Below are 118,736 nucleotides of genomic sequence, written 5' to 3'. Positions count from 1 at the left end.
CGGAAGCATTTCCATTATTTATTGGATTTATCCTATTGAAATAAAGTAGCTTGAGATTACATTTGCTTTCTCATCCCACTACTGACTTATAATGAGAAATGAATTCTTTAGTACTTGTTTGCAAGAAGCATCTCCTACATGTGCATTTGTTTTTTGGACTCAAATGACAAGCTTGGAGTTTACAGTTCCAATTTAAATTCATCCACACTGATCTGAAGCACACTGCCAGTTGGCTAATGTGAGGAGTTTTGTTATTCTCAACTTCATGGTATCTAATTTATAATCCTTACTAGCCAAGTAATCATAGACAAAGCACTTAATTGCTTCCAGCTGTTTCTTCATGTGTAAATAGGGGTAGTAGGATTACTTTTGCTGTAAGGACTAAATATAAAAATGACAGTTCTTGGAACATGATATGAACTCGATTATACATTGGCTATTATTATTAATCCATATTGTTGATAAATTTGAATGGGACAGGTGATGTGTCACAGCTCTGAAAACCACTCCCTCACCAATAATGGTCTCATGTTGCCAGTTTATTTTGCGGGCAAGATATTCGAGAACTTTTTAACTACCTTTCTTAAGTTCACTGATACTTCCTAGATTTATTACCTAACACTTCTCAACCTTGAAAAAAAAATTTTGTTATCCTGATTTTGTGATCCATCCAATTTTTTTGTCACTTTTGAGTATTATCATTTTAAAAATCTCAAAGTACATAAAAATGAGTACGTCTACACAGAGTATATGAAGTGATTTATCGATACTGGTTAATATCCATTATATACAAGTAGAAACTGTAAAATTGTACAAAGAACTATTACGAATATTGATAAAGACAGTTCTATAGACAAAACAACTGGAAAAGTTTTGACAAAGTAAAACAAAAATTGTTCTATCAGATTTCAAGGTTACTAAAGGTTTGCTATGCAAACTTTAGATTGAAAATATGTTCAGTGGGTTTATATAGTTTAAAACTTAGGTATAATATAAAAATGATTTTTTCCTCTCGTGGCAAATGGGAGAGGAACCAAGACAACTTTGTGCCCCAAATCTATACAGTTTGAAAAATAGATGTCTAGGAACAAAGAAAGTTGAGAATGTAAGGAATGTGCTATCATTTGGATCTGAAATATGCCCCCAAAGTCTTATGAGTTTGGAAAGAGACTGGATCATGGGGCAGTGTACTCATTGGGGGACTGGTCTACAATGGGTTCATAGCTGACCTGCTGTTAGGAAGTGGGGTCTGGCTGGAGGAGATGGTCACTGGGAACTTGACCTGGAGGGGCTTATTTTTCTCCCTGGCTCTTTGCTCTCCAATTCCAGGGCACCATGATTTAATTAGCTTTCCTCTACTATGCCCCTTTGTCATGTCATTTCTCCTTTTGAGCTGACCATGATCAGACTGTAAAATAAGCCTCCCCTCCTTTAAGTTATGGGTGTCAGGTATCTTGTCCCAGCAACAAAGAAAGAGACTAAGATGTCGTACTTTTCATGAAATGCAAACTGAGTCAGTTTTAAAACTTAAAAATTGTGCAGTCAGAAATAAGCTGTTCTCTTTAGGGCACAACTGTACCTTCACTGGCTTTATACCTGAGCACCAAAGCTGAAGTTTTAAATGCCATCCTGAAAAGCTATTCTGAAAATGATCAGAAAAGAAAATTATCCCACTATCATTGACAAAATTAGGCACCAAGAAGGAGATTATCTCCTTAAAATGCAACATCAACAACAGATGATTTAATTAAGCAGCTGAGATATTTTCCTGTGAACACAACAAAGGAAATCCACATAAGATGATCCTCCGTAAAGTCCTTTGTCTTCCACCAGGAACTGTCGAAAAACCATTTCTGGCTGTTCTCTCTGCTTTACTATTGTGAGCTGGGAAAACACAACAGCAGTTGGTTAGAAAGATTTTCTGAATGTGGCTCAATTTTGTTTGCTCCAATTTTACTAAACATTGGAGAATGTCCATTATATGTGAGAGGCCTTGGAGGATGATGTGGAAGTACCTGCTATCCAGAGGGGAAGAGGTACTGACCTCAAACCACAAAACCATCACATACAATTTTAAGTGGCAAAAATGAAACATTAGCAGAGTGCTTTGGGAAAGGCTTCCTTCTGGTAGTGACTGTCACCTAAACCTCAAAGCATGGGAAGAAAGGTGGCATTAAAGAGCATTACATACTGGAATACCACGCAACAGGAATACAGATATGACTGGTGTGTAAATTATCACAGGTTTTTATTTGTTAGTTTGTTTTTCAGTGTTAGGGATCAAACCCAGGGCTTAATACACATGAGGCAAGTGCTCTGCCACTGAGCCATATTCCCAGCCTTATCACAGGCTTTTAAAAGGCAGTGAGAGGTTAAGGAAAAATTATCATAAATATGAGTTTGGGCTTTTGTAGGAAATGTGATACAGTGAAGGTGCAGAAGAATGAAATGAGACAGCTGACTGGTAGATCCATATGTGAGATGATGGAACTGGACAGAAAGTCATTGGAGTGACTGGGGACAGATGACCGGGATCTGAATTAGGGCACTGCAGGTGGGAAGGGGGTAGATTTGTGAGGCGCTGCAGAGGTCAACACACAGGCAGAACTGTCCTGCTCTTGTCATGATTCTCTAGGACTGTGCTGTCCATACTGCAGCCATAGCCATGTGTGCTACAGAATACTTGAAATTTGGCTCCTCCAAATCGAGATGTATCATAAATGTGAGATACACAATGGATTTCTAAGACTTAACAGGAAAGCAAATGTGAAAAAACTCAGTAACCAGTAAATGATTCCAAGTAGAAACGATGACATCTGGTTCCTGTATGGATAACGGGGTCATCAAAGGGCCTGCACAGGGAGGTGACTACAGCTACCAGCCTCTCCCCCATGGCAAGGAAGAGATGTTTCGTTTTTGAAAGGAGGGCCCAGCTCTTCTCATTTTTGCATCATGTTTTGTAGTTATAAAGTAATTGTTGGCACCACTTGCTTTTTCCTTTTGGCACCGGCCCTTGGCTGACAAGCTTTAAACTGTTCCTGACAATAAAAATCATAATCATGTGTAACAATAACTGGCACTGTTACCACTGCACTCAGCTAATTCTGTGTGAATATACCTTGATTCTTTTCTTTATTGTTCCATTCCTAATTTTTCTCCTATTCAAACTTGATTCTGTGTCTTCATTTCCTTTGTGTGATCAAGTTTCAAATGTCAGAGAAAAAGACAATGCTAGATGCAAAGGTGTAATGCTACAGCCCCTGGTACAAGCCGTATGTCTTACCTTTCAGATGTCAGCACTGGGTGCTGGAAATGGCACTGGAATGGCTGTAAGCATAGGCAGATTCAACTCCTATGGGGCAAGTGGCACTAACCCCTTAATGGAAATTTCTCCAGAGGAATCTTTTTTTGGAGTGTGTGTCGGGGGTTGGTACTGGGGATCGAACTCTGGACCTTGTGCTTGTGAGGCAGGCAGTGGCACCACTGAGCTAAATCCCCAGCCCCTCTCCAGAGGAATCTTAAGAGTTGCATCCTGATGAACTTGAAGCAAGGCCATATTCTTAATATTTTTGTTTGATCCACCGTCTCTGACAAGCTAGTCTTTCTCAAGACACAGGTGGCAGTAATATGGTCCAGCCTCAACGACACAACTCAGTGATCAGAATGAGACATTGTGGAAGGAAGGATTAAAGTTCCAATTTATTTAGAGTTTACTTTGTCTGTGGGAATTAATGGGAGGAAGTTTATATTGCTTATCTTGTGGGATATTTCCTGTTGCTGTCTTCCACTTGTTTTGTTTTGATTTTCACATGGTGCTCACCGTACAACTTCCTCTGAGGACCTGCGTCTGATTTTACCACCTGAACTATGGTAAAGAGAACAGGGAATGAATTTCAGCTCTGGAGAAATAGATTTCAGATAAAACAGCTTTCAGATATCCGGGGCTACCATTTGAGTCTCTGTAATGTTGAACTGCCCACCACCTGTGCCAGAACAATGCAGAAAGTCTAGTGGAAAATCACAGGAGAGTGGGTCCATGGAAGTGGTTGGGGGGCTGTCTTGACACACTTAAACTGACAGTATTCTCCTCAAAGGATCTATGGTTATTTTCCTCCTTTACATTTCTGTAAGGAGGGACATGGTCCTGAAGAGAGAGGAACAGAATGTTAAAGTGACCATTGCTGGTCTCTTTCCCTACTTCCCATGTGCCCTCTCCAAGGAAGTCCTGGCTAAGGCAAGTGGCACAAAGGTGACATTCTGTGGACCATGTTACCAGAGACCATGAATAATCAATGTGTTTCAAAAACCAACCTCATCTCTCTCTGCGTGACTCGGAGAATAGCTAAATGATGAGAGTAATCAGGATGGCCTAGGAAGAAGATATTGAGTGAGAAATGAAGTGAGCTATGGACACAACTCTAGGAAAATACCAACACTTAAGGGGAAGGTGACTGAAGAAAAGCCAAAAAAAGTTCAGTGAGAAAGAAGAATCAAGAGCATAAAAATGTCTTGAAAACTGTAAGAGGTAATTTGAAGAAAGAGGTAGTCAACCTTGTAAATGCTGCTAAAGATATTAGGACTCAGTTATCTGCTGCATTTCAGCAGCTTATACTGAAGCAGAGAGGGGAAGGAGATATAAGCAGTTAGCAGAGACAACTCTTTCAAGAAGCCTGGTGGTAAAATGTCTGGTATGTTGCATAATAAATACTTGTAGAATGAATGAAAGGAAAGAGAAGGAGAGTTTTGGAGAAGCAGCAGCTTTAATGAAGCTTGTAAACTATGGAAAAGAGCCTGTTGGGAAGGGAGTAATCCAGAAAAAGAGAGATTAACATCTGGAGCACAGAGAACTGTGAGGAGGGCTGGAGTATGCTTTATCAGTAAGGTATCTGATTTCAGTCATCTGGGAACACACTGTGGTGGAAATCTTTGTTCCTTCACAAAATGAAGAATGAGGTCTAAGGTTAGTATTCTGAAAAAGTAATTAGCCTAACTTTGAAGGTGGCAGTGCCTTCAAGATTTGATTTTGTTATTTTTGATTATTCCATTTCAGTTTTCTTTTTTGTTTGTTTGTTCTTTTAAGACAGGATCTTGCTAGGTTGCCCAAGCTGGTCCCAAACTTGCAGGCTCAAGGAATCCTCCTGCCTCAGCTTCCTGAGGACCTAGGCATATAGGCATCTGCCACCATGCCTGGCTCAATTTGAGTTTTTTCTCCTATTCAGTCTTGAATCTTTTCTTCTTTGTACCAGGGATTGAACTCAGAACGTTGCTCTTGTGAGGCAGGCGCGGTGCCACTGAGCTACATCCCCAGCCCCAGTCTTGAATCTTTAAATGTATGACTTCATTTGTATGGTCAGTTTTTTTGTTTGTTTTTTTTTTGTTTTGTACAGGGGATCCAACTCAGGACCTTGCACTTGCAAGGCAGGTGGTGGCACCACTGAGCTAAATCCCCAGCTGTATGGTCAGTTTTTAAGTGTCAGAGAAAAAATGCTAAGCAGACGGTCCTGTATGTACCACAGTCCAGCTGTGAGACCCTGACCAAGATAAGAGCTCACTTTCATTTCCATCAAATGGAGGCAGAAGAGCTGAAAGGCAGGAGGCAACCAGGGCCTGCATGTCTTAGATCCCTTTCAACTCTGAAATCTGTAGATTTTAGGTATTTTAGAGACTTTATAGAGATGGTGCCCTGGAAAGTCAAAGGAATCTGACAAATAACAATAGATGAATCTGTGCATAGTACCTACGAAAATCTGATTCAGTATTCCAGCTGAAATTGTTTTATCATACAGTTGCTTCTATTTTACTCACATACACTATTTGAGACTTGCCCCCATATGCTTTTATAACCAGAGCTGTTTTGATCTCACTAAGTGGTTGCTAGTGCAGGTGGGAGAAAGCACCGGAGAGAACAGTCCTCATTTTCTCTGAAGGAGAGGCACCGAGCTCCAGGATGGTCTGCCTCTTCCCTGCACATGGGGCAGCTGTAGGAATTAGGTTCTTGCAGCTGAGATGAGAGAGCCACCACTGCTGTGCATTCTAAATCCCCGTCTTCAGGTTGTGCTCCGTGAGACCTTAAGATTTCTTGGCAGGTCTGTCTCCAGGATGTTCATGGAGTGTTGTGTGGAGAATGTATTTAGTTTGATCCTTCTCTCCCTCCTCTAGGTCCTTCCCTTAAAATGAATCCACGTATATAAAAGCAGTTCTGGAATGGTCCTATGTTCATCCAGACAGCTGCTCTAGACTGGGAGGCTGTTCATTAATTTAATGATCTAATCTATGCCTAAAGTCAATGTCTGCATGCATGAGTTACTTTCATAGTCAAGAATGTTGATTTAGATTGATATCAAATTTGTATTTCCAGAAATAAAATTGGTCTCACGATATCCTGGCTCCAGGAGACATCGTGTGTGCGCGTGTGTGTGTGTGTGTGTGTGTGTGTGTGTGTGTGTGTGTGTGTATGGTAAGTTAGTAAGTAACTCTACATGGACTATCATCTGAAAATTCCAAATCTGGGAGACTCTTAGTATTGAGCCTGGGGAGGAAGAAAGGTAAGTAGATGGGACTTAGTAACAAGGTATAATATTCTTGGGTTGTAGATGTTTTAAATTATTACTCAAACAGAAAAGCCTTAGCAGGGCTAAGGAGGACTAGAACAAAACATCTAGAACCCAAATTTAAGAAGTCAGAATTTACAAATGATCTGACTGATACTTCTAGGTTTCATTTTTGGCCCTAAGAGAAAAGCCATTTCAAAATCCGTTAATGAAATTGATTGCTATTACACCATAAAGAGGACCTTCATGATTACTAATTTAATACTAAGATAACTGATAGTAATAGCAGTTTATTTTTGTGTTTGTGACTGATGAGTAGGTAAATATACTTAGAGGTTACTGTGAGTTTTCTATTAGGTATGACTGAAAATATGGTGAATCTTGAATTTAAAAAAATGTAACAACAAAAGATACATTCCCAGTAATCCCCATCAAAATATTCACCTTTGCTTCATATGCACTTAGCCCATCATTCTTGCCACTTTCTGAAGCAGTTCTGGAAGTCTTCTTTTATGAATGTCTTTAGTTACATTGTTGTAGCTGCCTCACTGAGCTGAATCAATTCAAAATGTTTACCTGTCATGGTCATTTTGACTTTGGGGAAAGAGCCAGAAGTCACAATGAGGTAGATTAGGGCAAATCACAGCTGGGCAATCAGGCATGACCTGTCAATCATGGAGAGCTGTCAAATCACAGCTGAGATGCATTGGCAGAGCAGCTTCAGAACATAGTGTGGGATACGATGTCAAGAGAGGATAGGAAAGACATGAAAGATAGGGAGACCCTTGGGCCTCCTCACTGCCCTCTTATTCTTGCAGTGAGCTGTCCTGCATGCAGGATATATCTTTTCTTTTCTCTTTCTACTTTTCCTCTCCTTTTTTTTTCTCTTTTTCCTCAATAAACATTCACCTGTTAGGTTCATCAGTTGTTGCCATCCAATTCTTTGAACAGGACAAGAGCCTGGAACCACTGGACACAACACCAGCCAACAACAACATGGTGGCAGATCTGGTATACAAGGTGGATGAGAACACGTAGCACTGTTTTTACCAGCCTGCCTTTCCACTGGATTAACTGAGCAGCAGCACTGACTATACGTTTGATCACACCTCAGTGAACACAGTCATAAAAGAGGACTTTCAGAACTGCTTCAAAAACTGGCAAAATAATGGGATAAATGTGTTTGGAATGAGGAAGAGTATTTTGAGGGAAATTAATGGCAACATGTCTTTTACTCTAATACACTTTTTAAATTTAAACTTTCATAGTATATTTCAATCACACCTTGTATCAAACACCTATGTAGATCACATGAAATGTAGAACATACATTTTAAAAGTCTTTAATGAAATAGTAAATAAAAGGCATATGAAGAATGGGAACAAAATCTCATTTTTACCTTCATTGAATATGGCTTCTTTTGTTGGATAATATTCATTATCATTCTGAGTTGTTGAGAGTGTGGATTTCCCACCTCAGGCAGCAATGTCTAAATTTAAGAAAATTAAAATTTCAATACAATTTAAAATAATTAGATGGAAGCAGCAATATGAGATTATTAGACTATTAAAAACATCCATCTATTACCATCTAGACTATTGGCTTAGGCCATTTACCTAAAAATTGAAAATGTAGGGAAAAAATGAACTAAAAATTACTCATTTTTATTGACATATATTCCCACCACCAGTGATCTCTATTTTCTAAAAATAAAAATCTTTCTCTGGAATTTGACACATATACGTCACTGAAATGACACAATAGGTACACATTTTATACAAAGGAAGTCTTTGGACCATTTCCCATGATGGATTACTCCAACTTCAAGTTGTATATTCCAAGGCTTTGTTGTGAGAGAAAAGAATGTATTTTATCTCTTCAGTAGATCAGTTGCAAGACTTTGACTCATTATCTTGTTTGGAAAATGCTGTCCAAGTATCACTGTTCCAACATTAAAACAAACTACTAAAATGCTTATTTGTCAAGGGGAATGTGTTCTCTAGATTTCCTTGAAATCTGGTTAGTAGTTTACAAAGCAGTCCAGCTGCACATGGCTTCCAGGAGATGTGAAGGAGCTGTATTAGGTTTCTTCAATTAAGATGAATAAAATGCTAATGCTCACTTCTCAAAAAGAAGATGCTAAGATTCAGCATGTCATCTGTGAGTCAGCTGCTAGAAAGCTGAGTTAGAATGTTTTACTATAATGACCCAAGGGGTTTTTTGGGGGGGTACCAGGAATCGAACTCAAGACCTTGCGCTTGTGAGGCAGCTGGTGGCACCACTGAGCTAAATCCCTGGCCCATGACTCAAGTTATAGGAAAAGACTACAGTCAAAATATTTCACAGGGCTGTAAGAAAAGCAAGGTATTCATAGTCACATTCTGTCTACTTTAACATTAAGTGGGTTCTTTCATCCAACAAATAACATAAATTGGTCCATCTTTGTTTAATTTACTATTTTTTTGAGGAAGGTGAAGAGGTATGCTGATGTAAGCACAAGCCTACCAGTTGGTTACTTGGTGCTGAAGAGACTATTATTTTGTTCAGCTCAGCAAATATGTATTCAACCTTTACTATGTCAGTATATTATGGTATAAAAAGAAACTTCCTTAAGTTTTATATAAACATTCTCTCAGATTCAGTTCTTTGCCTTCTGAACTTTGTTTGTAATCTTTAGAAAATTACATTTCTAGTCATTTCTTAATTTCAACCAGGTGCAGATATCTTACTGTTTCAAACCTTCTTAATTTTAAAACTAGTCTTTTAATGAGACATAGACACCCTTAGTTCCTTTACAAATATACTTTTGACATTCATAATTGGTATGCTGGTTTCTAAACTGACCACTTAACTTTGTTGCCTTAAAATTTATTCCTATCCCTTTGTACAAGATGCTGTACATCCTTATGTTATACATTCATATCATTCATACAACACCTGGACTGAGGCCATCCTGCCGTAACTTAAGCAAGGCCTTCGGGAGCCATACTACAGATTCCTAAGCAACCTGCCTTCAAGCAGAGGATGATTACCATCATTGCAATGGTGCCCACACAAAAACCTACAAGAAGTTTTCCAATAGATGTTAATCCTCAACAGAACTTAATTGCTGAGTTTTCCTGTGACACTTTAAAAAGATGTTTTTATTAATTTCCACATTAAACTCACACTTAATCTGTTGTGCTTGCAACAGAAAGGTATAAAGCCTGTTTTTGTGAGATTATTATTTTGTAATTCCTCAATCTGATTTAGTCCAAAGCCAAACACCTAAGAATGATTTCTGAATTCTTCTGGGTATTCAGCACCAAGGATGAGCCCTGGGTTTAGAATCTAAATCCTGTTCCCATCTCTGCCACCTACTACCTGCAGGAACTCGTTTCTGAGTCTTAACCAGTTCATCTATAAAACATGGAGGCAATATCCATGTCACTGATTTGAGAATGAAATGAAATCATGTAGTAGTATTTGAAGCAAACTGACTGGCATATAGTAAATAATTTGAAAGTGTTAGCAATTTCTATTCAAGTCATGCATTTTGGCTAACACTATGCAAGTAATTTTATATCAGATAATTATGATTTTCTCTGATTCTTATTTAGGGTTATATATATTTTCTTCTTTGTAATATAAAATTGCCATGAAATTTATTTACCCTAGATCAGTGAAAAGACACTTACCATATCTGTGTTGATATGTGCAAAAGATGGAACATTAAATATCCCTTGGATCAATTCTGGTGGGCTACTTACTCCCAACCACAGGAACATGTTTAGACCATTAGCCAGAAGGAATATCCCTTCCTCTGAAAGTCGAGACTCGGAGCAACGAACAGCAGCAGGTAACATTGTACTCTTCAGGTCTAATGTGTGCTGTGTGGGCAAAGAAGAGAATCAGAAACTTCCTCCCTCCCTCCTTTCTTTACTTCCCCTTTCCTCTCTCTTTTCCTTTCTCCCATCTCTTTTCCTTCAAGTGCATATGTAATGAATGCTTACTATGTGTCAGACATTGTTCTATTCATTAAATACAAATTTCTGTGCCGTATGCAACTAGTGGTTTTTTGGAGGGAGGAAGAGGTGGAACATAAAATAAATAGAATACATAGAATTATAAATGGTATTAGGAGCTATGAAGAAACACTTGTGAAGCTGAGGCAGAAGGATTGCCTCCTGAGTTCAAGGCCAGCGTGGGGTACATAGTAAGTTCATGACCAGCCTAAACTATATAGCAAGACTCCCTCCTCCCCAAATAAGAAGAGCCATGAAGGGCAGAAACAGAAAAGCGGGATGGAATGCATCAGGTGGGGGAGTGGTGTTTTCTTAACTGGAATTTTTTAACTAGGATAGTCCAGAAAGGCTTGGTGGAAAGGTAACTTTTGAGTGAAGACCTGAGGAGGAGAGAAAATGAGCTGTGGGGATCTGTGGGGAAGAGCATTCCAGGTAAAAGGACAGTGAAGGGGAGAGAAACTAGAAGCTGGGGGAGAGAGTAATAAACTGGGTCAGATGCTGTGACAGGTCAGCAAAGAGGACAGAATTTCAAGCACACACATAAATAATAAAGAAAAGATGACTGGCAACTGCTTATTGGATTTAGCAGGAGATGATCACTGGTGTCAAGGAATTTCAGTGAAGTGGTGATGTTCTTATCCTTTAGAGTTCTCGTTTCTCTGGCCTACAAACTGTTAGTGATCTAATTTTATCTGCAATCAATCATTTGTAGTAACTTCTAACCTTCATATTGATTGAATTAATAACTTTATTTTATTTCCAACCTAACTTCAGACTGCTAGTACATGTCTTACTCTTCCTAAGAGCCCGGGGAGGATTTTTGCATACATCCCAACAGCCTTCCTTACTTCTTCCTCTTCAACTGTAACCTGTCAGGGCCCAGGGGAGAAGAGCCTGGTCACAGAGCACAGGGGCAGTCAAGGCATCAAGGACTGACTTCAACAAAGTGAAACACATTGCCATGTCAACTCCCCAAGAAAGGGTGGTTGATGCTCTTGTACAGTGTAGATATCCTCAAATATGTGCACATCTAAACCAGATTACATTGAAGCAAGGCTAACAATAACCGATCTGATTAAATGTGGTGACCACTAGACATTACTGTATTGTATAAACAGATAAATACATGTGTGCATATGAGATCCAAAACACACATATGTTGTATTTAATGCTGTAGAGTTCATCAGCAACTGAAGGTTAGTTTGCTCCAACTTGTTTACAGACTTCTCAATGTGTCTACATAATTAAAGAGTACCAATTTGGAAATGAGGAAAGAGAAGCCATCATCTGAGCAATTCATGGAAGTAGGAGCTCCTGATTTCCTCTCCCCACCACACTGACTGCATGTTGGTGCACACGCACCGCTTGTTCAGGGAGCCTGGGCTCTAAATCCCATGCTGTACATTTTGAAGGCATTTATGACTCTGAATTTCTTAAGAACAAAAGGTTTAGATATAAAATGTGGAAAAGCACAAAAGAGGACTCCTTTCTAGACTCCTCTAGGAAATGCTCACTATAGGCAGGAGTTGTGGGTAGAAGAAAAGCTGCGAGTCAGCCACACCCATGGTCATGACCAGCTGTCTCTGGTACGCCCGCTCGTCTGTGGAGATCTCTGGTCTACTACGGAGCACACAGTTTTTTAACAAGCAATTCATGTATACTGGAAATATTTTCATGGAATCTGGGAGAATAAGCTGAAAAAAGAAAGATTTGTTTCATATGCTTAAGCTTAATGAGATAGATCTCCTGAGTTTTATCTATAAACAACATTTTCTTTTGAAGTTGTGAAGGTATGCACTCCTCTATCCCCACTTTGGCTCACAGGTTCTCATTCAACTGCCTTAAAGTACATCCCATAATGACACACTACAATATAACACAATGAACAATTCTAAAAGGCAACTTAACAGTTTAAAACATTCTAGATAATAGCCTATGTTATTAATCTTTGGTCAAGTCCATGTCCTGAGAAGAGCTAATAATCAGATCGAGTGTCACCTCCTTCCTTTTAACAGCACAGATCAAAGAAAATATCCTCACAAATACACATAGAATCTAATGATAATTTGCAAACAGTTTCCTGAAACATATAGTGTATAAATTCATGATTTCTTCTTAGCTATACATTTTTCAATGATGAAAAAGAGTGTACACTTAGCAGAATCCACACCGAAAAGAAAATTTCCATCAGTGGTCTATTAGATTTATTCATCATTCTTAAATCCATTTACATCATAGGTCTTTTATCATAATCTACTAAGTAAAAGGTATGTATAAGACAAAACTTGCTGACTGATTCCAGCAAACATACATCAGAAATATTCTACTTTTCAATTTATTTCCCCTCAATTTCTAATTTTTTGAAGAGTCAAAGATAGTCGAACACATTTCCTCATAAAAGAACAGTTCCTTCTAATTGTAATTTTTTTCTCTAGCATAAAACATTTTCATTTGATAACATTTAGTACTGTATTACTTTCTCATCCAAGGATAACACTATGATCTGAACTTTAGGAATCAGATTACAGACATGTAATCCCCTGGTTCCTCCATGATTAAATTATTTTTGGAGAGGAAACGTATAGGTTAGGAGGAAACAGAAATCCATATCTCATTTGATTGAATTTGGAAAATTCTTTGTGTTTTGAAATGACAGCAGTAATGAACAACAACAACAAAAAATAACTCTCACTTTGTTGTTCAGTCATTTGACTTGCCTTTTGAGGTCACTGTACTCCCAAATAATGTAATAAGTTTAAGCTCACAACTGTGAGCTATTAGACTTAATTTAAAAAACTAACCCTCCTTATCTAATCCTAAAATGTAGTTTACTGTTGTTTCTGGTCAGGACATAACCTAGCATCTACTGCATGATTCTCAGAGTGGGTGCTTCATTAAATTGTGTACCCTAAGTGCCTTCTCTCGCCTCCCTCAGTATCACCTCTGGCAGCTCTGCTGAGGTCCAGCATCATATAATCAAAGTATGTGGCTCCTGGATGGCCTTGCTTGGGTCAAGGAAAGTGCAAGCTTTATGGGAAAATAGTGGTAGTCCTTTAGGAATTTCTTCAAAGATATTATACCCCATTAGTGAACTACAGGAAGGTATTGAGTTGTAGTTATGTTTTCTGAAGAGAGCTTGAATTCCAAGTATTCTATGTTTTCAGTTCATGACATTTAAATATATCATTATTTCTACCAATGCTACATTTTCTAGATCCCACAATGGTATCTGACTCATATAATTAAAAAAAAAATCATTGGTTGAAGGTTGCACTTGAAATGTGGTAATGGAGAAGAAAACTCTCACTATAAGAACAGAAATAATTTCTATCCATTTATCCAGAAAAAGTTTGCCACCATGTTTTTACTTGAGAATAATTAAACCATATAAACAGATGGCCTATTTGTAGAGACAATGCTTTTAACTTTTGAACCAGAAAGAACTGATGGATTTTTCTATTCTTTTCCTTAAATAGGCAACAGATTTGTTTTTCACTTAAGGTTTTTGAGTCCAATCATTTTAACATGAGGAAATAAACTTCCAGAGAAGGCACGAACTGTACCTGTTCTACTTCAACTAATCCTTCTAAAGGGTGAGATACTCCAGAGACAGAATAATGTCTTCCAGAACTCAAAAGAAAATAATAATAAAACAGGGATGCAAAGTCTTCTGGTTGGGCGGCATCCAGGCTGGACTCCAGGTGCACCTGGTGGGCTCTGTGTAGTTTGAACAGCCCACGGTGCAATAGTATTGGTATTTGGGTTTACTAAAGTGGCATATTTTCTGAATAATAAAGACAACTGAATACAGTACTCATATAGATTCAAAATTTGCTTAAAGAATTATCAAAACAGGAGGTGAAAGAATGGAAGACAAATCATTTTGAACAGCACAGAAAGGAACTTTTATGAGAAGTCCAATCAAATGAATGCTTGTTTTATTTTTCTTTTCCAAGATTATGAATTTAGACCCCAAATTTATCTGCATTCCTGCTGAAAGCCTCCTTCTAGATGGGCTTTCAGATGTCTTCTCAATAATTGCTTTTGACAATGAATGGACTGGAAAATTTTTCATTGATTGTTCACCATCTCCTCTTTCAATCAAAATTTAATACTCAGATATTCTATATGAAAACTATAAAAAATAGCAACTACTTTTATTGATATAGGAGAGAATATGAACAGGAGAAGGCATACAAACATAAATGTGGATTTTAGGTTTTACTTTCTTTTATAGGAGTCTTAAAGGAGGCTCATTTAAAGGATTTTCTAAAATTTCAAATCACTAGATGATGGCCAGAGACAATTCTTTCAAACCTCTTCATACCTCTTCATAACTTTTAAATACGAAGACTTCCAATATTTATTATATTTATGTTTATAAAATACAATGTTATTACTCCCATCAGCTCATGTCAACTTGGTTAATATGCCTAAAATGTATCTAAGAATATACATTTCACAATAAAATATCCATGACTATATATAAAAGAGAATCTTGTTTTGACACTTCTTACATATAACATACTTTTGTTTATACAGAATGTAATGACTGTCAACTGAATATCTACATACAGTTTTGGTTCAGGCACTTTGTGAAGCCCAGTTTTTTAACATCAGCTATGAAATATCACAGCTCCCCACAAACTGCGTTCTCAATCTTCTTGGCTGTACAGTTGGCTGGAAAGCATCTGAGTGCCTGCAGTACCCTCAGCCTCACTAGCTACGTGCTGAAGAACACGGAGTTGTTTTTAACACGTTAACACAAAGTACAGTACGTAGCTCACCTGGTTCACAGCAGATGGATTTGTGCAATTTTTTCGGTAACAAGCCAACATATGGGCAGTCTGATTAACTAAAATTTCCCGGATGACCTTCAAAGGCTGATGTAAAACTGCTTTAAAGGCTGTGTGCACAAAACCATTAGTAAAAAGAACATCAAAACTTTAGAAACTGATCTCTTCAAATAAGAAAAAAGAACAAGTTACTATTCTAGTCAGGCCATCCAACAAGAATAGCAGGACTTAAAAGTGTTAAAGTCATTTGCTAATGGTTCACTACTGATAAAATATGACATTTGTCAGTGGAGAACAATGGCCTACCTACAGCAAAGCATTATACTGGCCCAGATATATCTTTATGATATTAGAAAAAGAATTCTACACACAAAGAAAAGAAAGGTCATCTTGCCATTTTCTGAGGTCCTGAATTCCTATGGGCTGAATTACTATTTCTTCCACCTTTTAGTGTGGAATCTCAGAAGGAAAGCAAAGGAAATTCTGCCTTGGAGCCCATCCTATTTCACACTTACCAAGGTATGGGTAGTCAAGATCAATCCAAGGTCATGGATAGTCTCCTTCCATTTTGCACCTGTGCCAAGGGGCATACTCATATGCCATAATAAGAGCTTAGGAGTACCTTCCTAAATTTCAACTCCAACTCCCTACTAGAAAGGAAACTTTAAATAAATCTGTGTAGTCTGGCCCTGAACTGAGTCATTCTATTTAATAATCAAGAGTTAGAGATGCTAAAGTACCACAGTACTTTTTAGACACTGACTCAATTAACCAACAAGTATTGATTGAATGTAAGCAAGGTTTACTAAACTACAGGCTTAGCAAAGTGTTACCTGACTTGGCAAAGAAGTTGATAAGGGCATCTGTCTCACAGCTGTTGTAAAGATCAGCTAACTGGGAGCTGCAGTTTAAGCCAAGATTGTGAATTCGAAGTCTTCTTTGGCCACCAATGGTTGTGTAAAGCACAGCACACTGCAGGAATGACAATTGAGGTCATATGATTTTCCTGGTCAACACCAATGCTGTATCCAACCAAACTAGTCTCATCTTATTTGCATTTACAAAACAGTATGTACAGATAAAAGATCTTTAAATTTTTCAACAGACTTTTTCTATTATTTATTGTTAAAGATTGAACAACAACATGGGATGATAGTGACCAATTCATTGGCTGAATTTCTATGTAGCATTTCACTGGTTTAATTATTGGGCTACTGACATGTAAATATCTGTTCACAGTTTCACTTATCTCAGATTTTACTACCAAGGATAAAGGTCCAGAAATAATACCTCCATGTACTCATAGACCTACTCAAGGCCACTTCCCTTACAAACATAACTGACTAGCCTTGGCCAGATACTGAGGTCTTAAGTTGACAACATACACATTTAAAGAATACAGAGATATAACCATTACTCCAAATGTCTTTGGCTAAAATATACACATTAAAGTTCTTCCTCAACTTACTGCCAACCTCTCTCCATGCTTTAAGTGTGATTCTGTTATAAATTAAATTTGAAGTTTTCTTCCAAGTCTCATGTGTTCAGAGGTGGGGCTTTTGGAAGGTGATTTGATCATGGGATGCTGCATTCATCACTGCATTAATCCACTGAAGACTCCAAAGCCAGGTTGACAGAGGCGAGTCACTGAGGGCATGACAGGGAAGGGTCTCCCTCCTTCCCAGATTCCTCCCCTCTCTCTACTTTCTGGCTGTCAAGCCTTCAACAGCTTTCCTCTACCAGACTCTTCCATCATGATGTTTCTACCTCAGAGTCAGCTGACTATGAATAGAATCTTCTAAAACTGACGAGCCAAAATAAACCTATTACTGTCTTAATGAAAAATCGACATGGCTTCTCATTAATTTTACTTATTATAAAGCCAAATCTTATTCCACTTGTTTATGATATAATAAAGTGCTTTATATGGTATTAGGGGCTGACTTGTGACACTCCAAAATTCATGCTGAAATTCTAACCCCCAGTACCTCAGAATCTAATTGTACTTGGAGACAGGTTCTTTAAAGAGATAATCATTAAAATGAGGTCATGGAGGTGGGCCCTAATCCAATGTAATGGGTGTCCTTATGAAAGGAAGACTCTTGGACTGAGATATGTAATGGAGACCATGTGAAGACATGGAGAGAAGACATCTAAAAGCCAAGAGACACCTGAAACAATTCCTTTCCTCAAGACCCCCAGAAGCCTTAGTCTTGGACTTTAAGCTCCACAACTTAGTGAAAAAATGAAGTTCTGCTGTTGAAACTGTCTGGTACTGATTATGGTGTCCTTAGCAAACTAACACATGTGTGGTAAGAGTGAATGTTCACTGAAAGGAGTGAATAAATATGGAAAACCCACTTTCGATGCTCATCATGCTTAATACAAGCTTGCTGGGCTTATGTGCCCAGCAAGTGGGTGGCACATCTGCATCAGGTACAGAGAAGCCACACAGTTCTCTAGACCAGTGACTTCTGCCTTTGGAGAAAGAGTTGATTTTTTCATGAAAAGACAAATACATTGGTAGTACTGTATTACACTCACCACTGATTACTGTAAGAAACTAAAAAGAAAAGACAAGAATATGAAATCACCTGGATTAGGGCTCCACTGTCTTCATTCAGCTTGTCATCATGCTTGAACCCCACAGTCACTGCCTTGTCACAATCAATAGCAGCCATTTCCACATCAGTGGTATTGTTCATAAAAGCTCCACCAAAGAAATCAGTGGCTCTGAAGCCTAAAGAAAAGGGAAAAGGGGAATTTTGCTTCTCCAAATTTTGCTTTTATTTTCTTTCTTGTTTTGTTACTTAATTTGAAGAGAGAATAAGTACACAAAGAAATCTGAAAGTGGCATAAATGATAATTACCTGTGCTGGTACGAACTCTCATAATAGCATCAAAGCCTATTTTCTTTTCAATGTCATTTCTGAGGTCATTCAAAAATTGTTGGCTATCCAAATGCATCTAAAAAATAAAGTATGATCAGTGCCCACCAGATGGCAGTAAAATACTTAAAATAACAATTGTTATTTTTAAACCTGACTAAAAAAAAATCATTGTTATTTAATCTCAAATTAGCATATTATGTGCATAATTTATGTTTCTTGGGCTAAGGAAAATACCGGATCTTTGGGCAGTGATTCTTAAATTTTCAAGGGAAACACATCTTTTACTTTCTTCCATTTTCATAACCTTTGACTAGGAAAATAAGTTACTGATTTTACTTTCCAACTGAGGCAACAGTATAAATGATCTCCTTAGGGACTCAGTGTGAGAGACAAAACTAACAACAATCCAAACAGCTCATTTGACAAAGCTGGGGAAGACCCTGAATCTGTGGGTTCTGACCACATGCAGAAGCTGAGTCAGAGGGCAATTCATGCAGCAATTAAAACCCTTTCTCTCAGCCTTGATAGGTACTCTGCTCTCACTGTGTATCTGAAAGCTGCTCACAACCCACAAGTGAGCAACGTTAATACAGTATGTCCCATGTGCAACACTGTTCTGAGAGTTCACCCGGGAGAGAAAACCCACTAGCTCAGCAGCAGCTTCTGAAGCTGCTTATAAGATCTTGTCAGGCAGTCTCTTTCTTTCTTTCTTTCTGGTGCTACTGAGGATTGAACTCAGGTCTTTCACACTGACCTATACCTCCAGCCCTTTTAGTTTTAGGACTGGGTTTTGCTAAATTGCCCACTCTGGGCTTGAACTTGGGATTCTCCTGCCTCAGTCTCCCATAGTGCTAGGATACAGGTATATGCCACCAAGTCTACCTTCAGAGGCTCTTTAAGAAATTGTCATCACTACATTTGACAGTAGGAACAAGGCAGACACACATATCCCTTTCTATCTCCCAAACACAAAGGGAAGGAAGGAAGAAACGAAACAAGGAAATCACAAATAGTCTTTATAATAAACTTCAGTTGTTTACATCCAGCTGGATGCCTGTAAAGCTCTTTGCCATCATTTTCCTCATTTCTTCCTTGTAATATTATTGAGAGACACTAATAAAATTTTGGCTTTTGAAGCAGAAAAAGAAATGCCATCGTAGGAATTCAGTTTTACAACTATGTGGAATAAACGCAAATAGATGAGTGCGGCATAGCCAAAATGAACACTCTTAATACTCTTGGGTTATAAAATATTTTACTTCCTGTTTATATCTTAGGGAGTTTTCTTCTGTTGGATTACAACAGCATTTCTTTACAGTGACACTGAAGGAATTAATAATAATCATCAATGTCAAAGTGCAGTACATCTATTATACTGGAAACTACACAGGGTTACCTTGTAACTCGAAGACTTGAAAAGTTCATTTCCCTGGCTGGGAAAGGAGCTAACACTGGCCAGCATGGAAAGACCCTCTCTGCACCTTAATATACAAGATTTGGGCAGAATGGGGAAAACACTAAATTTCATGATTCTTAAGAGCTTATTTTCTAGCATGGCTAAAAAGACATATGTTTATCCAGAAGTCTTGGAAATGGTTCTTAAAGCTTTATTGTAAAAATTAACTCAGAATTAATAAGTTGCAGTGTGCCATTTCCTTCTATGCATATGTTGTACTTTAAATCACTTCCATCCTCCTTATTACCTTTTCTTGCCCTCCCCTTTAAAACTTATTCATATGTTTTTCATTATTTTGAAACAGGGTCTTGCTATGTAGTCCAGGTAGACTTTGAAGTAACTGTTTTAGGAGCCCAAACTAGCTTCAAACTTGTAATCCTCCTGCTTCAGTCTCCAAAGTGCTAGGATTATAGGCTTGTACTACCCACCTGGCCAATAATTTTTTGTTTTTGGCAGTGGTGGAGATTGCACCCAGCACTGCGCATGCTAGATAAGCTCTCTACCACTGAGCTACACCCCCAACTTTAAATGTTTTAAATGTATTTCACTTGATATATTTGTTCTTATTCTTTTAGTTTACAATGTAGATAAGTACAATTTTATCCATGATAAATAAAAATAGATAATGATTAAACATCAGTCATTTACGTTGGGTGAGTGCCCCTTCTGACTCAAGTGCCACATGGAGGTGGCAAACCTAGGAGGCCCATGCTGGACTAACTGATTAATAAGTTTGGGGAAAGGAACTGGCTGGGCGTAGCTCAGTCTCTTCAGGTCCTCTGCCTGCACTGTCTGCCCCTCTAGACAGTAAGCTTTCAAGTATTGTCTGTAGGAGAATCAAGGGACTCCCCAACCCTGGACTGGGCTGTAGGTGTTTGTCAAGTGCAGGAATGATGCATTAGGAAGCCCACTTTCTACAGACCAAGGTTGCTAAAGTACTGACATTCTGATCACCTCTTGAATCTCTCCCTTCAAAGAAATGTGGAATAGAGGGGTGTAATGAATTATTCACCCCAAATTCCAACAATTTGAAACAAACTGTAGGTAACTTTTCAAACATTATTTTAAACATAGTTTGTATATTATGGCAGCTTACACTGATAACTCTCTGGCTGAATGAGACTCTTAGCTAGCATGAACTCCCTAAAAGCATACATTGTAAGGTTTTCCAGTGCTCTTAAAGTTGTATTTGTCAAGTGGCCAGAAGGGGGCACATCTTTCTTAACTCATGATCAAGATTAAAACTGGACAAAATGGAGAAAAACAAATGGCTATCATTTACCTGGAAATTGTTGTATTTGTAAAGAGTTCCTCCAGTGAGCTGAGGGACAAGACCCAAAGACGCCACATCCACGTACTGACTGGGGAAGAGGAAGACAGTCATCGAGCAGCTGTGGGCCACACAGTCCTTGGCCAGAGAGTCATAGACACTGGTTTGGGGCTGGAAAAGTATCTGAAGGAAAAGGTGCAAGAAAGGAAAAAGAAAAATTACAAGTACTTTCAGTTTAAAATTGAAGTTTTGAACTGAGTTCTCATTGAAATTTTAAATTGGAAAAATATTTTCCAGTTAAGTGAATTAGGCTAAATAAATATTCATATGCATTCAATTCTATTTGAGCCTCAGCAACCATAATGGAGCTGACATTGCTATGCTGGCTTACAGAACCAGAGGAGGCACTCGGTGAGGCGCCACAAGTGGTCTGATCCTCCTGTGGACTCTCCACTGCCGCTCCACTGTCCAAGGTCAGACCAGAGGCATTTTAGGAGCCATACGCCTCTACCTTGTGCCGCAGGCCTCTGCCTGGAGGGGATGCTGTCATAAGGCTGGATGGACTATGATCTCCCACCATACTTTATCTTCTTTCTGCACCCTATCGTCTAACTTCTTTAACATTCTCATCACTCGGTATCTCTCATACAAATTATATATTAGAAAATATGGGGCTCTTATTTTAACTTAGATATTTCCAGTATCAGTTTTTCTAGGACTATAAAATTTCTGCAATTATTTAAAACACAGAATATTTCTAGATTTAGCCTCCCCCCCGCTTTCTTAAAAAAAGGACACACTGACTTTTTCCATCTTCTCTTAATAATGGATATACAGACACTTCAAAGAGTAATTATTTACAAAGTACCTTCTCTTTGTCTGTATTAAGTAGCTTTTTGTCATTTCTGTTTTTGAGCTTCCCTGGTGCTTCGGCAGTTGGCAAGGAGGAATGAAAGATGTACAGCTTCCCTGGACATTCTGCTGCCTAAAATAAAAACAAAATCACAGAAAATGCTTAGGTGAAAAGGTCATAAGAAAATAGGAAACATATTAAAATATATAAGCCAAGCACTAATTTAATCTTTATAAAAACACTCATGTTCTTGGGCAGGTGCTTTTCACTCCACTTTACAGGTTAGCAAACTGAGGCATAGCACCAAGAAGCCTAAAGGCATGCAATTTTTAAATGAAAAAGTTAATATTTAAATATGGATCTATACAACATGATGCTTTAAAAAGTTATTAAAATGATGTGGTAGAGGGAAAACATTCTTCGAGGCAGGTGGCGGAACCACTGAGCTAAATCCCTGGCCCTGGAAAACACATTCTTATTTATCCTATGGCATAGTCCAGAGGTGGCGAACCTATGGCATACATGCCTCACCAGGCTGTTTATATCATTGAAAGCTCTAAAAGCTTTGCCACCACTGTGTGACACTTCAGGACCAGGCGATTTCCATAATGCAAAAATAGATGACAGAATCAGCAGGACCATGATACAATAAAAGTGCTTATTTCAGGCCTTTAGTGAACATGGGCTGAAACTAAATTAGTTTATTTCCAGGAAGAAGCACAGGAATGTGGCAGTGTCCTGACTACGGTGGACACCAGGAACCAGCTACCAGGAGTGGCAACAAAAGTAAAAATGTGTGATCAGGAGTGCACATCTATGGTCTCTGAGCAGTAAAAAGAAGATTCAGCCTCCATGAAAATCAATTCAGCATTAAGAATATCTAAAATCATAGGAAAGGAACTCAATAGCAACTGACCAAGCAAAATGTATTGAAATTCAATAAAATTCGCTATATCAGTCCCACCCCCTGCTTGGTTGTCTGACTCACAGTCCAAACTGCTGCCAATGCATAGCCCCAAAACAATCTCCATATGTCTGCTCAGGTAAGTGCTTTTCTCTTCCGGAATCCTAAGGGCTTTGTAGCCCAGGGAGAAGTCCACTGTCCTTATCTGGGCAACAGCAGGCAGGGCAGGAAACAGCTGCTGCATGCAGCTTGCAGCGTGGCCCTTTGTGAGTGTTGCCCTATTTAACTCAATCACCTGGTGCAGTAGGTACTACTGCTTGCATTCTAAGGAGGCAAAACTCATCCGTTTGCCTCAGGTCACATATCTAGCAAGTGACACTGCAAAGCCCTCTGAAATTTAGTCTGAAATTATCTTTTCAGCCCAATAACCAACCTTTCCTCACCCCTGCCATCTTTTGTTTGAAATGACTTTGTTTTGAAGTTTCAGCCACACACATTTCTTGCTTTCCTGGAATACACTGTGTGCTTACATACCTGTCTCTTTGCACACTTTGTTTCCCAGTCTGGAACATTTCTCTTTTCTCTACCTGGGGCTTCTGTTTGCAAAGACAAGGCTGAGTGGCAATCATAGCTCTGGTGGGTCAGCTGTATGATGTGCTTTTAGTTATGGGCTACTTATAATAAGGTACTTAGACATGTGACTAGCTCCTTTGAAAAACAAATTGAGAGAATTCAACATTTTTCCTGTTGTAATGTGTCTCTCATCAGTGACATGCGATATATTTTGTGGCATGGATCACAGGAATGAGGTCACAGCAGACGTGTCTGCCTGGTGTTTGATGTGGCCAATAGTGAGGAAGAATTTGTGAGCTGGGAACTTAATGTTGGATATGTCCCCAGCTGAAAGTTACACAGAGAAACAGCATTAATAAAAAAGGTTGCTGTACATTGAGGCACATGCTTGCAACTGTAGCTACTCAAGAGGCAGAAGCAAGAGGACTAAAAGGTCAAGATCAGCCTAGGCAACTTGGTGAGACCCTGTCTCAAAATTTAAAAATGTTAAAAAGGGCTAGGGATGTAGCTCAGTGGTAAAGTCACTGCCTAGAAAGCACAAGGTCTTGGATTCAATCCCCAATAACTACTGAAAAATTGAGGAAGAGGAGGAGGAGAAAAAAGAAGAGAAGGAGGAAGTAGAGGAGGAGGAGCAAAAAGAAGAGAAGGAGGAAGTAGAGAAGGAGGAGAAAAAAGAAGAGAAGGAGGAAGTAGAGGAGGAGGATAGTGAAAATGAAAAGTCATAGGTAGGAACTTAAGCATGTTAAACATTTTCAATTCTGTGACTATAATTTTTAAATTTCTATCACTTTTTTTTTACTATGAAAGCACTGTTTAAAATGTTCAAATAGCAGAAAAGTAATAAAGTTAAAAACAGCCCAGCTTTTCTTGCTTGACCTACCCAATTCTCATAAGGAATTTGCTATCAAAAATTCTTCTATCAATCCAGATATTCTCTTACCATGGAAGTACTGTAATTTAACACTACAGGTTTTAAAAGTACAGGTCCTAATACCTTCCTGCCAGGTTTATAATCCTAGTATTTTATCAGTGGAGAGACATTGGGAAATACTTCTTCATGCTTCAGTTACTGAATATGTGACATAGGAGAAATAATAATTGCATAATACATTATAGGGAGAACTTGATGATTCAGTAAATGGTGTTAATCATGACCGAACATACAGGATTGTCTTGTTAAATGGTCCAGAGAGGAAAACTGACAGAAAAACTCAAAACCCATTCAAAATAAAGTTCAATACTGCCAAAAAACTCCAAAGTAGTTTTTTACTTACATAATCGCTGTTAATATTAGATCCATAATTTCAGATCCATAATTTCATTAATCACATACTTATATAATTTTTTATAGTTAGCAAATTTAAACTAGTAAAGGATCCATGGTATTATATATTTTATATCCTTATAAAATTCGTTTTGACCCACATCCAACTGTGCCCACAGGAGCGAGTCTTATGACTCAGTGCTGTGGGGAAAAAGGAACCCTTCTTCACTGCTAGTGGGAGCATAGATTGGTGCAACCACTGTGGAAATCCGGGTGGAGATTTCTCAAAAAACTCAAACTAGAGGTTCCATTTGACCCAGCTATTCTCCTTCTTGGTATCTTCTCAAAAGAATTAATAGCATCATATGACAGTGACATATGGACACCCATGTTTATAGCAGCACAGTTTGTAAATCTTCCAAGATAAATCTTAGAAACAACTCAAATGCCCATCAACCAATGAATGGATAAAGAAGATGTGGGTTTTAAAAAATTAATTATATTGGTACATTTAATATAATGACATTCATCATTGGAAATTTGCACCTTTACATAATCCATCTTGGTTCTTATTTTTTCCCCATTCCCCTGCCCTCCCTTCAAGCCCTCTACCCCTCCCTATCTACAAAGACTTTGTTTCCATTTTTTCTTTTTCTCATATTAATTCCATTTCCCGACCCCTCCCATTTCCCCTTCCCCTTTGCACCTTTTCTTCCTATTTCACATTATCTACTATACCTTTTAGTCCTTATTTACACTTTCAGTTTCTCACACCAGAGAAACTATTCAGCATTTACACACGTGTGTCCTATTTATTTCACAAGGGAGTACTACTCTGCCAAAGAGAAGGATAAGCTTGAAACATTTCTAACTAAATGGTTGCATCCTGAGACCATACTCTTAAGTGTAATAAATGGGACACACATGTTCAAATATCACATGATTTCTCTGTGTGAGAAACTGAAAGTGTAAATATGGACTAAAAGGTATAATGGACATTGGGAAATGGGAAGAAAATGTTCAAATGAGACAAGGAACAAGCGAGAGGGGAGGGGGGAAGGAAAGAGGGACAAGAAAAAAAAAGAATAGAAGGAAAAATGGAGACAAAGTTTTTGTAAATAAAGAGGGGAAGAGGAGTTGAAGGAATGGAAGGGGAATGGGCAAAAAAGAAGAAGCAAGATACATCATGTACAGTTACAAATTCCCTATGTTGGATGTTATCATTATGTATATCTAAAATGTACCAATAAAATGAAAAGAAAAAAATGAATTAGATGAATGACACATAAAATCAATCTTATGGTGGAAAACAGGTTGAGAAAGAGTGGCCTTGAGAACATGAGGATTGAAACTCAGCTCCAATAGCCCTTCCTCTGAGGCGGGTGCCACTGACACCTTTGGCCTGGCCTGGTGCCTCCTCCTCTGCATTCCACTCTGGTTTCAACACAAGACTCTTCCAGAATTAATGACACTATTCTACAACTTCAGTATTCCACTGTCTTCACCTGCAGGTCGAGGGCTCCCGAACCAGGAAAAGACTTTGGTTTTGTGTCTCTCCAACCCTCAGCAGCTCTACGCCTCTCATTCTCCATGTGCTCCACACATGTTTGTGGGAGGACTGTGGTGATGTTTCACTTTGAAATCAAATTTAGGTATAGATTATGGACAATTTACAGATAAATTCTCCCCAGGTAGTGACATAATTTAAGCATAACCATTAAAGGCCAATTGCCTCCAACTTTTTAGCCTATTCTTACTCGTATTTATCTAGTTTTATTGTGGCAGTCATAGCTAACACAGAAAATTATTCTTTGATCAAACTCAAAGACAGTATCAGTGGTTCACATATAGTTTGATTTACAAGGGTCAGATTCTGAAGAAACTGCAGAGTTTGAAAGACTAAAAAAAAAAAAAAGGCTAAGATTACAAGATGCTGTGGACCTGGAAACATTCACAGCAGAGAAGGGTGTATCTTTTAGCTGGATACTTCAAGACCTTGTGAGATAGTATGCAGAACAACATTCCAGCGGGTCACTGTTTATCTCTGTGACAAATTGGCACATGTTTTTTGTTAGTTTATGTCTACTCTGTTTGCTTTAAGAAGCTTATAACTGCTGATTTTATATAGATTTTATTGGCATCTATCTGACTGAAAGAAAAGCTGTAAACTCTATGCGGGAGTCCAGTTTTGAGATACCTTCACCTAGATACACAATGAGAACATTTTTACTTCGCTGTTTCTTCAGTGTCTACTCCCTGTCCAGAGAAGATGACACACCCATTTCCGGTCTCCCATGCAGAATATCCTGAGCTGATGGACTGACGAGTCACAGTCTCATGTTTTCCAAAGTTACTCTCTGCCTTCCGCCATTACCCTTTCTATGAATTTGGGTGTCATCCTTGGACAGGGGCTGTGCTAGCCTTCTCTGTATCATTCAAATTTTAGTATCTGTGTTGCCGAAGTGAGCACCCTCATTCCCCCTTTTATTTTATTTATTTATTTTTAGTGCCAGGAATCGAACTAGGAACCTTGCACTTGCAAGGCAGGCGGCAGAACCACCAAGCTAAATCCTCAGCTCATTCACCCTTTTAAATGCAGGCAACAAACATTATGTCTTGTATTACAGAGTTATCTCTCATCTGCCACACTAGATGGAATTTAAAAACAAGACAGTAGTCTCTAAACTGCCTCACAAAAAACACAGGCATTTAATACATTCCTATGGGTTGAAAGGACAAATGAATGGGTAACAGGACCTTTTCAGAAGGGGAATTGGGAGGGGTAGGGGAAAGGAAATAAGGGGAAAAAAATATAAGAAAAGGAAAAACATGGAAACAAAGTCTTTGTAAATAGGAAAGGGTGGAAGGGGGGGAAGGGGAGGCAGGGGAATGGGGGAAAAATAAGAAGCAAGATACATCATGTAAAGGTACAAGTTCCCAATGATGAATGTAACTGTATTGTATACCTAAAATGTACCAATAAACTTAATGGAAAAATAACAGGACCTTTTTAATATTTTGACACTACCTTGCAAATTCTCAAACATTCTAGCCCATAGCCTAATAATGACTTCAGGCAGAAATATTAGTGCCTTCCCACACAAGTGACACAAATTTAAGTCTGATTTTCAGCCACAGAACTTGAAAATATAATGAAATAATATGACTCTGCCAGAGGTAGCTAAACATATACATACATGTGTGCACATGCGAGAGAGTTGTTATAAGGGAAAAAGCATAAAGTGTGGGCAAGTGTCAGTTGCCTTGCAGCAGTTTCTCCTCTTCTGCAATGAATTTAAATCACTCAGAACTTTCCTGATAAGATGCAGAAGACATTTTTTCTTTACTATTCATATTAATAATCCTTTACAAAAGGATTTAGAGGAAACATGATTAGAAGCACATATACAATAGAATCACTAAGGCAAAAGTAAAACAAAAAACAAAACAAAAACTAAAAGTCCGTAAGAAGGTCAAGGAAGAGAAATCCTTATAATTTACCTTAAATTTTTCTTGGTAGTTCAGGTTAAAAGAAACATAATGAGCTAGAATGGTTATAAGTGACTAAGAAATCAGCTAGGGAATCTTTCTACTCATTAAGAAGTGGAATAACATACGAAGGTCCTCACAAAACATTCTGTAAAAGAAAGAAAACTTTCCCCATGAAGTTATTTCTTATTTTAACCATAATTAGAAGCTGAGGGCAAGAAGTTAAATCATGGTAATCAAAGCATTCCTGGAGCAAAAGTAGCACATGAAATAGTACTTCTCCCACATTAAGGGAACTCTCAGAGATTATAGAACAAAACAATTCTTCATGCTGGTTGTTCCAAGGAATAGATAAACATCAGAACAATTGGGGCAGCAAAGATCAAAAGAATCTGCAGTTTTACAAAGGACCTCTAGTTCACCATGTGACTCTGTGACTAGTAAGCTGAGAAAAGACATCACTGAGCCTCAGGATGAAGACCGGTTTTGGGAGAACATCGTCATCTTGCTAGCAGCGACATAATAATAACTCCCATTGGCATGGTGTCCAAAGTGTCATTTTTTAACATTCTACTTTGTAAGAAGAATACTACTGATTAGCTTTGTATTTATGCAGTTTTCTACATTGCTATATTTAGACAATAGTTTCTTATATTCAGACTTCAAGGTAAAAATGTGTATTAGCATAACAAACTATAAATATAACAAAAAATAAAATGCAGAAGAGATGCAGGTACACTGACTGCAATGAACTTGACCCTGATAAAATGACTCAGAGCTGGGAGTACTGACTGCCAGAGCCATTGAATTGTACAAGAGACCTTAGAGAATACTGTGGTTATGAAGAACACTGGTTTTTCAATAATGTATCATAATTCAGATCAAATTTTAGATACAGAGAATGCATGTACACCATTTGATTTACATATTTTTTTCTTTCAAAGCTTCCAAGTAGCCTCTAGACTTCTCCTGGACTGCTCATGTGGAAACCAATGTTATAAGACCTTACTTACCATTTCCTCTCAGGAATGAAGTAAGAGTTGAGCTGGGATTCTGTACTCAGCCCACTCAAGTCCAGCGCCCTATCCTTCTGTCCATTTCCCTCTCTTAACTGATGGAACTGATAGCATATACATATCCCTTCATCCTTCCTCTCAGATAGGAGCACACAAAATCAATATTATTTTCAGGCCTAACTTAAGTATGACTAGTATATGGAAAATTTTACATATGGATTTCTAGGTACATAATGGAGGAGAACAACATTAAAAACACATAAACACATTGAAAGTGAAATATAAGATTTGTTTTTAGCAAGGTGGGATAAAACAAATCCACAAAGCTTTCTGTATTCCAAAAAATTTTCACTGTTGGATTCCTGTGTGTGAGTTCTAACATCTTCAAGTCACTTTTAGATGTAAAATTTAGCATTAATTTAATGTTAAATTGACAGGCACTCAGACTTTTTAAGGGACAACCAAAACAGTGCATGATTCAGTCACTACTCTGCAGATTTAAAAAAAAAAAAAAGCTAAGCAAGAATCAATGTATCCTAGAACCAAACTATAAAATTAGATACAAAACTCATGTGCAATGTGGTCCATTAGCACCGTTCTGCACTATTATTGTTGCTCTCTGTCATCACTTTTTACTGTTACTATTAGTAGTCATTTTATTTATTTTTTTTGGTACCTGGGACGGAACTCAGGACCCTGCACTTGCAAGGCAGGTACGGCACCACTGAGCTAAATCCCCAGCTAGTAGCCATTGTATTTTAAAAGTTAATTTGAACTTAATTTCAATCATAAAATTTAAAAACTAATTTTAAGAACTGGCTTTCAGAGAGAAAGAGGGTTGACTCTCATGCTCAGGTAATAATGATCTAGAGGAAGTGCTTCTAAATCATTTTGCCTTCATCAGCTTACTGTTTTTATTACTCTGAAGATGACTGGAGCCACATGGGCTCAGCTTCCCAACTGGAAACACAGCCAGCCAACCTTTTGTCCACTTCTGGCAACCACCAAGGCCCTCGGCAGCATTCCCATCTCTGTCACTGTCTGTCCAAAGCCTTGCCCCTGCGTGTTTAAAAACTCCAAGGGGAAAAAAAAAACTCCAAGGAAGAGGAGGGCAATGTGGGAATTGCTTTCCTCTTATCTTGGAGTTTAGATACTGTTGAACAAATTTTAAAATAGATCATATAAAGTTCCCATAAAAGCCAAAGGGAGGAGCTAAGCTGGAAATCTGCACAAAATCAGTTGCTCAGATGCAAATAGTGCTGGAAAGTAAACACTGGAAGCAATCTTTGGTTAGGACCTTGTCCTCCTGAGAGTCCTGGGGAAGTTTAGAATGGCCTTGAGCAACCAGAGGCCCGAGAGGAGACAACACTCTTTAGTGAATAAAACCCATCTACCTACTTACCTACTTACCTTCCTTCCTTCCTTCCTTCTTTCCTTCCTGCTTCCTTTTTATCTCTGTTTTAAAAATTTATTTACTAGCATGTACAAGTGGCTTTTTCTCACCTTTAATGCTTCCATGCCAGCTTGGATGACAGGAGCAAAGACAGTTTCATTTTCATTAGAGTCTGCAAATATCTCTGGAATCTGGTCCAATAAACTATAAGAAACAAATGAGCAAAAGGTTTTAAATCTTTAGTATATTTGTCATAAACTTCAAAAAATAAATCACTGACATTTCAAGCTAAAACACATGTGGTACTTATTTTGTGTCCAATACCTGTGAGTACACTTCACAAGCATATCTTAGCAAAGCTTGCCACTGCAATCTAGACTTTGGATTTAACATCTACTAAATCACACTTTGTAGGTATTTTTCTGTTCACTATCACTGATCTCTTTTAAGTCATAAATTCAGATACAGTAGCTGTATCTCAGACAGCAGCTGGATCTTTATTAGCATTATCATTGAATATGTTCATTCACATGCAGGAAATAACTCCCTTGAGTCACCTTTCCTGCAAAGAAAAAGAATTCATAGGGATGGGAGCAAGTACAAAAAAGTTTTTCCTCTTAGATACTAGTCTATATTAAAAAGGAACTCATATAAATGATAGAGTTTTACAATCCATGTCTTAAAACCATCTTGTTAATGACAAAACTATGAAATCAAATCAAGAAACAATGCAATTTAAAACAGACAACTGATTTGTATGCATATCATATTTACTTGTGAATCACAGACTGGGATTCTTGATAGTTGACAAGGAACCCATCCAGCAATGGGACAAAGACTTCCCCAACATCAGTCACCACCATCATCTGAGGCCGGGCCAGATTACTCTTCACATTGAAGAAATGGAGAACTTTGTTGTATGTGATAAAACCAACTCGGATTGCAGATGTCTCTTCTTGCTCTTCCCTATGAGAAAAACAATGTGTTTGGGGTTCATTTATAAATTTAGACTGAGAGGACAGTTTCTGTCTGAAATTGATTAAGTGTGTCTTCTGTAAAATATATAAAAGCCATGTTTAAAGTACAGGCTTTAATTCCTGTTACCAGAACTAAACAATTCTAAGTCACAGCAATAGGGGATGAGGAATTACTATAAAAATAAGCAAGCTGATAAAGAAAGAAAAAAGTTCTAAAAAATTCTAGGTAAAAAAATCAAATAGATATTATAAAAATATTTGCTCATATTTCTTTAATATATTTATTTTCAATCCACAGCATGTTACAAGTTTTTCTTTTATTTTCATAAACAAGCTATATTATTACATTCTTTATATAAACAAAGCACCCTTAGAAGATCCCAGAAGGTGAGAAGAACAAATGGAATAACTGAAGCAAGAAAAGAGAAAGAAAAGGTACATTCATATTACCATGAGGACAGCTTTTTAAATTTTTAAATCAAAATAGGATCCCTTACTTATACATCTTAGAAAATCTTAATAGATGGGCTAATCAAAGAAACAGAAGAAAGAAGGAAGGAGGAGGAAAAATCAAAGAGGAGGAGGAGGGAGAAGAGAAATTTGAGGGGGAAGAAAAGAGGTGGAGAGGAGGAGGAAGAGGAGGAAGAAGAAGGAAGAGGAGGAGGAGAAAAAAGGAAGAGGAGGGGCAGGAGGAGGAAGAAGAAAAAAGGGGGGAGGAGAAGGAGAAAGAAGGGGATGAGGATGAGAAAGAGGCTAGATTTTGAGATCTACATGCCATATAATATATAAAGAAAATTACATTTATAAATTGACAATACAATTCTTATTAGGTGACCATTTGTGATGGTCATGACAAAGCAATAGAAGTTCTAAAACTGTAACAGAGTAATTTTTTATTTAAAAAATTCTAAAACAAGGCCTTAATGTTTCTGAAAATATAGTAGCATGAATGTTCTCCATGGCAGTCTACATTAAATATATTCAGAATGGTCTAGACTCTGCTCACATGTTACTGAGTGCATTATTCATTCTCTTTCCCTATCCCTCTTTCCCTTATGAAAACAAAACACTGAGATTCTACAAGTGCTGTAATTTTTAATAGTGGATAGTATATAGTGCTCAATGGTTTATTTTATTTTATTTTATTTTTTAGTGCTCAATGGTTTAAAGAAAGCTCCATAAGATGCACAACATTTTCTCTGATCTGTAGTTAACAATAAAAGTTACTCTGCTTAGGGAACAACTTTTCTGAAGAATTTGATTTGCTCCTAAATTTTCTACACAGTATAGACAGTTGCTTGAGTTTAAGCATTAGGAAAACAAAAGATCTAGATGAAAGTATCTCAAGTTCAAATATTTGATTCCACTGTAAGCTTTTAGTTTCTTTGGTATTTTAGCAGTGTACAGGCTGGTCATTATAATTTTAACTCTACTTTATTTCTTCTCTACTCTCTTTTCTAAATGAAGGGTATTCTTCATTGTAGCCTTGATAAATGGGTGAATGGACAGTTTAAATAGATTCTCAAAGTCCTTTCCAAAAGCACTTGGTGAACATTTACATTTTGGATACTTGGAATGCTTTCAGAAGTAAGAATCCTCATCTTTTGTTAACTATTTATACATAGACATTCATATGACCCCCAATATTTTAAACTGTATGATTTCATATAACTAACCACTCTTCTATATATGATATGATATAATACTATATGATACGTGATATGATATCATACCATACCATACCATACCATACTAGCTACTATGCCACAAAACACTATACTTGGGTTTTCTCTTCTTCTCCCTATGGTTAGAATCTTACTCTTTAAGACAAAGCACAAACCCTTCCCCTATGCTATCAATCAGAAATCATTTCTTCTTCTAAATTCCTATAAAGTTTAAAGTTTATAGGAATAAACTTTATAGTATAAACTGTTCTCACTTAGTTCTTAGCATGTGGAAACTTCATTTAATGGTCCATGAGTCCTTTGCCAGATGTCTCTTCTTGTTCCTTTCAGAAGCTAATAAAGAGCAGTACCCAAGGCTTATGTCCTCTGTCTTCACCTGGCCTCATGTGACCACCACATTACGGCAAAATGGAACTCTAAATGGACTAACTATGCAGATACTGTTCTCAGGAGGTCTGGTCCAGTTTCTTTCCACAGACAGGAAGAGAATTGAAGGGTGAGGAGAGATGAAGAAAGCCTGGAATTGTCTATTCTCTCATGGCATTCCCTTTCTCCTCTGTTCCTATAAATGGCCCTAGCACATCTGGACATAGGAGATGGTGATCTATGGTAATATGAGGCCCCTCCATCTCCTCAGAGATAGTTTTGAACAAAGCCTTTTTCCTTTTCACCAAAATAAATGGTCAGTAACACTAGTACAATGTGGAGCATTGGAGATTTTATTGAGGATGATGATCCTCAACATCCTCAGTGAAGAATTGAATTTGGCATGGCAAGGTGGAGCCCAAACTGGTAATCCAAGACTGCAACTCTCCATAACTCTGGTTTAGCACTGCCACCTTAGGCTGGGCATGGTGGCACTTGTATACCTGTAATCTAAGACCTCAGGAAGCTGAGTCAGGAGAATCACTCCAAGTTCTAGTCCAGCCTGGGCTACACAGTGAGTTCAAGGTTAGCCACAGCTGCATAGCAAGATACTGTCTCACTACACCCTTCCAAAAAAAAAAGATCAATCTGGCTAGAAGTATTGACAGCAAGGAATAAGCAAATACTACAAATCAAGGCTTTGTATACCTGAGAGCTGGTTTACTAGCACAATACTAGTTAAGATTCCATTTCCAAGTAAAGCTTTTACTGTGTGAGATAAAAATATCCTCACTTGGCATGGTGGCACATGCCTGTAATCCCAGCACTCTGTGAGGCTGAAGTGGGAGGATGGAGATACTGAGCCTAGCCTGGGCAACTTAGTGATATAGGGAGAATTTGTCTCAAAAATAAAAATAAAAAAAGTTGGGGATGTAGCTCAGTGCAAAGATCCTGGTTCCAATCCCCAGTGCAACACACACACACACGCATTCCAGAAATCACGAAAGACTTTTACTCTCTTTTAACAGCAAATTTGGAGTATTTAGAGTCAATTAGAACAAAGGAAACAAAAAAAAGCTATAAAAAAGAATCTGGATTGCACTTTCCCATTGAACTTGTACATATTTAAAGTGACGGGAAAAGAGTTATCGGGGGATTCATAGGGTTTACTTGAAATCTAAATTAAAAACATCTAATCAGAACATCTCACATTATTACAAAATATTATTACTTATCTCCATGGGAACATGTTTTTCAAAAATTGTTTGAGAAATGAAAGATTGTCCTAATTTTTTTCAACACTACAACTACCTCATTAAGTTATATCAACAAGAAGAAAATGAATTCTTAGCCTCTCCTTCATATTAATTTTACACAGGTTTTGTGAGGTTATATCAGGGATATCAAGAAGTCTAACATGATATTTTAGACTGTTTTGCTCTGTTGCTTTTCAATGATGTTTTTCTCAACACTTTCCCCTATCATTTGAATAGAATGAAGCTGACAGCAGCACTGAAGACATTAGCAAGTAGGTGAACCAGAAAATTCCAGGGTCATGCATTTCAAACACTCTAGTTACAGCAGCATTAAAAACAAACAAACAGAAAACACAAAATAACACAAAGACTTGATCTGAACAACAGGTGAACCATTTCAAAGTTTTTCCTTAGTGTTCCAGATTAGTCAGAAAACTCTGGCAACTTAGCCAGCCAAAGATATAAATTCAAAGTTAAATAGCACAGAATGGAGCCTTTTCTTTTCAAAAGATTAGCTAAGAGATGAACACACCCTAAGACATTAATCAAGAATTCAAACTGTGCTTTAAAAAGGCTATTTGGCATGTTACCTGCTTTAGTGCAAAGAAATAAATCAAATTGATGGAGAACTCTTAACACTAAAAAGGTACATATATAAGCAGCCCAAAATAAATTTTTGAGGAGAATAAACAACCAATTTGTTTTAAAATATAAAAGAAGGAAAGGCAGTTGGCCTAAAAATACAGTTTTAAGAAAGAGATTTGAGTAAGAGCAGAGAGTAACCTGCAGTACTTTTACTTTTCTCTCCGATCTTTTCCCAAGTCACACATCTGCTCCATTGAGACACAGTCATGGTGACAGCAAAGGAAAGATTGTAATTTTGATCTTACATATCAAAAAGTTATAAGCTTTATATCATAATTTCATTGAAAAGCAACCAGGAGTTGGTAGAGTAACTGTCCTATAGATTAGGTTAGGGTAATTCTAATCAGTCTGAGAGAATAGGAAGAGGGAGAGCCTATTTTCAGAAATTGGAAGTTTTTGTTTCATATGAAACAAGCTCAAACTTCAGATTCAGAATGACAATAGGCTTCTCATAATCATCAGCCATAATAAAATATATGTTCTCAAGTCTCCTAAGTACGGGTGAGACAACACCAGTCATAAGGCTGCAACCGTCAGAAGCCTTTCTCATAACACCATCATCAACTTGCTCATTCTTCACTTCAGAGTTCAGTTTGAAATCACCTCAGTGTTTTTTAAACATCCCACTGCTTTTCCAAAACACCCTAGAGAATATTATGACTTCAGCTTCACAGACACAAACAAAACTACTTCTGGGAGGTCCAGAGATCATCTGTATGAGCCTTGAGAAGACCACATCACAGTCTGAGGTGGAAAGGGGACAGAGGATTGGGCATCTAGACTCCCAGAGTGCTGATGGCTGAGGACAGTTCTGAGGGCCCCCAAATGCCCTTTTCAGAACAGATACTGCTATGTGTGTCCAGGAAGAGAGGGAGGAGGGGGAAGGTGTGGAAACATAGAGATTCTCCCCTCAGACAACACTTCCAGTCTTTTATGTTCTTGGGCCAGGCTTCCTCACAGGAAGGCTGGGCTCCCTATGCTCTCCAATCTCTTTACAAGATGCAAGCTCCTGCCCTAAAGAGATAGTTTGTGCAATAATAGAATTTAAAAAGAGCCATATTTGATATTAGAAGAGATAAGAGAGAAAAATGAAAGGACATAGGTAGTTATTCCCTGCCCCTTTTAAAATCTCTCTTAAATTTTTACTCAAGTCAAAAATACCTTTATTCCCCTTTATCTTTCAAAACAAATCTGGTTATTTTTTGCTCCCAAGGTTTCTTGGGGCTGGATATGTGTGTGACTTTATATTTTTTATGGTAGGACTGCAATTTGCTTGAGTTACTTTTTTATGCTAATGTAGGTAACATTGCAAATGGCCTTCTGAAAGTGCAGTACAGGGTTATGATTAACCTCTCTTAATTATCAGAATTAGATTTCTCCTTTCCTCCTGTGCACTGTTCTCTTGCAGAAGGAGAGGTATGCAGCTGGAGCTGCTAACAGTCAGACATAGAGGTAGCAAAGCCACAAATGCATTACATATTGTATTAAAGTAAAAAAGAAATCTGAGATTCCATGGCCCCCAGGGCAGAGAAGGTGAGTCACGTGGGCTCCAGCAGGATCCTCCCCACCCCATGGAACTGAGAAGACACATAAACAAGCCTCAAAAACAGACTTCTGGATCACCTACGGCAACCCCAATGGGAAATGAGATGGAACACTGATACTCAACCACCTGGATTCCCTGAACTGGTAACAAAAGAGGATCTGGAAAAAATGAAATCAGAAATAATTCTCAGATAACAGCAGAGATTGTGCTCCTAGTGCAAGACATGATTAATAAATCTAGAGAGGACACAGATAAAAAAAAATAGAGGAGCTGAGGAACATGATGGAATCACAACATAGGAAACAAATGGAATCCATAAAACAGATACAAACAGATTTCCAGGAGATTAAAAACTCCATTGAAAGTCTACACAGCAGAATGAACCAATGTGAGGATAGAATTTCAGACACAGAAGATAAGATTGCAATTAGTGACCAGGAAAAGGAAAACTGCTTTAAAATTGTAAGGGACCACGAGAAATCAATCCAGCAGCTGCTACATGATGCAATGAAGAATAACATAAGACTGACTAGGGTCAATGAAGAAAGAGGAGAAAGTGCAGATGACATAAAAAAACTGTTCACAGAAGTGATGGCAGAAAACTTCCCAAGGAGGGGAAAACAACTTGACATACAGATAAGTGAGGCATATAGGACTCCAACTAGCCTTGATTAAAAAAAAATCTAAACATAGGCATATAATAGTTAGGATTCCAGAAACCCAACAAAAGAACAAAATTCTACAAGCAGTTAGAGAAAAGAAACAAATCACATCCAAAGGAAAGCCCATCAGGATCACAGCAGACTTCTCAGTGCAAACTGTCAAGGCAAGAAGATCTTGGAGTGATGTAATTCAAGCCCTAAAGGAAAACAGCCTCCAACCCAGATTGATGTACCCTGCAAAACTATCTTTCAAAATTGATGGAGAAATAAGATACTTTCATGATAAACAGTACCTTAGGAACTTCATGAATACCAAACCAGCACTCCAAAAAATTTTAGACAATATCCTAGGAAAAGACAATGAGGATCGCAATCCCAGAAGCTCAGCAGAATGAATCTGCTGGGTGTGAATATTAAATGTAAAGAGGGAGAATCCAACAAAAAGAAAAAGTAGTCATGGCAAGGCTTTTATAACTTTTAACTCCATCTCCCTAATGAGTGGATAATTAAATCTTGTTATTGTACTGAATAGTATTTTTCTGATTCTGATGTTGCACAACTTTCCTTATGCTGTCCTGGCTATTTATCATCTTCTTGTGTCTACTTTTTAATTGGGTTGCCTATTAATGAGCTGTAAGAGTTCTTTATATATTCTGGTCATAGGTTATAAGCATTGCAAATATGGTCTGTTTAAGGACTACTTTTCATTTTAATGATGTCATTTAAAGTTCTAAATATTGATGGAATCTCATTTATCAATTTTTTTCTTTTATACACCATGTTTTTTGTATCCTAGGAAGTTCTTGCCTACCCTAAATTCATAAACATTTTCCCTTATAAGTTCTTCTTAAAGTTTTATAGTTTTAATCTTTTATATTTAGGTTCATAGATCCTTTCAAGTTACTTTTATGTATGGAAATAAAGGGTTGAGGTTAATTTTTTATATATGGATACCAGGTGTTCTAGTGCCATTGGCTGAAAACACTATCTTTACCTCTGCTCTTGAATTGAGTTTATAGTCTATAAAATGCTAATGTTAAATAATCTTTCAAAACTCCGTGGGCCATATATGTGTGGTTCTATTTCTAGACTCTCTGTTTTATTCCAATGATCTATATGTCTTTCCTTACACCAACACTGCCTTGATTACTGTAGTTTTAGAGGAAGTCTTAAAATTAGGTACTAAACATCTTACAACACTGTTTTTTTTTTTATCTTTTTACTTTTCTAGGTCCTTTGCACTCCTACATAACTTTTAAATTTCAATATCCAATTCTTCATTTTTAGCAAGTATACATAGACCTGAATTTTTATATATACCTTGTGTTTTCTAATCCTGCTAAATTCAAATACAAGTTCAAATACAAATCCTAGAGATTTCTTAGTATTTTCTCTGTAGACGATCATTTCATCCACATACAAAGATTTTGCTTCTACCTTGCCAATCCTATTCTAATTGTGTCATTTTATTGCCAGACTATTTTGGTTTGGGCCTAGGTTTCAAAGTTTAATGGACAGATGAAGAGTAGGCATATCTGCCCTTGTTCCCCACCTTAGGGAGAAAGTATTGTATCTTCTCCATTCATATAAGGCATTTTTGCTGGAAGTACAGAGTACATGTCTTTGATCTGCTGAGAAGGTTCTGTTGTACCTGATAGCTTTTAGCATGAACAGCTGTAGAATTTAGTCCAATACTTTTTCTCCAACTAGTGACAGGATCATATGGCTTTTCCCTTTCCTCTGTTTAAATGATGACTTTTGGGGGTGATCTTCCAATGTTGAACCAACACTGCCATCCCTATACCAAAACCACTTTCTACATCCTGCCAGATCTGACTTCTAATAGTTTGTTTTGTTAAACAAATTTCTATCTATGGTCATACTTTTTTCTTCTATTATCTTTATCCAGTTTTAGGATTAGCACAATTTTGAGTTCCTAAAATGAGGGGAGAAGTGTTCCTTCTTTTTTCTGCTTTAATTGTTTGATATAATTTATCAGTTAAAATGTTATGAGCCTGCTGTTGTCATATAGGTAGGTTTTCAAGCTAGGAATATACTTTCTTTAATAGGTGCTATTCAAATTTTATATTTCCTCCAGAGTTTCATTAATTTGTCTTCCAAGGTCTCCTAGATCTTGATATTATAATTTTAAAAATGTATAATTGATATTGTTTAATAGGAAGAAAAGGTCTAAAGGAGCAGGGAAGTCGGAGGGGTACGGTAAAGGAAAGAAGGGAAAAGAAAAAATATGAGAAAAGGAAAAAAATGGAAACAAAGTCTTTGCAAATAGGGAAGGGTGGAGGGGGTGAAGGGAGAGCAGGGGAAGGGGAAAAAATAAGGACCAAGATACATCATGTAAAGGTACAAGATCCCAATGATGAATGTAACTGTATAGTATACCTAAAATGTACCAATAAACTTAATCGGGAAAAAAAAAAGAAATCTGACCAAAATGCTATCATCTTGACCAAATGTCAGACGATAGTTCCATTTTTTTGACATCCTTACAATTCTCTGCCAAGCCCAGCAACTACCCAATTCCACTGGAAAATCAGTTATTTTCAAAAATGAACAGACTTCTAGTCTTTTCCCACATGTTGTTGGGATTCATAACTTATAATGCATCTTGAACACTTTTTACCCTGGCAATATTTTTTATCAGCTTGTTTCTATTGATTTATTTAAAAGACCACTCTGATGTTTTAAAGAGTTTCATTAAAAAAAAAAATGGTACCACTTAATGTATAACTAATTTCCCAATGTCCTCATTAGCAAAATGTCAACTTGTTTTCTGGCCCTTATTCATTCAGCAATATTGCATGAGTTATAAAAGGAGTAGCTGTTTTCTTACTTTGGAAGTTTTTCCAGCACAGTCTTCAGTTCTTCACATATGAGCTTGACGAGTCCATTCTTTATGTTACTATATGAAACATCAATCATGAAGATAAAGGCTGGTGGGTTGGGAGGCTTATTTTTCTGTAGAAAAGTAAACACACCAGATAAATAGATTTAATTATAAAGTCAATACATTTCATAATCAAATTAAAATATACTAGCCACTCTTGAAGTTATCAGATGTTTCATTTAATATTTAGGATATAACATCTGTCGAATCAAATGGAACATAGTCTTTGATGCTATACAAAAGATAAAGGAAGCCATTTATTTTCCAGGATATGACTTGAATCAGACAGTATTAAAATATCTAGTAGAGAAGGCTCACTTTTGCAAAGTTTCAAAGACTTTATTACTACAAATTGCTGAAGTTCAGGACTGTAGCCAGCCTTGCTAATAATGCTATTTTATAAGACAAAATGTGCTTGAAACCCTGAAAAATTGGACTAACATGGAGTACCTGTAACAATTAGCATTTCTTTTTAAAACTGCTATCAAATCTCACTAATCTGGATCTCACTATATTCAAATCTCATCTTTTATCATCTTCAATTTTAGATATGAAATGGCACGCTAAATAACTGCATACTTTAAAATCTTGTATCATATTCTTAAATACTGACTTAATTTATTTCATATTTATGGTAAGACTGGCCTTTTCCGCGTGTGTTTAAGACAACAACTATAACATAAAGCAGCTGCTATGCAAATGGTTTCTACCAACTCACATCTCTTTTCTGGCTAGTGTTCAAACAGCTCTTAGGAAGTGGTCCTTCATTTGGGACTTTTAAAATATTTAGAAAAGAGAACCGCAAGCAAACAGCTTTAGTGATCTACCTACACTAGAGAATAGTTAAGGCCAAATGAACTTTTAACTTTATGACAAATCATAAAAATGCTCTAAAATAAAATTACATGTTAATTATTACAAAATTAGATGATGTCTGTAAATTCTCTTACTGATTCATTCTACATGAGGCAAGATATAACAATGTTCTAATGAAAGTCCTTTTTCTTTTTTTGAGACAGGGTCTCACTATGTAGTCCAGGATGGCTTTGAACTTACTTTGGAGCCTAGACTGGCCCCAAACTTGCAGTGATTCTCTTGCCTCAGCTTCCCGAGTCCTGGGATTATAGGCGTGCACCACCATTCCTGGCCCAAAAGTCCTTCATTTTACATTTTAAAATGTTATAACACTTAAGAATCATCAATTTGAAAACTTCATCACTTTGCCACACCCAAAATCAGACTGACATAGAACTGGAGGAACTCTACTGGTTCTATGTAATTTTATTGCACATAATTCCTGATTCCCATTAAATCTATTTCATAGCATAATTATGCCAATTTATATTAGAGAAAAATAACCACTTTCATTAACTAAATCAAAACCTCTTTGTGACAAACCCAAATCTGTCTTACCATTCTTTCACTCTCTCCTAAGTTCAGCATAATGAACTTCCCACTGAATATTTTCCTTATCTACAGCCTGCACATGTCTACAGGAACAGTTCACTGTAACTTGGTTTCTACATATGCAAAATTAATTTATCATTCCTCTAAACCACATTCTCTTCCAATTTCTCTACCAATATCAATACCAATGACATTACTACATCACAACTCAAACGTGAAATTAGGTATGACTGGTCCTTTTCCTTTAATCACTAATTCCCATCCCACTGATTTTTCTTTGAAAATGATTTTTCACAATGTTTTACATCTCATTCCTGCTCTTCAACATTTGGAAGTTCATCATCTTGTGCCAATATAACTAAAGCCCACAATTAGCTTCCCTACACTAGTATTCTATCCATTCAATCCAACTTGTTTTGCCAGCCAAGGTTAACATGTAAGCCCTCCCTCTCTTCTCTCAACACGTGCTCCATGGTGGAAAGCACATTCCATTTTAACCAGCACTCTGGCAGTTGACTCGTCAACTCTCTCATCATGGCTTCTTTCTGAGCTACAAACCAGCATTCCAGTTAACTATATAGCACAGCTCCACAGAAAGATCTTACCAGTACCTCAGATTCAAATTTTTAGAAGTTATGATCCATTATACCAGCGAGGAACTTACAGAAAACATGATCTCAATAATCTGGGCTTGAAATTTCGCTTCTTCCATGGAATTCTACATCTCACTTATCATCCACATCCAACTAATTATGAAGGCTTTGTGGACTGTCCTCTGCCAGTATCCAAATCTAGACTCTCATTTTCTCTCTTTTTTATTATTTTTAGTTGTATTTGTTTAAACTGTGGGAAAATAAGCACATAAAATTAACACATAATCATTTTTAAGTGTATAGTCTGGTGATGTTGTGTACATTCACAGGGTTATGCAACCATCACCATCTCCAACAACTTTCTATCCCAACCTTTCTCTAGCCCTTCTCATCTACCATTTGACTTTTTGTCTGTGTGAATTTGACCACTCCAAATACTTCATATAACTAAGAATCATATAATATTTATATATTTTCTCTGGCCAGCTGAATTCGCTTAGGATAGTATCTTCAACATTCATCTACTTTGTATCATATGTCACTTTTTCCTTTTTAAGACTGAGTAATAAGGGCTGGGGATTTAGCTCAGTGGTTTCGTCGCCTGTTGTACAAGCACAAGGACCCAAGTTCAATCCCCAGTACCAAAAAAAAAAAAAAAGACTGAGTAATATTCCCCTCAATGCATATGCCTCATTTTATTTATTCATTTGTCCATTCATAGACGCTTGTTTGCTTCCACCTTTGGGCTTATGTGAATAATGGTGCTGTGATGAGCATGGATATGTAAATATCTTTTTGAGACTCTGGTTTCAATTACTTTAGGTATATAACCCAAAGTGGAATTTCTGAATCACATGGTAGTTGTGTTTGTAGTTTCTTGGCTTAGTGTCACACTATTCTCATTTTCTCCCACTTGAACCACTACGTTAACTTTGAAAATGCCCTTATCTCCAATCTCTCTCTTCTCATTATAGTCTGCTGTTGGGATAAAAAGTGTATCACAATGCTACCTGCCCTGAAACAGGAACTCTTCTGAGTTACCAGACCCTAGCACAGAGCACGACACCAAAGAGAGTACTTCCTAACCACTGAGTGAATGCTTATGCGGATGCATGGATGGACAGATAGATGGATGAATCAATGGGAATTAATAGCACCCTCCTAACTTTTAATTGTCCTCAAGGCCTAATGAATTAGCTTAAGTTTTTCTATATCCTGTCATTCAAGATGGCTTGAAAACACTCATTTAACAACATATATATGAAAACCTAAGAGATCAAAGATACGATGCTAGACCCAGTGGAAAATAAGATAGGCTATGTCTCAAAACAATTTCCTGGATTTACTGCTCACTATTTCTCAATACACATTCTCCCAATTTAAGTGCTTGCCATTTTCAAAACATCTCTTGTGCAGAAGCCACAGCCCAGTGTGCTTGAACCAGGAATTTGGCTGGAAAAAATATTTTGTTTGGCATGATGTTTCTTAAAAACACTTGTATTGGGGCCGGGGATTTAGCTCAGTGGTTTCACCGCCTGCTGTGCAAGCGCAAGGACCAGAGTTCGATCCCCGGTACATTTTGGGATAAAGGGGAATATACTCTCTAAACTCCTGGTGCCCACACTGAATCCATGCTACTCATTTACAAAGCCTGCCCAGCTCTGAAGAGCTAGAGTATATGGTCAAGGCCTTTGTCAAACTGCTTCTGCTCATTGTTCAGCCTCTGCTTCCATTTCCATGTGCTAGTTCTTTGTTCATGGCTTAACCAGCTCAGTGTCACTTTCTCCTCAAAGCTTTCCCCATCCTGTTCTTTTACAGTACTCTGGTTATTCTATTCTACCTTTACAATTTGTACCATATTTGAGCTTATATCATTATTATAGGTTTCTTATTAGGACTATATATGATAAGTATCTTTGGAGCATATTTATCATCTTGCTAAATCTGCTATCCTTCACAGCACACAGACAAGTACCTTAGACATAGTAGGTATTCACTAAATGTCGAAGTGAATTAAAATTACAATTCAATCAGAAAACAAAAGTATAGCACTCAATGAGCTTTTATATTTCAGCTATGCATTATATGCAGACGTTCCAAAATCTTAAAATCGATAAACTCTTAGTAATGTGATGAGGTGAGGTCACCTTCTTCCAGGGGAACTCTTCAGTGATTTTGTAAAAAGCCTGCCTACATACCCATAGTGTGTTGATAGAAAACAGGGGTCTGTGACCACACAGATATGGTTTCAGTCTGGCTCCATCACTTTCTACATGTATGGCCTGAGGCTGGTTCCCAAGCTCTCTAAGATACTTTTCCTCATTTAATGGCAGTACTCACTGCATTAGGTTCACTGTAAGAACTAAATGATACAACACTAGAAAGCTTGCAGCATAGACTCTCACACAGTAAGAGTTCAATGGAGGTTAACTTGAATATCTAAAAGTGACATGAGGCCAGCTAAAATAAACTGAGGAAAAATGGGACTTTATAATTCTCCTTTGGGTGTGTAAGGTGTTAAAAATATTAAATAAACTCTTTCTCATCATCCAAATCCTGAGTCAACTCATTATTCTACTTCATTTACATTTTATGTTATAGTTAAATTCAAAAATGTTTAAAGTAAATTTATTATGAAGTATATTTGGAAAAATAAAAGGAAGATTAAGATTACAAAAAAATCCTTTTCAAAATGTACAATTTTTATTTAGTTCCTTGCTTTCTGGGTGAGATTTACCATCAATTAGATTTCTGGAATATTCCCAGATACAGAGTTTGAAAATTCTAAAACTTTTGTTCCCAGAAATAGATTTGACTTTCTGCCTAAGTTTCTACTAAAAAAAGCATAAAATCAAGATAATGTAGCCCTTTCGGCAGAGAACTGGAAACTTAGAACTTGATTAGATTTATACTATGGTTGCAAAGACGAGTGAATAAATTTTCCACCACTAGTTACAATGGCTTTACTGTATTTAATTAGACCATCAAATGTTTATGTTTTGCCTACTGATACTCCTTCAGTCAACAGCAGGAAGGAACTAAGAAACTCTGTAAATGTAACTATACTTCAGGACATGCTTTTTGTTTGAAATAAAGCATGTGTACCAAAAATGATTTTATATATCCACAAATATGTTCAAACATTTTAAACGAATAAACAATTTTAATAACTAGTTATATGTAATGTATTACAGAAAAATCCTATAAAACACTAATATAAATGTTAATTAAAAAAATTTAAGTCACCTGAAGAAACTTTTACTTGAACAAATATTATCTGTTCTCAATATAATCTCCCAGGAAATACCTATGGTTCTCAATGTAATCTCCCAGAAAATATCCATGGAAGAAATCTGTGGGCCAGAGGCTGTTTTCTGGGAATGAAGTATTAGCAGGCACTCATTTTTGGAAGAGAATATAAGGAAATACATCAGAATGACCCCATTACTTCAAATATACACATGATGCTACAGATATGAGCTGATGTCTGAACTGAGACCCAAGGAAATGTGATTTTCAAATCACTGAACAGCTGTAAAGCTCCAAAATGTACCCATAATGATGTTATTATCGTTGGGCCAGTGAAGAAAGGAAAAGGCCAGTCCTAGGAAGAGTGACACACCTGCAAATTTACCCACTCATTCACTTATTCCACATATATCAGTCAACTGCCTATCTATGCCAGACACTGAAAAATGTCACAAAGATGACTAGGACAAGATTGGGGCAACCAAGGATATCAGAATCTATAAAGAGGAAAAATATACAAGAAAATTTATATTCCATGGACAGAACTGCTGAAACAGAGATACAGCCCTAATTATATTAAGAAACAGAAATTGTAGTAAATAACTATCATGATAAAAACAGAAACTTGGAGGTGCACAGATAAAATTTTACCCAGGCATTAGAGAAAAAGTAGGAGTTTATCAGATGGAGTATATACAGATGTGACAGGAGAATAGAAACATGCCCTGATCTAAAGAACATCTTAGATAAAGGATGGAATCATCAAAAGGGCTGATGAGTTTACAGTGGGAGTCCAAGGCCTTATACATGCTAGCAAGCTACAGCACTGAGCTACAGCCTCAACTCCTTTTTGAAAAAAATTGTTTTCAATTTTATTTTGAGATAGGCTCTTCCTCAGTCACTGGCTCCAGGCTGGCCTTAAACTTGTGATCCTCCTGCCTCAGTCCCCCAGAGTGCTGGGATTATAGGACAGTGACACTGTACCCAGCTGAAAGTTAAATCTTTTAACTTTTAGAAAGAAAAGAAGAGAAAAGAAAAGAAAAAAGACCAAAAGTGGTTGGCAGGAGAGTAGGGAGAATCTTATGGTTATATTTTAAGGCAAGAAATCCAGAGGCCAAGAACCCAGGCCACTGTGGTAACAACTGGAGTGGAGAAGGGAGGTGTGGGAACAAGTCAGTAGTCCTACTGGCCATATTGGTTAAGCTTCCACCTTGGGAGGGAAGTTTTTCTGAGATTATTGACAAAACACGTGAGGCAGAGGCCCTCTATGGATTTGGTGCATTAAGGAGCAAGTATCTATCTGGAGAAGACAAAACAATTACTGTTTCTTATTTCTGGCACCACATTTCTGTTTTTAAGAATGATTACTCCAGTGAATGGTTTGGCAATTGAATCATGCTAGCGACATAGAAGGCTGAATCTGTCTCTCAGGCATTTCTACATCCTTCTGGCACCACTGAGATGCTTTGTTTATGGATCAAGAGTTAGCCCTTTACATATGAAAGTTACTCACTTGAATTTGACATCAGTGTATAAACACTTGAAATCCTGGGAACACTTACTCTGCAGTAATCCAAAGTAGCAACGAATTCATATGATCCTAGAGATAACTCAGGCTTCTCATAGTGGTCCAGTCTTCTTCCAATGTGGTCCAGATGTTGGAAGTAGAATGGTGGAACTAATGAAAACAAAACAGGAAAGGAGATCCTTTGTTTTCACAAACATAGACAATCTAATAAATTCTAAAAATTTATTATGGGAGGAAGGGAGTAAGTATTAAAAAAATGTATTTTGAAGCTGCACTATTTTAAAAGCATGTCTTGAAAATTATGAGGGTTTTCTTAACAGTCCTCTTGACCTCTCTACAAGTTATTGATGACAAAGAACAGCTATGATTTGGACCATCCTACAGAAACAGGATCAAAATACTGCTGTTTTTCACAACTGAAATATTTAACTGTCTCTATTTAACCATCTTTTAAAAAAAGAATTCGGAGTTTTCCATATGAATTTTCAATATATCTAATAAAGATAAACACTGATTATTTGGACTATACTATTAACTACAATATTTATTACAATTTAATGAAGAAATGTCTTCAGCCATGGGAAGTTTGCATGGTAATCTTTGAACATTTGGGCTGAAGAGTGTGGAGGATTACTGTATTAGGGAAAAAGGAGAGCACTAAGATCTCAGCTGAAGAACTCTAATTTGATTCAAATGTCTCAGAAGGTTAGTTCTGGCAAAGACCTGGAAGTCACCCAACAGCACAGCAACACTTATGAGTCACATACTGAGCACTTGGACAAATATGGCCTGGTATCTCTGCGAAAAAGAGCTCCTGTTGCCTAGAGATTAATCGGGCGGGCTGTGAAACCTCTGCCAACTGAAGTATTTTAAAAAACTGGCTATGCTCTTTGTTTAAGCATTTTGTAAAGAACAATATTTCCATTTGTAAAAATCATAAAAGCAATTGTAATGTCTTTTAAACCATCAACTCAGTATTATTTTTTATTGTGAAACTAACATGAGAATTACAACAGAACTGCTTTTCAAGGCTGGACTTTGTAAAACATCAGAGGTTAGTTTTTGTACATTTTTACTGTATTTCGGCCATTTCTTTTAAAATAAGCTTTGTAAGATTCATGTTTCCATATAGATCTCTGAATTTGGGACGTTCAAAGTCTTGAAAAGACTACAGAAGTGGAAACGGACAGTCTGCACTGAGATGCATAAGCCAGGAGGCCCATAAACTGCTGTTTTGTCCTTTCAGAGGAGATGGAGGAGCCTGGGTTGGCTGTCTTAGGTTGTATGGTACAAACGAGTTCTACATACCACAACTAATAATTCATTCAGATTTACACCTCTGCATCTAATATGCAAACTTTGGCTTTTAAAATTTTATATTCATTAACATTTAACTTTTTATCAACACTTAACATTATCTGTCATCTTTTATAAGCCAAAATTCAAGTCAAGCCATGAACTAGGCACTGTCATATGACCCGAATTCCTACCTGTTTCCTAATGTCAGGGTTCCCACTGGGAAATCTCCAGACACTGCAGGTGCTTTCTCTACCAGGAAGTGGCTGAATCTTTCAAGGCCCAGAGCTGACACCTTGTAGGAGGCAGGATATGTTTGTGTGTGTGTGCGTGCGTGCGTGCGTGTGTGTGTGTGTGACTTTGTGTGGAATGTAAGAACTCTTTTGGCAAGTTTGCAGTGGTTTCAACATGTCAATTCATACCAGAATAAAAGTGAATTATAATGAATGCAGGAAAGTGGTTCATAATAATGCTCCTGTCTCCTTAAGTTCAACATTCATATAAGAGGGAAAAAATCTATAACATGTTAAAGCTTCTCCTAAATATCAATGAGTATATATTCAAAAATAACTGAGGAATGGCAAAGGAGAAAAAGTCTCTTAGGTTTATCATCTATAAACACCAGAGGTAAAATCTTACTTTGCTTCCAGCTGGGGCTTTGTGGAAGGGGATTGAAAAATAAATCCTTCCCCTTGCCTTGCACTTTTGAGTTTTTTTTAAAGTGAAGAAACAGCATAATTTCCATGTGGGGCTCATGCAGCTACATAAAGCCAAGAGGGACTTGGATTTTCCAACAGGGCATGTTCTACTTGGTTTCCTTCTGGAGAAATTATTTTTAAAAGTTCCTGCTACCTAGGAAAAAAAATCTGTTTTCTCCTAAGCCAAGAAGCATAATATATTTTATTTTTAAGTAAACAGCCTTCACACAGAGCATTTAGTGGTGCACTTACCGTCATTCACACAGTTGCAAAACCCACACTGATACCGCCTTCCTCCCTCGATGAACTGCATGAATGGGCACATGTAGGCCTTGCACCTGTTACACCTGACTGGTCCATTCTCTCCATGATTTACCAAGTAAAGGGGAGTCTGGAAGAAGAAGTGAAATTAGACAAATAGTGAGTATAGAATTTCTAAGATATATAATTAAAATTTGAAGTCTTCTAATGACACTCATTAAGGAAATTTTAACACATGGCATTTGCCAGGACAGTCCCTGCCCCTCTTGATAACATGAATTGAAGGTAATACAATGCTGTCCACAATAGCCAAACAAAAGTAAATTTAAATGTATATGTCACTTATAATCATACAAATATGTACTCATATATTTGTCTATGTATATATGTATAGTTACCTATATGAATGTGAAAAAAGAAGAAAATATAATAATACCTAATTATGCTTATGTTAAAATGTGCTGGATATCTTATTTCATGCATTTTGCTAAGTCTGCTTATGGACTGCAAATAAAGAAGTGAATTGGTCTGCTTTTAAAAGCTCTAGAATTGCACAGTAGTATGCTGTTTATGTAGTTTTCTCAAAGTATACAAAATATTTCTTCAAAAATGCAACTATCTGAAGAAACACATAAGAATGTCTACTCATTAGGCTAGGAGGTCAATTCTGCCTTGTCCATTATTTTATCAAATGACAAACTATTTCAGAGCACTCTCAGCGTGGCTGGTCATGCTGTCAAAGCTGGAAAAATGTATCTTCTTCATAAACATATGTAGAAAACATGATACAGTTTGAAAATGAAAAAGCTAGGCATTACAAAGAAATCTAAGAGAAAGAAAGCTGCCTTGTTTCCTAATGCTTCCAGCTCTTCAGAATACAACCACATAGATCCATCTTATTTTATAAATCTCCTTAAAGATAACATTTTTTGAAATGCTTGAGAACTGCAGGGTTTGGCATGTAAATTTAAAAAATTTTCAAGATAAACATGTAAATAAAGCAGTCTGCCTTTTAATGGAGGCCTGAAGAACAGGAAGCAGGAGGAGGGGCCGGGTGGAGGTGGGGGATGGGGGGTAGTCATCAGGACATTTTCTGCTAAAGCCTTAGAAAACCGAGATCTGCTATTTGTCCTGGTGCAGATGTTCCATGTGAAAACTGATCCACTGCTGAGATTTTAGAAATGAGCTAGGAGGTCTCAGGGCAGGAGGGTGGGCGGGGGGTGAGAGTGTGTGAGGTTTAGTACAATACACAAAAGAATCTGAGAAAGGATAAAATAAATTCAGAATCCTAGTTTATGCTCTCCAGATCCACTGCATGGACATAGCTCTGGCGGCTCCACTGGTTGCATTGGGTCAAAGGTCAAATGAGTAATACGCATGTTGTGCCCAGAGCAACATGCCAGGTACAAATGCTTGACAAAGGTAGCTGTTATCATTTCTATCCAGAACAATCTGTCCTCCTTCAAAACCACTCAGCTCAGGAGAATATCATTAATAGGAGGGTTGTTGCAGAGTAAGTATGATTCCTATTAGTTAACGCAAAGTATTATCTGGTAAAAATGGTCTAGAAGAAAGAGAATTTATCTTTCAGGAGATTTTGGTACAATCTGATGGTTAAAAAATTGAGAAGCAGAATAGATTTTTTAAAATGCTAGGAAACTGGTTTAAATATATATTCACACACAAATTTATACATTGACACATACAGCTCTTTTATACAAACCTTTAGTTTGAAAGGCATAAAGTGATAAATGTTTGTTCACTTTACCTGATAATAAGAAATGATGTGAGATAACAAGATAGAAGCAAAAAGATGCAGGTACAAGAAAAAGATGATGATGAAGATTCTTAGAACAATAAATGAAGCATGAGAGTAGAAGTGAAAGGCAACAAAAATATACTGATCAGGTAGCTGGTTTCTGGATGGAAAGTCTAATTATCAATTATGTCTGTGGTTACTGTTCTGATCTTCAGCTTCAAAACCTCTGAGATCAAGAATGCTTTCAGAAGCTGAAAAAGGGAGAAATTCTGCAATGTGCATTTACTCCAGCCAAGTTTGCTTTTATCATCCTTTTATTTTCAGAGTTCAAAGACCATAATCAATGCTACGAGAGACTTTAGAAACAAAACATGATGCAATTATTTGACAGACAAGCCATAAGTAATGGAAAGAGAATGGCTTTTATTTTTACTGCCATGATTTGCTCAAAGCCAGGCCCAGCCAAAAATTACTATGAATGTCAGCAACTAACACCTAAGCATTCCAGCCCTGGCAGATTCCAACTTGCAGAACTGAAAGTGAATGTTTAGCAATAAACTGGAGTCAACTCATGGCTACACCTAGGCTATTAAAAACTTACTTTTTCTCTATTTTCACTCTTTTGGAAAGCAGATGATAGGTAAGGTCTACAGATATTCAAGGTGACAGCAAACAATGTTAAAAGCTTTTTAACTGTTAATATTTTATTTTGTGGCAACAGGGCAAGGGTTTCTAAAAGACACTGTCTTGTTTCATCTTTCTCAGGCCATGTTGAAAACCATCAGAGATTTTTCTTCACTCTCTCTAGCGTCTGCCTGCAGTACTGTGCATGAGCTCATAAACAGACTAAGCTCACTTTTCTTCTATGTTCAATTTTAATGAATACTGTACAGCCTTTCTTTAAAAATTAAGTTACTTTCCAAAAAATGCCCTAAGTTGTTTGTTTCCCTTGACAAGAGCACTGTATCATATTTGCTTTAGAAATATTTTCAGGTTTCAAAATTTTATCTATCAGTAAGTTTTCAACTTAGGCCTCTGGAAGATTCCTGCCTCCTCTTTCTTTTCCTTTCTTCTCTTATAAATGCAAAAGTTGAGAGAGGATGGGGCCAGGGATTAAGCTCAGTGGTGCCGCACCAGTTTGGCAAGTGCAAGGTCCTGAGTTCTATCCTTGGTATAAAAAAAGACAAAGTGACAGTACGGTGAATCTGGGTCTGAAGTCTTCACCTGGCTTTGGCCCTGTGTAGCATGAATGCATACAATCTAAATGTGATGGGAAGCTAAGGAAAGACATGGGAGGAGAATCATTTGAATCTCATATTTCTGGATCGACAAGGGTGTGTCAAATAGTATATTGGTACTAATTTTCATTAAAATCCTTTAGCTGAATAAAATGTACCTCTTTTTGTGCATATATAATAAATACCATAGTTCATTTTGGACCACAAGCTAAAGTATTATTCACTCAGTATTAAAATAACCGTGATTAAAAAGAAAAACAATTTTTGATTAATTTTTCACATGCTAAAGAGGTATATATCAAGCTGGGCCTAATGGGGTACAGTCCTGTAATCTTAGCACTCTGAAGCTGAGGCAGGAGGATCACAAGTTCAAGCCCAGCCTAGCGAAATGTGTGATTAAGACTCAGTCTATACATAAATAAATAAATAAATAAATAACTTAATTTTGAAATAGGGTTGGGGATATAACAAAAAGAAAGAACTACCACTAATACATTTTAACTTATTATCAGTTTTTAATTTTAATATCAGTTTTCATTCTCTCAGATAACTTAACATTTGCATAGTGCATACACTGTTTGCCTTCCTGGCCTGACCATGCAGTGGAATACAAGCAAGTTAACAAGAGCACACATATGCAAGTAAAAGAACAAGGTATGAGTGGACAGAACACTTTCCCAACCATTAGTAACAAAAGCTACTTTTAGCTCTGAAAGGCAATGTTAAACTATTCAGATTGTATTTCCAAAATAAAAGCAGATGCTGAAAAGAGAAATTGAAGTACAATGTAGGAAGACCAATTATGAAGAATTTTTATAAAGTTTATAGGCTATGTATTTTTGTTACGGCATCTATATCGTTAAGAAAAGTCTCAATACATAAATCTAGCTATAGATTTTTGTTTTGAAAAAGTGATGAACTACAGAAAGCAGCTAAATACCAAACCTGGGAAGCCAAAATTATGAAGGTGTTTTAACAGCATGCATCCAGTAGGTGGCATTGTGGAACTAAAAATTAAAACAAAGCTGAAGCTAATTTATCAGTAGGTAATACAATATGCATGATAATTACGCTGCATTGTATGTAATTCTAATAACATTTAACTGAGCTAATAGCAGCTATTACCATCACAAAATTAAGAAATCTAAACTTTTCTTAAAATTATTAAACCTATGATTAATGGTTTAAAATATTCTAAGTGAAACAATGAAATTAAACATGAACATAAGGCTATTTTATGCACAAATTAAATATGTGCCAGACTTACTGAGATAATAAGCAAGAAAACTGCATTTAAAATGTTTCTAACACTCTGCCACTTTTCCTTGACTACATGTGGGAAAATGGAAACACTGTTGGGCTAGGCAGCTAGAGTACAGTAGGCAACTTAACAGTGGCCTGACAAGCAAAGTGCAAAGTGACAAAACAACACACTGTGATGCTTGCTGAATCCTGGAACGTGGCAGCACACTGTGAAGAAGAAATGATTCTCTAAAGTGAACAGCTACTTTCCCAGTGGAACATCAAATCACCAGTAATGATGCTGACACAGGGGGCAAGGGACAAAATGGCCAAATTCCAGATCTCAGGTGACCCTGAATTAGTGACATCATATCTGAAAGGATCCCGGAGGTCACTGGGTCAAACTGTCCCTGTCTTCCCTTCTCAAATGAACCTCACCAAACACTTCTCTTATATTTTACAAGTAAAGTTTATACAAGTTCACACACACGTGCACACACTTTTTTCACCACCTATTTCTCTCTCTTCTAATATTCATTTACTAAGCTTGAAAAAAAAAGACGTTTTCCATTTTAAATGAACACTTCTCTCTTTTCTCTCCTTTTATTTCCTACATCACAAGTCTCAAGGTAAGTTATCAGTGTCCTGGAACTCTACAGTTGGCTGGCATCAATAATTATTTCCTTTGCTGTATACCTGAAGCAAAGAGCGGGTTTATGGAAGAGAAAAGGGTTTGCCTCTATTGGGACCTAAATCAGATGAGAATATTTAAAGTGAGACTTGCTAAAATGTGATACAGACCTCTGGCTTGATAAAGGATCATATTAAACATCAGATTTTCTTCCCAGTAAATCCTCATAAATATGTATCTCTAGCAGCAATGGTTTCATATTTCAATGTGACTTTACACACCTCCTTCTTGGGATTGGAGCCCTCTTATTTTTTTGGAATGGCACATGAGAAAGCCGATGAGGTAATTTTGGATTAAATGGAGGATATAAGTAGAAGGATGAAAATGGTATGTAAAAGGGATAATCCAGAACCTGTGATGAACCACCACCCTTTAAAAATGTTAAACATTCAGACTTCAGGCATGCTGGAAGACCAGCAGAGTTAGATTCCCAGAGGATTATGGCCAGGAGCTAAAATGAAAAGAGTCTGTATCAACTTTTTAAAGACATTTTCATATGAAAGAGAAATGAGAAGCAGCTTGCATGTATTTTCCATTTTTAATTTTACCAATATGAAGCTTGTCAGTCTACATGGACAGAAAAGGTACAAGTTAATAGTTAATGTAGGGCATTTGCATTTTTTTAGAGAACAATATATCTTGATTTTTAAAAACGATTACTCTGAAATGGAAGAATACTTTCTAAATATTAAAATCATCATATAATTTTAAGAAACAAACTTAATAATGACACAATGCACTTTAATTCTAAGAACATATAACTCTGCATTTTTTTAATTTCCAGAAAATTATCCTCTTCCTATGTTGAGTGATAATTTTTAACTGTTTTCCTTCACCAATATTTTTAGTCTATTCTGATATAACTATGCCTAGAGTTATTACAGGTGAATATCTTTTATTTGGCAGTTGTTTTTGTCATTAGCACTGAAAGATAATTTTTTTGTTGGCCCTGGCTTCTAATAATATATATAGTGATTCATAGTTTAAAATACTTTCATCCGTATAAAATTTCACTTTGATGCTGAGGCACTAACCACCTGGGGAGTGTGAGTCTATGCATGTTGTTCAGGAGGAATAAAAGTGACTCCTACAATGAATTACAGAACTGCAGCTTGATTCTCATCTACTGATCTCAACTACTTACCTTCTCTGAGCTCTATGTACAAGAAACCTCTTGCAGATGTGTGAGTTTTGAGAAGAAATACACAGTCATGAGAGAAAGGGACAATTCTCCACAGTTTGTGATATGAATCAAGCCTTTGTTGCTCCTTGGTAACCACTGTAAACATCTCTTGTCATTTCCCTCTCCCCTCTCATTTTATACCTTTTGAATCGTGTTTGATCCTCCAAGTAAGTGCTCCCTCCACCTCCCTTAGCAGGAAACTCTGCCTCTGCTTTCAGAAGAAAAACTGAAAATATCAGACAGGAACTCCCTTGCCCTTTCCCCACTAATTAACCAGCATCCAAACATTTTCCTTCTTCTCTGGCCTCTTAAAATGGAATGTGCCATCCCTCTCTCTCTTTCTGACTTCCCAGAGGCCTGGTGCAATCCAGGACCGTGTCTACACCTGGCTCCTCAGGACCAACTGACTCCAAGGGAGAATTACATTTTGCCATTTAAATCCAGCCACTTCAGAGGACATTTAATTTCCACAACCTACATCCTGTGTCTGATAGCTCCTCTCTTAACTTTCCCTGACAGCACTCACCACAATGTTTTACTTTTTGGAGCCAGTACTCCACTCTCAAGTTCACAATTCACAGGTCCAGTGTGCTTACTGTCCTTTCCTTTGGAGTGCAAGGCCTAAGAGAGTGGTCACTCAGCAGCTGAATGCACAGACAAATCATCCACCAGGGGCTTACAAATACATGGTGAGAAGCTCAGAGAAATGTGTGAGAGCTATGAAAGCAAAAGGCACAGGTGAAAGAAGGAATCAACTGTGGGGTTAAGAAAAGCTTCATTCAAAAAAAAGAGAGCAAAAGAGATTTCAGTAAATGAGAAGAGCACAGGACACGAAGCCCAGGGTGTGTTGGTGGCCAACAGAAACAGAACCTAATCCAAGTGACAGAAAGGGAAAGGAAGGCTGGAGATTTTGTGGACAGCCTCTAAGGCAGGTAGAGTATCTTGATGGGCCGGGTTTCAGACAGACTATCACAAAGGACTTCTAGAATTTGTTTGTTTCATTATCTCCTATTTTTCACTCAATTCATAAACCTCTGAGTTTATTTTTTAAATAAATTCAAAATTTTTGAATAGTGTGAATTTTTTGCACTAAAAAAGTCTACTCAACAGCAGTTTGTAAGCTTCATGTTCACCACTGACACCCCCCACACACCCCGGCCTAAATTATAGAGTAAGTCCTCAATAAATATTTGTTGAATGGATGACAAAAAAGGGAGGAGAAAGAGAAGGAGGGAGGAGGGAGGGGGGAGAGAGAAAAACTGCAGGCTGAAGAAAATTATGGAAGGGAGGAAGAACAGAGGAACATACTTGGGACTTCAGGATATCTGCCAGTGCTTCTGCATGTAACAAATCCTAACATTATAAGATCATCCCCAAGTTTGTACCAACAGCTAAACCATGAGACACAAGCAAACACAGCTGTGACCTTTCTACCCAGCACTTTAAAGCCAGGAGGGCTTTTGGTGGGAAGGTCTCATTGGGCAAAGTCTGTGAAGGGCCGACCACTCCTGGTGAGCAGGCAGCCAGTGTCCAAAGGAGGGCAGTTAGGAACACCTTCCAATCAGTTCTCCTGAAGGACAAGGTAGTCTTCAGTCACGACTGAACTATAAATGAGAGGTACTGATTCTGAAACAAAGTGCTCTGCTTGGACACAGTCCTTGAGGGATGAGCATATTTTACAAAGATCAGCATTGTTTTCCTTGCTGGAACAGATGTAGGAACTTTTAAGTAAGATCCTCTCTCTCAAGGAACTTTGATGTTTAGGAATTCTGTAGTTGAGTGTCATTTCCCTACATTTTTTCTTTCTCTTTTCCCTCTTTCTTTTTTCTTTTTCTTTTGCAGTACCATGGATTAAACCCAGGGCTATATCCCCAGCTCTTTGTTACTCTGGGATCTGATCTTACTCAATTGCCCAGGCTGGGCTTGAACTTGCAATCCTCCTGCCTCAGCTTCCCACAGTGATGGGATTAAAGGCAAGAGCCTCCACATCTGGCTCTCCATATTTCCTATTATCCTTGACTTATTATGGTTTTGTCTTTTATCCCCATGAGAGAATTATATTTTGAAAAAGATCCTTTGCTGTAACAACACACAATGTTTCATAGGTGATAAAAATATATTTTAGACTTAAAACTCCTCTGAATGAAGCATGTTTCTTTTATAATGGAATAATTAGTAACTAGCTCTCGATTCCTCAAAGTCAAGTTATGAAATATTCTACTTTAAAGCTGAAAGGGTTAAAAATAATATGCCTAGAGGCAAACTCCTTTTCTCTCTCTGGTAGAACTTCAAGTTGGCCAGAGTATTTTCTCCACTTATCTCACTCCTTTACCTGGCCATAGAAATACGTTCAGATGACTTTCATCTATGCAAAGTCTTTGTGTAGAGATGCCTTGTCAGTCAGGCCTACTGACCACTCCACTTAATATGAAGTGCATATCCCACCACTCTCGGCACCTGTCACCCCCCATCCTGCTCTACTTTTTCCTTTCCCCACAGCATTAGACACTCACAACAAGCTTTGTGAGGGCAGAGATTCTGTCTGCTGCATCCATCTACATATCCTAGTGCCAAGAATAGTATCTGCTACATATTTTGTGAATATAAGCATTTATGGAAGGATGACTATTCTTAAATCCTTTTCAAAATAAGGTGGTAATAAATACATCAGTGGTCCTTCATAAAAACAGGTACTGCTTATAAACTATTAATCAAAGGACAATATATTATTGCTCTGATTATATAAGATAACTGAAACATTGCTAAAGACCCAGCTGTGATTATACAACCCTAATACTTATCCTGCAAATAATGCCATTCAAATTGTCATTTCTCTTTTCACAGTGGGCACCTATGGAAGATATACACTTATTTAAATATATCTGAAACTTTTCCTACAAATTGCTTTCACAATGGGAAAAAATATGACTCCAAGAGTCCTCCAGTCCAGTCTGCTCTCAGTGTAAATATTAGTGATTAACTATCCCTGGTAGGCAGCCATTTGGACTGGGCAGGCTGCTTCCAGTTATCCAGGAACTCATCTTGTGTGAGTTAATTTGATTTGGGAAAACAGCCAAAATCATTTGGAGTAAAGAATTAAAAATAAGCCTTAAAATGCTGAGAAAAATATTTTAAGTTAAAAAGGATGTGTGGCCAATTTGAAAGCATCAAGACAAAGAAATATATTTATATTTTTATCATAAATCATTAATGAATTGGAATGGGAGAGATGACTTCTTAAATTATAAAATAACTAATGAAAATTGCTACATATAAGCAAATATACATTTTCTATTCCTTTCCTATGAGAAAAAGTAATACAGACAAAATTATATGTTTGAAGTAATTAGATAAAAGTTTTCCAAAACTTTTCAAATTGTAAAGATTAAGAATGTATAAGACATAGAGAACCCAAAGAAACTTAATCTCATCCCTCTGTTAAAGACTACAATATACTTCCATTTTCTCCACAGTTCTTAGGCTTAAGAAAAATAATCTTCATTGGTAGCTCTGTTATATATACTATAATTTACAATCATAGCTCTTCTATTTTCCTTTTTTTGTTTTAACTTGCAGGCATGATTTAAGGAAATCAATGACGGTCTTGCTTTCCCATGCCTGGTAAATTTTAAAGATTTTAACCCACTTCTTTCACAGGTATCACTCACACCCCCACACACATACACATATGCACACATACAAATACCACATACTTCCACTGACAGAAACAAGCCTTGGAAGGGAAAAGAATAAAAGTGAAACTGAAGCTAAATTTATGAAAAGTTTTACTGTCCAGGAAATTCTATAAGCAACTGCTGTTTTCATCAGCTCAGCTGTTTTTATCTGCTGCAATACTAAATGTAAGGATTATGCACACTGCATCCTCAAATGGCTATTTTTCGTAAGAACAAATGTGTGGGAAATAAAATATTTTCATTGATACAGAACGTGGAAACTCAAGTAAATGGCAGGTGCCTGGATAAGGAGTTGTATCCAAAACGTAGGCTCCTGGCCTTACCTTGCACAGTCAGTTCTTTTCTTGTTTACTTTGTAACTCTTTCAGTTTAGATATAGTGTTTATACCAAAGATGTTCAATAAATGTTTGAGCACAGATCTTTATGGTGAAATTCTCATCAAATGATGTGACCTAAAATTCTAGTGTACTTCTATATCTAAGTAATATTGCATGGTGAAAATTTCATATTTAAATATTATTTAGCATAAAAATATTCTAAATACTCTTTTAGGCCCTGAGAACAAAATCATGAGAAATATCAGACATGGTCCCTACCTTTATATAGAACCTAGTAATCAAATACACAAATACAAAATCAAAAATTGTGATATATTGTACAATAGGAGCTACAAGGGAGTATGGAGGGATTAACTTCAAACTGGAGTCTAAAATATGAATATGAAATAACTAGGTTAAAGGACAGGACAGTAGGAGGTAAGAGGAGTTGAGGAAAAAATTACTTCAGCAAATGCCCATGAAACATCTTGGGAAGTAAAAAGCTACACAGAGCCCTTGCTCAAATGTGAGGCCCTGCATTAGACGCTCAGCACGACACACACACACACACACACACACACACACACACACATGCGTGTATAAAAATTAAATTTAAAACAATTCAGAAAATGGTGATACAATATCAAATGACAGCCTGCAACATTGATTAAAAACATAAATAAGGGACTAAGTCTCTTTTTCCACTTGTGTATGAATAGATTGTGGAATCTAAATCAGTTTCCTCCTTTTAATAGATTGTGGAGTCTATATCAGTTTCCTCCTTTCAATATATGTACCTGGAATCCCTGCAGAGGTTTGCTAATATCCTTCTTAAATGCTTACACCTCTGGTAAATATAAATTATCTGTATTTTCATACTTCTTATCTGAATAAAATCAGAGATTACTGGATTAAAATAAGATTTTTAATATTTAATATTATATAGTAAATCATAACAATCGTAGATGATAAAATTAACTATCATTTATTATACCATCTTACTTTTTAAAATAAGTGGTGTTATAATTTTATTTCTAAGAGAAATGAGGCTCACAAAGTTAACTGAAATGTTAAAGGTCACACTGCAAGGCATAATATAGTCAATTTATGCACCTAACTCCATTTGATTCTCAAATTCCTGTTCTTTCCACCATACTTATAACAGTACTACACAGCTGGCAAAGAATCACTTCAAAAATAACTTGTGCTTCAGACAAACCTGAGTGTCATTTTCAGATATTCTACGAGACAATTGCAAATGACAAGTTTGGACAGAGTTTTCTTTTTCAACCCCCCTTCTTTAAAAAAAAGGGGGGGGGAGCATTTTTTGGCATGGTACTGCGGATTGAACCCAGGGTCTTCACACTGAGCTGCATCCCCAAATCTTTTCTTTTGTTTTTCATTTTGGGAGAGGATATCACTAAGTCTCTAAGTTGCCAAAGTTGGGCTCAAACTTGGTGATCCTTCTGCATCAGCCTCCTGGAGTTCTGGGATTGTTCAGGCATGTGCAGCATAACTGACATTTTTAGCCTTTTATTTAATGTGAACTTGATGTCTAGAAAATTTTCCAATATAAAATTTTAAATTATTTTATTTTCTCCTACTTGATCACAAAAGGGACAAATCCATTGCATATATGTTAGAGTTCTTATATTCTTTAAATATCTACAAAAGTTGACTGAAGTTAGGAACATGAAGCAAAGTATAAATATATCCTTGATTTCAAAATCTCACCCATTCTGAGACCACAAAACTTTCAACCAAACATGATACAGTGCTAAGAAGTCTTTGTTAAAAAGTCATTCCTGGGCCGGGGATTTAGCTCAGTGGTTTCGCCGCCTGCTGCGCAAGCCCAAGGACCCGAGTTTGATCCCTGGTACCAAAAAGAAAAAAAAAAAAGACATTCCTATTTTAGGAATGTTAAGATATGAGAAAATGCAGGTCTTAGAACTGATGGAAATGGCAGCAGGAGGGCCTAAAATCGTTCTCCTCTGTAGCGGCTTCTCCCTGTGCCAAGTTCTGCGCGGATGACGCCGGTGCCCTGGGTCACGTTTACGATGCTGTGTCCTCGGCCCCCAGGCCACTGCAGGTCAGAAACCCCTCACCCACATTCGTAAAAATTCAATCGTGGCAGAATGTTTTCATTTTTATTCTTGATTCTCCTAAACTTCTTCTTTTTTTTTTTTGGTACCGGGGATTGAACTCGGGTCCTTGCACTTACACAGCAGGCGGCGAAACCACTGAGCTAATCCCCAGCCCGCGTTATTCTTTTCTTAATTAAAGTTAGATTTACGTAAACAATTCTATGATTGAGAAAATAAGCTTGGTACATTTAGCTTCTAAACTGTAACTTAAAATAGAATTCTAATAACCTTTGCCCTGACAAATGTGACTGTCTCCTAGTGTTATAACACCGTTCTAAAAAAGGACAGCATTCTGTTCTTCAGCTGCCAAACTTTTTAATAGTACTGTTTAATAGCTTTGTAACAAGAGTGCCAAAAATCTTAAGGGATAAATCTCAGTTGCTAATGTAACTTTGAAGAATAAAGCTTTTTTAAATGTTATATTCATCACTCTTCTTGAGCGCATGTATTTTAGATTTTTTTATGTTTTAAAAATATTGTAGTAAAGCTTAAACAAGATCATAAAGCATATGTTTAAAAATTAAAGACTCTTTTAAGTTTTCATTTAAAAATAATTTAAGTTGTAAAACTTCTTTACATTCTTTACAGACCATGGTATTATGCAGTAATTAGTTTAATTTCAAAGGGTATCTGTAATAAAGCTACCCTATATATAAAAATGGCTGCATAAAATGCATAGTCTCAGAATCTGTTATTTTAAAATGAATAATACACTAAAAGTATAATATTAGTAAGTATACTAACAGTACAATACAAATGAAATCACTCTGGGTTGAGTTGTGTATTTTATTCACATGGATATCTAATAACATATGGGATTTCATAAACAAATAGTGATCCACATTAAATGACCCAAAAAGACTAGAAGAATAAGACAGACACTAGCAGATTTATAGGACAGCAGAACTGGACTTCTCCCTCATGGGAAGGGAGGCCCAAGGTCACAAGGCACAACAGAGACCTGAAATCATTTCCTGGTTCCTAACCCAGTGTTCCACCCTTTAGTTATATATCATGCTAGGAAGTAAATTATTATTTCCCAAAATATCTTTATCAAAGTTCTTCCAAAACATTTCCTGTCCTTTATAATGAATAGAACCTCTATTCTTAATATATAATAGAACAGTGTTATTTCTCCCGTGATGTTGATGAACTTGTAAAAAATATAGTGGTACCTCAGTTCACGAATGCTTTTGTTTGTAAAAAAATTTGGTTCACAAACAGAAGAGTTTGGAAAAATTTTGTTTTTGTTTGCAAACTCTGCATTGGGTGACAAACATGGCCATGGCCATCTTTCCCACATGAACACAAATGTAGCAGTGTTCCACAAATGAACACATCTTTTCCAGAAGCATAGAACAAATTAAGTTTGTGAACCGAGGTACCACTGTACATCAATAGATTCTCAAATGGTTGTTTTACCCAGAGCTTGTTGGTGGCCATTTAAAAGTTGAAACAAAATAGCCCAAGTAGAATAAAAGTTTTTATTTCATTACCTACATGTTTATTAATAGATACAAAAATTGCCAGCATATAATTAAGACTTATTTTGTTAAAAGTATTAGGGTCCTAAGATAGCTAGAAACCAACCACCTTTCTGGAGTTTAGCTTGTCTTTCTATGTCTATACAGCCCTATGCACAGTCTATTTACCCAACTAAGTAGATCTCCACTGGATGCCGGATACTCTGCTGAGCTCTGGATGGTGCTGGCCTTCAAGGAATACGAAGCAGGAGCTTGAAATCAAAATACTTCATGGGAAAAAACACTTAAATAGACATTTCAAGATAACTCAGAGGCTCATAAGAACCAAAGGCTCATTTCTCATTTCTAAACCTATAGCCAGCATACAAACAAGATGCTGTTTTATGTGTTTAAGCACATAGAACTTCAGAGAGCTCATTTACTGCCCCATGGAGTTGGAAGGTCATGGCACTTGCAATCTGAAGTTCCATAAGCATCACTTATTACCAATATGGCTTTAGTAACCACAGAACTTGTGGGGCTTCGTCATTTATAAAAGTAGGCTAACATTTCCTTAACAAATTGCTATCTTCTAAAAGGAAGTAAGATATGCAGTCATCATGACATAAACTACTACAGTCGGGCAGATTTTTTTCTTGGATGTATTAAACAGCAGCAAAAAAGTTATATTAAGTCATACAAGCAAGTCAAATGCCTGACCAATAATTCCTTCTGTGGCTGATGGATGCGAAGGTCATCCCTGACAGAATGTATTGGTGTTGGGTCTATTCTCTGATAGTCTTTTCCTTTTTTGTTAACTCTACTTATCAGCTCATTGAAATCGATTCCTTTTTTCTTCAAATATTATCTTCTTCATATTTACTGATTCTATCATAATAGGAACAATCATTAAGAAGAAAGAATTGAAACAGCAGCTAATAATAGGACAAATCACAGGATAAATCAAATCTAGGATATTTACTTAATAAATCATATCTCAGATGAAATTCTCCCTGAACCTAAATTCTACAGAATAAGGTGATTCCTATTAGAGCCATTTTTTCACATTGGAAAAAAATTAGTTGTATACTTGCAAACTGTCTATAAGCCCTAGTCAAGAGTCACTAGTCTTATTTTTTTTCCAGATGCCTAATGTCCAGTTCAGCTACTAGCACAATGTGAGGTTAGCAATCAGATAAAATTTAAAATTTTGAAGTATATCATTGATAATTCAATAAGCAAGCAAAAAAATGATTTTGCTTATTATATCCACTTATAATCTAAGGCTATACACAGATATTCCTGAACACAGATGGAGTAAAAGCTTCTACCATCTGGTTTATAGGTAAAGGTACCTAATGTATTTGTAACTAGGTGTATGTACTTGTGCAAAATATAAAGATTTCCTAATTTAGAAAAAGAAAATGAAAAATTAAATTAGTTACAATCTTCAATCATTTTGGACTTGAAATCTATAGGATTTCTGCCTCAGTTCATACACAGCATCCAAAAGTAAAACACAATAAATGGTAATGCTTACAATATAACCAATAGCTTCTATTCAAATATCTAAGTTAATTATATTAAATGTGGGAATGGATTACACTGAAAACATAGTTTAAAAATTAAAATTATGGTGGTAAGAAGTATGAAGTGTTACAAAATGCTGACACAGATCTGCCCCTGGAAATAGCATACATCTCCAAAGCAAACGCTCCCAGGGAACATTCTCTGATAATAGCCGCTGGAATAAGGTTTATTTTTATAGGCCGTTGCTAACACAATGGCATACTTACAAGCATTCTGTCAAGCAATGGAACCAATTAAAAAAGCTGTACTAAATAAATTCTTTTCATAGATGCCAAATCAGGATATTGTTCAGAAAAATTTTTAAATTGCAGTAATATTACAAAATTAGTCAGATAAGCAATAAAATTTTAACCTTTTACTAACCTGAAAATAAGTCAGCTGTTATAGAGGAAAATGTTAAAATGTTATTAATACCAAGAATAACAATATTTATGTAATGTTTTTTAAAGACATTTTAAAAAATGATTTCCTTGATTATGAGGTTATAAATACCTAAAACCAGAATGCTCTGTATTTTCTTTACTTAACTATAATTAGTTTTTGGTTTCTAGCTTGAGCCATTAGATAAATGACATGTTATTCATTGATATGCGGAAGAATGAACCTGGTTTAGAAATGAGAACTTCACTTTGCATGTTAAGTTTGAAGTTCCTATGTGGTACCTGAGTAGAGGCCTCAGGCCTTTTGGTATGTGAATATGGGGTTGAGCAGGTAGAAATGAGTGAATGAAAGAATAACAGCTTAGTGATTTAGGTTAAGAATTCTGGTGCCAGACTACCCAGATTTGGATTCTAGCTCCACTCTTAGTAGTTTCTGACCTTAACAAGTTATCTAACTCTGTGCCTCAGTCTCCTCGCATCTAAAATGGGGACAATACATAGGCTGATGTGAGGATTAATGTAAATGAACATTTTTTGTGGGTTTCTTGTTTTATTTTGTTTTTTTGAGACAAAGTCTCACTATGTAGTTCAGGTTGACTGTGAACTCACTATGCAGCCCAGGCTGGCCTCGAACTCACGAAGATCTTCGCATATTAGCTTCCTGAATGCTGAATTACACAGGCGCCACTATGCCTGGCAAAGTGAGCATTTTTTTTTTTAATTCTATGATTGCTCCTGTTAGTTGTATAGTCCAGCAATGGTGTTTCTCCAATGTTGGTGGCTCTCCAAGTTTAGGTCCAGTTCAGTGCCCAAAGAGGCAGATATTTTGTGAAAGTATCCCCTTTAAGAACTTCTAATGATTTAACATACTTTCACATTCCTCTGAGTCTATTTCTCAAATTAAAGTATTTCTTTACATAGTATCATCACCCAACCTATGAGGCACTGCCATGTATGGGGAAGTAATTCTTAACATATATTCAAAGTAGTCCTATTCTTGAAGTTCTAAGGAAAAAGGAAGGACTTTCTGTACAGAGAGTCTGAATGAAGAAGCAGTGCTGTCAAAATATACTTACCTGGCCAGTATGCAGAGACTCTAGCAATGTTTAAAGAACAGAATGTTCAGTATTGTTTTCTCAAGTAGAGCTTCTTCCTAAGTCAAATTTCAGGAATAAGTTACCCAGCTAACTTCATCTGTCTATTACTTTGGAAAGCCCAGAGACTAATACAGCACTTTTCACAAAAGGAAAATTTCATGCCGGAAGGGAGGTAATATTTGGCTAAAACATAAAACTTTAGAAAACAGGAAACATACCCACTCAGGTTGTGTGTGAAATGTCTATATGCATCTTGGGGAAGACTTGGAGTAGGGTCTGAAAGCTTTTTATCAACCAAAAAAACTAAATAGTGTATCAAGTTATATTTTCAGGAACACACTGCTGCATAATTTCATTTTCAATACAAATAGGTTAACAAGAAGGTTAAAGAGTCTAGTTTCAGGCATTGAGTTTTATACTATTCCATATATATCTGACCCAGGTTAGCTTTCTCACAAGGACAGGGAGGGAAAAGAGAATTTTACTTGAAAACCAGACCAACCCATAGCCATGAATAAGGTATTCCCAATATTGGCACTGTTCAGGTGCAAAAATCCCATATACCTGCAACAGAGTTGCTGCCTACCATATTTTGTTATTCTATATATGCTGCAGTTTCAAGAGGGACACGTTGTTTTTCCTCATTAGGAAAATAACAGACCACTGCAAAACGATCAGACAACACAAGAGCAAGCAAGGTGGAAAGAAAGGGCATATTGCTAGCAATCCCACTCCAGAGAGAAGTGTGTTAACGGTTCCTCTCAGAGCTGCTTATAGCAATGTATTTCCTCAATCTTGGCCTCCATATTGTGAAAGTTTTGTATTTCTAAAATCTGTCCGCATATCAAAATTGACATATATAGTTACAATAATGTTTTTATTAATATGTCTTAAAGTTGTTTCAAAGAATGAGGCTACTGTAGGTAGTACCATGGAATGTAACTGAAAAAAGAAAAGCGTAAAACAGTGCGCATGCTGTGCCACCCTTTCTATATTTATTTTGTTACAGGATGGATACATATATGCTGTTATATGTGTATTTTATTTCTAAATGGAATCACAGAGAATAAGTAAAGGTTGTCTGAAAAGGGGAGGTGGTAAAGATAGGAAGTGATCTAGTGTGCATTGTATACCTTTTCATCTTCTGAATATTTATTTTACTCATTTAAAAGTCACTTCTCAAAAGTAAAGAATAATACTACATATTGTTATGGATACTTGTATACGAAGTCAGCATTTAAAAAACACATAATAAGAAGGATATATATCAAATTCATTAGTGTTTGACCCTAGATAGGATGAAAGGGAAATAAAAAGCCTGCTTAAAGAAAACCTTATAGCTATGAAGTTTTGATTCTCTAAAATGTTACTGTGAACAAATATGACAAAATATCAACCCTTGTTAATGATGTGTTGTGTGTACATGAGAACTATACTAGTAAGTATACCCTTTTTAATTTAAACTTTTAAAGCATAAAAATTAAAATACATCTCACAGATACCACTACATATCTATTATAATTGTTAAAATTAAAAAGTTAACAGTTCAATGCTAGAGAGGAAATGGACCAATTGAAACTCTAATACAAAACTGGAATGACTGTAAAATGGTACAATCATTTTAGAAAATGATCTGACAATATCTTATAAAACTAAACAAGCCTGCAAACTATTCATAGGTATTAACTCAAGAGAAATGAATGTATGTCTATTTATAGAAAGACTTATACAATAATTTACATAGTAACTGTTTACAATAGTCAAAAAAGGAATAGAGTAAGTGTCCATCAATAAAAGACTACTAGTATATCCATAAATGCAATATGATTCTGTAAGACAAAAGAAATAAGACTATTGATACATGCAACTGTGTGAAGGCTTTCTAAACATTATGCTGAGAAAAACATTTGCATACAAGAATACATACTCCACAATTCTATTTATATCAAGTACTAGAATAGCAAAAGAAATCTATTGTGGAAAAAGATGAGATTTTGATAAGGGTTTATGTTGCACAGTTGTATGCATTTGTCAAAACTTAATGAATATTTACTTTAAAATATGTACATTCTAATCTACATGAATTCGGCCTCAAAAGGAAGAGTGAGGTGTACTGATGTCTGCAACTTACCTTGAAACATCTGAGGGGGAAAGGATAGATATGTGACAAAACAAGTGTAGTTCAATGTTAAGGTAGTATTTAGATGGTAGTTTTAAAGGTGTTCACTATAAAATTCTTTTACATTTTGTTTGAAAATTTTCATCATAAAATGCTGAACATAGTTTAAGTACTTCTAGTCTAACTATTCTTTACAATGTATACACATTGTATATAGGAGGTCTTTGTCAATATGTATCAGTCTACCTCATCTTTATTAAGTTTAATAATTTTAAAGCAGAGTTTGTAAGTATTATATTAAATTTCTGGAACCATGATAGAAGAGACGATGGGCTTTTTGTTTTTGCTTTTTACTTATTTTTTCTTTTTTGCAGTGGTGAAGATCAAACTCAGGGCCTTATATATGCTACACAAGCATGATACCATTGAGATATATCCTCTTCTTAGAAGACACCATGTTTAAAATAAACAAGCTAAATGCTAGATGTGCTTGATGATTTTTAAATATGAAACACACCGCAGGTAAGGAGGGTTTTTAGGACCAGCTCAGTGCCTCTCCCAGAGTCTTCTCTAACCCAGTTCACTGTACTCCCGAAGGAAGACCTCAGCATTTCACTACACTCATGAGAGGAGACAGAGGTCCCAATGGGTCTCAAAGTCCCTGTAGGCATGGATGCCATCCCTCTCCCTTCTCTTCCCTCCCTCAGTTAGGTAACATCGGCCCCAGTAATCACAGTTCTCCCACCCCTCCCTCACAGTGCCCCCAAACTGGCATGGCCGGTCCAAGAAAGATGACGAATCTTTTTTCTCCTGCATATGCTTGCCTTTTAAACAGATATGGTTACTGCTTCGTGTACATTAGACCAGTCTTCTTCAAAGGATGATTAGATCCAAGAGTGAGGTTTATGTTGGGAATGGAGGCTGGGGCTTTGGCCTTTAGCACAGCAACTGGAATCCATGGCTCAGCCTCAAGTGGTGGCGAACCTATGGCATCCATGCTGCTGTGAGCTGTTTGTTATCACTGAATGCTCTACAAGATTTGCCATCACTGAGATTACTAGAATATTGCAATGAGTCATGGGAAAGCTCCCTTGGAAGTAAAGCTTCTCTCCCTCTCCTCTTCGACGTGCTCTCCTGTAGTGTCTATGTTTTTGGGTGGAATTAGATTATTTCTGGATGTCCTAATCAAATACCGCTAATAGAATCATAATATCAGATTTTAAATGCATATCACTTCTCTTTTTTTCTCCTGACCATATATTGGGTATATCTATGCTCATCAATATATAGAGACTTTTCTATTGCATGCTTTCTAATATTTAGTTAAGGAACATTTTGGTCCAGGGATCATTAAAGCGTATATATAGTAAGACCAAGGACTACAGGACATTCATCTTCTTCTAACAGAACACATGTATGTCACGGACCTGAACGAGGACATAGGGGCCTCATTACAGGGCATGTGGTTTGTCCCAGTGTGACATACCTATATATGTCACATACATATATTCTGTATGTGTGCATTGTTACAAACCAGAAAGTGGTGCAGTCTGTCAGTGTTTGGCTACAGGACGCCAAATGATATAGTTTGTGAAATCCTTGCTTTCCTAATGAATTCCATCACTGAATTTTTTTATTATGTAAGTATATTCCCATTTTATGTTTATAATACAGAATAACACATAAGAAATAATGAAAAAAGAACTTTGGAATCGATAAGTTATTGAGTAATTATTTATTGCTTACCTCATTTGAAGGGATTGTGGCAAAGGGTTTGATGATAGCAGCTAGTGGAATCTGAGCCTGCTTAGCCATATCTGATGTGCACGGGAAACAGTACGTAGTGCAGCGGATGTATCGAGGGCTAGCGTTGCCTGAAACATTGAAGGGACACACTTAGAATGTGGTGAGAAAAATATATTCTTAGACACTTAAATATTTATAAGGAATCTTCTAGAATGTATTGCTTTATTTGCAAAGTTTTCTCATTTCTTATAATGAAAAAGTAATATGAAATTCTGTAATCTATATGCTAGGAACACTATAATTTATTGCTAATACCCTGAGTTATATAAAGATATTAAAGAGGTATTTGTTACTGTTATTTTCCATGAGTAGGGCCTTAAATAGCTTTAATATAGATTTGAGAGATGTTCAGATTCAATGGGAGATATGAAACAGAGAGGCACAAAAATACAAAAAGTTAAACATCTTGGATCACAAACATTTCTCCTTCCTCTTTTTCTATCAATGTATCTATTTATGGAAGGATAAGCATCTTTATTCCATTTCATACCATTAAGTGATATTTTGTCAAGTATGATTCCATTTTGACTTTTTTCTAAACTTGGCAACTGACTTAGAAATAAAATTCTATTTGTAATAGGAATACTATTTTTAAAAACATGCTAATCTATTTTTAACATACATTAGGTTTCTTGACCAAATATCTCTATTTCATGGTATACATGAGTGCTAAAACTATCCACAACATAATGGATATTTCTTTTCACAATGGATATTTTTAAGTACTATAATAACATCTAAAATCTTGAAATGGAATCATAACATATTAGGACCAAAAGAATACAATCATCAAACAATATTCTTGGAGTGTCTGCTGTGTTTTAGGCACTGACCTAGATGCTACCTTATACAGTTTGTGTTCTTGCAGATAATAACAGAGATAATAACAAAGCTAACAAATGAGTAAATTATATAGGGATTGGAATACTGGATGATGAAAAAAGCCTATCTGGCTAAGAGGTACCAAACACTGGGAACGCAATGGCAATTTTAAACACTTATAAGCTGGTCCTTATATAAAAAGGGTCATTTAAAGCAAGGCCTTAAAGGAGACAAGGGATCTATTCAGGAAGACTCCTGGGGGAAAGAGATGCCTGGCCTAGCAGAGGGACAGTAGGAGGCCCGTGTGGCTGACCCAGAGTCACTGTTGTGCACAGCAGCTGGTGGTGAGCTCAAAGAAATGGGGCCAGGTCAGGTAGCCTGATTCCTAAAACCATCTCCCCTCTGCCTTATATTTGAATGAAATGCAGAGCCACTGATAGCTTTGAGTGGTCTGAATGCCACAGTTTCACATAGGTCCCTCTGATAGTGGTTTAGAAAAAGGACACAGTGCCAAGGAGCACAATCAAGGCGACCTGGGAGGAGGCTGCTGCAGGGGCAGGAGAGATATGGTGGTGGTGAGGACTGGCTGCCTAGCAGTAGAGGTTCAGAAAAATGGGCAGATGTGACATATGTTTTGAGGGTATAATAACATTTATTGATGAGAATGATGTATGTAGTATGAGGATGTCTGAGAAGGGAAAGGGTCAGGGAGGAATCCAAGGTTTCTGGCCTGAGAAAGTAGCTATCCACCAAAATGGGAAAGGATGAAGGAAAGGAAGGGGTTCTTAAGAGCTGTGTGGGAGAGATTAGCAATCTATCTTAGGACATTGACTAGATGGTGAATCTATCAGGTGATAAAACAGCAATGATTAGTAGACAGATACATGAATGTGGAAAGTGCGCTGAAGTCTTGGTTAGAGGTGCAAGACACACTTGGGGTCTCAGCATATGAATAGTGTCTGAACCCACGCAACTAGATCAAAATTACCAGGGGAATAATTGTGGCCAAAGGAGAGAAGATGACCAAGGACTGAGCACGCAGACTTTCAACATAAAGAGGTCACAGCTCAGTGGCTTAACAGAGTGAGGAGGATGAAAGCAAGGAGTCTGATGTCCTGGAGGTAAAATTAAGAAAGTGTATCAAGAAAAAGGCACCTGTGCCAGACGCTGCTGGTATACCAATGTGACCACCCAGGTTAGTGATCTGGCTAGAGGTCCTGAAGAGAGAGTCTGGATGGACTGGTGGGGCAAAGCTTGCTTAGAGGCAGTGTGAGACAACAGATGAAGAACCGGTGATAGCCTTTCAAGGTATGTTGCAGAGGAGAGCAAAGTAAAGAAGGTAAGGAAAGCAGATAAAGAAAACATTTCTATTTTTTAGAACAGGAGGGATTTTTTTCTTTTAAAATTCATTCATAAAGAGAAAAATATTGATGATTTACAAGAAAGAGACTTACTTTAGTGCAAAGGGAGAGAAGCTGGCTTTTGACAGGAGCTCAGATGTCCCACCCATGGCCAAGAGGAGGAAGGTGGAGCAGGAGCACACAGGGTGGGGAAGTTTGTGCTGGGGTGAGATTTGCACAACTTTCTCAGACAGGAAGAGTGAAAAGCAAGGGGGGAGGGAGGCGCTACAGGTAGGGGCCGCACTGTGAAACAGTCGCCAAGGAGAGTGCAAACGTGAAAGGACTTGGCAAGTATAATGCACACTCAAGGCTGCAGTCCTGAGCTTGAACCAGGCCTGCAGCATAGCTGAGTCTCCCTCTGCCCACGGTTTGCTGCACAGCCCCATGTCCCGAATGAATGCAAGGTTCTGTTCCACTCCAACCTACTGTTGCCAAATCTTACACTTTTTTAAGGATAAAATAGAAATCTGTATTTTTACATAAAATATTCTTAGTTTTACATAATGGGAGTTAACCAATATAGAAACAAAATATTGTGGAGGATGAATTAATGTGACTGTAGGCTGTATCCAGTCTGGAGGCTCCTAATGTAGGAGTCTGAAAGGGGAATACTGATACCAACAACAGGAAGATGATGATGATGGTGACGATGATGATGATGATGATGGTATCAACTGTCCATGTATTGGACAGCATTCTAAGATTGTTACACACAAACTCATGTTAGTCCCACAATCACCCTCTGGGATTGATACCTTCATGATCCTATTTTTCTGAGGATGGAACTGAGACACAAAGAGTTTAAGTGATTTGCCTAAGGTAAGTAAGTAGCAAAAATAGGAATAGAACCTATCATAACTGTCTACAACATTCCAGAAAAACTGGCTCCAAGTCAGGAAGGTTTTGAATGCTAGACAAGTTGAGACCAATCCTGTCTGCCATGACCAACAATGAAATTTTTTTTTAAGCTAAAGTAAGATGATTAAATGTCTGACAACAATCAATCTACTCAAAGTATACAGGATGGCTTCTAGGAGTGGGACACAACTAGAGACAGGTAAACTGGTCTGTGGCTCTAAGAGTCCAGATGGGCACTGAGAGGGTAAAACCAGCGTTAGGGCAGCAGCAATAAAAGAAAGAGGCTCTCATGGATTTCCTCACGGTAGCCCGCCCTGTGTCCCCAGAGGGTACTTTATCTTGCTTCTTCCTCCTTTACTCAGCCCAAGCTGGCTCTGAAGAGCCAGTTTCTCCCTCACTCTACACTTTTACATTTTCAAATAAATTTTGTCACCATTTAAAAAAAAGACAGAAAAAAAAAGATTAGGTAGTTAAGTTCAAATATGCTGGAACTCTTATTATTTCATATTTAGACAAAACCTTCCTCTTCCTTCTCATTATGTAATGTCATAGACTATGAATTCAGAATATTTGAATACTTTAAAGTGCATTTGGGCTGGGAATTTAGCTCAGTGGCAATGTGCCTGCCTCACAAGCACAAAGTCCTGAGTTCTATTCCCAGTACTGCAAAAAAAAAAAAAAAAAAAAAAACCCCAAAAAAGCAAACAAAAAAATAACAAAACAATAAAGGATATTTTTATTTTCCATTGTATTCAATTTTTACCAGCCAAAATTATAATAATCTCTTAAGTAATATATGAGATACTGATTACAGTAATATATGAAATTGGATATTTGTTGCCTTTCAGGGCTCTGATAGCTCTCCTGAATGCTCTCCTGAAGGTAGCTAAAAAAAAACCCTTTTGTTTCAGGAAGACAATGAACACAAAGAATAAAGCTCAGAAAAGCAATTGAGAATTTATTTCTAAAAACAAATATGGGCTGGGCATGGTGACACATGGCTGTAATGCCAGCACTTAGAAGCTGAGAGAGGCAGAGGATTGCCATGAGTTTGAGGCCAACCTGGCTACACAGTGAGTTTGAAACCACCTGAACTGCAAAGTGAGACCCTGTCTCAAAAAAAGCAATAGATGCATGCATGAAATGAAAAAATAAATGAATAAGCAAACAAGCAACTGTGGGGCTCAAAAGCTATGGCTATCGTAGACAATTTAACAACTTCAGGAATTAAGATTCAAACTTTAAGATGCTTAATAAAGAGCACTCTGGAAAAATCTGGCTGAAAACATTCAACAAATTATTTATTCAACAAATATTTATGAAGCAAGGCCTAGTGCCAGGGAATTGGAGGCAGAAGAGAATACAGTCTCTGGTTTCACATACTAGTTGGAAAGAGTGATAACAGAACAGGTCACTGCAACATAGCATGGTAACTACCACAGAAGAGCAAAGACACTTGAACGTGGCACAAGGACAACAATGGCTCCGCCATGTCGGGTCAGAGGTGAACACACAAGGGATGAGGTGCTTCATCAGCGTCATAAGAGTACAGCAAAAGCACAGAACCAGGGGATAGGCTGAATATTAAAATCAAATCCTGTAGCCAGAGGCAAAAGAGTAGCATGTTTGTCATATATATTCTATACTGACTTTATTTTTCCCATTTTCCTAGTGCACACTCGAGGTTAAAGGGTTTCATTTTGGCAATTTGTACACGCATGTAACACATTTAATCATGCCCATCTCCCCCTTGCTCCACCTTATCCCCTAATGTCACACTTTTGGGGGAAGGTTTCAATGTGTAATAATGTATTTTGATCATATGCCCCCATTACCAACCCTTACACTCCTTCTACCTTCTTTCCTTCCTCTTTTCTAATAATAATCTCCTTCTAATTTCTTGTCATTTTTATACATATTAGAGAGAAATGTGATACTTGTCTTTGTGATTCTGTATTATTTCAGTCAACATGATGATCCCCAGATCTCTCCATTTTTGTGCAAATGGCAACAGTTCATTCTTTTTATGGTTAAATAATATTCCATTGTATATATTACCACATTTTCTTTATCTATTCATCTCAGTGGGTACCTAGGCTGGTTCCATATCTTGGCTATTATACATTGTGGCACAATAAACATGGGTATGCAGGTGCCCCATGGTATGCTGACTTTAATTCCTTCATGCATATAAACATGGGTATACATGGATCACTGTAATACAATGTCTTTAACTCTTTGGGGAAGACACCTAGAAGGGGATCTACTGGAATTTCTAGTTTTAGTTTTTGAGGAATCTCCACCCTGATTTCCATAGTGATTGTACTAGTTTATACATTCCCACCAACAATGTAGGAGGGTCAATTACCTAAGAATTCTCTGTCTCAATTTTCTCACACTGTGATACAATTTTCTCACACTGTGATATCTCATAAAGTTACAGGGGGGATTAAGTGAATTAAATGCTTAGAAGTGCTTAGAAGATGGTTTTGATAAAAAGTAAGCACTTAAGAGTCACAATCATAATGGTAACACATATGTTTTACTACTACATTATTAATCACAAGCTTAACATAGAAGCCTAGTACATAACAGATATGAAATATTTGCTAAATGCATGCATATGAATGACTGGATGAATAAACAAGTACAGACCTGCTAGCATGTAGCTTAAACTTTTGTGGGAAAGACCGACTAAATCATGGTAAAAATTAACATGTTAATGAGTTGTAAAAGAAGTACACATGAAATGATAAGAAATTAGAGAAGATTTCAAAGAGAAAATGAAGTTGATTTTGGAAGAACTAACAATTTCCCCAGCAAAGTGATAAGAATCATATATCCCAAGGATCTTTGCTCAATAAATGTTTATTGGACAACTCATGTTTTAGATAACTGGTGATTTTCTAGGGATAAAATGGTAAACAAAAACAGTCTATGCAGAGAATGCACCAACTGAGAATCAGAGAACATAAAGAGAAAGAGGATGAGTTTGGTATGGCTGAGGCTGTTGTACAGGAAGAAATAGGAGGGAGTAGAGGCTGGTCAGGAATATTCTTTTTTTTTTTGGTACCAGGGATCGAACTTGAGACTTTGCACTTTTGAGGCAGGCACCAGAACCACTGAGTTAAATCCCCAGACTGGTCAAGAACATTCTTTAGGCTATAGAGCCCCAACATTTTTATATGTATTTGAAATATTAAACTGAATTAGTAAATTTTTTAACAAGCTTATGTAACACTACTAGATTGAAATTAAATCTCCATTTTTGTATTTAACGACAGTAAAAAAAAATACACAACTTCATATAGCTTGCCCTACTATATACAGGTTGTAAGGGCTTTACAAATACATCATTGAAGCTAAGTACCTTGGTCTTGTACTACACAGTCGGTAGTGACCAGGGGAGGCACCTGGCCTCTAGTGTTGGTGGAATAAACTTGTCCCCCTCTTGTAGCTCTGTCATTCTCGATCACCTGGATCTGGCAAAAGAGATATCAAGAGCAAGTTAAAGTAAGTCAAGGTTCTTCCAATACTCTACAGAGCTCGCTGGCGCTCTCTCTTCCCTCTCCTTTGTTCTGCCCCTCCCTCCATTCACTCACACTAAGAGACATTTTCTGAATCCTTTCAGATCCAATTCTCACTGAAAATCCACAATGTCTTTAGTTCCATCTATGTTTACTTTTAAAATTTTAGATCAGTAGTTTCCAAATTTCATTCTACAATATTCTGAACTCCAACCCTGACCCTTCAGAGAAATTTTTTTTTTCATTTTATTTGTTGGGACCAAAGGGAAGCATTTAAAATAATATATTTTGGTAGAAAAAGAGATCAAAACAATTTTTTAAAAGGAAATATATTTTGCAAACAAAATTCTAAAAAGCTAAAAATCATTAAATTCAGAAGAAATGACTTCAAAATATGACCTGAATCTCAAGTTTTCGCCTCAAAATCACTCATCTTCAATTTTTTTTTTTTTTTTTTTTGGTACCAGGGATCAAACTTGGGTCCTTGGCTTGCGAGGCAGATGGTGGAACAACTGAGCTAAATCCCCAGCCCTCTTTATCTTCAATTTGCTCTTTTTAAATTTCTTCCAGGACATATAAGAAACACGTGAGAAATAAGGCAAACAGTATAAGGTGTCCCTGTGTGGTTTTTGTCTACCGTATAAAAATCAAAAGAAGCGAAAGTTCCTAATATTGTCATCTTACTTGGAAACACATTTCTCTACTAAAAATTCTTGTTGATGAAAACTTTTAAAAAAAATCTGGTCTTTCTATTGTGACAGTCTAGGGATGAAAATTATGAGTAGAATCTAGTATGAAATTAAGAAGAAAATACGAAGGAATCTTATTATCGTCTCTATTTTCTCCCTTCCTTCACTTCTTTCTTCACAGGAGAAAGGAAATGAGGGAAAAAAATCCAAGAGGGTAAGAAACTTTTTTTTTTTTAAGTAAGAAATAAGTGTGTTCCTTCTAAAATAAAAAAAACCCTGAAGGATATACAGTTTTTTAATAACCCTAAAGAAACCATTATCAATATGAAAACTATCTTTCACTAAACTCTAAAAATGTTACCTTCTCTACTTTTCCCTCATCTCATTCAATTCATACGGTATTTGATTCCCTGACTTAGTCTATTTTTAAATCTACATATATCTATCTTCCAAGTTTCAATGGACTTGAACTATTAGTAAATTAAGAACACAAAATGTGTTCTAAACATTGATTATAGTAAAAATCACAGAGGAGACTAAAAACGATCATGGGCAGAGTTTAAAAAGTAAACAGGAAACTCAAAACACCATGAATGCATTCTATATTTTGATCACAAAATTAATAGGGTTCATTCAAAATGAGAGCAGCTTCATATTATCAACATTTATTACAATCATTTTAATGAAGTCATTTTAAATATCAAATCACTATGATAGTCATATGCTTAATATTATCTAACCTATATATTGAAGTCTTCAACAGATTATACTTCCAAAAGCTTACTTTTAAGTTATCAATTTGCAATTTACAAAGCTCTGTCCCTAAAGAAAAAATATTGTAAGTGGTAATTAATTTCTAAATTAATCCATATCTTGGCTGCAACACTATAAAGAAAAAAGAAATAGAATTATACCAGTTCTAAAAAAAAGAACTATTATAGCAGTTCTAGTGACTTTTTTAAAATGTTCTACAGCTTTGTTATCACTAAGCATATTCTTGAAAAACATGATTACCAATATAACAATAAGCACGAATTTCAATGGAATTTTGACTATGACTAGATAAGAGGATTTAGATGCAAAGATAGTGATTCTTGGTAATACTAAAGGACCTCAAAATGTGTAAGTTTCTCTTTGCTTCAGAAGATGTGCCAGTAGAATTATTTTCACACTTATTTGCTATGAATAAAGTATTCTGGGTTCATAAAATCAAATTAACAATGAAAAACATTCAGTGGACCCTTGACTTACAAACTCAATTTGTTCCCAAGGCCTGGCTGTAACTGAAGGCTCAGGCTCCTCTACACAGCCTTCAAAGTCTCTGTCTTGTATAATTTTAGGCCACACTTTCCTCCACACAGATCTCAGTATTCCTGAGAGAGACACTGGCCCAGGATTTCTCAATTAACCCCACACAGGAAAGGATGTTGTAACGTTCCTTCCAGAACTCTTCAAGGGTTAAATCTGTATCTGAGACCATCTGGAAGCACAAGCGGCTGGCATTTGAGTTGTAACTCAAGACTTTGTTTGTAAGTTAAAACTAAAATTCCCGTTATAACTTAAGTTGTTCTTACGTCAGGCCAGTTGTAACTCAGGGGTCCATTGTAAACAGATTCTCTTGAGATAAATGAACAAGGATAAAAAAGAAAGAACACATGTGAGCCACAGAAGGAAGGTTGCTTAAAAGCAGAAGTATTTGAAATTTGGAGTGGTGAGAGAATTGGGAATAGGAAGCACTCAATTTCTGAATAATCCTCCTGCAGATAAATGGTGTGAGGAAGAGTTTGGATGACGCTATCAGTTTTCTTACTTTCAAAATGTGGCTACAGTCACCAAACAAAAGGTTTGTAATAAGCTGCTCACTTAGGACTGAAGTGTAGCAGGAACATGATTTTACATCTTTCTTTCCAAAAGGGAGAATTTATTTTGTTAGAAAAAGCATGTTACTTTGGTAATAGGAACACAAACAGGCTGCATCTGGCACTGCTATTTCATTAATTTTCATATAAAAATAAATATGGGACTGATTTGTATATATTTGAAGAGTTGGATGAATCAAAGCATCTTGTTTTGTTGTTCATATTCATTCATTCCTTCAGTCAAAATTCACCATCCTTCCCTCCCTGTATTTGTTCCCTTTCAATGTGATTTCCAGCTACTCCTATCCTAGGATAGGAGCATAAGTGCAAGCCCAAATACATCCACGGATGAGATGCTGTTCCAGGCAATAAGAGACGGCACAGTGGACAAAACCACTGCCATCATGGAGCTGACAGCCTCATGCAGAAGCCAGGAAATAAACAAATGTACTACTGATAAGCCTATGTCGGGGAGTGATAAGTGCTCTGGGTACTGAGTGATATGAAATGATGCTGGGATACCGGGGGCAGGCATAAGTCAGGCCCTATACAGGTGGAGAGAACAAGGAAGCAGAAGAAACATAAGTGCGAAAGGCCTGAGGACAGGAGTGTACTTGGCAGGTCTGAGGGGCTGGGGCAATGGAAGCAAAACGCATGACGACTTGGAAGAGACCAAGTCAGAGGGCGCGCGCGCGCGTGTGTGTGTGTGTGTGTGTGTGCGCGCGTGCGCAAGCGCGCGCCGGGGGGGAGGGGCAAGGTGTATCATAGGGCCAGGGGTGGCAAATAAAATAGGGTGTTCCGGGTGATTATAAGAACTCAATATAAGCTCAATAGAAACATGATGCTCATTTAGTAGAATAATCAAATAATATTAAGCTATAAAACTAATGATGAGAAATACGATTAAGATAAAAGCATTAAGAGTTGTTAGCATTTAATTTTTAACATATTACAAAGCCTGGAATAAGCATTAGACTCTTTACCATTAACGTTCAAGTTTACATTAAGTACAGAATTATCAACATATTAAAAAAGTAGTCAAAATTCGCCACCTCTCCCTTCCTTTATTTGTTTCCTTTCAATGTGACTTGCAGCCACTCCTATCATAGGTAGTTAGGTTAGACAGAAATTAATATATAGTCAGAAAGGGACCGGGGTTTCAAGGAAGTTGGCAGAAAAAATAAAGACATCAGAATTGTGGCTGGAGGCTCATCTGAAAAGACCAAGCCTCAAGGTAAAGATGAAATGGCCAGCCCTATAAGCCTCCCCAAAGGATAAGCAATAACTTGAGATTATACTATAATTGCTATCACTGGGTCCAGTGAAGTCCAGATAGGTATCAGTCACCCAGGTCGATGGCCAGAGCATCCGGACCCACCCCTTCCCAAATTTTCTTTTGTTCTTTCCGTATACTCTTGCTACATGACCTGTTTCTCTAGTGGAACAATAGTACCTCAGCGGCTACACCTGCGATCTTATTGGTTGATTATGGTTTGACCCATGTTGTACTCACCTTGTGATTCTGTATCCACCTTGATTCTGTATCCACCTCGTGATTTTGCTGTACAAAATATTCTTACAGAAATGACCTCGGTGGTGACCCACTTTTGGGTTCCTGTTCCAGGTCCTATCTCTCAGGAGCTCTCTCTCAATAAACCTTTTCTACTCTTCACCTACCTGGTTCCTTAGAATTAATTTTTCACTTTATAGGACGAAAACTCAGAGTATCTGACATCTAGCAGGTTGGGAGTTATTTTTTTCTTATATCATTTCTATCAGGGGAGGAGTTTTCCCTGAATACCCCCAGGATCCCTTTAACCCTAGTGTGTCCCCCATACATGCACACACACACATAAAAGGGGAAAGAAGACTCCTCGAGTAATGTGTCTCCTAATGTCCACAATCAAGGGCTGGAAGAGTGCACCTAGACGGAAGGTTTATGAGGACAATGAATGAAGAAAGGTCCCCGTGAGGAAGAAGAGCACTTACAGGGCTGGGGATGGAGTCAGGATCCAGCTTCTTCGGGGGTGGGGGTGTCCCGGCCATCTGTGCTGGACACTCAGGGAAGCTGCCTGGGTAGGAGAGCTGTGCACCTGCCATCTGTGGGCCATAGTTGGCTGCTTGGAAAGCAAAATTTAAAAAGAAATGATAATCTCAAATCCCAGAGGTAAGACTCATTGACAATACTTGTTGTCTACTCAAACATGTTGTATTTTTCATCTTATTAAATAGGGTGAGAAATTAAGCATGAATAACTACAGTTGCCTTTTTTATTTTTTGTCTTGCCACAGGACTAAAAAAACTATCATTCCTTAAAGGCAAGTGACATAGGAATGAGGCTGATTTCTAATTCAGGGTTCCTTGGGTAAGCATTCTGGCCACCTTACCCTGCTGCTGTGGAGAATACCCAGCACCCAGCACAGGGCCTGGCGGAGGTGGGGGCTGGTACTGGGTATTCAGAGGTGGTAGCCCAGGCAGCCCATCCTGCCTGTGCGCTGGTAGAGACAGTGGTGAGACTCCAGGGCCATTCAGTGTGGTCGGGGGTGGTGGGAGAACCTGGGATCCAGGCTGCAAAACGGATGGCTGTGGAGGTCGTGGAGGACCCTGGAAGGATGCTACTGATGGAGGGCCAGGGGGTGCCTGGCTGGGGGGAGCCATGCCCGAACCTGTGCAAAAGAGAAGACCAGCCTGCCTCAATGCCAACTGTTCACTTCTGTGACTTCTATGGCATACATCATCCACACACTTGTTTTCCAGATTGCTTTTTTTTTGGCCACAAACTGAAATGTTCACTTAGGAAGCGATACAAATACTACTTGGGGCATTTTATACAACTGGAAAATTTTTAAAGGGTCAAAGCAACATTCCTAATTTTAGTGAAAGAGAATAAATTTTAATTCAGTTGCATTAACTTTACATGATATATTAATTAAAGTATCTATGTCTGGTATAAGATCTTAGAAATAATACAGTAGAAAAATGTATTATATAGCAAGCATTATTTGGGTAACTTACACATTCAATAGGTTATTTGCTTTCTGTGCTTAACTTAAATAAATTTCTGAAGTTAGTAGAAATAACCAGAGATAAAGGATGGGCCATTGACCTGCTTTCCAATTATGTCTTCCTGTCTCTATGTGAAACTGAGTCACTTATCTAAGACTGATCCTTTGTGGGGAGGGTGTGCTAGGGATTGAATCAAGGGCCTGGTGGATACTAGGCACATGTTCTGATACTGAGCTACACCCACAGCCCCAAGACATCTACTTTTACAAGATAAGAAGTATTCTGAGAGGGTTTTATTGATACTTCTAAAAATCTAAATTTAATATGGAAATATTGTTCATCAAGATAAATGACTATACTGTTATGACAGTGGAGAGTCCTACAGCTCATGGAATATACAGCATTTCTATGGATGTAATCTCAGCATCTGTTCTCTCTCCTTCTCTTTTCTGCCTTATGACATCTGACCTTCATTCTTCCCATGATCTAAACACAGAGTTAAATGCACTGTGATCATGAAACAGTGATTTTAAGACTACTCTCATATTTCTTAAAGTATTTTCACTGTTCCAATGTTTATTTGTGAAGTCAGCAATTTTGTTTTTCATTGTTCTAGCATTCAATGTAAGGTATTCTGAGAGTGCTTCCTTCAATTATCTTGAAACAAGGGACAGCATGATTGGGAAAAAAGGAATTATAGGGCCGGGGATTTAGCTCAGTGGTGCCACCGACTGCCTTGCAAGCTCAAGAACCCGAGTTCAATCCCTGATACCTACCCCAAAAAAGGAATTATATATATATATATAAAGATGACTTATATAAAGATGTCTAAAGCACTACTTCGATAAGGCATGCCAGTTATTTCTATTATTTTAAAAATGAAGGAACTATTTCTCATTAGAAACATTCATAGCTGGGCACAATGGCACACCCATGCCACCCTAGAACTCTGGGTGGCTGAGGCAGGGAGATCCAAGTTGGGCTCCAGACTGGGTAGCTCAGTATCTTAGTGAAACCCTATAAATGAATGAATTAATTAATTAATTAAAAAATAAATGGTAGCTCAGTACAAAGGCCCTGTGTTCAACCCTAAGTACCAGAGGCAGTCAACAGACACTAATACGAAACTATTACCATAGCTGTTGATATGCATAGCACTGAGCTGACTGCCCAGGTGGGTGACAGATGAAGTGGACACAGGACTTGGATAAGATGGTTGTGTCGAGGGCTGATACTGTGCATAAGAGGGTGCTGCACTGTTGACAGGTAGAAGGCCTGGAAATCTGAGAGACAGAAAAAAGGGTGTTAAAAGATACATAGAGTCTTTTAAGCAAATAACATATTATAAATGTCAGTAACTTATAAAATTATAACAGACCATTTCTATGGACACTGGGAAATGATTAATATTGTATGCTAAGCTCGACATGAGATCAAAATGAATCATATAGTATCATCTCATATCTATGTTCACATGTTTAATACAGAAAGACAGAAAAAATAAAATTTCTTATGTGAACACAGACCAGACTTGGAAATAAATTTAGGAAGCTGAGCCCACCACAGCTTTATGTTTACTAAAGCTAATGACCAGTAGAAGAGAAATCAAGAAAACTAAACGCTTTGAGGTTTCATCTTTGTGATCTTTCTGCTTATATCCTATCCAGTTTTTAAAAAACATCATAGGGACTATAATCCAAAGTCAATTAGGATGCTCCCTGCCAAATAGTACCTGGAAGGAAACAGTTCAGTAAGATGTTTTGGAGTTGACTTTTTTTAATATAAAAAATTCATCATTCTTTTCCTTTTAGATTGATCTTGTACATTTATTTTTCTTTATTTTGCATCTAAACAATGGCCAACAAGTGGGCAATGTTCCTGTTAGGGTTAAGCAGCCTTGGAGTCACACTATGAATTTTTTTTTTTACTAATTTAAAATTTAAAATAAAAATTAAATTTTCCCAGATGGTACTCTGAATTTAATTTCCCTGTTTCTACAGGTAACTATTTCCCTAGCAGCCTATGTCTTAACTTCCATTCCCCAGTGCCACACAACAGCTTAGAGACAGAGTCTGATAGAGGCCAGTGGCTTGCCCACTGTTCCATGAGAAAGTTAACTAGATTTTTAAAAAAAATCTCAGAAGGAGTTTTCTTATTAGCAGGTCTCTAGGCTCCTTCGAAGTGTAACTCAGTGGCTTCCCCATTGGCAGGGCCCAACTTCACAGGAGAGTTATGCCTTGCCTCGCCCTTCTCTCTACCCGAGTCTAACCACCCAAGGAAGGAAGCTGGGAAAGGAAACCCCTGGGCATCCTTGGAGAAGCTCCAAGGTAAATGCTGCCCATAGCCTGACTCTGGTGGCAACAAAAGCTCACAGAACAAACAATAATGGGATTTCCAGCATGGAAGGTGTGACGCTGGCTCCCAGCCCAGGTGATAGTGCCTTAGGGGTTGCAAGCACTAAATATCTCAGGCATCAACTATCTTGATTTTTCTGAGCCTGTCTCTACTTTCTTCTTTTCTCAATTTATTATAAATACAAACATGAGATTTATTTCCTGTGTTGCTTTTACTACCACCCTGCGAACTGAGAATTCCTCAACGGCATCTGTGTGCCTGCTACATTGAGGCCAAGGCTTTACCTTTGGCCTCAGTCTGACTGTATTTTATAATATGTATTAAGCACTTTTTGGCACTGAGCTTGGTTCCGTGAAGGACTCAAAAGGATAATGATTTTAAGTTTTATGACCAATATACTCATAGATCATAGGTGGTTGAAGAATTAGTGAGTCATACAACATTCTAAAACTGAATATAACTCAAAACTGAAAAGTGTGGAACTGACAGAAATAATCTGTGGTATATTTAAAATATGTACTAATCCTTCTTTCTCTACCCTCTCTAAATGCTTTGTTTCCTAGGGCAGTTTTCCAAGAGATTTTTTTTTTCAAAGATGCGGACATTCTGAAGAGGTTATACTTTCAACCAATAAACACACAAGTTTAGAAGGTACTTTTAAACAATTTTAGTACAGTAGAAAAATGAGGGTTGGAATCTATTTAGCTCACCTTTGGGGAGAATGACCTGAGGCCTGAGCTCCATTCTGGCCTAACTGATGGGGTCCAGGAGGTGGTGGGCTGGGAGACATCATCACCACAGGGGCCGTAGCCCCCAAGTTCCCAACTGGCTTCATCATACCTGCAACAGAAGTGCATGGATTAAGAAGCATATTATGACGCAAAGAAAGATGAAACAAAGATGGTAGATTAACAGTGCATAAGAGGAAAAAAGACAGAAACAAATGGGTTAGGACAAGAAGTCCGTCCAACTTACTTTAACCATTTCCTATAGACTTTCAACGCCAGGCTCTGGCATAGTTATTTATCACAGTGATAAAAGAGTACATAACATAAATAATTTTAAACACCAAACAGAAACTAAAACAGAGGATATAACCTTTGTATATGGTAGAGCATCTTGACAGAATACACTATCACACAAAGAATATTAGGTCAATGTCTTAGTTATTTTTCTTGTTGCTGAGACAAAATATCCAACACCCAAAGTTAAAAGAAGAAAGGCGTATTGTAGTTCAAAGTTTGTAGAGGTTTCAGTCCATAATTAATGGGCTCCAAGGCAGGATGGCATGGCAGAAAGGCATCACAGAGGAGAAGCAGCTCATGGCAAAGCAGGGCAGGCAGAAGGCAGCAAGCAGCAAGTGACAAGCTGCAATAAGTGATTGCAGCCCTCTTTCTGTCTCTTATATTTTATCCAGGCTACTCATCCTTATGGCAGGGAGCACACACACCCATAGTTCTAGCATCACACCATGAATCAATGCCAGCATCACATCCTTGATCCCAGCATCACACAAGCTAGATCCAGCCACCTCTGAAAAGCCTCACCTATAACTGCATGAGGCTTTGAGGGGATATTTAGACATAGGCCATAACAATCACACAATGAAAAATGCCATTTGGATATCAGAAAATAAATCTGGAAAAAAAGAAAGAGGCAATGGTAGAGCATCCTAATTTCAAATATGAAAAAAATCCAAAAATGCCTTTGAGTTACAGCATGCAGAAAGCCAATAGAGAATGGAGTCTTTCTCCAACAAATCCTGAGCATATATTTTGGAGCCTAGTATTTTCCCAGAATCCTAAACAACTGGGAATTGCTCAAGTCATCACATTCATACAAAGTGTAGGGTCCTGTGCAATTAACTGATGCCCTTGGCAGTGACTGTGTCTTTACTCATAAGCAACTCCTCTCAGTCAGCAATCTTTAAAAGTTTCTCTTCAGAACTGGGTTTTTTTTTTTTTTTTGGTACCAGGGATCGAACTTGGGACCTTGTGCTTGCGAGGCAGGCGGCGGAACCACTAAGCTAAATCCCTGGCCCCTAGAGCTGTTTTTTGATGTTTTCTTCTAAAGAAATTGTGGTAAAGGGAAAAAATCATTGGACTTGAACTGGATTCAAAGCCACCTGCCTTTTACTCTAGTTGTATGGCTCCACATTAGAAACTTAGCTTTGAGCACCTGTTTATCCCCTGAAAATAAAAGTAAGAACACTTCTAGCCTCTTAAAAGAAGAAAGGAGAGAAAAAAAATTTCTTCTATTTGTTCTCTCCACTTCCATCCTGCTTGTTTTTGCTCTATCCCATGCCAAATCACTTGTTTGTTTGTGGTGCAAGAGACTGAACTCGGAGAGTTGGCATTGAGATACAACCCCAGGCTTTTTCCTTAAAATTGTATATATTAATGGAGTACCCTGTGGTGTTTTACTACATTTATATATCTTATAATGTTTAAATCAGGTTAAACATATCTATCTCTTCAAACTTACCTTTTTATGGTGAAAACCTTCAAAATCGTTTCTCCCAGCTACATGAGATATACAGCACATACTTGTCATCTACACCGCCTGTTGTGCAATAGTGTACCACAGCTTACCATTCCCACTTAACTGTACCTAGATCAACCTTTCCCTCTCCTCACCTTTCACCTACTCTCCTCCACTGCCGGTATCCACCATTCTACTCTCAACTTCTATGAGATCAACTACGTTTGAGAGTCTACATATGAGTGCAATCATGCAGAACTTGTCTTTCTGTGAAAAAAAATTAGAACTCTCCATTTTTATGATGTTCTAAAGCTTCAAACCCAGCGAAGTTAGGAAAACATGAGACTTGTAGTCATGCAGGGTTTGAATCTTTCCCTATAATTTAGTAGCAGGGACTCTTACAACACTCTTTATCTTCCAGAGCCCTGACTTGGAATATTTTGTCAGGCAATAATGTCCCCTATCTCCAAGGGTTGTTCAGAGAAGTAAATAAGGCGAGGGTGATGTGAGAATTCAGAACAACTGCTTCCCTTCCCCTGGCCATACTCCTTAATTTTCCTTTTTTTTACTGGATCTGTGTTGTAACAAAGCATATACACCACAATTACATGCACACTTGTGGTTTTAGTTTCAAACATTATTTTGGACAAAAGTAGAAAAACCACAATAGTAACATTAAACTTTTCAACTTAAATATTACATGCACTATAAAAAACCAAAGATATTTTTGCTTTTTAAATAAGTAGCTTGGTAGTCATTTCATCAAGTCCTGCAGCTGTGTCTAGAGACTAGAAAAATGTTCTGATATACTCAAGCACAACTGTTGTACATCAGTCTTACCAAAATGTGTACTTCTTTTTGTCTTTGGAAATCAAATCTGTAACAGTGATTCAACTCATTCACCATAGATTCAACTCATTCAATATACAATTAACATAACAATCATTATGTCTACACATATGTACTAATAATAAATAAATATTTAAAACCATGCCTTTGAGACCCTAAGCACTCTTATGGAAGAGACAACCATGTAAACAACAATGTTGGTGACATGCGATGAGTGTTATACATAGAGGGAACTCCCTGCCTCTTCCTGGGGACTCAAGTATCGAGAAGGAAGGAACACTTGAGCTAAATCTTAAGGGCAAGCAGGAGTGTTTCTGGGATGGAAGACAGGAAAAGGGATTTCAGTCAGAAGGCAAAGCTTGTGAAAGACCTGAGAGAGTGTCATGATCAGGAACTGGCAGAAGGCTCCATGTAAAGATTGTAGGGGACAGTGGTGGAGTGGAAGCTGTCCAGACTGGCTGGGGTCAGACTTCAGAGTCCTGTGTGCCATTTGGACTTTATCCCCAGGGGAATGGGAAGTCAGTATCATTGTTATCTGCAAACTCATAGCTTTCCTCTAGCTTCATTATTGGCATTTTCAAAAGTGATCAGACACAGAGTCAGGTTCTTTACATCCCGTGAATTTTAACAGGAAAGGAGCACTTCACAGTGGGAACGAACTATGTTAATGCCAACACAAAAAAAGAAAATTTCTAAGATCACAAAAGTCATCTTTAAAACAGGCAAATAATATAGACTGATTTATTTAACACCAATCCAGTTCCTTTCTGGCTTGCTTTTCTGCATGGTTCTGAGCTGGAAAGATGGAAACTCTACTTTCCAGTCTCTCCTACAATGTGTGTTGCCCCATACTCCAAATTCAGCAAAGGAACACAACTCTGGAGACCTGGGCTACCCTGGTGGCAGAGATGGGTCCTGGGCTAGGCAGACCGTAACTTCTGGAATGATCTTATATAGAGTTGTGCAGCTCTGCACAGTCTTAAGTCTGTGTCTCTGTCCTTCTTTCTGTTTGCCTCCTGTTACCCCTTAACAATCCTTTTCTACTACAAGGGATTCTGCTATCAGCAAAGGAACTATGACCAAAACATCACAGAAAAGCATACCCTGAATTTGGCCCTGGAGCCAAAAAACTAAAACCAAAATTAAAACAATTTGTGAGGGAAAAGACTGTTATATGGACAGAACCATAATGGCCACTTGCTCCTCCTGAAGCACTGTACTGAGTGTTACACCTCCATAAGTCCACAATTTAGTTAGGATCTTCATCACTACCCCTATAACCCTTTCCTAGTTCCAGGACATTAACACTTCCAGGGATGATTTTGCCCCTGAAAGGATGCTTGGCAATATCTGGGACATTTTGGGTTGCTATACCTCCTGGAGGGGAAGGAAGGTACCACTCACATCTAGTGAGTAGAGGCCAAGGGTGGTGCTAAATGCGCATGACAGCCCCCTACACACACACACTCCCCAAAGAATAGTTATCCCCAAATAGCCACAGCACTGACATTGAGAACCCTGCCCTACGAAGCAATGTGCTGTGCCCCCTGCTAATTCCTTCTCTGCACTTTCTAATATGCATGTAGTTCTTTCTAAAATGCACATTGGATTGTGACCCTTCACGGCTTAATTCACTTCACTAGCACCCTACTGCCCTTAACGTAAAGTCCAAATTCCTTGACATGGCCCACTTTCCACTCCAGGTGCACTGTTCACCAGACTGTATTTACTTAAATTATTGCATGAAGGATCTAATCCAACAAAGACAGCTTTTAAAAACACCTATGTTGGAAAATATGAGAGTGCTTTGTTGAGGAATGCTGGAGCTTGCCATTCACCTCACTGAATAAATATTCATTGTTATCCAGATTTAGCCTTTCCATAATGTATACATATTATAAAACAACAGGATTTACATGATATAGACAGAGATAGACTGCCAAAAGAATGTATACACACTTCAGCAATTAGCTATACTAAATAAATGTCTGAAAGCTAATGGCCACTACTTTTGAGCACCTCTTGTAATTGTAGAGGCCAAAGGTAACCTGTACTAATCACATGTTGACTCAATAAATTTAGTACTAAATACTGATACAAGTTTTTCTTTTCTTGATTATACATTTTTTGGTGGTCTGTCTCTGTCTCTGTCTCTGTCTGTCTGTCTCTCTCTCTCTCTCTATATATATATATACATATAGTCAATTAAAATTATTTAAACGTGAGTTTTTAGAACTGTTTTAAAACATTTCTAAGCAAACAAATGAGGCCCTCCTCCACCTTAGGTACACCTGTTATCATACAGCATGGGCAATGGTAGAGAGGCCTGCACTGTGTCAGAAAACAAAGGATGGACTCTCAAGTAAGCTGGAGGAAGAACATGATCAGAGATGCCCAGAGAGTCTGAAGGAGGGGTGGGAGGATAAATCTGGTTCTGTGCAATGACAACTTGAAAATACAGACTGACTTTCTGGTACAGCAGGGTCCCAATCAGGCAGCAAACAGGAACCAGTCTCCAAACTATAATAACAGCAGACTTGTTGTAAAGGGCGTGGAAGTGGGGTGAATGAACTGAAAAAAAGGAAAATGGGTAAAATAATAAGTCTAAAGGAGCTTAAGATATAAGTAGGGGAAATAGGAGGCCATAAAAATGTTTTAAGCAAAGTCCAAACTAGATTTACAGGCTATTAAAAAAATCCTTCTGGCTCAAGAGTCATTGGTTTGGTGGAATGCAAGGAGATAATGGTTAAGGGACCACTTTAGTAATCCAGGTGAGAGGCAGCTGGATTGAACAAAAAGTGACAGGAGACTGGAAAGGAGGAAGCAGAAGGGAAAGATGTTTGTAATTGCTCTTAGGAAACCAACTGGATTAGAGAAGATAAAAGAAGAGTTTTTGGTTGTAGATCACTAAATAAATGATGCTAAGATGATGTGGAATGCCAGAAAAATGGCTATGAAGAGAAGAAGGAAGGGTGAATAATACTGTTATACTTAAGTTCATATGATAATCTATAATTTGCTTTCTTGTAGGACCTGGATATAACTTGTGGGTCTACCACTTGCCAGCTCTGTGATGTGGCACAAGTCATATTATTCCAGCTATTGTTTTCTTTGCTGCCAAATACAGCTAATAAGGTACTACATAGCATTATATAAGAAATAACATAATACAAATAAATCTTTCAGGACCAGTTTTTGAAATATGGTAAGCGCCCAAGATGGAATAATGTATTGTTACACATAAATGTTGAGGAAGATGAACCATCAGATAAAAGCTGGAGAAAGATGAGTTAATGGTTCCTACAGGATCCAGGAAGGCAAGATTGAAAATGTTTTGGGGAGGCCAGGGATTTAGCTCAGTGGTTTTGCCGCCTGCTGCACAAGCGCAAGAACTGGAGTTTGATCCCAGGTTCCAAAAAAAAAAAAATTCAATTGTCCAGGGATTTAGCTCAGTGGTTTCAGTGCCTGCTGCGCAAGCACAAAGACCAGAGTTCAATCCCCAGTACCAAAAAAACAAAACAAAAACAAATAAATATGGTTTAGTTTAAAAAAAAAAAGAAAATGTTTAGGGGAGGAGTGGTCCTGGATAAGAGGAAAGATACCTCATCTGAAGGACTTTAAAAGTTGGAGGAAGACTAAATCATAAGGGTGACTTTCCACACCTCAGAGCGTCTCCTGCACAAACTATGCGTCACTGCTAACATGAAGCCTCCCTCCAGGGCCATTTTCACCCTTGTGAACTCCACACTCTATTTGTGCCATCTAGAATGACCTAAATCCTAGCTCCCTATGAGCCCTGTGGGTTACTCATTGATTTATACACGGCCTATTTCTACAACAGATTATCATTATGCATAAATGACATAATTTGTCCAGGACCAATCCCCTCCATAACATACATAATCTTGCCTTTCTGGATCCTGTAGGAACCATATATCTGTCTTTCTCTAGTTTTTCTCTACCAGGTGGATCATTCCTGCTCATCATTTATATACAATATATCTATCCCATGCACTTGAGCTGCATTCCCTAATGTTCTCTAAAAGCCCAGAAACTGTCTTACTCAAGTATTTCCAGGCCATTTGGGACAGCAGACCTGAAAAAACCTATTATGAGCCTCACCCCTGTCTTATGAGGCTGGGTTCCTCAGAGCAGCCCTTTGATGAAGGGAAGTGGCCTCATGCCGTCCACTATCATCAGACAGTAGATGTTAGTCTCACTAACACTTCTCTTTTCTCCTCCTCTGCCCCTAAAGACAAGATTCTCCACTGAGAACAATATTTTAAAGCAACCAACATTATTCAATAATGATTTTAAGGCAAGGCCATGTTTTTCTTGTTAATATCAGCGAATAATCTTTATTGTGCAACTCTAACAGTGTGTTTTTCTAACCTCAAAATTGATTTTATAATATTATGACCCCAAACCCTTTAACACATATATATTTAATACATACTAATTGAATGTTTACAATAACTTCTCCCTCTTTAAGAGCAAGAACAAATCTAACAGTAAAAATAAAACACTCAAGAAAGCTTCTTTGCTTTAGTCTACATTTGAAAATCAAATTTGTGTTCTGTGAAATGACTAAACCAGTGATGTCAGGTTCAGGTATGAAAGATGTTTCAAATGATCCTATAATCTCAAGCGATTGTGTTATATAATGACCATCCAACTCTTCCAAGGCCCCTCTCTCTGAACATACTATGTCTCTGAGCCTGAGATGTGAGTAATCACATAGAAGCCAAAATAACACACTTTACCTGGCGGAGAAGCTGCATGGGAAGGATCCCCATAGTGCCCATGAAGGGGAGAGAGGCCTATTCCAGACTGGGACTGAGAATAGGGCGGTGTAGCCACATAACCTTGTTGACTCATTATGAAAATATCATTCCAAAGGACAATTCTACAAAAGAACCCTGCAACAGAGAAACAAACAAAAAACTTGTCAAGGAGTTTAGTTAATTCTATTAAACACATAAGCACTGTTAATAAATTTATGATAGGTTGAAGAAAAGTACAGGTAGAGGATACATGACGTATCTTCGTATCATTCAATATATATCATTATCCCTTAAAAGGGGTTTAATATACACAAATATAACATTCATCTTGAGTCTACTCAGAACCCAAATGTCAATTTGCTTTACATTTTTAATTTTTCCAGGTTTTTACAAAAAATCTTATTTCAGGGGACGATTTTCAAAAACATTTTACAAGATGAGAAGTTCTCTGAATCCTGGCAAGAGAAATAGGTGTTCACTCCATATTTGCCAAAATTTAGCTGTGTGACATGCAATAAGCCTAGAAGCTCTCTGGCCTCCAGTTCCCTCTTTTAGAAATGAAGCCTCCAAAAGCCTTTTCACACCGAAAACTTTCTTTTCTTCTATCATTTGTTGCCTTTAAAGAGAAGGACTGGTGATATCTGCTAAGACTTGGAATCTCTATACCGGGCAAATGGTGCTAACATTTACATTTTAAAGTCTAAAATTGGTAATTTAGTTTCATTTTCATATTAAATTATGTTTCCAAAATTATGCAATCAAGTAAAAATATGACCAGGCCGCTCTGCCTTCTTCTAGAGCAGGGAGAACTAAAAGGTGCAGCGAGGCAGGCAAAGGCTTTCGGGTCCACTTTGTTCCTAACACTCTGCCTCCTCTCACTTAGCGGAGAGAGACGTGGCAGCTGGAGCTTCGGTCAAGCTTAGCGGAGCAAGCACCTGGGAAGCCGCGGGCACACCTACGCAGGAGCCTGTTGCTGAGTGACACACAGACCGGGCAGGGATGCTCACTCCACAAAGCAGGAAGCAGCCGGTCCCTCTCAATGGTCCTGAGAGGAATTCGCTTCCTCTGGCAACCAGCTTTGCCACGTCAAACTTCCTCACCCTGAGCACCAAGTTGCAGAAACCTGACTCAGCTGCGGCAGGCGACATGGCATCAAGCCACTTGGCACGAGCAGGCCCAGGATCAAAATCCGGGCAGCTCGCATCCCAGGCGGACCCCGTCCACGGCCGCCCGGCCACTCCGCCGGGGTGCGCGTCCCACCCTGGAACAGGCTGGGACTTGGCCCAAATCAGATTCCCGAAGAGGATGTTCCGAGGCTTAAAGACAGAGCTGTCATCTTCACTGCCAGCTCTTGGCGCCTTCTCTTCCTCCCCGGCGAGGAGCTAGGCTGACAGCGAGCCGAGGACCCCCGCGGGCAGCGACCCCAGCGGCCGCCGGGATCCGAACGCGCAGCCCCGTCCCACCGGGCGCGAGGGAGGGGGCGGCACCCACGCCCACCCCACCTGTTCCTCTCCAACTGCACTAAAGTCCTGGGGCGCGAAGTGCGGGTCGGGCCGCCGTCCTGTCCACAGGTGGCCCCGGCCCGCGGGCGGACCGCATCTGTGCCGGGAGGGGACGGTCCCGCTCGCGCCCGGCCAGGCTGCGCGGGGCTTTACCTGGTCCCGCGTCCGCACGCCACCGCCGCCGCGCCGCTCCCCTCCCGGTGGCCCAGGTCCCGCCGCGCCTCTGCTCGGCCGGTGCCCGCAGGCGGGGCGCGTATACGGAGTGGCCGCCGGCTGGGAACTGCCACGTCAAACCGCCGAGGCCGCGCGCCCGGCGAGGGATCAGACCAGCCGCCGCGCTCCCGCCCGCGCACGCGCACAGGCTCCGTGGCTGCGGCTGGGAGGGGCGGAAGCCGGGGGGGCGGGGCTCCAAGGGGGTGGGCGGGGCCCGAGTGCCGGGTTGCGGATTGGCCCGGCATCCTGCCTCTTTCGCCTTTTTGCTCTTCTCCACCTCCTGTCCAGGCCTTTTCCTTTTCAAGTCCCCAGCGCTTCCTCAGCGGTTAGAGAAGTTAAAGGTCGTGGCGCCCCATAGGAAGGAGAGGAGAGGATCGGCCATGGATGGTTCATTCATTCTCTATTCAACAGGTTGCAGGTTCTGGGACCCCTCCAATATCAGTGAGATTGCAGGTCCAGTACTGCAGTGCCCGTGCATGGGAGACCTCAAGGAAATTGCAGTGTAAAGGCAGATCTGGCACGTGTATGCGGACAATTTGATGTCCTGTTGATGTTGGCACAATGCACTACAGAGGAAGGTCTTTCAAGCAGCCCGGGTAGATGGAAAATAGGGCGATAATGTGTCATATCTGAGTATCAGAGAGGCATCAGCGTGGAAGCTGGGATTGCTCTATTCTGTGTACTCCTTCAGTGTGTGGCCATGTACTCCTGTCTGTGAAACAGGATAGCTGGGCACAAACCAAAACAGGAATTGCCACAAGTAACAGCACCCAGTGTTTAGCTTACTGTTTTGAGAGACACAGTTGAGAAATAAGGCTAGCGATGTGAGAACTGGAGCTTGACCTCTATCTTACCCTGAAATCAGGACCATCTGGCTGGTTTCCCATGCACTCTCAACGCTACACAGAAAGGGCTTCAGCCCATCCCAGGGCTGGTGTAGCTATCTAACACTTTACTCAAACACAAAGTAAAACCAGCCCAGTGGTTTTGTTTTTGTAATGTACTTTCTTTGGGGCTACATAAAAATAAAAGCTTATCAAATACCATTATTGATGAACTACCTAGGTAAAATCTTACACTTGCACACTGCAGCCACTGAAATGCCATGTGCATTCAACAGGAGTGTAAAGTCATTTCAGCAGTGAAGATTTATGTATGGTCCCTTTACCCACACACGCAATATTTTAAAGTGTGATCCCCTGTCTCCATTCAGCTGTAACATTGGTCAAGGTTGGAAACCCACATTGAAAATTTTGTTTGAAACTGTTTCTTATTTTCTACATATGAAGAAAGTGGTGAAGGTTTAAAACGTTCTGACCCAGATTGAAACAGTATAGGCTCTAAGAGGAGTGAAAGACATTGTCATGTTATAGCTATCTATTAACAGGTGAGTGGCAGCTATGAAAGGAGGGCAGGAAGGAGTAGTCACTTAGAAACAGGCACACCAAGTGGCTTACTGCCTCTATATAACCACTATATTTGATTTATAAATTCATCCTCACTCTTTGATCAGGAACCAAACTTGTCTGAGGCTAAAACATCTTGTAGTTTTAGTTCTCAGACAGTTTTAAATTAGTAAATGATAAAACTGGAAAAGATTTAGAAATGTGAGTGTTCAGATAAATACTCAGTGAGGACTGAATTCAATCTGGTCATTTAAATAGATTAATAAACAAATTTATTCTGAATATAAAAAGAGCCTAGTAGTCTTACTGATAGTTGGAAGTCATACCTTCTGATTCTAATTCCAACGTGTTTTTCCTATACAGCTTTTCCTTTTGACACTACTCTGATGAGCTATATTGTTTCTTCTGTGACTGCCTCATATTCAAGTTCTGAAATTACTAAAATATTAACTAACTTCATAATTCCACCATTGATTGTAGTTACTAATCATCAGCCTCTTTTTCTTAAGAAATGGCCACCTAGTTGTCTTGCTTTTCTTCTCCTGGTCCCAGTGCCCACGTTTAAGTAACTAATGTCTGACCTTCTATTTCCGGTTGGGCTGCTAGCCTTCACAGATGTGAGAGTCATCCTGAACTCCCAGCCTTCCTTGCTCTGTCTTGCCCTGTTGCCAAGCTTCTGATGTGGTAGCCTGGTAACCACATCCCAGTAGAAAAGTGAGGTCATAAGTAATGCCTATATGCTGTAGTTCTATGTTCTTTAGGATCTTTCTGTTCTGTTAAAAGGAAGAGAAAGAAGAGAGTCAGGTATGCATAAGACTATACAGAAAGAAAATTTTCTGGCAATACTTGGTGTTCTAACTGATAGATTTGGAAGCCAGAGATATGATGCTCTAAGAATATACATAACTTAAAAGGTCTGGGTGCTTCTGATTCCAAAGCTGAAACAGTCTGAAGACAGTTGTTTTTTAGAACTAAAATGGTCAAAACCTGTTGGGAGCAATGCTACATAATTTTGAGGAAAAATCATTTGGCTAGCTTAGTTCTGCTGCCTACAGCCCAGCTATGGAATTCTGAGACATAATTCCATTCTGGCCTCCAGTCACAACTGAGACCTCAAGGATCTGGTGATGCTGTGATTCTCCAGGACAAGAAACATCCTGGGAGCTGAAAACATCCTGGGAGGAACAAACATCTACTCAGTTCCTCCTTGTTCTTGGATTGTTACATCTTATTTAAGCAGGATGTACTGAAATCTCTGCAAGTCATTTGTTACATTTGTTTCTCCCAATGTACTGAATAAAATGTGCGGTAAGGGGGGGGGCTTTCGTCTTTGCTGCCCGGAGCAGCACTGATCAAACCCAAAGCTCAGCTTCTTCTCGAAGTCTCATTTTTCTACCTTTCCTGTAATTCGCCTTGTGCTGCTGTGGCTCGCAGGAGACTAGGACTTCCTGCAGAGTTTCTAGTAACGTCCCCTTTCCCTGTTCCCTACAAAAACCTGAACTATTTAAAACACTGCATAGTCAATAAGACCAAATTATATATAGTGATAGGAAGGATGCAGAGTGGGCTGATAGCAACTAATAACAGTAATTACAGGGTTCAAGTGTTCATCAATGCCGATATCAAGGCATTTCAAGAATTACTTTTTAAGTATCTTGCTCTGAGTATTCACTCATACATCACTGATAGCATCAGCCACAAAGTGGGGAGTGTGACATCACACTGTCAACTGAACTCCAATCAGGCCTGGATCCCAAAACTATCACTTGGCTACTATCTGGTCAAGTTTTATTTATTGAACAAGTCTTTATTAAACATCTACTATAAGTTTGGTATTGTAGTAAGCACTGTGGATACAAAGTCAGATGAGACACTATCCTGGGTGTTAAAAGTTTACAGTATTGCTGGTACAGAAATTGACAAATCATACTCCACAGATAAAATCTGATCTATTTGCTTTTAGTGTAGACTTCAAACTGAATAGCATTTACATTTTAAAATAGTTGAAAGAAAGAATATTTTGTGACGCATGAAAATTATAGGAAATTAACATATCAATGTCCATCGGTAAAGTGCTTCTAGAACACAGCCATGCTCTTCCATTATAATACTCTCTGTATTTGCACTCTGATGGCAGAGTTGAGTAACTGTTAACACCTCAAGTCCTGCAAAACATAAAATATATACTTCCCAGACCTTTAGCTAAAATATTTGTCAACCCCTGGTCTCATAGGACCTACAATTACAACGCAGTTGGTTGGTGTTCTGTGAGGAGACACGGGTGGCAGGACAATACGTAAGAGGAGACACTTAGCCCAGATGCAGAAAGTGAGAAATAACACCGTGATGGAGACAACATGGATCTGAGGCCCCAGGAATGAGAGTGAATTAGGGAGAATAAGGTGAAGGGCAGCAAGAACAGTGCGAACAAGCCACAAAGAATTTGAAGCAATGGGGCATTCTGAGAAGTTAGTGATATAGGAGAAATGTAACTCCCAAATTCCTAGGTGTCAAATGAAGTTGAAGAATGAATTTTAAGGAACAATGAAGGTTAAGAATAGGAAAGATTTATTGAAAAATAGCTTTAAAGTTATGTTTATACAGTTAATACTGCATAAGTTAAATATTTAAACTTGATTTACATCTGCTGATTTTGATTAAACAGGCATTTTTGTTGTTATATGGATGGGATGCACTTATATGTTGGGTAGTGGGTCTGTTTACAGTCATCAACACTGTTTCCTAAATATGTAAGTTACTTTGTAACTAATAGGTGCTCTCTTTTGCACAATATATATTTAGACCTTGAACATATAAAATTATCAAAATTTGATTTTTTTTTTGGTTTTTTTTTTGAAACTAAATACATTTTAATAGAAAACAAAATACAAAATAACTTTTCGGAAAACAAAAATATTTAATCCTTTCCCCATACATTAGAACTTGCTTTATCCTCAGGGCACAGTTTGACATGTGCATGCGCACTCAGGATTCACCTCATGATGTGCTCACCGCAGGAGAGAGAGCGGAAATGCTAACCTGGTTAACGGTCATTCTGAAATCTAATACTAATTCTATCTTGTGACTTACTCCAAATTATTCTCTTTTTTTTTGGTACTGGGAATCGAACTCAGAGACTTGCACTTGTCAGGCAGATGCTGTGCCGCTGAGCTACATTCCCAGCCCTCCAAATTATTAACCATAATCTTTTTTTTTTTTTTGGTGGTACTGGGGAATGAACCCAGGGTCTCCCACATGCTAGGCAAATGTGCTACCACTAAGCTGCAGCCCCTCCTACCATAATCTTTCTTTTCAGGGGAGAGAATTATTGATAGAAGTGCAGCCAAGAAAGAATCTTTCCCACCATAATTGCAAGAGAGCCAGTGTTTTCAGTCAACTCACCCTCTGACTTCCATAAACATGCTGTTTGGTGTGCTCAACGTGCACCCAAGATTTCCCTTTCTCCTGATACACTGTGCCACCAAAATCTCTGAATTCCCTGAAGCTCAAGATTCCAAGTATCACGCCAGTGCCAGGAGTCAAACCTGAAGATAAAATCAGAGATGTTCCCCTCTGCCAGTGCTAGGTTTCCTCTTTGCAATAATAATGATCATCACAATAACAATAATAAAAAATCCTGGTTCTACCATTCAGGAAAAGGATTATCCCTCCCTTTGCCAGTTCTGTCCCCACTTCCCTCCTCAAGGGTGGCCCAACTGAGGGTGTCTAGGGGTGTTGTGGAGGCCACTTGGCACCTGCCCTCAGTAAGCACGCTGGCAGGAGGACAAGAAGAAAATGGGAAGGTGCTTGCACTTAGGGTCCCAAGGGTCCTCTGGGAACATGCCACTGACCTCAGAGCACCCTAGTGCTCATCTTGAGTCCAGGAATCATTGAGCCATGCCCTGGCCCTGACTGAGTCCCATGACAACGAGGCTGCATCCGGGGAGGGCTCTTTCACAGTATGTCAGTAACTTGCTCACCATGTCCATGTCCATGCTGCAGTCAGAGACCTCTCACCACAGCCCAGTCCATTCCAGCCAAGGTAAGAATCAATGTTCCTGATTCTCCTGTGTGATCCCAGTCACAAGAAGCAGGTTGCAGGCCATGAACTGCATGCTCAGGGCACAGCTCATCTGCCCAGTGTGGACACCTACGAGCTCACTGGAGGAGCCATCTGCGGGCGCACTACAGCATGTGTTCCGGAGGTCCCAGACACGCACTGAGTTGTCCATGGAGGCAGAGGCCACTAGGCCACTGTCAGGGCTGAAGGCGAGGCTGGTGATGCTGTCTGTGTGACCTCTCAGCTCTTTAAAAAGGGTCCCGGAGGCCAGGTCCCACAGTTTTAACCACTGGTCCTCACCAGCAGATGCCAAATACTTCCCGTTGGGCGAGAAAGCCAGAGAGAGCACAGGGCCACGGTGGCCTGTGAAGAGCCTTACTGAGTTCCCCTGCTGGGTGCTCCACAGCCGGACAGTCTTGTCGGTTCAGCCCGTGGCTAAGTAGTTAGAGTTAGGGTGGAATCTGACACAGTCCACATCTGCCAGGTGTCCTGCATATATCCTCAGTGGGTACTTCCGATCGAAGGACCACAGCCTGGCGGTGCAATCATGGGACCCACTGGCAAAGTACAGGCTGTAGGGGCTGATGTCCAGGTCCCACACGGGGTAGGCATGTCCTTGGTACAGCACAGTGTTGGTGAAACTCCCCAGATCCCAGTACTGGATGGACATGTCCTCAGAACAAGAGAGCAACTCTGAGCTGTCCGCGAGGAAACGTGTGCTGTACACTGGTCCACAGTGTCCCCGCAGGATCTACATCTCTGTGCCTTCGCTGTCCTCCTCATCCTCCTCTTCCTCCAGAGTATCACAAGCCAAGTGGATATGTAATGTGTCTACAAGGTGGGACTCTGATTTCAACTTCTTGGACCGCAGACTCCAGAGTTTTATACAGGAGTTGTCAAACCCAGCAGCTAGCAGCTTGCTATTGGGGGCAATTTCTGCAGTGTTCAGCAGCTGCTCCATGTTGTAGAAGGCATAGAAACAGATGGTGGTGAGGGAGGGGGGGCCATCCTTGATGCGTTTGATGCTCTCTTGTAAGACCTCCAGTGCAGCCTCATTCTGCAGAATGGGGCTGGGCACTTCCGGGGGCTCCAGGCCGCTGCTCTCACTGCGGGAGGAGCCACACTGGCATAGAGCTGGTAGTCTGTTCCCTTGGCAGGCTGCACATCCAGGTGGATGTGTAAGGTGAGGACCTTGCACAGGGCAGTGTTGTTGTCACTTTGGAGGTAGCGGATCAGGTAGTTGTAGCTGTCTTCCTGGAGACGGCCCACATACTTGTTATCTAGGAATGCACGAAGCTTGAAATTGGACAGGATGTCCTGGATGGTCTGAGTTGTCTGCAGCTGCTCAATAACATCCTTCTGGCTTGCATTCTGCAGGAACATTCCATGGAAGCAGCTATAGAAACTTTCCACTGTGCTTTTTGGGCTGCTCTGGACCAGGCTGAGATGGAGGTAGACCAACAGTGGGTAGAGAAGAGGCATAACTTCATGGCTGTACTGGGAATCAGAATCAGTGAGAAAATTCCGCAGTCGTCCAAACTGTACTTCGTATTGCTGGGGTTCTGCCTGGCAAGGGGCTGCAGACACTGTTGGCACAACCAGATTCTGACTGGATTGTGAGGTTGGCTGCCATCTCCTCAGGAGTCTGAGCTGTAAAGATGTCCTTAATTCTTGTCAATATAGTTATACATTATAAAACCTGTTAGAGGAGTATAAAATTTGTCTTAAGAGTAGAAGCTGTCTGCACTGCAAGAGAAACTACCAACAGAGCTAAGAGACAACCTACAATGTGGGAAGAAATTTTTAGCAGCTGTACCTCAGACAAAGGTCTACTATCTAGAATATATAAAGAATTGAAAAAAATCAGACCCACCAAATTCAAAGACCCAGTTCAAAAATGGGCATCCAAAATGAACAGACATTTCTCATACAAAGAAGTAAAAACAGAAAATAAATATATGAAAATATGTTCAACATCACTGGTTATTTGAGAGATGCAGATGAAAACAACTCTGAGATTCCACCTCACCCCGGAAAGAATGGCTGCTATCAAGAAATCAACCAATAACAAATGCTGGCGGGGGTGTGGAGAGAAAGGAACGCTTCTCCATTGTTGGTGGGAGTGTAGACTGGTGCAACCACTGTGGAAATCAGTCTGGAGACACCTCAAAGAACTAGGACTAGAGGTCCCATTTGACCCAGCTCTTCCCCTACTGGGTATCTTCCCCACAGAATTAAAAGAATCATACCACAGCAATATATGTGCACCTATAATTTGTAATAATTTGTAATAGCTAAGGATTGAAAACAGCCCAAGTGCCCACCAACTGGAAACTGGATAAAGAAGATGTGGTTTTTTTTTATAAAATGGAGTACTACTCAGCCATAAAGAAAGAGGAACTAGAGTCATTTATAGCTAAATGGATGCATATTGAGGCCATACTCTTAAGTGAAATGAATAGGACACACATGTATAAATACCAAATAGTATCTCTAGTGTGAGAAACTGAAAGTATAAATAAGGATGAAAATGATTAAAACGAATAATTGATAATTTGAAATAGGAAAAGGTCCAAAGGTCGAGGGGTGGAGGGGTGGAGGGAGGGGAAGGGGAAAGGGAAGAAAGGAAAGGAAAAATTATGAAAAAGAAAAAAAAATGTTAACAAAGTCTATGTAAATAGGGAAGGGTGGTGGGGGTGAAGGGCATGTAGGTAATGGGGAAAAAAATAAGAACTAAGATACATCATGTTCAGGTACAAACACCCAATAATAAATGTAAATGTATTGCATACCTAGAATGTACCAATTAATATATAAATTAAAAAAAGAGTAGAAGCTAAATATGTAAAGATTTTGTGTGCCTGTAATGCTGTGGTGCTAACCTCTTGGTGCATTTGTGTTTTCCAAGTGTAAGCCTTCAAATATGCAAGGCTAAATGATATCTTATGCTGGCAATCTCCAGATTAAAGTTGTTTATGATATAGTAAAACATTCTAGGCTCAAACATCTGACTTTCTCCTACTTGTGTTCCAGCTACTTGTGATGAAATGTACATGCCAATCCAATATTGGACAGCCATCAGATGATGCAGATACTTTTTTCAAGGCTTGTGATTTATTATTGTTATGTGTATGTCATCTGTGTTACAACTCTTAGAGATCCTCGAACACTGTCTGGTCCAGGCAATGTCACTCTAAAAATTAAAAGTTAGACACTAGTAACCTATAAAGTATATCTGTAGACAAGTACTTTCTTCTTAAATGGCACTCTATTAAAAGGTAACAGATTTAGGTAAAAGTTTTCTATATCATTTAATATCTTGTAATTAGATAAAGATTACTAACTAAAAAGTTATTCTATACTAAGATAAACATTTAAATATGTTTCAGGGGTAATAAACTCTAATGATCTAATATAATAATGTAACCATGATTGTTATGCTAAAGTGTAACATTCTGAGACCAAAAGAAGTAAAAGGGGGGGCACTTTAAAATTCAAATATCCACTTCTAGGTTTGTTATAAAAAGATTATAATAAGATAAAAAGAGGATATATAAATGGTATAAATATAGAGATACATCTTTTATGTAAAAAGATTTTATATAATATGGGGGTTTTGCCCTGTCCAAAAGAGAGAAACACACACACAGAGAAAGAGAGAGAGAGAGAGAGAGAACTAGAAGGCTCAAATATATAGAAAAGAGTTTGTGGAAGATACGCTTTATAAAAATGTTTGGTTATTTTGAGCTTTTGCTCTTGTCAATTTGATTGAGCCCTGATGTTTCTTCTAAAATCACCTTGTTTCTCAAGGGAGACTGGGGGCTGTGGCCTGAACTCTCAGACCATCACCCACTCCTCCCCAGGTTCCAACTCTCCTCGTTGGTCTAACTGTTGTTTTCAGACAGAGACTATAACTCTCATGTTTGAGACTGACACTAGACATGAGCCTTTCTCTTTTTTTTTGGTACCGGGGTTGAACTTGGGTCCTTGAGCTTGTGCAGCTGGTGGCGAAACCACTGAGCTAAATCCCCAGCCTGAGCCTTTCTATATAAATAGTGGAGACACCTGGACTAGTGACAAAAAATAAGGCACAGCTACCTCCTTGGGCATTTCCAACCTGGTTTGAGTGGGCTACATGTGTGGCCTAAGCTGGTTTTCTTTTCTTTATCTCTTCCTAGTTTTTTTTTGTCAGTTTTTATCTGGTAATGTTTTAAATAGAAATCCCAAAAAGATACCCCCCCAAAAATTTGAGCTAACCCCCCCCCCGCCCACTATTTATCTTAAATGAAGCAGCTGCAGGTGCTTTAACCAGGTATTAACACACATTAGACAGACAGATGGACAAACATACACAAGATGGTTACATTTAAACCAGAGTGCACTCTTAGGTGTATTTGGTCAAGTTGAACTACAACAACACTTTTACAATGTTCAAGTTTGTAACTAAAAATAGATTAACTTTTCTTATAGGTCATCAATTAACAGAAATCTCTTATAATGAAAGTCAGAAGGAAAAAACCCTTTCACACTTATGAACCCAAAGACTGTTTCTAAGAAGGGCACCAGAGGCTGATGATTTATTTAAGTGAAACAGCCACCTCTTCAAGTTTCTCAGTGTTGCTTTTATAGCCGTGGTTGTTTGATAGCCATAGCTGATAGCCAAAACTGTTTTTTTAGCCATAGGTAATTGTTCCCTCCAAAGGAGCAAATTAATAAAGGCAATTTCAGCTATTTTTTTATTTCCAAGGGGTGCTCATCTTTTTCCTGATTAATAGTTGACAATTTAAAATAATTGAAAGGCTCAGTTCTCATCCTTAGAGCACAGAGGAGGACAAGGAAGGGGAACTTAAGGCTCCGTAATGGTAACTGCATCAGATGGTGCATTAAGAACTAGAGGTGTCTGGTTTTTCAGCAGCTCACATCTGCACTTCAAACACAAGTCACTATTCTCTCTCAACACAAAGAAAGTCTGAACATAAGGCAACTCCCACCATCCTCCCTCTCTCTTACAGTACAACTCCAGCTGTAAAGCAGTACCATAATCAATACTTTCCTCTGCATTCCATTTTGCCACCAGGGGATATGCAAGCCATGGGCGGGTAAAGAAAAATATTAAACAGTTCTTCCTCAGTGTGTGAGGGTGTGTGTGAGGGTGTGTGTGAGGGTCAAACAATTTCCAGTGCTTAACCTGAAAGGATTAAGGGAATTTGACATTGAATTTCCCATCTACAAAACAAGGAGAAAAGAAGGCACCCTTTTTAATCCTTCTTGGTTCTATATGCCCTCAGGTCATCCCTTGAGGTTATCCTGCTCTAGAGTTGATGGCTGCTATCTGGAGAGTGATGGGGAGATAGAACAGGTTGGACTGGCCACCCTTACCAATGCATGTACCTACCTACTTCCTCTGAAAACTCACATTTCCAATACCAAAAGCACAAGATACACTTGATTCCTGCTTTAACATCCAGGTTTAAGAAGGGAAGCATTACCAGTGAAAAATTAAACCAATAATCAAGAGACCTGAACAACTGTGTGGTTTCTCCTGTCAGTCCTGCCAGTTGCAGGAGAAAAACTCTGCCCAGGCACTGGGTCAGCCTCATATGTGCCTTCCTGGATAAGCATGAATTCAAATTCCCTTTTAACCCAGGAATGTGGGGTGTGTAGTCCATAAGGGAATGCCTATAGATGAGCACTCATTTTCTAGAGGTTTAGGAACTTCCAACTGAAAAAGAAAAGATTTTTAGAATTATAAAGGGAATCATATTACCATTAACTGACAGTAATAACAACCATCCATAACAGAGTTGAACTGCCAAAACCTTTCCCCTAGCCTAAGACATAGCTGCACAAGCTACAAAGCAATTAGAAATTCAAAAAGCCATTCCAAAAACCTGTCTAAAATAAAACAACAAACACCTTATAACCTCCAAACAAGTCAAGAAAGGAGTACAAGTAAATGTGTACAGGTCTAAATGCAGCATATGCAAAACAGAAATATAAGGCCTAACTACAAAAATAAAAATGTCCCCACAAAAATCCTAAATATGAAGATATCACAATCTTCTCTGCTCTCAACTTTTAACCCAGCTCAAGCAACCAACAAAAGTCATAAGCAACCAGAAAACAATGAATGAAACTTTTTGATTACATAAATGAAGCACAATTCAAAATCCAGTCAAAACATTTAGGGATGCCAGAAATAAAAGTGAACTCTTACTTCCTTCCCAATGTGGCTCTCAACCTGCTAGATGTCAGATGTGTCAAGTTTGTGCTTCCCAAAATTGAAGCATGAATTCTAAGGAACAGTGGAGGTTAAGAGTAGAAAAGATTTATTGAGAAATAGCACCTGAGAGACAGGAAGGGTCCCCAAAATGGGTTGCTACCAAGGCTCTTTGTTAGGGGTAATTTGTAGAGCAAAGTCACAATGAGGGTGTAATGTGGGTTAAACTGCCATCAACCTACAGGATTACAAGTATAGCTGCTAAGCTAATATTGATCTAATAGGGAAGCAGGTCACATATAAGGGTACATGGAGAAGAAAGGCACTTTTGAAAAGGGATGGGTTCAGTTGCTCTGATCACCCACCTGGGCAACTGATGCCTATCTGGACTTCTTGGGCCAGGTGATATTAACTGTACTATAATTTCAAGTCCCTATTTATCCCTTAGGGAGGCATGTAGGCTTGGCCATTGCATCTTTATCTTGAGGACTGGGCTTCTTTGAGTGCACCTCCAACCACAATTTTGGTGTCTTTATTTTTTTCTGCTGGCTTTTTTGAGAGCCCAGTCTCTCTCTGACTGTATATTAATTTTTATCTAACTTAGCTACCTTACTGGGAGCCCAGTACAGCCTGAATATGGGTTTCTGTAGCAGTGAGCAAGGGAATGAGATCAAGCAGGGGGATTAGAGTGACTTGTAGGATCCCTCAAAGCTGTTGGAGAGGCAATAAAAGATTTTAAACGAAGGAATGACACAATAGATTTTTTTCCTAGACAGATAAGTTTGTAATTAGTGAAAGAATGAAAAAACAGGTCAGGAATGATAGAATGACACTGTGAGGACACCTTTGGCAATAAATATCCAGGCTAGAAAACGTGAAGGCCTAAGCAAAGACAGTGGAGTGAGGTGGAAAAGTCAGTCTAAGGACCACTCAGATTTTTAATCTGGAGATCAGTAGATAAATGATGGTGCTGTTTTAGGGATTAGGGGGCCAGGAACAAGCGTAGATATGGCAATGGAATGGGTTTGGTTTGGATTATGTTTGTAAGAATCTGTGGAACGTCTGAGTGTTGATACCCAGCTGTTTGTGGGATGTTGAATATACATATCTGGAGATGATAAGAGGTAATCAGTGGTGAAAATTAGAAGTCATCCAGGCAGATAAGATTAGACTCTGCAGTCAAGCCAGATCATAACTTCTGCTTCTGCCCCTTATTTGGTGTGTGTGCCTCCTCTAAATCTCAGAATCCTCATCTATAAAAGTAATTTCAGAAGTTCTTGTGATGCTTAAGTGAGATAATATAGGCAAAGTACTTAGTGTTAAACAGTGTTATTACAGCACCATCATCATAGTCATCATTATTAATAGCATATATGTGACAGTATAAATAAAGTCTAAGAAGAAAACCCCTAGAGCCCTAGAACACAGGCATTTTCTAAGCTTACTAAATCTTGGATCTGTCATTTAATAGGGGGTGCTACAGTCTTCTTATTGTGACCATGTATAAAATAAAGTGCAGTGGAACAAAGCAGAAGTGGGCCAAGGAAAGGAAGGTGGGAGTGCTGAGTTGGCTGCGAACAGTGTCACATGAGGTAGTGGGGTAGGGCTCTTTGTGGACCTCACATCTTTGTTCAAGACAACCTACTCTAAGGAATGTCAGCGGCTGACGGTGTTCAGCTGCTGTTCCTGTGGGCCTGCTACAGCAGTCATCCCAAAGCTGTGCTCTCACAGCAGCAATCAGCTGTTGGCTGGGCACAGTGTGGGGACTAAGCTCAGAGCAGTTTGCCCTGCATGACATACCTCTAGTGGGAGCCCTTGCTCTGGGCTTCCCTTTGCACTGGTTTTCTTGATTGACTAAGTGAATAAGGCAGAAGAGCTGGCACTTAAGGAGAATTAAACCAATATTTATGTATGAAAATGCTCATTAAGGAAAGCAACTTGCCATTTGTAGTAATGAAAGCTTATTATATGATATTCTAATACAAATATTTCCTTTTGAACTGAGAAATAAAAGGCATCTAATAAATCACTAACCTAATAGGGGAAAGAAATAAAAATGGAACTAAACATCTTATTGTAGTGCTTAGGTCATGATTATTAATAGGAAGAAATTATTTTCCATTGATTCTTTCCTCAAATCCACTTCAATGATTACTGAAAAAAATATTGTTGTTGTAAATAAAAATATCAAACATTTAGATTTTAGCATATTATATTTGTGTCCAATTTGTTCAGAATGTCCATTCTTATGAGTTTCAGTGGGTATGTAGCTGCCACTCCACAGACTGCAGCCCCAGCCTCCACTATAGCTGTTGTAGCTTGGTGGCTCACAAAACAGTAAATGTGATGTCATCTTTAAACATCCCATCCTGACTCTTTCATTTTCTGGCAAGCTAAAATGTGGATGTGGTAATGGTAAAACCAAATTAACTATCCAGATGAGGACAGTCTCTAAGACTGGTGGAAAGAAATAACAATCCCAGTCCTGCTTGTTTCCATGAACCAGAAACATCTACCCATCCTGAACTTCATGTCCTCCTTTGAGCTGTTACATGAGAGAAAAAGAAACTCTATGTAGTTTGAGCAATTGATCTGGATCAGATCTGGAAAGGCAACCCCAGCCATACTGAGACAGGTCTATACCCAGTGCTTGTGTCAGTGGCATTAACCAGAATAGGATCCCATTTCTGGGGTAGTCACATGTGGCAGTACCTGCAGCCTTGGAGGGGCAGTTCCAAGATCCATTTCCACTAAGAAGAGTCAAGAGCAACTCTTTGGATCCAGTGAGGTGGAATTCTCCCTCATTTTAGCCCTGAGAATTGGAGGAGACACAGATGACTAAGCTTGATGGCAAGACCCTACCATGGTGGAAGACACTGAGGACTGCATTCAGAAGTAAACATAAATCAGCACCCTGGGGAGCCTTCAGAAATCATTGTCTCACCCCAAAGTGGGGAATGACTTCAGTGAACAAGTGTGCAGCTTGTCCCATTGCATACACATTATATTTTATATATGTGTGTGTATGTGTTTGCTTGTGTGTATGTTTACATTTTCTTGGATTCTGAGTAAACCTCTTATTTTTAGATTGGAGTTCAAGACATGTTTATAGGTTGAGATTTTTGTCATTTGGTGCAATGAAAGCTTCAATAGTCTGATAATTGGTAACATAAAGAAGAGGTAAAAAATTAATTCAGTATAGTACTCCTATCAAGATAAACAAAAATAATTTTTAAAAAGATTAGCATTATATAAATGAATATGCATATATGCAATCAATTGATTTTTGACAAGCATAAACAAACTTTTATTGTCTTTTTAACAAGTAGCGTGGGAACAATTGGATAGACACATACAAAAAATTACACCATATAAAAAGTAACTAAAAGTGGAATAAAGACCTACATGAAAACCCAAAAATTTAAAAATTAAAATCAAGAAGATTTGGCCTCCATCCCAGGCTCCTAGGGCAGAGAAGCTCAGCCAGTCCCAGCACCTGGAAGGAAGCTCCCCCGCTGCCATCCCAAGCTCCTAGGGCCAAGAAGGTAAGCCAGTTCCAGCACCCGGAGGGAAGCTCCCCCCAGCCTCCATCCCAGGCTCCTAGGGCAGAGAAGCTGAGCTGGTCCCAGCACCTGGAAGGAAGCTCCCCAGCTGCCATCCCAAGCTCCTAGGGCGGAGAAAGTGAGCCACGTGGGCACCAGAAGCACCGCCCCCCACAGTGGAAATGAGAAGACACATAAATAAGCCTCAAAAACAGACTTCCAGATCACCTACAGCAACCCCAAAGGGAAATGAGATGGAACACTCTGATACTCAACCACCTGGACTCTCTGAACTGGCAACGAAAGAGGATCTGGGAAAAATGAAATCAGAAATAATTACTCAGATAACAGCAAAGATTTTGCTCATGGTGCAAGAAATGATTAATAAATCTAGAAAGGACACAGATTAAAAAAATAGAGGAGCTGAGGAACATGATGGAATCCCAACATAGGAAACAAATAGAATCCATAAAACAGATTTCCAAGAGATTAAAACCTCCATCGAAAGTCTGAGCAGCAGAATGAACCAATGTGAGGATAGAATTTCACATATAGAAGATAAGATTGCAATTAGTGACCAGGAAAAGAAAAATTGCTTTAAAATTGTAAGGGAACATGAGAAATAAATCCAGCAGCTGCTAGACAATGCAAAGAATAACATAAGACTGATTGAAGTCAATGAAGAAAGAGAAGAGCAAGCAGATGACATAAAAAAACTGTTCAAAGAAGTGATGGCAGAAAACTTCCCAAGGAGGGGAAAACAACTTGACATACAGATGAGTGCGGCATATAGGACTCCAGCTAGCCTTAATCAAAAAAAATCTACACATAGGCATATAATCGTTAGGAGTCCAGAAATCCAACAGAAGAACAAAAATTCTACAAGCAGTGAGAGAAAAGAAACAAATCACACCCAAAGGAAAGCCCATCAGAATCACAGCAGACTTCTCAATGCAAACCCTCAAGGCAAGAAGAGCTTGGAGTGATGTATTTCAAGCCCTAAAGGAAAACAGCCTCCAACCCAGATTGATGTACCCTGCAAAACTATCTTTCAAAATGGATGGAGAAATAAGATACTTTCATGATAAAGAGCACCTCGGGAACTTCATGAATACCAAACCAGCACTCCAAAAACTTTTAGACAATACCCTAGGAAAAGACAATGAGGATCACAACCCCAGGAAACCCAGCAGAATGAATCCATTGGGTGTGACAAATTAAATGCGAAGGGCGAGAATCCAACAAAAAGAAAAAGTCATGACAAGGCTTTTAAAACTTTTGACTTCATCTCCCTAATGAGTGTATAATTCAATCTTATTATTATACTGATTAGTATTTTTCTGATTCTAGAATTGCACACCATTCCTTGGGCTGTACTGGCTATTTATCATCTTCTCATGTCTACACTTTAATTGGGTTGTCTATTAATGAGCTCTAAGAATTCTTTACATATTCTGCTCATAGGTTATATGCATTGTAAATATGGTCTGTTTAAGGACTACTTTTCATTTTAATGATGTCATTTAAAGTTCTAAATTTTGATGGACTCTCATTTATCAATTTTTTTCTTTTATACATCATGTGTTTTGTATCCTAGGTAGTTCTTGCCTACCCTGAATTCGTAAATATTTTCCCTTGTAATTTCTTCTTAAAGTTTTATACTTTTAGGATTTCTTATTTAGGTTCATAGATCCCTTCAAGTTATTTTCATGTATGGAAAAAAAGAGTTGAGGTTAATTTTTTATATACGGATACCAGGTGTTCTAGTGCCGTTTGCTGAAGACACTATCTCTTCCTCGGCTCTTGAATCGAGTTTATATTCTATAAAATGCTAATGTTAAATAGTTTTTCAAAACTCAGTGGACCATATATGTGTGGTTCTATTTCTAGATTTTTCTGTTTTATTCCAATGATCTATATGTCTTTCCTTACACCAACACTGCCTTGATTACTGTAGCTTTAGAAGAAGTCTTAAAATTGGGTGCTACATGTCTTCCAACACTGTTTTTGTATTTGGTTTTGGCTTTTCTGGGTCCTTTGTACTCCTAAATAGCTTTTAAAGTTCAATATTCAGTTCTTCATTTATAGCAAGCATACACAGACCTGAATTTTTATATATACCTTGTGTTTTCTAATCCTGCTAAATTCAAGTACAAGTTCTAGGGGCTCCTAGAGATTTCTTAGTATTTTCTCTGTAGGTGATCATTTCATCTACACTACATATAAATTTTGCTTCTGCCATGCCAATCCTATCCCAGTTGTGTCATTTTATTGCCAGACTATGTTTCAAAGTCTAATGGACAGATGAAGAGTAGACATATATGCCCTTGTTCCCCACTTTAGAGAGAAAGCATTGTATCGTCTCCATTCATAGGAGTTTTTGTTGGAAGTATGGAGAACATGTCTTTGATCTGTTGAGAAGGTTCTGCTCTACTTCTAGTCTCCTGATGGCTTTTACCATGAACAGCTGTAGAATTTAGTCCAATACTCTTTCTCCAACTAATGACAGGATCATAGGGCTTTCTCCTTTCCTCTGTTAAAATGATGACTTTTGGGGGTGGATCTTCCAATGCTGAACCAACGCTGCCATCCCTATAATAAAACCACTTTCTACATACTGCCAGATCTGACTTCTAAGAGTTTGTTTTGTTAAACAAAGTTCTATCTATGTTCATACTTTTTTCTTCTATTATCTTTATCCAGTTTTAGGATTAGCACAATATTGATTTCCTAAATTGAGGGGAGAAATGTTCCTTCTTTTTTCTGCTTTAAATGTTTGATATAATTTATCAGTTAAAATGTTTATGAGCCTGCTGTTGTCATATAGGTAGGTTTTCAAGCTAGGAATATACTTTCTTTAATAGGTGCCATTCAAATTTTATATTTCCTCCAGAGTTAGTTTCATTAATTTGTCTTCTAAGTTACTTCTTAGAAGTTGTCAAATTTATTTCAAAAAATATTTTTGAAATATGCTTTCTATATCCTTTTAAATTCTGTAAAATCTGTGGTCATGTCTCCTAGATCTTAATATTATAATTTAAAAAATGTATATCTGATATTGTGTAACAAGAAGAAAAGGTCTAAAAGAGCAGGGGAATTGGGAGGGGTAGAGGAGGGGAAAAAAGGGAAAGGAAACAATATGAGAAAAGGAAAAAAATGGAAACAAGGTCTTTGCAAATAGGGAAGGGTGGAGGGGGTGAAGGGAGGGCAAGGGAAGGGGGAAAAAAATAAGAACCAAGAGACTCATGTAATGGTACAAGATCTCAATGATGAATGTAACTGTATTTTATAGCTAAAATGTACCAATAAAGTTAATGGGGAAAAAAAAAGGAAAAAAAACCATGGCATGTCCTCACTTGCTTTATTTACTGGACTCACTGTGCAACTAAAGACACTCACAAAAAAAACTACCAGAACAGCTTCAGAAAGTGGCAAGAATAATGGGACAAGTGTGTTCAAAGCAAGGGGGAGTATTTTGAGGATTAATGATGATGTGTCTTTTACTGCATCAATTTTTAAAATTTGACATTCACCATATTCTTTGAACATACCTTGCATTTGCTCTCAAATCATTTGTCCAGTCTCCCAGGTTTTGAGTTTTGTCTGCTATACTGGACATCCAGGCTCAATGGAACTGCTGAACCAGATGTGGACTTGAGAGATCTTCTTTCTGCCCTTCCAGCAGAGGAATCACTTGAACTTCAAACATGGCCGGTGAAACAAATTTATACGTCCCAGGCCTGGAGCTATCATCATGCAATAATAGCCTCTCAGTAAACACACATGGACTGGAACTTCACACAATCAAGTTGAACTAAAATCAGACTTTACCTAACATGTTAAACCTGGTTTAAACTTTATTTCTATATTTAAATTTTTACTAACCAATAAGTAGAGTGACAAATACAATTTTTTCATGTTCGGTAAGTTTCTCTTTGTAATCCTGAAGTGTTTACAAGAGTTAAGTCCTGCCAAATAAGTGTCATTTGCTAAACCCTGGGGAGAGAGGGAAATGGCCAGCCAGGTCAAACACATCTCTTGGGGTCACCCTAGAATCAGTGAGAAAGCAAACCAAACTCCAGAGCCCTCTAACCACATCGGTGGCACACAGAGAAAGCTACATGGAGGTCACCTAGGCCATTTCCCTGGCAACATATTCAGGGGATTTTCCTGTATTTTGTTTACCAGCACCTTGGCAAGTCTGGCCTTAAGTATTTCAAGGGATAGCACTTCCTTCCATTTCCCTTCTTTTTTTGGGGGGGGGGGTACCAGGGATCAAACTAGGGTCCTTGTGCTTGCGCAGCAGGTGGCGAAACCACTGAGCTAAATCCCCAGCCCTCCCTTCTTTCTAACTTGGGTAATTATGCCAGCATTTAAGGCCTCTGACTACTGGGAAAAGCTTATCTGTCATTCGAAGTATAACTTTCATTCTGTTCTCATTATTTCTAGCTATACTCTTCCTCTTATTATCTTTTTATTCCTTTTTAGTGCTTATACCAGTCATGATTAGGAGTCTTGGGAATAGGACCCCAAATTTTCCTATATGAAAAATTTCTTCTCTGTAATGTTTTTAAAAAATAAGATAATTATTAATGCTTGAGATTTTTAAAAAATTATGTGGAAAAATGTTTAAGCACTTTTCAGTTTTGCTTTGGTTGAGTTCTATTATATTTGAATATTATTATAGTTTTTTCCCTTGCATTGCTTTTCTTTGAATAATTTTAATTTTGTGTATGTGTGTGATTAGTGAATGATAATAAAGTTAGACACTTAAAAAAATAAGATAAAATGTCTTTGAAAAAATCCTTCTGTCTCTTTTTAACTGAAAGCTAAATTTATTTTTCCAACCATTGAAGTGATATTTCAGAAAGTGAATTGTTCTGTCAGATAGTTTTCAGATATTTCAAGAAAATATAACAAAAGTTTTCTGAAAGACAGACATTAGCAGGCATGAATAGTTAAACAAATTGATAATTTAAAAATACAATGTTATTATTAGAGGATATTTAATTCAGATCTGAAGTATTTCAGATACATTGTTTCTGATATATCTTATTCAGGAATGCATTTTTTTAAAATCCAATAATCACTCAAATTTAGATAATCAATTTGAAAAGCTATAACATCTAGATCAAGTATATTATATTCTTGGAGGAATAAAATGTTTTAATGCATCTAATTTTAAAAATATGTGAAATCCACCAGAGTCATTTCACAGAAATTTCAAATGAGATTATACCCCTTATCCCAACATTTTCCATTAACTGAGGTTTTTATTTTCTTTTTTTAAATCAGAGGAAGGGGAAAGTGGATTAGGTCACTGTAACTTGTTTCCTATGAAGTACATATTTTTATTCAAAGTTAAACATGACAGAGGCTGAGTTAAACAGAGAGGGCAATTATAAGTCCAAAAACAAAATCAGATAATGATCATTTAAATTGATTTCACTTCATTTTTTCCAAGACCATCTTATCCTGCCTTAGTAATAAATGAATTCCAGATGTTGGAATGATGCAAGATACTTTGGTTTAGCCTTGGTAATGCAGAGGCACGCTTTCTAGTTACATGGTCATTCAACTGAAAAACGCTTTAGTTTCTTTACAGAATTCTTTTGGCTAAGGAACCCCTGGGAAGTATGTCATTAGAAATTACCAATAGCTTTCAGAAGACAAGTCAAACCATAAAATAACATGGTTTTTGAATTTCAAGTGATTTTTTGTTCAAAGATTGATAACATTCATAACTTGCTGTGTGCTTCTGTCAGAAAATTAATAGAATGAAAAATACACACACATTAATATTCAGGATGTAATATACATTCATGATAACATCTGACTAATGATCTTCATTATTAAACATTAGTGAAATAAATCATTAATAAGAATTATAAGAGTTTGAAGTAGAAGCATATAAAACAACCACTGTATCACCAGACAGGGTACACCAATATTCATTTAGTTCAAGGACAATTAATTTCAATAATCCTGAGCTAGTAAATAAATTATTTTCCCTGGTTCATGAGGCTATTTGTAATATCAAATTACACTTACTAATTCTAACTCATTTGTTCCTATTAATGCAGGGGAAGGGGGTAAGAAAAAGGTAAATACAGTATTTCAAGATATATTTGCTCCAGAAAGAAACTAGATAGAAGGCATTCTTACTGTCAAATATGAAATGATCAATAAATATGCACATATTCTCAGATGAATATCAAAGGAACACCTAATGTGTACAATATAAAAAGATAAATGAAGAAAACTGAACAGGCATATTTAATAAATATACAATAAGCACATGTATTTTTAAAGGTCTATAGGCATGATTGATTGCACAGAAACATTTAGTCACTCTGTCTTATTGTCCTAGTAACAAATATTACATTTTTGAAACATGGGTAATGAAGATTAGAGGAACAATCTATGACTGAAACAGACAGAGAAGGAATGAGAGGGAGAATCTAACAGGGATGGTCAGGAGTTGAGTCCATAATCTTGCTATAACCCTCTGGCGCTGTGCTTTAAGCAACCATGAAATTTGACTCACACAATACATAATAATACACAATAGTGCAGCGAGATTCAATAAAATCTTTCCTTTTATGTGGTAACCTGAAAGAAAACGATGGAGTACATTTTCATATTTTTAGGTAAGTCCAAGAAAATTTAAACATGCAGTCATTAAGCTACAATACACCACATTAGATACGATAACCATGATCCCTTCCTACATTCCGAGTGTTCAGGATGTAAACAAGGTTTAGCAAGCTGTGGCCCGTGGACACTGACTCTCTGATCAAACTACTTGGTGGTCTTATTGCAAAAGCTGCCATAAACAATTACATAAATGAATGGCCTTAACTGAAGCAATAACACTTTATTTCCCAAACAGACTACTGCTAGATTTGTCCCAGAGGCTGACGTTTGCCAACCCTAATGTTAAGACTAAAAAATAAGATAATAGAACTGAATAAATAGTGTTTTTTTTAAAGGTAGTTGTCGGAAATTTTGTTTCTAGATATTAGGGGATATCTTTTAGTAGAACAAAACTCCAACACCAAACTACTAGAAAAGCTAGGTAATTTTTACAAATCTTTTTTTTAAATTTTTATAAATCTTGAAAGACATCAAGTGCCAAACTAACCAAAACTTGGGGATGAGAAGACTCCAAAGACAAGAGGCTGAGAACACGGGCTTTGCCTGAAGAGGGGATGGATGTCAGGAAAAAGAAATCATCAAAGCCTTTGTGGATCTGGTGTCTTTAGAGCAGAGGTTCTTAACCCAGGGTGCCTTTACCTTCAGGGGGCATTTGATGATGTCTGGGGATATTTTTTACACACTGGATTCCAACTGGCCCTTCACAACCAGAGGCCAAGGAGGCAGCTAGACTCCTGCAGTGTACAGGCAGCCCACACCTCCAGTGGAAGATTATTTGGACCAAAATGCCAGTAACACAATTCCAAAACCTTGAGGTGGAGAAATGAAACTGAAGACTTAGAAACACACACCCGTATATACTAAGGTGTGTATAATTTTTACTCCTGCTTTGTCTCATTTTCTACAAATCATTTTGTTAGATCTTACAGTCTCAGCCATGGAATTTATTAAATTCAATTCCACACATGAAGAATCGTGAATCACCTCTACTCTCCTGGATCCTGGGCCCACTCCACTCACCTGCATTCCCAGCAAAACATCTTTTTCACTTTATGATTTGTATAAAAGCATACTACACTCTTTCTTCCTTCTTCCTTTCCACATAATCTTTTTCTGTAACTTCACATATTCTTTTCCCTCTTCAAGAAAGCATCTCTTCTTAAACAAACGAAAAATCTCTTGTTCTCAATCCTGCCAGGATTTCCAGGTTATTCTGTCTCCTACTTCTTGTTGCCAAGATTTTGAAAGAGTATTCAACATGTATTGCATAAACTTTATTATAATCTAGCATCTGTTTCAAGGATTTCCTGCAAATGCCTTCTTAGCCAAATCTCAAACATTAAACAAAAGGTCTTTCTTCAGTCACAATACTTAACATTGTTAAAAAAATTTCTTGTGTCCTTCTGTGACAGTTACAAAGCTGATTTTGTCATCTTTGTTGTTACCATTCACCAAGTATTCTCCACAAGACTTGCATGTGCGGTAAGCGGATTATTAAACCTGTCTCTGTTTCAAGGTTACCATGCCATGCTTGGTTTAATGGTGCGCCAGCTGGCTCCTGCTTGACCAGCTGCGCCATGTTCGGTGCCTCAATAGAGGGCGCCAGAGGGAGACTACTGGGCAGGAGCGCTCCTGCCTGCTTCCAGGTCCTACCCCGGCAGCTGGTTTGTTTGCAGCTGTTTCAATGCTTATGGAAACCGCTCATTACGGCCCCTCAGAGACACCAGCTGGTGCCTACATACACCTCAATGAAACGTGCACTTCTAAGCCAAACAGGACATTCATAAGCGTTGTTTCAGATGCACAAGGTATTATGCATTAATAACTTCTAATATTTATTCACTCAGGTTTATTTTTTAATATTATCTCGAAGTACCCCTGGAAACACGACTCTCCGAAGAAAGATTATAGTCGTGGTAACATCATAGAGGAATCCACTGTACTCCTGTTCGGGTCCAGGAACCCTGAGAGAGCGCCCAACACTGAGTCCCACTGACCCTTATAGTACTGCATCCCCAGTCCACCAGTGGGAAGGCCGGACTCTGGGGAGAAAGGCATCCGTAGGCCTAGAAACAGGAAGGCTAGAAATACACCAAATCTGCCAGCAAACCAGTAATCCATCAGTGTCTGGGCCTTATAGGCACATGAGGCAGAAGGCACAGCATACATTAAAATCTTGAAAGTTGTTCAATTTTGTAATTTCCATAGACAGATTGTATCAACTATCTAACAATAAATAACGACAAA

The 118,736-nt window shown here is 38.1% G+C and overlaps 1 protein-coding gene, 1 non-coding gene and 1 pseudogene across 7 annotated transcripts; all 3 read right to left on the bottom strand.

Moving 5' to 3' along the window:
• Positions 1-1,715: 1,715 nt before the first annotated feature.
• Sec24d (SEC24 homolog D, COPII component) lies at positions 1,716-94,764 on the bottom strand. Of its 6 annotated transcripts, none has more exons than XM_004870040.4 (23): positions 94,545-94,764; positions 92,869-93,024; positions 85,486-85,615; positions 83,555-83,703; positions 81,802-82,080; positions 81,404-81,534; positions 76,710-76,821; positions 70,200-70,327; positions 49,526-49,664; positions 47,314-47,429; positions 40,449-40,573; positions 31,235-31,426; positions 30,571-30,664; positions 21,837-21,953; positions 20,981-21,151; positions 18,222-18,318; positions 17,946-18,091; positions 16,185-16,323; positions 15,343-15,461; positions 12,070-12,249; positions 10,229-10,420; positions 7,951-8,040; positions 1,716-1,884 (listed from the first exon to the last, which is right to left on the bottom strand). In XM_004870040.4, the coding sequence occupies exons 2-23, from the start codon at positions 92,981-92,983 to the stop codon at positions 1,744-1,746; spliced, it is 3,102 nt and encodes a 1,033-aa protein (XP_004870097.2). In that variant the 5' UTR covers positions 92,984-93,024; positions 94,545-94,764; the 3' UTR covers positions 1,716-1,743. The 6 variants fall into 6 exon arrangements, with proteins under 6 accessions (XP_004870097.2, XP_004870098.2, XP_087055374.1 ...); XM_004870041.4 differs by having other exon boundaries at positions 81,404-81,531; XM_087199248.1 differs by having other exon boundaries at positions 94,392-94,593.
• Positions 26,925-27,032, bottom strand: LOC147821789 (U6 spliceosomal RNA). The gene has a single exon (XR_015446552.1). It is a non-coding gene; the product is annotated as a U6 spliceosomal RNA (small nuclear RNA).
• A 5,270-nt stretch (positions 94,765-100,034) lies between the features above and the next one.
• LOC101715923 (TAF5-like RNA polymerase II p300/CBP-associated factor-associated factor 65 kDa subunit 5L pseudogene) lies at positions 100,035-118,068 on the bottom strand (annotated as a pseudogene).
• Between the last annotated feature and the right edge of the window lie 668 nt (positions 118,069-118,736).

Source organism: Heterocephalus glaber, unplaced genomic scaffold (genome assembly GCF_053883595.1).
Source record: "Heterocephalus glaber isolate CG9 unplaced genomic scaffold, H.glaber_assembly_v1.0 deba00001690, whole genome shotgun sequence".
NCBI lineage: Eukaryota > Metazoa > Chordata > Mammalia > Rodentia > Bathyergidae > Heterocephalus > Heterocephalus glaber.
This window is presented reverse-complemented; position numbering and strand designations above follow the sequence as displayed.

Excerpts from the sequence above, each read along its gene's own strand:
- Sec24d (XM_004870040.4), bottom strand. The coding sequence starts at position 92,983 with ATGAGTCAACAAGGTTATGTGGCTACACCGCCCTATTCTCAGTCCCAG. Across the intron at positions 81,535-81,801 it reads GTATTCTCCACAGCAGCAGG|CAGCCAACTATGGCCCACAG; the intron begins GTAAGGTGGCCA and ends TTGCTTTCCAAG. Across the intron at positions 16,324-17,945 it reads ACAGTGGAGCCCTAATCCAG|TGTGCTGTGCTTTACACAAC; the intron begins GTGATTTCATAT and ends TCATTCCTGCAG.